At 41.0% G+C, this 139,238-nt stretch overlaps 8 protein-coding genes across 16 annotated transcripts; 2 read left to right on the top strand and 6 right to left on the bottom strand.

The window, feature by feature from the left end:
• Positions 1 to 5,160: 5,160 nt before the first annotated feature.
• LOC117775246 (cytochrome P450 1B1) lies at positions 5,161 to 9,163 on the bottom strand. The gene is made up of 3 exons (XM_034608212.1): positions 8,915 to 9,163; positions 7,796 to 8,800; positions 5,161 to 7,214 (listed from the first exon to the last, which is right to left on the bottom strand). Exons 2-3 carry the CDS (start codon positions 8,788 to 8,790, stop codon positions 6,596 to 6,598), a joined length of 1,614 nt encoding a protein of 537 aa, XP_034464103.1. The 5' UTR covers positions 8,791 to 8,800; positions 8,915 to 9,163; the 3' UTR covers positions 5,161 to 6,595.
• A 30,064-nt stretch (positions 9,164 to 39,227) lies between these two features.
• nanp (N-acetylneuraminic acid phosphatase) lies at positions 39,228 to 41,156 on the top strand. Its single transcript, XM_034608962.1, has 2 exons — positions 39,228 to 39,367; positions 40,392 to 41,156. The coding sequence occupies exons 1-2, from the start codon at positions 39,281 to 39,283 to the stop codon at positions 41,031 to 41,033; spliced, it is 729 nt and encodes a 242-aa protein (XP_034464853.1). The 5' UTR covers positions 39,228 to 39,280; the 3' UTR covers positions 41,034 to 41,156.
• Positions 41,157 to 41,166: 10 nt separating this feature from the next.
• polr1b (RNA polymerase I subunit B) lies at positions 41,167 to 48,743 on the bottom strand. Its single transcript, XM_034608961.1, has 15 exons — positions 48,433 to 48,743; positions 47,494 to 47,661; positions 47,165 to 47,311; positions 46,935 to 47,067; positions 46,688 to 46,824; positions 45,783 to 46,006; positions 45,497 to 45,668; positions 44,802 to 44,973; positions 44,433 to 44,714; positions 43,673 to 43,806; positions 43,420 to 43,590; positions 43,173 to 43,329; positions 42,858 to 43,054; positions 42,491 to 42,741; positions 41,167 to 42,351 (listed from the first exon to the last, which is right to left on the bottom strand). The coding sequence occupies exons 1-15, from the start codon at positions 48,607 to 48,609 to the stop codon at positions 41,469 to 41,471; spliced, it is 3,405 nt and encodes a 1,134-aa protein (XP_034464852.1). The 5' UTR covers positions 48,610 to 48,743; the 3' UTR covers positions 41,167 to 41,468.
• Positions 48,744 to 49,594: 851 nt separating this feature from the next.
• On the bottom strand, positions 49,595 to 56,905 carry ttl (tubulin tyrosine ligase). Its single transcript, XM_034608524.1, has 7 exons — positions 56,137 to 56,905; positions 55,835 to 55,913; positions 55,492 to 55,724; positions 55,142 to 55,277; positions 54,771 to 55,040; positions 53,017 to 53,160; positions 49,595 to 52,270 (listed from the first exon to the last, which is right to left on the bottom strand). The coding sequence occupies exons 1-7, from the start codon at positions 56,333 to 56,335 to the stop codon at positions 52,072 to 52,074; spliced, it is 1,260 nt and encodes a 419-aa protein (XP_034464415.1). The 5' UTR covers positions 56,336 to 56,905; the 3' UTR covers positions 49,595 to 52,071.
• Positions 56,906 to 57,443: 538 nt separating this feature from the next.
• On the top strand, positions 57,444 to 61,549 carry fignl1 (fidgetin-like 1). 3 transcript variants are annotated; one of them, XM_034608521.1, is made up of 3 exons: positions 57,566 to 57,777; positions 58,993 to 60,967; positions 61,254 to 61,549. In XM_034608521.1, exon 2 carries the CDS (start codon positions 59,010 to 59,012, stop codon positions 60,951 to 60,953), a length of 1,944 nt encoding a protein of 647 aa, XP_034464412.1. In that variant the 5' UTR covers positions 57,566 to 57,777; positions 58,993 to 59,009; the 3' UTR covers positions 60,954 to 60,967; positions 61,254 to 61,549. The 3 variants fall into 3 exon arrangements, with proteins under 3 accessions (XP_034464414.1, XP_034464412.1, XP_034464413.1); XM_034608523.1 differs by lacking the exons at positions 57,566 to 57,777; positions 61,254 to 61,549 and adding an exon at positions 57,444 to 57,539 and having other exon boundaries at positions 58,993 to 61,106; XM_034608522.1 differs by lacking the exon at positions 61,254 to 61,549 and having other exon boundaries at positions 57,605 to 57,677; positions 58,993 to 61,106.
• Positions 61,550 to 65,298: 3,749 nt separating this feature from the next.
• Positions 65,299 to 82,318, bottom strand: ikzf1 (IKAROS family zinc finger 1 (Ikaros)). Of its 7 annotated transcripts, none has more exons than XM_034608668.1 (8): positions 81,964 to 82,318; positions 77,600 to 77,653; positions 77,316 to 77,429; positions 72,110 to 72,379; positions 70,445 to 70,612; positions 68,700 to 68,825; positions 67,409 to 67,543; positions 65,299 to 66,979 (listed from the first exon to the last, which is right to left on the bottom strand). In XM_034608668.1, exons 1-8 carry the CDS (start codon positions 82,109 to 82,111, stop codon positions 66,276 to 66,278), a joined length of 1,719 nt encoding a protein of 572 aa, XP_034464559.1. In that variant the 5' UTR covers positions 82,112 to 82,318; the 3' UTR covers positions 65,299 to 66,275. The 7 variants fall into 7 exon arrangements, with proteins under 7 accessions (XP_034464559.1, XP_034464557.1, XP_034464562.1 ...); XM_034608666.1 differs by having other exon boundaries at positions 67,409 to 67,540; positions 81,964 to 82,122; XM_034608671.1 differs by having other exon boundaries at positions 77,511 to 77,653; positions 81,964 to 82,058.
• A 6,529-nt stretch (positions 82,319 to 88,847) lies between these two features.
• Positions 88,848 to 97,835, bottom strand: LOC117775361 (spermatogenesis-associated protein 48). Its single transcript, XM_034608439.1, has 9 exons — positions 97,398 to 97,835; positions 96,211 to 96,278; positions 94,535 to 94,614; positions 94,000 to 94,138; positions 92,489 to 92,556; positions 92,341 to 92,382; positions 92,110 to 92,217; positions 91,858 to 91,953; positions 88,848 to 89,907 (listed from the first exon to the last, which is right to left on the bottom strand). The coding sequence occupies exons 1-9, from the start codon at positions 97,828 to 97,830 to the stop codon at positions 89,763 to 89,765; spliced, it is 1,179 nt and encodes a 392-aa protein (XP_034464330.1). The 5' UTR covers positions 97,831 to 97,835; the 3' UTR covers positions 88,848 to 89,762.
• A 10,215-nt stretch (positions 97,836 to 108,050) lies between these two features.
• On the bottom strand, positions 108,051 to 135,048 carry vwc2 (von Willebrand factor C domain containing 2). The gene is made up of 4 exons (XM_034609336.1): positions 134,732 to 135,048; positions 124,529 to 125,258; positions 122,811 to 122,940; positions 108,051 to 108,916 (listed from the first exon to the last, which is right to left on the bottom strand). Exons 2-4 carry the CDS (start codon positions 125,177 to 125,179, stop codon positions 108,765 to 108,767), a joined length of 933 nt encoding a protein of 310 aa, XP_034465227.1. The 5' UTR covers positions 125,180 to 125,258; positions 134,732 to 135,048; the 3' UTR covers positions 108,051 to 108,764.
• Positions 135,049 to 139,238: the final 4,190 nt, after the last annotated feature.

The following is a 139,238-nucleotide window of genomic DNA, read 5'->3' as shown; positions in this document are numbered from 1 at the left end:
GTTGTTTAAATAGAAACCGGACTGATTTGCATGTATATTCAAATCTCATTGAAAGTGAGAGTAAGTTAAATGGGAAATTCTGGTATTTTTCAACCTGGGCACTGTGTTTACAAATGTGGGTGTGTAAATAAGTGGTAATTGTAAAAACCTTTTGAATCGGTGCTGTAGATTCCGTCCACCAGCACTGTGACACAGCAGCAGTGGCTACAGTGTAACCATATGGGGCAACTGTGACAGTTCATCAGATGTCCACTTAAAATGCGTTATTCTTACTAATAAAGTGCTCAAAATGTTATTCTTAATTTTTGCCCTGACAACGTTATACATTTCTCGCTTAAAGAGAAGTCTCACCCTCAACCTTGCAGTTGTCCCTCCTCTGTTTGCTGCCTCTCGCTCTCTCTCTCTCTTCATCAACTCTTCAATTTGTAGGAGCTATTTGTGCATATAGTCAATCAAGTAAGGACAGCCATCAAACCCAGGGAAAGTGAGACGTGTAATGTTGCCAGCCTTTTAGCAAAGACCCAGAACAACATTTTGAGCCTTTTATTGGTTGAAAAAAGCATCTATAGCAGAAATTTTGTGGACTGTTGAAGTTGCCCCATACTATTACATTGTAGCCGCTGCGTCGAGATGACATTCTACTGGAATGATTACAAAGATTTTGTAAGTACCATTCATTTACAAACCTACATTTATGAACATAGGGCCCAGGTTGAATAAACCCTGAAATTCTCCTTTAAACTAATGAAAAAAGAGGCACACTTGTTGCTTTAGCATGATGTGATGCGTTCCAGGCTGGATATCGCCACTAATATCTGAGGTAATGGTGGAATATTTGATGTTAGTCATTCCAGATTATTATGTGAGTTTGTTGTCAGTCTTGTGTGATGCATGTTGTATGAAACCTTAAGTTTTGTTTATTTTGGAGATTTGTTTTTGGGGATTCTTCTTTTTCTATCATTGTAAAGTCTTAACTATATTTAAGATTACTCTTATTAAGGATTACTTTAATTGTAAGAATTAGAAGAAGGGTTTAAATTTGTCACTTTACAGATTTTTCAACCAGCAATATGAATGTATTTCCTTTTTTTTTTTTTTTTTTAATGCCAAAGCAAAACATTAATGAAGACTATCTGAAATATAATACACTACATATAGATTATACTGTACAGTCATAGGCAGTGTGCTGTAACTGATAATTGTTACTGGAGTCTATAAGTAAATCTGTGCTGTCCTGATTGGAGTTATCAGATTCTCATTTTCTCGCTTGTTTGAAAACAGGAGCTTGTTTGTGCGAATACCCTCTCACTAAAGGTTATATCATCAGTAACTTGTAATTGAATCTAATGTGATTTTTATTTTATTATAGACTAAATTGATCTTGATCCATAATCAACAACAAAGCAAAATGTATCGAGCAGGCTCCTGCATGAGTATGAATGTTTGTGGAGTTTTCCCTTTCGCTTTTTTCCCCAGACTGCACATTTTGTGCCAGGCCATTTGGGAATTAGCTACTGGATCAGATTCAGGCCAACGTCTCACCAGTCTGGTCATGTTTCAGAATTTTTTTCCATGGTAGAGCCACTCTAAATAGGTGCCTCCCAAATGAGCACGGGTGTTTGTTTATGCAGTCATGAAAACTTCAACCCACCACAACTGACTTTATTCGCACTTCAATCAAACCTTTCAGTTGACACAGCTGCAAAACTCACATCAGTTTTTTCTTAAATATGAGGGAAACTTTTATGTTTGTTCACTGGCATCATAAGGTACTGTGTCTGATTGCATCTCATCTTGATTGTCTGTGCATGCTTTTGCGTACAAGACAAGACGTCTTGTACGCAAAAGAGTTTGGTTTTCTCATGACGTCCAAATACCAGAAAAATAAACAGGTAGATGCCATTTGTCTTGAACAGGTGAAAAGCACCAGCCTCCTTAGGGGCTTTCTGTCTATATGCCACTTTTTCTTAGTCTCAGTCGCTAAGAATGGCAAAAAAAAGATATAATTAAGAATAATAATAGTTATAAATTGTGTATAGAAAACATAGTTACAATGTGCTTTACAAGTTAAAAGTGAAGAATTGAGGTCAAACAATTAGAAGCATTTTGAACATCACACAGTATTAGACAACAGTAGAACAAATATGAGAATACAAATATTACAGGTTAGAAAAGAGTAAAAACAAAGTTAAGTACATTTTCATTCTTAATGTCATTCCAATCAGAGCCTGATTGAGGGACTTAGTTTATTTGCTAGAGGTAGATGAGAAGATTAATATCATTCTATACCATACTGCAAATTCTTTGTATTTATTTTAAGTAATAATAAACTGTTTGGTAAAAAGTTTAAGAACTGCACGTTGCAGAGCAATTTAGCTGCAAACTGAAGCAAATTTTATTATTAAACTTTGTTTTTGTAACTTTGAAAGTCAGAAGATATAGTGTGTTAGTGAGCTACTGATTTGCAGAATTAATATTTAAGGGAGACATATGCTTGTATTCAGGTTCATAATTTACATTATATTACATGCAGGTTCACATGCTCATCACTTGCTGCAGCTCCTCTTTTCAGCCTCGGTCTAAAACACTTTTTAGCTTCATCTTAAATTCTCAATCTGGTCAAGCCCTTTGGTCCGGGTTGTCTTGACCTTTGACCTTTGATATCACGTCACACAAGGTCGAGTCTGCAATAAACCTAACCCCTATCCATCCAAATGTCTTTGGACTGTGGGAGGAAGCCACTGTACCTGGACAAAACCCACGCAAACATGGGACGAACATGCAAACTCCATATAGGCCAAACCAGAGCCTCTGAGGCGACAATGCTAATCACATTACTTATGATTTATCTTAACTGAAAAAAGAAAATTATTTACCAACCCCAAAAAAGTAAATAAATGGGCCTTAATTAAGGTTTTTCAAATAACAGTAATCAATTATCTTAATAAAACTTTAAATTTTGTTTAAATAGAAACTAATTTTATCGGTGTCTCACCAAGTGAAGTATTTTTTTCGAATTGGTTCAACAATTTTCTTTGCATAGTGAGAATAGTGTTTATCAGTCCTGTGCTGACATTTCATAACTCCTGTTTCATTCCTGAGCTCCTATCAGCCTCCCAGTAACCTCTGCACAATCTTGCTCACCTTCATTCAGATCTTCATGTATCCTTCCGTTCACACACTGAGCTCAACTATGCTTAAGTTACACAACTCCTGCTCAACAGCTGAAGCAGCTTGTTGTGAGTGTGTGCTGCATGTGAGCCTGTTTCATCCTCAGCCAGTGCAGGATACGAGCTTAAATGCAGAGATCCACACTAATCTTGTTAATGTGCTCTTGACAGGTCTAAGCTGTAATGACACAGGATTTGTCTCACCACCTCTTCATGCAATATTTTATCTTTCTCAGCGCTGGCTTATTCACCACAGCCCTTCTTACCATGCGTGTCCGCCAAACTTAGTCAATGCACCTGCTTAACTGTGCAACGCGTGACGCTTCTCTTGTCATTTTCAATCAGCGTGCACTTCCAATTTTTGTGGTTTAGTGTGAGTGAGGGTTCCGTGATTTGCAGAATGAAAGCTCGTGCTGTATATCTGCTTCCCGCTGCAGCTTCCTGTAACACAAGGAGGGAAACGCAACAAAAGCAACACCCCCTGAAGCTTGATATTGTCTGGAATTATTACCCAAGTCATCATCCCACTGAATCCGACCTATTAACCATGACATTGTCAGTGTCTCTGTACTCTTTAGCTCATTATTGTTTGATGATCTGTCAGCTCAGCCTCCGACTCCGTGTTTCACCCAAAAGGTGCAGAAACAAACTTGTTTTCCTTCCCATTCCTAAAGGTTATGCTTGGAGTGCTGCCACACATGACTTCACTGGCACTATTTAGTCTTCAGTTTTAATTCTCTATAAGTAAAAAAGAAAAAAGGAGGGGGGAGGCCGGGTTAGAGCTGTATCAGTAATCATCTGCTGCAGTTCTATCTGAATTTGTCACGCACTCTGAAAGTTGTCTGGCTGGCCGGCTCTCGCTGATCAAGTACAGGATGTTCTGGCAGGGTGAGCTAAAAACGCTGTGCAGGGAAAGGGATCTCCCAAACACTTCCCCTTTGTTCCCACCTGACCAGGCACGACGCCAACAGTTGCATTTGTATTTAGGAGCTCACAGCGAGACTGTTAAAAACGCTGATCGGCCTCACATCTGTATCAAAGATTTTGAACAAACCAACGGGAATATATATACGGTGGCTAATCCTGATTCTATTGCAGACGATTTTCTCTGCTTGGTGATATCACATGCGTTGTTATGTGACCTGTTTTTCACCTTTTAACCATTCAAAGAAATAAATGACATCAGTGAGAGACCGGGATAGTTAAAGTGTCTGTTTATTACAATATTTCAAACAAACTTTCAGGCAAGTGGCTTGAGGAAATACTCAGAAGAGCAAAATTCACAGCTGCAGTTATGTGTGTAGTCCAAAGCTTAAAGAACCTCAATGCCAGACTGAGCGGTAATAAATGTTGGGTCACCTTCAACCTTTCACTCATCTAAGTTTAGTTCTTTAAAAAGAAGAATTTGAGGTAAAGATAGTGTACAGTTTGGATGTGAGGTATTTCTTGGGTTTTAGCTTTTAAACTTTATTTGAATGCCAACACTTAGGTACAGTAACCCATGTCAACATGCTGGGTTCACCAGTACACTTGGATCTTATCACTTTGTCTAACGAGGAGGCCAACATGTCAGAGCCGTAGATTCATTAGACTCCATAAAATCTAAATGTTGTGTTCAAATGGATTAGATCCCCATATAATTCACAACAGATCTATTGAAGTCACGTGATATTTTGAAGAATAACCACTTGTGGCTCCATGACACACGTCGAGGTGCAGCCTGGACACGTCGTCAGTGATCAACCTGAGGTCATCAGGTGTTTCAGGTCTTAACTTCAGGCCCTGTCCAGTTAGCGCACGACACCACTCATCCCGTTTCCTCGACCAGAGCCAGTGGGAAGACCTCTCATTGTTAGATCTTCCTCCAAGGTGTTGTTTTCACCCCTGTCTGTTTTAGGTTAGTTGTTTTTGTTTGTTTTTTAGCAAGATTACACAGAAATGCAAACAACTTTCCCAAAAACCTGGTGGAAGGATCCAGATCAGGGGGATGGATCCAGGAATTTTCTTTCACTTTCTTTAACATCAGGTATATTTATTGGACTGAATCTATGATTGTGTGAAATTTGTTGCAGCTTGATTTGAATTGAAATCGGGCCTTGGCGGAAGTGTGGACTCTACTGGGTGATACTCTAGCTCCAAATCACTTTGGTCGTAAGCTAACAAACGCTCAAATCCAAGACTTTACAGTCAGTGCGTCAGTCTCGCTGAGACAGCAAATGCATGAATGTTTCTGTAAATATAACAACATGAAGACCAAATAATTTGGTTACTGGCATCTTGAGTATGGAAATTAAATGATGGGTTACGGGCAAAAAGGTTTTCCAGAGAACAGCATCCTCAAAATACATAGTTAAACCAAAAAAGAGCCAAAATAACAGTGATAGAATATTCATCTGTCCATATAGGTGCATGCACCAACAGAGCAGTCCTTGCAGCAGCTCTGGTGTACCCTTTACACTCCTGTCAAACAATGACTACAGTAAGTATTAGAATATATGACTGTACAAAGCATTGTAGCTAAAACAGTATGATGAATTTCACAGGCCTTACTCCTGAGTAACTATGATATATTATATAGATATTTTAATAAATCTAGAAATATAAGTAGTTTGTTAGTAGACATGAGCATATTCACCTGTTCATGTAGATTCACTTACTGGTCTGGCATCTAACCTGACATAGAAATCTTAAAACTCCAGTATTGATTGTTTAACCTTCAAATATCACATTTTTTTTGTTTGTTTTGAGAAGTTGTGAATGGCATTGAAAGGATCTGGAATAAAAAGTGAATAAAACTGGTGGCTAAATTAAAGGGATTCATGAAAAGCGTAAAGTTTGCAGACTCGAGGTCTTATTTTTATCTGACTGCAAAAAAAAATGCTAAGAGAGAGCATGACAACACCATGAAGTCCCCAATAAATTCCTCAGCGATGGCATTCACACCAAAATCGCAAGGTTTGCGTTCCTGCAGCTGTTGGGACTTGTAAGGCCTGTTTGCCTGCGTCGAGGCTGAGGCTGTTTGCTGGTGATGTGCAGCTGACTGGAGTCCTCCGCCTTGATGAATCAAAAGAAAATGCTATGCTTCCTAAGTGCTTTGTCAGATTGCGTTTGATGTAGGAGGAGATTCACTCCAGGTGAACTGCTGCTTGTATGAGACGTTGCGTGTCTACACTACACGCCATGTCTCCTGTGAAACACATCTGTTTCCGTCTGGCACTGCAATACTTAGAAATCAGTAATCGGTGATGACAACTGTTAAATCACTCTCAGCTCAATGTTACATCCAAAACAACATTAGAGGAAAATAATTTATCCTCAGATTTTAGGTTATAAATACAGTTCAGCCCACAAACATGAGCTACACAGTCTACACAAGTCTTTCTTGTTTCAGCCTTCATTTTTAATGCGTATGTTTTTTATTTTATTCAGTTTTTGTTTTGTGAGTCTGATGAGGGCTCGCCTTTGACCTCCTCAGCACTTACGTTCCCCGTAGCCTCGTCTAACAGCGACATATCTCCACGCAGAGATACTGCTATGGAGAAGGCGTGAGGTTTCAGAGTCAGACCATAGTTGTAGTCTAGTTTGAGCGGCCTGGCCGGGTCCGCGGTGATGTGGCACTGGTGGGCGATGAGGGCGGTGAAAAGGAACAGCTGCAGCTTGGACAGCTCCTCGCCGATGCAGCGCCGCTTGCCCAGCGAGAAGATGAGCACGCTGCTGGTCAGGTCCTTGTTCAGAGCACCATTCTGGTCCAGGAAGCGCTGGGGGTTGAAGGTCTCCGGGTGGGACCACAAGGCTGGGTCGTGGTTGATGGACCACTGGTTGATGAAGATGACCGTGTTCTTTGGTATGTTGTAGCCCATGATGGAGGTGTCCGTGATGGTGGAGTGTGGGATGGTGAGGGGGACGAAGCTGGTGAAGCGCATCACCTCGTAAACGAAGGCCATGATGTAGGGCAGCTGCAGCTGGTCCTCGATGGAGGGGAGTCGGGTGCGGTCCACCACCTTATCCACCTCCTGCTGGATACGTAGCTGCATCTCAGGATACCTGTGTAGACAGTGAGCATGTTTTAGCAACTGGACATTACATGCATGTCTTCTTAATCTCAATCAGCGATGTAAGACTGTGGTAACAGAGGACAAGCATCATGGCATTTTATCAGAGGACCAAATTTATTTTCCCTTCCTCGCCCAACTCTTCACATTGTTGTGGAAACCTTCTAGAATTACTGTATCTTCATTTAAAACAGGAAGCTCAGGCTGGTGTTGAATTACAGCAGCCGGTTTTATTGTTTAATCCAAGGGCACTGATTGGATTAAACAATTAAGCAAGATTAGAAAATGAACTCATGTTAAATCTGGCAAAGGTCTTTGATACTTGTATAGTGAAAACGCTGACTTGGCACTTCATTCCCTCTCACTGGTGTGCAGTTACAGTTCTTTATGTTCTGCTGCCAGTACCTGCCTGTGCCTCAGCTCCACCACATATACTGTTACATAACACTACCCAGCTTCCTCAAGTGTGGAGCCTCAGCTGCCTGGTTCACTGTCTGCTGGTATCTTCATGTTGGATAGTATGTGGTCAGGGTATTCAAGTGTTCTGTGTGAAATACAAGAAAAGTTACTTACTTGATGAGTATGAGGACGATCCACTGCAGAGCTGTGGACAGAGTGTCTTGACTTGCTCCAAATATATCTCCCACAGTGGGACTCACGTAGTCCTTCCCTCCTGTGAGTTCAGTCTTATCTCCCAGTTTGTCCAGCGCCACAATAAAAGCATCCGTCATGTCCCTGATGATGCTCGACTGGATTGTTTTCCTGTGCTCACTGACTTTATCACGGATAAACACGCCAAACTCCAGATTCAGCTTCTTGAAGTTGTCAAACATGGTTTTGATGGGGTTGGGGAAGTACTGGAGCCAGGGCATCACGTCCACGATGCTCCCTGCGCCCACAGTCCGGGTGAACTGGTCGTTCCTGCCCACCACCTGCCGAAACTCCTCGTCCTCGTACGAGTACCTCTTCCCGAAGCACACCGCGCTCATGATGTTCGCCGTGGACACCACCAGATAGGTCATGGGCTGGAAGAAGCGGTGCTGCTTGGTCTTGACCACGAACAGTTGCAGCAGCTCCCTGAACTCGCACAGGACGTGATGCTCGAAAGTCTGTTTAGTGTTCGTGTTCCCGGTGGAAAACATGCGCACGGTGGACTGCGCCACTCTGCGGTGCACCTTCCACCAGTCCGTGAAGGGGCCAAAGGCGAGGCTGTCCCCGTTGAAGACGTACTTGAAGGAGGCGAAGTCCGGTCTCCCTGCGAATTCGGTTCCCTGCTTGACGAGCGCCTGCTTGATGGAGTCCCCGTTCAGCACCACCACGGTGCGGCTGCCCAGTCTGATCTGGAACACGTTGCCGTACTTCTGTGCCATGCGCGTAAGGTACAGGTGCGGTAGGTTGCCGAGTTGCGCCGCGTTGCCGATGAGCGGCCAGGCGAGAGGACCGGGCGGTCCCGGGACCGAGCGCTCCCCGAGCCACCGCCACAGGTGGAGGGAGAAGAGCAGAGTCACGCAGGACAGTAACAAAGCTCTGAGAGTCGCAGGGTCGATCCCCGCCAGTGTCACATCCATGGTGGGGATCCTGCAGCGGGGGTGTCACAAAAACATTCACATTAGATGCACAGGTCATTAAAGGTAAAGCTCTGGCTGTACAGTATCATTTAAAGCAGTTCTGGTGAATAAGGTCATTAATTACCTAGATATGTCCTGGATTCATCGGCTTGAGCGATTCCCCCCCAAATATTTACTGGTGATTTCGTTTCCCCCAAAAATAAAATAAAATAAAGAGAAATAAAAAATGAATGGACTACATTTTATCCATCAAAATATGTAGTTATTACTCTGAAAAATCTCCCCAAAACAACAGATAGAAAACCAACCAGATGAAAACAGTCATTCAGAGTGTGTGCAGCCTGTTGAACATCCACAGTGTGTGGGTGTGTGTGTGTGTGTGTGTGTGTGTGTGTGTGTATGTATGTATGTGAGCTGTCCGAAGCCTGTCCAGGCTTTATAGCCCCACTGCGCCGAGTCAAGTCATTTATCCGCGCACAGGCGCAGCATCACGGCCCGTCCGCACCATGCGTGTGCCCGAGAGAGCCCAGTCACGGTGGGCAGGGTTGCTGCGGAGGGTGTCACCCCACACACCCAACATCACCACCTCCCTCATCATCCTCCACCCACCTCCTTCTCCTGCTGTCTCCCTCCCTCACAGGACTCACTGTAAATGGAAGCTCCGGTTGTGCACAGTCAAAAAAAACTATATATATATTGTATATAAACTGTTTTTTAGAGATCTGTCCAACTTAAATCATGGTTTAAAATAATAGGAAACGCTGCTGTATTCTGTATAAACTGTCAACAATGATTATGATTATGATTATTGTTATTATTATTATGATGATGATGATGATGATTATTATTATTATTATTATTACTGGCAGCCCCCAGTTATTAGTCCAGACTAGAAGTCTCCCTGCCTTTTATCCTCTGAAGAATTTCCCTCTCATCTTTAATGAAAACAAACCTTATTGAAACTCATGTTTCCATAGCCGACGATACATTGTCTTATGGAAAATTGCAAATACAATATTTTCATTTTTTAGTTTGTTAAAATATATGTTATGTTATTATAATAATAATAATAAATAATAATTATTATTATTATTTGTTATTATTGTTATATTTTTTAGGAGCTGGTTATACCTTTATCAGTATAGTAGCACTATAAAGCACACAAGCACACATGTACATGTGCTCAATCATGAACAACAACAATACAAATTGTAAGACTTGTTACTATTATTATCACTATAATTTAAATAATTATTATTATTTCAGTTATTTCAAATTGTTCATATCCATTTTTACATGGCTTCCTCATCAATAAAGGCTCGGAGTCACAGTGCTTGTGACAACATGCGGAGCCGCCTGCGGGGAGGTAATAATCCACGACATGTACCAGTCAGCGGAGTTCAACCTTTTTAACAGAAATTATAGGTTATCCGGCTCAAAAAGCTTTAACGCAGATGTGAAGTGTAAATTTACAAATTCAAATAAAACAAGCTGCATATTTATAACTGTATTAAGATGTTCATGCAAACGAACAATTCAATATTTTCTCCAGTTTTTGGAATGAGGGGATGCGAGCTACTGGAAGGTGTGGATGGATATTAAAAGAAGATATACATCACATGCAGCCAGGGCTCCGCGTGGTAAAAAAACATCTATTAATACAACAATAAAAAACGAGTGTGGACGAGTTTAGTTACACACGGGAATCCGCCCCCCACCCCCTCCACAAGAAGCGTGTTGTTAATGCATTTGTGGAGAATGGAAGTGCGTGCGTGTGTTGTTTTCTCTTTGGTGCCACAGGCTGCATCATAATTGAGGGTGCGTTTTCCCATCAAACCACCAGGAGGAGGCGAACCCCGTGTTGTTGCTCATTAACTCCTAATTAACAAACTATGTCTCTGCTATTCACTTTCATGCTCCTCTAATAGAAAATAATGATGTTAAATCACGAGTGAGTCTAGAAACAAAGCTAAGAGATAATCATCGGCCCCTGTTCAGTAAATGTTGCGCTCCTCTGCGCTGACGACCTTCACAGCCCGAGTCCGTGTTTCTGCTTCCACACCCATGCTTACTCTCTTAGTTTGTATGGTGCTTTTATTCAGTCTGTGGAGGATATCTGGGTCCCCGGGCCCCTCAGATCTGGACTGGGCGGGGATCCAGCTTCAGCACCGCGGACAGCGGCTCGAATAAACACGGCGATGATGATGATGATGATGATGCACTCTGACCCTCCAGGTTTTAATAGAGGTTTTAATAGAAACTACCGCCACATTTGATTTGATAATGATAAATGTTTTGTTTTGGAGTAAACGAAAATGAAAAAAATGAAAAACTTTGAATCTAAGAATAGGACAATCATTAGAAATACTGAAGTACTCTGAGTACACATACTGTATATGTAAATATCAAGTAGCCTGCTTTACTTGGTTGCAATTAGATTGCCATGGTGTGACTAGTCTACAGAGTATAATAAATATTATATATATATATATATATATATATATATATATATATATATATATATATATATATATATATATATATATATGTATATATATATATATGTTAATGTTATTTAGAAACCAGACTAGCTACATATATACATATATATATGTATATATTTTTAATTTTTTATAAAATTATAGGTTTGATCAGGCTTATGCTTAGTTTATTCTAAACTATCCTGTGTCCTATAGCTTCATTATTGCACATAAAAACATAACGTCACGTAATTGTCCTTGGTTCACAATTATTGTCATCAGCAGATTATTTATAATGCATTTAAATTGCGATCCAAATATAACAGTATTATTTAATTTACAGTTTAACTTTGAATTTCTAAGAATTTAGAAAGAATTAAGAAATATATTTGAGTAAAATTCAGACACTTACTGAGTCAGGGCCCTCCAGTCGTCCTCCCCTTGATGAACCTCTAACAAAGTATCTGATCTTGCTTTATTCCAGCAGTGACTGGATCAGTGAGGGTGGCGACAAGCTGGTGAATGAACAACTGGTCCCAGCCTCCTTCACTGGCGGCACCCAGTTATTAGACCAGACCCCAGCAGGTCCCCCTGCCTTTTATTCACATAAAGAGCATGCTGCATTTTACTCTCATCCCTTCTGAAAACATTTTTGCAAAACAGTAATTGTTGAAACTAATATTTTCTATGGCTGATTGTATAGTTTGTTGATAACACAAAATTTAAAATACAATATCTTTATTTGTTTATTTATTGTTATTAGTATTGATAATATATTATTATTATTGTTGTTGTTGTTATTCGTAGTAGTAGATGTAGTAGTAGGAAATTTACCAGCCAGAATAGTTTATTTTTTATAAGATACACTTGCATATATTGTACCTCTGTCAAATGTATGTGTGTGTGATCCTGAACATCCCTTGACTGACGTCTGTTACTAAGTCTTTGGTTTAACTCTTTTGTTAAAAGACCACATGTGCTTAAATGGTGAAATCTACAGCAAGTTAATCCATATCCCAGGACATTAAATGTCACACACAACAAAGGGGAAATTGTGCTTTATTTGGTAAAAGGCAAACAGCTTTTTTTATGCACCCAGACATTACAAAATAAACACGGAATATGACATAGGTACAATTTCCTCCATTTTCACAGGTTTTTGGGCTTCAAATCTGATATTTAGTCTTTTTTTAATTGCAAAAATCTATCCAATAAAGTATTTTTTTCCACATTTTTTATTTATTTGGCAACTGTTTAGAGGGAGATAAAACATTAGACCACTGACCCTTGCACAGGGAGACCACTACAACATATATTTGCATGAGATATCAATATTTCAAATTAATCTTTGTTAGAATACAAACATAAATTAATATTAATAGACATCAGTGCTGTTTCCTGAGTAGAATCTATCATCATTAAACAGTTTCTGTGTCAGACTCCTAAAAATAGCCCTGAAGCCCCACATTTGTTTGTGTTTCGGCGAACCTTTGACGTAATCTGCCTAAAAGGTGCAGTGCGGCGACTTTAGCCACAGAACAACCTGTCGGGGAGGGCACAACCGACGGGCCTCTGCCTTTGGGCCCCAAAAGCTCCTCACTCTGAGCAAGTTCAGTTTCAACACCAGTTTCCCTTCCCACTTGACTGACAGCTCAATTGCTCATTGCGTGTGAGTGAGCATGGAGGTCAGGGAGGAGCTCAAGAAGGTGTGTGCAGGTGATGATTTGCTCAGACAATAAAGGTACAGTTACACTGTGAACTTCCAGCCTGGCAGGGCAGTGATCACGCCTGATCCCCACAACATTTCTCACATTCAGAGCATAGTTACGTGCAGGGGAAGTCAGTATAAACCATGTCAGGAAGCGATGTCATCGGGAGCTAAATAAAAATTATTTCTATAATTAGTGTTTGCATTCACAGGACCTGTAAGAGCTGCGCACCTTCTACAGCACTTACGGTGCTTATCTCACTGCCTGAATCAATGCTGTGAACTTCTGGGGAAAACAGAGGAACAGAGGGGACTGCCCGAGGCTATTCTGAAGGTGCCGAGCAGTCACGCACATGTGCTTCATCACAGGGGTGACAAGTGAGGGGAAAGCCTCTGACATCTTCACTAAACACAGGTCTACCCTCTGCAGGCTTGTCAGGGTTAGGCTTAGAATACTGCGCTGCTAACACACTTAGATTTGGTTAAAACGTTTGTGTAGGTCCTGATGTGCCAGTGGGGTTTAAATTAGCAGAAGATGTAAGAGGAAGTTTCTGATATGATAAAACTTACTAACAAAAATGCATTTGGAGGACCAAAATCCCAAACTGAAAAATCCTGGTGTTTTTTAACCTTTATTCTAAAATGAAACGTGAGTGTCTATAGGCACTAAAAGTACAAAAAGTTACTTAAAGCAAGTCAGAATCCTTTTGTTTCAGTGGGCAGTTTAGAGACCTGCAAGGACTGAGAATGAATATTCAACACAACAACACATTACTACATTTTGTATTAATTAAGTAATACTGCTTGACAGACAAGCATGACAAATAAGGAAATAGAAACACAAACACTGAATTTGAAATGCATTGTTGATAAGACCACAAATATTCACAATCCACTGTCACAAATTGTGCGTCTTATTGTTTGTCTTTATGTAACAATTAGGAAAACGTGCAAATAGTCAAGTGCATGCACCCACATGCAGTAACAGGGAGACACACACAGACACACACATCAAGATTGTGTGTTAAGCCCCATCTTGTTAATTACTTTCCATTGGAGATGAATCAACCTGCCGCCGTGTGATTGGTCTGACTACCACCAAACCAAACTGTCAACTGGCTTGGCGATGAGTCAGGGAGAGTTGAACGCTGGGGCAAACCCTTTTACTTTGGTCGGACCGCGAGCGCCTCATTACGACTGAATGACCCCTGTGACTCCAAATGTCAAACTGTCCAACAACCCCTCCTCCCCAACCGCCACCCCAATATTTCCCAGAAGTCCACAAATCCTGTGCTTTTTCTTTTCTTTTCCAGTGCTGGAAAAAAAACAGCCCTCTCCATCTAAGTTCATGAGAATGATGCTAATGAGTGTTTCGAGTATCTTAATGACCTTGCAGACTAACTGAGTGCTCATTGAGGTACCTCCATCTGTATGGCCTTATTTTTTTCCGGCCAAGTGCTTCGGAGGCCCTTGCCAAAGCGTAGTCAGCAGCCCGTGAAGGCGTCTCCCCTTCCATTCTCACACTAAAAGGGCATTTTCCCCCCGAATTCCGAATCAGTGTGCATGTCCGATTTTTTTTTTTTTGTGTAACTGGGGGAAAAACCTTTTCAGGGTCTGCAGAGTCCATTTGAACTGTTGGCACTTCTTTGGAAAGAATGGGCGGCTTATTACGCGTTCCTCCACATGACTGCGCTTTTCAAAACCATGCCAGCTAAAAAAGCCATGCCCGCTTCTGTCCTTGTAGCTGTTGTCGTCAGTCGTTGCTTTTATTGGCCTAATTGAAGAGACTGAGAAGAAGTCTATGGAAAATAACAAGTGAATAGAATGTGACTAGCTTTTAATGAAGGCAGAGGTGTTTTTTAGGGATCACTGTGTGAGAGGAATGAACCGAGGATTATGTAAAAGTGAATGTTTGTTCAGGACCTCAGATGTAAAAATGAGGACATTTTTACTCTTTGTGAATTTTGTCCCAAACTGCATCTCAAACAGTGGTGCGCTTATGAATGGTCACTGCAGGGAACTGTGAACCTAATCAGCATAATTCATATCCGATGTTAGCTTTAAGTGTGTATTTGTAAAATCACACATCTGTGCTCACACAGTATGCAGATGAATCCAGAGGAAAACCCAGCACCAGAGGCTACGACTTCTTCTTCCCTCTGCCTGATGAGGCCTAATCTCATCTAGTCTCTGCATGATGACAGCAGTGCTATTCTAACCCAAACCAGCTCTGTCGTTAAAAGTCACTGAAGCTTAGTCGTCTCCCCCCTTGTGTTTATCTCTTTCCTCCTGTGAGAGGTCAAAGGTGAAGCAGCGCTCAAAGGAGAGCTAAGCTTCTCCCCTGCGACCCCCTCCCCGGGCCTGTCTTTGGTGTTTTTACAAGATAGTAATGATGACAGACAGTCATGCACGATAGGCTGCAGCCTGCAGAGGTGGAAGTCACGCGAGGTGCTGCTTCTTGTCCCAGGCAGAGAGCTCCTATATCTGCTGCATTAACCAAAGCAGCAACAAGTGAAGAAGCAGATGGGAGAGACCCATGATGATCAGTAATTAGCCCAGCAGAGAGCTCAGGGGCAAATCTTTGAAATGATCTGAGGGAGGAGAACTCTAGCTTATGCAATCTGTTTGTCTTGCAATGTAGCAAAAAAGCCTTGTTCTGAATTACAAAAGTTGGCACGAACACAGACTTTTCAAGAACAGATGAAGACTAATTTAAAGGGAGACTTCAGCAGTTTAATTTTGTCCTTCCATTACAGACTAATATATTGGTAAAATTCAAAGCAGCAGAGCTTCTGCTCCCTTATATTAGTCAAGCACCCATAACACTGGATCCTACATTTCCCATCATGCAACCTAATAGCATCGTATCCTTAGCTGTGTTTCAATTCAGGGCCTGCATCCTTCAGAGGACACCGTTTTCTATAGATCACAAAGTTCAAACTGGAATGAGGTGTTCTGCTCTACATTAGCTTTTCGTGATCAGCGTCACAACCTTGTCTCGTCCCCTTATTGTTGTTGCCTAGCAACACGACAAGGACATTTTTAATCCCCCTTGGTTTTGTAACCGTTTGGTTGAGTTGTGATACTCAAGCATCGGACGTCATTGGATTGCTGGAGCCATTATCTCTTTAAAAAACAGTTCATCACTGAAGAGAAAGGAATTCTGGGATTGGATGGGCCGGGGAAGATCCACCTGTTGGAGCCTTTGTTCCTCTGGAATGAAAGGACACATTTGGAGGAGTCTTCAAAATGGGACAGCCTTGTCACGCCGCTGTCATGCAGCTGCCTTGCTAGTGTGCAGTTCTTTTTCACTGCAGTCCCAGTGTTTATTGTAAAGTTTCTCTGTTATAAATGTGAATCCAAACCAAATCAAAGATAACATCACTGAGGTATTTTATTATAAAAGTATTATACATGAGATAAGCAAACTGACATTAATGTATAAAGTTCACCTTTAATTTCAACTAAAACTGGATGACAATGACAGGAGCGGTGATAATAATTAGTCGTTGTCGTCGCAGAATCTCTTTATATGACCGAAACATAAATAGAAGCACGTAATGAGCCAGTTATTCAACACAGCTCCGATGGTCTTTGTATCACATTACAAATTGTTGTCTTATGTTTGTGTCTTCATGGCTGGAAAAGCCCAAACAAACCCAGCATCAGTCCTCTGAAGCAGTAAACTGTGACTTATTTTGCCAGTCATGTGAAAACAAAGGGTGTATAAAATGCCCAGCCACAACAGTGGGGTGATCTGATTTGGGAACCCAAGACAGCGAATGTTGCAGACAGGACCATAACGTTTACGCAGAGACGGGTATTTGCAGTAGACTGTTTTTTTCGTTCCGATGCTGAACGTCACAGAGATGCTGTGTTGGAGTTTTTAGAGGAACATCATCAGGAAGAACGTATTCGGACAGTGGACTCGTAGGTCCTCTAATGGAATCTGAGCTGCTTTCTCCAGGAAATAGTCCTTGCCCAGGTAAATTCTCTGCTCCAGCTCCAGGGAATCTCTTTCCCCAGACTTCCTCTATAACAACATTGGAAAAAGAGACACTGGATTTACTTCATCTCGGATGTATTGATTCAACGCAGTTCCAAGCAGTTACGATAAAGACTCAGGAAATCATTGCAATTGATGGGAAATATTAGCTTCTAAATACTGGAACCACTGTCTTCTCAATTTTGATGCATTTCTGTGGACCTGTACTGTTCTGATGATGCACTGAAAAAACACAGTTATATTGGAACACTGAGGATAAATATCTGCTGGAAGTACGACTGGATTTGCATGTGTAAAGTCTTGGAATTTTATGAATAAATCCTGCCATCACTATGAAGCAGATATAGTCCGCATTGGATTTTTGTGGACGGTTATCGAACTTGTGTTTTACTTTGTACATAATGATACTTTGGGTGAGGAAGCAGATCGTAGAAGCACTGATTTATATCCTGAATCCCTGAAGCATTTTTAAGTGTTGAAGCACATTTAATACAGATTATATAGCGAGAGCATTTCATTTCTAAATAACATGATGTCTAATTTTTTAATTTAATGATATATCCATACAACTTTTTTGACATGAAAATCAAATGCCTTAAAGCTGCAGAAGCTACAAAAATAGTAGATTGTTGAGCCTCATCCCCAAGAACATCAATGCTAACATTTTTTAATGGAGCCTCCTGGTCCTTAGCCCCTCCAAACAAACAAGCACACTTCATATGTTCACGCGATATATGTCCTATACACACAATAATTCAGTTTTTAGGTTGCTTTGTCAGTTGTCAATGCTGAACCAGCAAAGTCTCCTGTCGATATCCCCTAAGGCTGGAAACAGAACATACAGAATGCTCTTCTTGATTTACATGAAAGGTTTTTATGGAAATATGGCTCAATCACAGCAGAAATGTATGTTACCTAACCCAGCTTTAAAAGTTGTCTAATCCGTCCCAGTCAATGGACATTGTAGCATTTGGACAAATTCTGTCATTTTATAGCAGTGTACAGTTCATAGAGGGCATCGAGTGGACATGGGTCTTGCAGGTGAAAGCCCCATGAGACCCCTCCCCTTCAGACCCATATGTGAGTCTATTCAGGCTTCTGAGCTCATTGTTTCATCGGGGCATTGGCATTTCCTTTGGGCCTGTGGGTGCTGCTCATACGCCGTTACCGTCTATCAGGTAGAGTCATATGGAGGCAGGTTAAGTCATGCTAGTGCAGTTTTTGTTTAACTGGTATTGTTGTCATTTTAAATTTGACCTCATTACCTGTTTCTGCTCTATGGATTTATCGATGGCTCAGCTCAACAAGCAGGATCGATTGTGGTGTTGACAAAAATGAGGGAAAATCATCTATTGCAGTTTGTGCTCCAGTGCAAGAGCAACAGAATTTATCTTTTGGTGTTTTGATTGATGTAATTGGCCATAGTTGAGGAATAGAAATGTCTCTCTGTTTCCCCTCCTCTTGTGTTTTTTCCAGTTGTCTTGCAAAGCTGCAGGTTTATATGTTCAACCAAAAAAAGGCAAGTAAAATATTAGAAAAACTTATTTATGTATTTGTAACTTAATTTAATGATTTGTTTCTGACTATTTCATAGATTTTTTTTATGTTTTTCAATTGATCACTTTGTGCCTGCAAAGGGCAGTAATTTATTTATTTGAATTAAAACTGGATCCACAGTGGCTGGCTATTAAAATATCTTATTAAAGTCAACCATAGATTCAATGTTAATTCTTACAATTAAATTTGTACATCTCTGAATGTTTTATAATCTTAAATATCATATATTGTATAATTGTATAATGCTTTGATACAGATTCAAGAGAAAACTCATTTCTTAATTATTTGAGAAATGATACTGAGAGAACAGAGAGCGAGGTATGGGTGGTCCTTCATAAAGAGCTACCAAAAGAAAGAAATACCGCTGCATAATATGTTTCTATAACCTACAGTATAAACAAACTACTTCCTCTCCACCCACATCCCTCTTCCTCCACCAGTGATTAAATACCCCTGTAAGAAAATAAAATCCCAGCGGATCTGATTCTATTGAGAGAAGGAAGGGTGGAGAAATACATGTACAGAGAGAGTGGCGCAGTAAAACATATCTGAGCTAAAAGCATCAGTAATGCGCGCACAAACAAACACACACACACACACACACACACACACACACACACACACACACACACACACACACACACACACACACACACACACACACACACACACACACGTAAAGGTCACTGAGTTTTGTTTTATTATATGACAGCTGGAGGGAAACTGTTAATCATGAAACATGCAGTATCTACCTACTAATTTCACAAATGTCTCTGTCTGTCTGTCTGTCTGTCTGTATATGGAATGCATATCTTACAAGCCGTTAATCTCATTGGTTTCACACACTGAATGTGCATTGTAAATTACCCGAGAAAGTGCAGTGTGATTTGATTTGGACATGATTCATAGAATCACTTTCTGTTTGGCAATTTGTCTTCAAAGTAAAAGCACAACGTTCGTTGCTGCAATTCTTTACATTGTGCTAATTACAGAGCTTTTATTTAAAAAAGTTGTGCTCTTATTAGGTCTGAAGATTATCGATTGCTTACCTCTGAACTGGCTGACATGTAATGTATGAAAAAATAACGACAGCTTAGTAAATCACCCAAACTTATATCTAAACCACATATGTGTAGAAAGCAAATTCAATTTCTTTCATGAAAAACATTACTATAAAACCTTCATTGTAGATAAACCAGGTAGGATAAACAAAATGTTTTCTATCTTCACTCTGCACCATCGACTGCTATAGAAAGATCTGCACACAACATCCAGCACATAAACAATAAAAAGTGACAGAATATTGTAGAACTGTTTCAGGAGGACTCACTACTGACAAGGAACAATTCTGCAGTAGCTCCAGAGCATCAACACAGGAAAAGAAAACTAGCACTAATGTGTTTAAATTCAATATAAATATTTAGGACACTATTTTTTAACTGTGATCACTGTCATTGGTTAGAACTAGTGTGTGCTGTGTGATCCGGGTTTAGTTCAACAGATAAGAGTGAGGAAACTGTGTGATGACATTAGGAGAAGAGGTAGAGGTCACATAAGCATGTGATTTAATCAAATAAAACAAGTGGTACGAAGTGTAACTTCATGTAATTGATCTGCCCTGGTTAATTTTAGTTCCAGGTTGACATTTAATGGCAGCGCTCATCATCAACGAGGAAGGCAAACAAATGAGCGAGTATTCATTTTTAACTGCAATGATGGATGTGATTTTTATCCAGCTCATTATCTGAGACTTAAATAATTTAAGCGGCAGAACTTCGAAATCCAATTTAAATCAGACCTCAGACTCTAGGCCCCAGATGATTGTGGGAATCGGTGTGATAGAAGGACAGTGGTCATTTGTCCCCTATATGACAAAAGAACCATCGCCAAGTAAATAACCCATAGAGCGCGGTGGGCCCCTGTTGTGATGGGAGGAAACGGTCTCACACACACACAAAAAAGAATTCCTGTGAGACCGTGGCGACCGATCTCTCAAGCATGACGTTCTCATCGTGTTGCCACAACATTGTCAGAATGTCACAGCTCCTCAACATGTTGCAGATAAAGGTGACAGCGGAGATCCGGGTAACACTTGGACAATCCATCTGAAAAGCGGCGAAGGATTTTGGGGGCATGGGAGCAATGAGCAGTGAACCATTTTTCCAGCAGTAGTGGTGCAACAATGGTCAACAAAAGTCTATCTACACTTTGAGAGGGATGTCTTTAATTTGAAATGAAGAGAAATTGCTAAATGTTGCATTAAACTGCATTTGAATATGTTTTTTACATTAAAATCAAATGATTGTGTGCAGTGTGAAAAGAGTTGCATGTGGTTTTGAACTCACAAAAAATGATCACCTGACTCCAGATTCCTCCTCAACCATAGGAGACCATTTTAGGATCTTTCAGCTAATTGTTTTGAATCCAAGCATCACAGGTCTACTATTTTGGTTCACTCTGACGGCTCTCATCAGCTCTGTTTGCAGAAGGCGCCTGATTTTTGTGAAAAAGGTTTGTTAATCCCACTGTGCTTGCCGAGCATACTCAGCAGCCTAATAATACAGCCTAATGGTATTTTGAACAACTGCAAATTCACGCTCTGACCCTACTTATGTGGATTTTTTTTGTAAAACAACCTTTTTCTTCTGCGTTTGGGCATTTCGTCAACAAGCAAATAGCTTTTTTAATCACTTAAACAGAGATTTCCACAAAATGCAGATTTTCAAAAACTATGACATCACAGTTTAATTGCACATTCCCACTGTTGCTTTTTGTTATGAGCATGCACCAGAAACAATAACAACAATGGGAACTATGTATGGTTTCTCTACATTTAGCTAGCACTGCTAGGTCTAATTACAAGTTTGCAGCTAAATGTAGCATCACTGCACCACGCTACCAGTGTTCACAAACATACGCCTCAACCGATATTACTTGGACCACGCTCTGACATTTGACGGATCGCTGATGTCGACTTTATCGCCACCTACTGGCCCCGCATGCTTATTTGAGCATTTTTAGTCACTTTTGTGTTCTTGTCTGGATGGAAATATTTTGTAAAACTTGTTTTAAAATTGGAGGTGAGAATATCCCAAGGAATAGCTGCAGTAGTGTCGACAAGGCCCCACACTTCCATAACTTTTGCTTTTTAGGATCAAAATTGTTTAATTTAAGTTGTAAACATCACTATCTATCTAGGGGCAATTAGAATTTGATTTAAAATGGAATTCTGTATTTCCATAAAACCAATATCTCAATCATATCTTCCAAAAAAGTATTCTTTACTCTCAAAGCCATGTTTACTTTCAAAGCCATCTTTGGCCAATCTAAATAGAACGCTTGTGTACAATGGTCATTATGTTTTAGATGAACCAACAATACAAATGTTGACAGGTCCAATTGTGGTCAAGTGGATGTAGGTGCCAGTGGATGTTTGGGTTTCTCCAACGGTCGACATGCTCTAATAACTCAGACTGAACGCTAATTGTCTTGTCTGAATTGACAGACGGACCTCCAACTGCTCACTGTTGATACAATAAGATCTCCAAGGCGCTGATGCATCATGGTCCTTCCGCTGAGAGTGTTGTGTTCTCTTTCTTCCGAGGCCTTCAAACAGAAACGCCAACCCTCCATTTACAGTGCGATCCAGACACGAGCAGGGCCACGGGCCACTGGCCCCAACTGAAATCTGATTGGGCCCTGAAGTGTCGCTGTCCTGTCAGTGGTCTTTTTTTAATTTCAGTAAACTAGTCACTTACTAACACTACTAAGTTTTTTGGAAGAACACAATGGGCTTGAACAAGGAATAACTTGCGAAATATATTCATGATTTGTGGCTTTGCTCAAAGCTACAGAGTTAATGTTAAACAAGGATTAGAATTAAATGTGCACGTGAACGGATGTTGGACATATAATTGGTTGTGTAAACTGTGGCCCCTGTATGACCCCTGATTAAAGAAAATCGTTGTTCTGATACTGGATCCAGACGAATGATCAATTACAATCTTTTTTTTTTTAAAGATTCCTGCAACTTTTTTCCCATGCTGCTCTGCTCTGTATATCCAGTCGCAGTGTAAAGCCGGGCGGTTGCCAAGGAGCTAACAAGGTGTACAAAGCACTGCCAGGATCCCTGGGATTGTTTATTTCTCTGACTTGAGATTGGACAGAAAGAAGAAGTGCTGTCATGGCTCTGGTAGTCTAGCAGAGAGGTGCGAGGCTGGCCTGTCACTCTGGATTACTTCTGTGTCAGCAGGGCTTTGATGTGCACTGACAGCCTCAGATAACTTTTACAAGCTCCAGGAACGTACGCTTCCTCCCTGTGTTTAATTTGGCTGCCATGGACGAGACACAGTCTACTGTCAAGTGCATTTACAGTGCACAAGTATTGCAACTTTTTAGGAGGAGAAAATTGCAACTTCAGGTATATTTATGTGTTTAAATATATACAGTATGTACAGTTTGTGAGATGAAGTAGGCCAATCATTTTCCTCTCTGCAGCTCAGACCCTGTTTTCTCCAGCACACATGCTCCCTGCAGATTCAGTTGGATTTATGAATGGTATGTGTCCATTCATAAAAGTGTCTGTGTTCAGCCCTGTGTGTGTGAGTGTTTTATTTTTTTTACATTGACATTCTTAGTAGTTTAAATTCCTGTTTGTCACCAGGTAATGGAGTGTGTTTGTCAGGCTGAATGGGACACACCAAACTGGATGGACCAGGTTGTAGTGTAGAAGCACGCAATGCTCTGTAATCTCCTGAGTCTCACTGTCACACGTTTGCACGCAAACACGCCTGCTGGGAGAAATGCTCTGCAGGCACACGCACACATTCTGAATGCCCCAGGTATTAGCAACATAAGTTTGTGAAGACCAAAAATCGAAATGCATTTGTTTTGCATTGACTTGCTTTAGTTTTTTCCTGTTTACTTTGTTATTAGCAGCCTCTTTTCCAAAATGTTCACAGCCAGTTTGAGTCATGATATGCTTGTCCTTGGCTGCTTAGGGTGGAAGCAGATGAGGGTGTTCAGGGGTAAGATGAGCTGTCGACGAGTTATTGTTACAGCACTACCATCACGTGCGGCGGCTCTGCCCTGACAACTCTCTGGCGCACCATCTTCTCACGAAAAGATCCACCAGGGGAGGGGAGGATTTGCAGCGCAGCTATTAAGAGTCTGTTGCATCAGATAAATGCAAAGCTTTCATGGATATCAAGATTTTTGCTGAAAGCCCTAGAAGGGCTCGGCTCAGCGGAACAGGGCTGGAGGGGTGTTTCTGGGACAGTCAGGAGGGTGACAGCACAAAGGGAAAATGAAATCAACGCTTACAGGGAGCGTGTTTGTCTGAGTCAGGGCAGTGTTACTTATAAAGGTGAGAGTCAAGGAGAAAATGAAAGGATCGAGACAGTGTTGAAATACCACACACTGATGAAGAATACATTTTGCCAAGTAATGAAATCATCACATCATTTATTCAAAAAGACACAGTCACTAGGTTTTACAAGGCAACAGATCGTTTGGATAAGGGTTTTTTGTGACGACCTTATGCAACTCTTTTTGCTGACTGATGGCTTTAAGATAGCCTCGACAGTGTAGACACACCTGCAGCTGCTTGATGCTCAAACACCAGCACATCTGACGAACACACTTTAGGTTTGTTTTTTTCATTGTGACTGAAATCATGAATTTGGCATTAACTGTTTGCATCCTGGTGTTTGGATGCACTGAGCCATTTAATTGGGACGGCTGTGCGACAGGCAAAATGAACAAGTCATGCATTTGTCCCCACATGTATTTGACATGAAGGAGGGAAGCACAGTGAGAGAGAGCTGCAGAGTAATCCGGTTAAAATGTCTTTTACTTTTGTTAGATGTCTGAAGACGTTTAAACTACCTCCCTGTGGCTGATTAGAGCCAGTTTATTCTGAAGGAGGTGTTTATACTGAATATTTGTATACTGTTAGTAAACATACTACTGATTTTAAAGGACTGTGCATATCATATTTTGCATATTTGTGTTGACTTGCCTTGAGCAATTGACTGCTCCACATGGTGAGAGTAGGTTCTGGCTGCTGTTTGCCATCTGAGTGCAAGTGGGCGGGTCAAAGGTGAAATGGAAAGCAAGTTGTTAAGCGCACATGATACAACCTCTACATCACCTGAAAACAACAGTGACATTTAAAGATTTCAGTCAAAGAAGCTTTTAATTTCTTTTACATTAACTGTTTTATGGTAAGATTATGGTTATAGCAAGTTTACTATGGTGGAAAACTGTTACGTGTAAACATTCAACATATTAAGTATTATCAGGAATATATAACTAAAGAAGCAAAAGTAAAGACACTTGTTACACAGAGTGGACTCTGTCAGTTGTAGATATTTATATATTACTTGTTGTTGTTATTCAAGGTAGAGCAAATTCTGTTCAGGATAGTTTAATCGGTAATAATACATCCTATTTGTAATGTCATCATATATGTTGTATGTAAAATTTTTAGGGCCATATATTACCCTGTAGTTTTAAGGATCCATCTGATTCGTGTATATCCATGTTTTGAAATAGTTCATTCTGACCCATCACTGATGTGATTTTCTTCTTGATTAAGAACAGTTACCTGTTTTAACTGAGTTTGGTTACAAAAATAGTTTCACCCAGTCAAGTATTGAATCAACCAGAGTCACTGAACTCACCACACAAATTAGATAAAACCCTTCTCTTGTGACTATGTAGAACAAAAAATAACATAATTTGAAATAAATAATTAAATAGATATTTAAATACAGAAATAGTCTGTTTTATCAGCACCAAATTATTATTTATTAATTTGTATTTATTTATACTTATAAAAAATGTTTTTCTTCATGTTACCAGTAACTGGAGACGTAAATCTGATGTAGCTAAAAATACAATATTCAATCTGAAATGTAGTGAAGTAGGAGTATAAAATATCATAAGATGGAGCTGCTAAAGTAAAGTACCTTAAAACTGTATTTCCTTACAGTAATTGAGTAAATGTATTAGCATTGACATTTGGTTTGAAGATTGTGGTTATAAGGACTGAAGTTAGAAAGCTCAACATCACATCATCTCTGTCCTTAGATGCTCGATTTGGAAAAGGAAAAATTCCCCAAGAAAAAAAACCATTGAAAATTCTTGAATGGCAGCCAGACACCCATCCAGCATTATGCGATGCAGAATCATGCAATGTGAGTGTAATGATAACAGACACTGGACTGTATTTAGTTCATCATGATTCCCATTTTGCTTAATTTTGCAGTTTCATTTCAAAGGATGCCTCCAGGAGACAGTACCTGCTTTTACTAGTTTCCCTGGGAAGAATATTTGCTGACATTTCTTATTCCTCCACTCGGTTTACATCACGGTTAATAATAATCCGGCCTCGTTTCTTGTTTTTTCCAAATGCAAAAATTTGTGCTGCTTCATTGAGAGTCACCACTTATGTGTAATCTTTGCTTTGATACTCGAGCCAGACCTCTTCTCTGAGCACAACTGAAGTGTTCTGTAATTATCTGACTGCTGATGGTGGCACTGACAGCTTCCCATTGTGTTGTATAAGCGCAGTGATGACACGTGTGTGCTGAAGTTAACACTTTCCACAGAGCTTAGTGACAGACCTTTGTTTTCCTTTGTTTACTCGTTGCTAATTCATGTCAACATGTGTTACATTTCTCCCTTCCTCGCAGGTTAAATATAACACACGGGAGCATCAAAACATGCAAAACATAGGGTCAAATGTCAAATAGAAAACTGAAGTAAATATTGCTTGTGTTAAATACACTTTATTTTTATTGCAAACCTCACTTGTCTTGTTAGCCAATAGATGTGAGTGGAGCCCGCTTGAATCAGATGTGGCTCTTCCCTCATACATCAATGCCACCACCATGGATTGTATGTTTTTAGAAGCATTTAAGTGTATTAAAGCAATTTCTGCCGCACCCTGTGAAATAAAGCAACGCACCTCGACTGGAACCTGGTGTGAAGGAGTGAAAAGAAACCTCCTGGGTAATAGTGATGAAACAAAACTCAATGTGTTCACGGTCTGCAAATCTCGCCCACCCCTGCACCAGTTGACATAATTCCTAAAAAAAGAAAAGAAAACAATTGTCTACCTGTGCAGTACGTGATTCTGGCACATTTCTATTTTTAACACTGATGTATTCGCTGATGGCTTCCATTGTGTTGTGTGATGTTGGGTTGGAAAATAACCGTCAGGACAGGTACAGTAAACAACAATGTGGTGCCATTTTGTCTGTCTTTTTTTTATCAAACCGTGTGCAGCTTCCTGGTTTTGGATTCACAGGGATTTGGGGGGAAATACCTTGTACTAACCTAGTTTCCAATTCTGTTGAAGTCAATTGTGTGTCTCCATGACACTGCGGTGTTAGTAAATGGTTGTGTTTAACCTGAAATAAGGCTGATATACAGGAGATGCATTTGGACTGGACCTAATCATAGGAATTCTAAGCACCACAATGCAAGATTTGCTCTCAGTTCTACTCCAGCTTAAATATGAGTTGTGGTCTGAGCCTGACTAACCCTAAAGTGGCTAACTTGCTGCCTAAACCTATAACGAAATGGGTTTACCTGCTTATGATGAAAAACTAGTGAGTGTGTACAGCAGCAATGCTAAAGTAAAACTTAACAGCTGGCTTCTGTAAAATGTTGTCGAATATAAAACAAACAAAAGTCAGAGTCGTCATAGCACTTGTTACATAACGTAAATAACAGTTCTATAAATATTTTTTTCATCTTAGACAAATCCTGTGTCTTCCAGTGCCTCCTGTAAAGTAACCGCGGGACAACTTCTCCCATAAAACACCGTCGTAGTGCGTAGAGCCTTTAAGCATCTTCTGTCTTGAAAACTTCTCCTGGACTGAGTTAAAGATTCATTCTCACACAATTTTTGGGGTCTGGCTGTAAATGTTTGCACATTTAGTCGACTCAACTCAGAGTAGAACAGTAGCATACAAGCTGACACAGCAAGCAAATAGCCAATGTAGTTAACGTTGTCCGATCATGCCGCTCATCATTTCACTTTTAATTATTTGGCTAACTTGCTAAACCTCTATTAAAATGTAGACAACTTCACTTACACTGCTCAATGTTAAGCAAGCAGAGCAGCACAAGACATAGCAAACAAGCGAAAGTTTATAATTTACCAGATCACCATCTGTCGTGAATCCATTGGGCTTGTTTAACTCTCACCAACAATATGCCCCGACATTCCCTCTTGTTTGGTGTCATTTACTCTGACAATGTCACTCTGCATTGATGTCCAAACTAAGAATGGCGAGATAGTTATCTCTTATAGCTGCTAGCTCCCGTTTGGTTGTTGGCGTGTGATGTACGCTGTAAAGCAGGTCGTGATGTTGCAGCAGGCGTTCAGAGGGTGCTGCTGCATTGACAGACATACCACATGAGTGTGATATTTCAAAGTTTAACATTGTAAGATAGGGGTTTTATTTGACATTTCACAGTTTTCCCAGGGAATTATTGATGGATCTTGATAATGATCTTGACATTTATGGGTCTGATATCTGAGTGTGTGCAGTTTAGTGCAGCCTGAATGAATTCAAGAAGACTGCTAGGCATTGGGGGAGGTTTTCATTTATGGTGGACATCCATCCATAGATAAGGTATAAACACATGAGCCTTGTTTCTGTGATGAAAGTCTTATTCATAATACTGCTGGTGTAACAAAAAAGGACAGAGCAGTGGTGATTCAAGCTGATACGACATACTGTGCATATTTACTGCATAACACATAGCCACATGTCATGAGAACCATAATCCACCGGCAGGATTAAGCAATAAGACCCAACAATTATCTGTACTCCAAACATACTGTTCCCCTTTCCAGGCAGTTTGAGTCATTAATCATTCCAGGAATGTAACCATAGTCTGGGTCATCATTAGCTTGCAAGAGCACCATACCAGCCTTCATAAACCCAGGTCCCAACACATCAGCAGCAGCTTACTCACCCTATCTTAGTCATGGGAAATGATCAAAGTCATAAAATCATTTTTTAACACGTACTTTATGTGCCCTCAGGTTACATTATTCACAACAAGGTCTCAGAAATCACACTCATTGGTATGTGGATGCATCACAGGATGATTTCTTCTTCTAACAAACCTCTGTCATGATACACAATACATCTTCTAATCTCAAAGAATAGTGCCATAGGTGGAGCCATTGGATGCCAAGATAAAAGGGCACAGTTCAACTGCTGTTGTATTCTTACTATTTACTTTCATCAATACAATTCATTTGCTTTTAAAGGAGTAATAAATTATTTTTCTCACCACTTGGGGGCAGAAAATATACTTTCTCATGTTGCACACAAGCTGTTTTCAGACAGGAATTTGGAAAAAATAGTCCAGACATTTTCCGGGTTTGCGGTTCACACATGAAGAACACGGCACAAGATTGTTCGGGTCAGATGCACTCCCAACAACAGGAAGACGTACAGAACATTAAGGCGAGGTGTAGCGCCTGGGTATGCTGCCTGCTGGAGGCATTACATGGTATATTAATTTCATTAAGGAGATCACATGTCTTTGTTCGCAGCATGTTGGCAGCTTATCACCAACAGCTCATGAATCTCATTGTCTTTCTAAGTTGACATCTTCTTCGGTGTCTTCTATGTGTATGTAACGTCTTTTTCATCCTGCAATATTTGCATGCCTTTTGTTTTTTCAGTTTTGCATTTAACTTGTGTCAGAAACCTTTTTTCTGAACATTTAACAAGGGAACTGGCAGGGAAATGTGTGGCGCAACTGACTCGGACATGTCTAAATAACTATTGATAAACAGCCTTGATTATCCAATAGAATAAACTTGGTGATCCAATATCATGTTCTCTTCACCACCACCATGTACACCTACTTCCTAAAAGACTCGCTGCACACTCTGTTTGAGGACCACAGGCTGAGAGTTTATTTTTATTATCATATTGTGATGTGCAAACTCAGTGGGCCAAAGCAGGGCTGATCATTTGATCTCCCTCAGCCGTAAAACTGCAGATAAACACTGCAACTCTATCCACATCATGGACAGACTGTACAGACACACAGGTGTACCTGTCCTCAGTGCACATGTTACTGATAAGAGTTGAAGGTTGATGCCCAGCAGAGAGAGCCCCTTTGTTGTCCATTGGTGCTGCCATGCCACGCTGACAACAAAGGTTCCCTTGAGCCTCTGCGGGCCAGGTCAGAGGTCCCATTCCTCTCAGCCAGGTGAGATAAAAGAAGCATCTGGATATCAGTCTCCCTGGTGGGTGTCTGTCACCGGCCCATATCAGCATCTGGGATCCTGCCTCATCTGTCACAAGGCCTTGAGAAAAGACCCCAGGATGTTCAGTGTGGAATGTAATTCACCAGCCTTACTGAAACTCTTTAGATTATTTTTATCATTTCCATCCAAGTAGATGTAAGAGTTTCCTTAAAATCGCAGTAAAATGTTTGTCATCTCTTTATGTTCTCTAGATCTGAAGTCATTCATGTCCTAGACTATAAATTGTTTGCAGTTGTAACATGTTAGTATAGTTTGGAGCGTACTCTCCCATTGCTATGGAAACAAAATCTACTTGATCCAGTTATGAAATGACATAAGTCATAAAGTCACTGCAAAAAGAAGAAATAATTGCAGAATTTTCCAGCTCCCTTCGAGGGGAAGGATGCATAAGAAACACGACTCCATGCATACTTCACATTACCACAACCTCTGTTTTGTACATCATATTAGTAAGTTGTACCATTATGTCATTTGTTTACACATGTATGAACCCAAAATATGAAGTTTCATCAGTATGTTAAAAACAATTAATAATATGACACTATATCACATTGATACAAGTCTTTTTTATAAGAAAAAATAGATTTACACATTTTTGCATAATTGTTCATCATTTACACTGAGTGAACATGTGTTTGTGTATTTATGTATTTATGTCCATGTTCAAAGCATGTCTGTGCTGTGTTGCTATGTGTCTGTGTGGGAGTAACATCCTTGTGTTCTATTTATTCCTGACAAAATGATCAAACCAGCTCTGGCAGTCTATCTCTGACAGTTGAACAAGTAGCACGTACAATACTAGATCACAAATATTTGGCACCGTGAACAGAAACTGAGCCGTTCATTAGATACAGGAAGTGTATGGGCATGGGAACTACTGTACATCTGTAAGACAAGTTGTAAAGATTTATGTAAGCATATATGTCTAACAGTAGAGAGGCTCTGGGTATTTATCAAAGTGGATACACTGATAAAGATGCAGTGTATTTACAGTACATGTAAGTTTGTGATATTTATTATAAAGAGAAACAGAATCGATATTAATTAGGGAAAACCTGTCTATTCCTGTACACGCTGGCTGTAAATTACTCTTTCATGCTACTGTATATAGAAAGACAAAAAAACGTTTTCTTCTTCTTGACTCTCGTGCCAAATGTTGTTGTGGCGACGGGCGGATGATCTCACAGTGAACCCATAATACGAGGAGAGGCAGGAATGACACAGAGTCCATATGGAGTCATGTCTCCTCCACGTCAGTGCCAGACCCTCCATCTGGATGGCTCTTTTAAACCTCTGCATTTGACATGGGGCATGTCATGTCATCAACACTCCTCCATGATGAAAGAACAAAAAAAAACTTCAAATGGAAAGTGTCAGCGCCGGGTGCAGTCTGAGTCCAGCAGCTCTACACCATCTGTTCTCTTTACTCCCTGCATGAACCTATCAGTGAGTGCATGGACTGGAGGGGGACTTGATTGGGTTTGTTTTCTCCTCCTTGAGCACAGACCTGCAGAAATATCCAGTGTAGATCGTGGGCCGGGGGCAGAGTTTAAAAATGACTAGTGGCTACCAGTTTTCGGACTTTACGTCCCCTTACGACAAAGAAATGTTTACTTGTGAACCATTATCACTAGTTTAAATGGTAGATAGACTGCATTTATATTGGGTCTTATTAACCACTGAAAGCACTTTGCACTACAAGTCACATCCACCCATTCACACAAACATTCATACAGCCCTTCTACACACATCATTTAGACATAACGTAATCATTCAGTGTCTTGCCAAAGGGGACACGTGGACTGGAGGAACCAGGGATCAAACCACCAACCTTCTCATTAGTGGACAACCTATGGAGTTTTTTTCCTATCTCTTTTCAACAGCGTGGTCTTTCATTTTGAGAGCAGGACCTATTGATTTCACATTCAGTTTTTGTAATGCTATCACTCAAAACCCTGCGCTTGCACTCAAATATCCCCCGCTTGTGCTTAAACTGTGTGCTAGCACTCAGATACTGTATTTTCTTACTATATTCTTCCTCAAAATTCTGTGGGTGTGTAAGCTAACTTTACTACTGCACTTGGCATTGGTTGGGGAATTTTAATAGACTCATTGTCTTGTGTGCACAGAAGCCGCATGAGCGCAGGAAGACCTAAAGCTGGATGGCAGGAAATCTGTTCAAGCAACAAAATATGTAAGTGCAACAAGCAGAGCAAATCTGAGCACAAGCAGGGGCTATTTGAGTGCAAGAGCAGGGTTTTGAGTAAAACATTGCAAAATCTGAACGTGAAATTGGTCCTGCTCTCAAACTAAAAGAACACGCTCTTGAATGAAGAGGGGAAAATACCCACTCTACCTATTGTATGTAAGTAACCGCCTGACAAAGAAAGCAACCAGCTTGTGAGACTTCACCAAGTTGGGAGGGTACAAGAGCATCAGTAGGCTTCTGAACATAAGCGGATACACAGTGGCAGCAGTAGGAGAAAAGGAAGAGCCCTATGGCCATATGGGTGCAGTGTTCCTCGAACATACAGTACAATGCAAGTGTAAAAGTAAGAGCTTAAGCAGTGGCACAAGGATCGTCTGTGGTAATTGATGTTTCAGAAACTGCTGGTGAATTCTGACAGCACAGATGTAACCAAAATAAAAGTGTGTGGACCAGCATGTTTGGTGCGAACTTGCCCAGGACCACCACAGTGACTGTATAACCCGAGAAACATGGAGGTGGAGTAGTTTGCTGAAGTGGTGGAGGGAGGTGACATTTATAAATGGCACGATGAGTGCCAGTTAGTCATCCAAATATTTAATAAAAAGGTGACTCCAAGTCTCAAGAAGCTTGGCAGGAGAGGATTTTTCCAACATGGCAATGATCCCAAACAAAACTTTACACAAGCATATGTAAAAAGTGGAAACTGTGACCTGGCCAAGAACATCCTCTGGGTGGAATCCAGTGGAAAACCTTTGCAGTATTTTAAAGCTAAAGCAGTGAGAAACCCTGCAGCACATTCATTTTTGTTGGGTTTTGGCCAAAACAAATAGACTTTTAGCGATACTTCCTACTCAGTTTTTGGCTACTTCACTTCCCTGTGAAGACCCCAATCATATGGAACTACTAAACCAAGTAAATACAATGGTGACAGTTCCTATATAGTACTCTTCAATGAATGAATGAATTACAATTGTTATCGGTCACATCAATAATATGATATTCAGTTAATGTGCAGCTCCAGCAAAGCTTAGCATCAATACAGACAACAACAATAAATAATAATAATTAAAGACACATCCAGGCTCAAAGAATTAACATATTATATATTTTGTATCTAATTCATACAAAGACCAAAGTATAAAAGGTACATATCGAAGTGTTTTGGTATTGTACCGGTTTATTGCTTGGCTGGGCCTACTATAGTCCTGGAGTCTCTGTTGGCCGCCTGGTAACTGAACCAGAGTCAAGAAGTCATTATTATATTATTCCATCATTATGGCCAATAAATCACAACTTGATGTTTTGTCATTTTTTACCTTTTCTTCCACCATCAGCCCCTGTGTTACTACAACAGGGTGTGTTACAGTATTTGTTATAGTTTCAGCCATCATCTATGTTGACCCTTCATAAACATTTTGCTATTGGTATTATTACAGCCATGTTGGATCTCAAAGGTCTGACATGTTCTATAGTTTTGATAAGAGATTACATTGCTTTTGCACGTTGGCTTCGTACAGAATAAACAAACAGGCTACAACATGTTAAATGTGAGCTTCAGAGTTGCTGGTAGCGTAGGTGGTATTTGTCAGACAGAGCCAAGCTTCCCTCTGTCTCAGGTCTACTTGCTGAGCTAAGGTAACGCTACAGTAGCTTCATACCTATGTGACACAAAGACATGAAGGTGCATCAATCATCTCTCCAAACTATTGGCAAGAACACAGGAAGCTTGTTTCCCAAAATGATAAAACATTCTGGCAGATAAGGTGAACTAAAAAAGAGGAGAAAATAACTTATATGAATAATATAGATGAATGGCAGATGAATGGATATTTACTTCGGTTTAAATCAAGAAAAACAAATGTAACTGTTTAATAAAAACAGTCAGAACATGGTGTTCATTTTTTCTGTGATTAATTAAAAAATTTCAAAATAAAATTGGGGGGAAGTTTGCATGAAATAAGGCATCACCTTCTTCTTACAGGCTTCCCATTTCACACAAAATTAACAACTCTTATTAAAATGCACAAAAATAAATGAAATTTGTTTTGAAGATAATTTTGGGGCATTTCATCTTTATTGATAGTACAGAACCAGTGTGGAATGGAGAGTATGGATGAAGACATATAAAACATATTTTATATCACATGTAATATGATATTGATTATAAAATACATTGTGACCCCTTTAGGATCCATGACTCTCAGGTTGCCAACAACCACTCTGTAGTATGATTTAATAATCTGACTCATTGTTATTTATCATTACATTATATTTTCAGATAACACAACTTGAAAGAGGAGCTCTGCTATGTGATTGCATCCGTGTATGAGTAATCATCTGACACTCGATACTGTCACATGATTGAAGCGTCTCAACTTTTTAAAAGTCCCTCCGGGCTTTTATGAAGACAAATGTTTTGTGCAAAGCCATGATGTCACATCACAATGACAAGGAGTTGTAGATCATTTTCTACAGAATTCAGTTGAAGGCTTGTTGGCTACAAATTGTCTTTTTCCTTAATTAAAATTCTGTTTGATAATTTCTGACCTTTTCTCTCAGGCTCAGACCCTGTGTTACAAGACCAGGTGTGTGACAGTATTCTCATATTTTCATACATCATGTATGTTCTTCAAAACTATTAAACACTTCCTTTAAATTAACCTTTTGCTATTTGTATTATTACATGTTGGATCTCAAAAGCCTGACATGTGATATGTTTTGATAAGAGATTACATTGCTTTTCCCAGTCTACACTATTACCAACATGGTAACAGCAAGTTGTGTCTGTGTTGTGGTTTGCCTTGTGTGTATCAGAGAGAAGCATCAAAGCCTCCTCCAGTCACCTGCCTCAGCCTGTCCCATCTTGTGCTTGTCCACTCAGCCGGAAAACTGCTCCTTTAGGATACAGTGACGTGATGAATCTGTAGTTCAACTGCTCTGGGTTAGAGCTCCATCTCTACTCAGGACTACCGAAGACTCAGTGTGTTGCTGATGCTTCCAGTTTCTTTATGAGCTTTACAAAATGTAGTTACAATGAGTCCGACCACTAAATCATTCCGAACAAAGAACATAAATAAAAATAATTACGTTTTTATTACCCCTTTAGCCAAATGACCTCAAATGGAGAGTGAATAAGTGTAAGTGCTGTAAAAGTAATGACAGCAAAGATTTCTGACATTGGAAACTCATCTCATTAGATATGATGCCAAATTATTTACAGTGATAACGTATTTTAAATAGTAATTTGTTGTATGTTTAACAGGTATATCTGTCAGACTACACAGTTGTTAACATCTCTCTCGTGTGACATTGTAATTAGTGTCAGTGATGTGCCAGAGTTAGACTCATAGATCACCTAAAGTCACAATTACACAGGATTTTGTTGGTGCAATTTAAACCCTGATTTATTTATGTGATTTATGTCTCTCTGAAATAGAAATTGGGATCACAGTGAAGGCGGTGATCAACATGTTATCAGTTTGAAGGTCAGAAATCTTACTGGTTGTTGTTTTTCTGTACAGCCTGAACATATGAAAAAAGAAATACATTTGTTTTAAGAATAATGCTGAACTGTAAATCAGTTAAACTGAGTTTGGTGTCTTTGTTACGGCGGCAGCTCTTCTGGTTTAGGAAGCCGAGGATCAGGGGTAATCCATGGTTCAGATGTGTTTCAGTTCATTGAGGGGAACTACACAGTCAACACAGGTTTTTCTTCTCTACATGAAAACCACTTAATGGCTCAGACACTGAGCACCAGAGAATGAATCACCCTGTGAGGCTCCAGGGAGCATTGTTGCTTTGTACAAGTTACAAAGTGTTGTTTTAAATTCTCCAACTCTATTTAAGTGCAACACTAAATCAACGGAGTATCTCTCCTTCTCCTCTCTCATTGTACATGTGCAGTACAGATCATATACAACAACACATAAAAACATATAGTGTACCATCGATTATGTGATTTGGTGCCGTGCAAATAAAAGTGAATTGAACAAAGTTCCCTAATGGGACTGTATAAACAGATTTTCCTGACAGTGCGAGTAATACAAATTCACACACCCTCCCCTGGATACTGACAGGATTGTAGGACAGTATTGGAACAGACAGGATGATCTGCCAGAGTGCAGGCTCTCAGGGCCATACTCCAGTGACCACACATACTTTGTCTCCCTCCCTGCTGCTGCAGCGGTTCAGTGGCCGGTCAGCAGAACTCAGGTGTATCAGTGCACAGTCGGGGGCCTCAGGAAGCTCAGGCAATCTGCCAGACGACTATGGAGGTTGAGTCTTTTCATGAGCAGGAACACTCGACATACCCACAATATCAAAATACTCATCCTCAAACGTTATTTCATTATAAAACATGAGTCTCCACCATCCAGAGGACAGGACGAAATACAAAATAATATGAATTAATAATGATAACAGGAGAAAGGTCACTGTAGGCCACAAACACACAATTTATATAAGCTTTACAGAAAAGCATATCGGCCCCTTGATCATGGAGGGCATTGCATAACCGCCTGAAGAGGCACCATCCTGCCCCAGATCATGTTTTTTGTTTGTGTGTACGTGCAGGTTGCCAGACTTCCCCTGTTACCATGACAAGTGCCATTAGGCGCACACTAGTGTTTCTTTATTTAGACTGTAGTGCATACATTCCCCTGGCCTCGATAAAATCTCACATCTATGTGTGTGTGACCAGAGTTTGTCTTGATGGGAGCAACTTAACATAGAAAGGACAGCTAAGTTATCACTGTCCTTTGTATCACAGCAGTACGTCTGATCCATATCTTTCACATCTAAAAAATGATAAATATTTAATAAGGAGAATTTGCCACCACCTGGTCAAGAATAGCACAGATGACCTGCCCGGTATCTGTGTGAGCTAATCCTCATATCTTGATTTGCTTATGACGTACAGGCCACAGTTGTCTTCAGCTCACCTGCCAAGGTGCAGCAGTCCTCTGAATATAATAAGCTCCTTCCTCTGACGGCCACAAGACTCACCGGTCCCTCCGGCTTACACCTGTCCCATCCAGTCACGAATAACAAGCAGACCCACCCCATCATTAACACTTCCAGCACGCACACCCACAGATCAGAAACTCAGATGAACACCCCTGCTATAAAGGAAGGGGTCCCAGGAACATAATAGTTGATGGCAAAGTGTTTATGGAAAAATAAGACGGATCAAACGTGTTGTCTTCCTGCTATAAAAGGTCTGTAAGGTGTTTGGTGGAACAATACCCTTCGTGGGGAGATTCGTGCCCAGCTGAGAGATAGCGTGTGACTATGTGCAGCCGCGGCCACCCACACAGATAAAAGAGGAATGGTGTCGTGCAGACAAAGACACCAGGCCTCACCCGTCCTTCAGATGCCTGTACTTTTTTGGACGAGTCACACTTGGCCTGTTAGGGAAATCATTTTCTTCTTTTTCTCTTCCTTCACATGAGAGGGGAAATTCCATCCTAACACTTGTAAGTTCACTCTCCACATATCCAATGTTTATGATTCTCTTTGCTTTTTATGTTTGAGAGTTATTAAAAAATGGTTTTGAGGTCATTTGCTGCGAGTCTCTCTTTTAATTAAGCATATTCCTCCTTTGCATGCGAGCAGCAGGTGTTGTTTGTTCTGACAGGTAATAGCAGGTTAGGCCTCTCTCATCATTCCTTGATTTACATCTTGACATTTTCTGCCCAACGAAACCGAGATAATTAGGTCAGGCTAATCTGGAATCCGTTTCCTCTCAGCACAAGTGTGAGAGGATTGTTGTGATTTCTGATTGGGTTTGGTAAAGCAGTGCAACAGGCCTGCACACTGTTGCGTGTGAACCTCTGGCCCGCTGCCAGATAAGAGAGCGAGTTAGAGGACAGGTTGCATAAGAAATGAGGTATGTTTTGATTTTGAAAGAGTGTGTCACGTAACATGTATTTAAATTGGCAATATCCATGGTCAAGTGTCACGTAGGGCATTTAATTAGACAAGTGATGACACTGATTGTTTCACGCTCATTTTGGTTATGGTTAACTCTCTCGAAATAATTCAGGGTGAGTAATAATAAAAGGCTCCTGCCACAGATCAGTCACCAATGACTCGAATACTTGTTCATGATGGAAAAACGATACGTGTGGTGTGTGAAACATGGTGTGTGAGGAGTCAAATGAGGGAAACTTCTCCCTATTGATCAATCCTTCCCACAAAACTGAATACTTTTGTATTCTGATGGTGTTTTATCATGTGTCTATAGTATCTATGTACATTTATTTGACTGTTTTTAATTTTTACCTTAATTTGTTGTTTAAAGACATTTACTCAAATGTAACCTACCGTATATAATAATTACATAACATGTGTAGTGGCATCTCCACAGTAACCTTACAATTTGTAAATCCTTTAAATATTTCAAAACACTTATATTTGCAATAAAGTTACTAACTTATTTATAGTTTAATATGAGTTTCTGCAGTTTGTTTGCCTTTTATTTACTTGTTTTTCCCACAAAAGTCTAATGTACTTTTTAATGATTTATTCTAACTAGAGCATGGGAAATTGGTGTGGAGAGCTTGCTGAGCTTATTACACATGGGTGTATTAGTTTACCTACCTGCCAGACCCAAAATGGCGCCTATTCATATAGAGTCTATGCTTCTACACGAACTGCTTGTCTGGCCATGAATGTACTATAAATCTTCAAATAAATAAATAAATAATTAATAATAAATGTAATTTAATACAAATAATAATAAAAATGTGTTAAATAAAATAATTATTGTTATTTATCACACATCATTGTTCTCTGTAAAACCAGTTCATACAGCACACGGTCCAGTAACTACTGAACTGTAGACATCCCTCATGTACGCACCAATGTTGGCAGAACTGGATTCAGTTAAACCTTCTAAATGAAATGATTTACAAACTTCCCTCAAACTACAGGCTTTTTTTCCCCTTGGACATTTAAAATCTGTAATATGTGATGTTTTTATGAATCTTGTGAGATGCAACTGCCTGAATAGATAAAGATAAAAAAAATAATATTTAAAGTCTATGGCCTCATGTCATACTCGCAAAAAAGAAAAGAAATCACTCTAATTTTATTAACTGGCGCCCTCCAGAGGACAAAACCTGCAAGCGCTGAGCATTTAGCAGAACTACAGATCCCAGCATGCACTTCAGTCCGCGGTGCTTCCTCATCGAACCCAGCGGTGTGGTGACCTGCAGCCATGGACAGGGAGGTGAAGGCTTTAATATTTGACCTGGACAACACGCTGATAGAAACCAGCAGGGCCGGTGCACTGGCGATACGAAAGGTGATTAACATTCCTCATGTAGTGTTAGTGAGTCGGCGGCCATGTTTGTGACGTGGAGTCGAGAGAGGGACTCAGCTGCTGATTCATTAGACTTCAGTTCACCGGATAACACAGATCAACGGTGTCATTTCATTTTGCTCCCACTGAAATAAGCTTCTCTTGGTTTTGGAAATGTTGCGTCACTGTTGTAATCGAGAAGAAAGAAGAAGAGAGAAACTGGATATATTCAGCTTCATTTTGAAGGAGGTGACACTGACACCTCTCCTGTGGCCTTAGCTTATACACTGTGCATATTTTATGTATGTCTTCATGGCAGACATTTTGATTTGTGACAGCAGGATAAACTGATGATAATTAGTTCTTCATCCTATTTAACTGGACGATTTATTTATTGTTCACGTTTAAATAGGATTCAGGTGAAAGGGATCTATTGGCAGAAGTTGAATATAAAATAATCCTAGGGATGTTTTAATTGGTGTGTTTCATCTAAATCGTATGAATTGTTTTCTTTACCTGAGAGTGAGCCATTTATATTTAAAAACATATTTACATCAGGAGAGGGTCCTCTCTACGGAGGCAGCCATGTTTTTTTTTTACAGTAGCCCAGACTGGACAAGTTTAAAGACTGATGGATGCTCTTGAGTGAAGGTTGTGGTTTTAACGTCTTCTCTATGAGCAGAAAATGACAAACAGCAAAACATTTGACAAATCTGAGGTAGATCACTTGTTATATCTTCTTACTGTGCTTACACAATGCAAAAGCAATATATCGATGTGCATTGAACCTTTATTATACTTCTTTTAATTATAAATATATTGCAATAATTTATATTGTGTTATTGCCCAGCACTAACACAATCCAAAATATTTGCCTCATTTAAAAAAATGTTTTTATTTACACATATTAAAAAGTTGCCAATTTCCCACATCCATCAAAATAAGTGTCCGTCATATTTCCTACACAACCCCAGGCTGTGGTTTATTACTCAGTTAGATATGAAGGTATCTGTTGTGTGATTTACAGACCAGTGAACTTCTGAAGACGACACTGGGCCTCGATGACGACACCATCAGCAGCATTTGTGACAAGTTCAAGCAGAAGCTTTTCCGTGAGTGTTTTGAGCCTGCAGCAGGACGATCCATAGATGATGTACGAGAGGGTCACTGGGAGGAGAGCCTCCAGGAGACAGTGGGCAGTATTCTCACGCCCTCTCTCGCAGCTCAGTGCTACTCTCTGTGGAAAAACAGACGGCTGGAAGTTCTCAGTCTGTCCCCTCAAATCTGCGACCTCCTGAAACAACTGCGCAGCAGATACAAGCTGCTGCTGCTGACCAACGGGGTAGCTCAGACCCAGAGAGAGAAAGTGGAGGCAGTCAAATGTGAGGAGTTCTTCGATGCCATTGTGATTGGGGGGGAACATGCAGAGCAGAAACCATTCCTCTCCATCTTCACACTGTGTTTCAACATGCTGGGGGTGGAGGCCCGGGACTGTGTTATGGTTGGAGACTCTCTGGACACAGATATTCAGGGGGGCTTTAATGCTGGAGTACGGGCCACAGTTTGGATCAGTAGTGCTGGAGGTGCAGTGCCAGAGGGCTCAGTGAAACCAGACTACACTGTCCCCACTGTGTTAGACCTGCCACATGTACTGGAACAGCTGAATTAAGAGTCAAATGGTGACTGGAACCATGTGACATCATCAAGTGGGATCTCGTGAAAATGTTTAAAGATGAATGTCATGATCTGGACATCTCTCAGCTTTAATTTATTTTAGGCAATCTATTGATGTTTACATTTTTTAAAAAACTTTTATTTGTATACACCTCAACAGAATGTGTCATTCACTCCATCACATGCTGGTCATTTCTCCAAAGTTTCTGCTAATAAAACACTGGACAAAGCAGTTGAATGTCTCGGGTATTTGGCTGCTCTTTATACACACATCATGTCTATGCAGTATATTTGATCTGAAGCATGGTTCATTCAAGCAGCTTTACTGAGACACATTTTAACAAAACAAAAGCAGATTCATAAAACAAATTTCTTCTGATTTGTACTTTGTCATATTTAAGGCAGGTATCTACTCATTCTCCTGTAAAATTTACTTTACATCTAATTTTACTTTGATGTTCATCGCTGCGAGCTCGGCTACAAAGTAGCGGAAGACGTAAGGAACAGACACCGAGTCAATAGAGTCACTTTTGCCACACAGGGTGCACACAGTCTTACGGTGGCGCATGGACGACCAGTAGGGAGGCGGTTTCTCTAACAGAGGGGAGATGAGGCTGCCACAGTCAATGCACACCTGAGCTACTGATCGGTCCGAGCAGTTGAAGAGCCGATCCTGAAGCAGGAAGGACGAGCCGTGCGCCAGCAGGGCGTCTCGCTCCATCTCTCCAAAACGAATGCCTCCCTGGATGTTCCTCCCTCCCACCGGCTGGTTGGTCACCTTGTCTCGCGCTCCCGTGGTCCTCACTTGAAATTTGTCAGAGACCATGTGACGCAACCGCTGGTAGTAGACAACCCCGATGAAGATGTCGGCCTCAAGCTCCAGACCGCTCAGGCCACTGTAGAGCCGCTCTGTGCCGTAATAGTTGTAACCTCCAGCCCGGAGCATTTTACCGAAGTACTCTAGAGCAGAGTTCTCCTCAGAGAAGGTGAAGGGTGTGGCGTCGTGGCTCAGCCCGTGCAGGGAGCCGGACTTGCCGGCCATGCTCTCGATGAGCATCCCGATGGTCATACGGGAGGGGAAGCCGTGGGGGTTGAAAAGGATGTCGGGAGTCATGCCGCTCTCTGTGAAGGGCATGTCCTCAGTCGGCCACAGGCGGCTCAGGATGCCTTTCTGACCGTGGCGACTGGCAAACTTGTCACCGATGGTGGGGTTTCGTGGCACTCGTATGGTGATGCAAACTCGTTTGAAATAGCCTGAGCCGTTGTCGTTGCTGCAGATCTTTATATTGTCGACTACAGAGGATTCTTGGCTCCTAGAAATAAAGAGAGAAGAAACACAATACTTGTTGTAATTTGAAAAGTTTAACAATTTATTTTCTTGAATATGAAAGTAAAAACATTTAATGTCTTGAAAGGGGCATAATTTAGTGAGCTGATGAAAAAAAGACTCACTTGTAGTAGTTGATGGAGGTGGCACCCGTGTTGAGGTTGATGTAGCTGTAGTAGGGGTCTCCATATTTAAGTGTTGATCCAATGTGAGGTAGTCCATCAGCGTCCAGTTTTCCATCCACCTTAGGATCACCTGGCTTGGTCCCAAACACCACGCCGTCCTCTCCCCTCACCTTGTCTGCCAGATCCACCAGCTCAGTCTTGTAAATGCTTCCATGGGCGAAGCCTCTCTCCCACGAGGACTTGTTCAAAATCTAAGAGGAGTGTGATAAATGTGGATTTTACAAAAATAATAATCATGAGTACATTATGTAGTGTCTTGGTTCATAATTCTGTTTGAGCAAAAAATGATAGTAACTATTTTTCTGACCATAGCATCTTCCATGTCATAGCCTGTGTAGGATATGACGGCCACAATGGCGTTTGTGCCGCTGGGGTAGTTGTCCAGGTTGTAGTGGTCGTACATGTAGGGCCTGACCAGCGGGCTTTGTGGGGTCTGGAGCCGGTACAACTTGTTATCTGAGCGGTCCGTGAACGAGTGCAGGGGAAAACCCATAGTCTGCTTACCTACACAGAGAACATGTTTAATCTCTGACAAACACGATGAAAGAACTGGAATATGAATCTACTCAACCGGTTCACCAGTGTAGGTGTGTGCAGGCTCTAGCTGTGGTCTCAGACTTACCCATTTGACACTGGTACATGTTCCTAGGACTCTGGTTGTGATCTGAGTAGGGGATGAAGTTGGCCACCACGCTCAGCATACTGTGAGGGAACAGTTCCTGGTGTGTGGTCACACCGGGCTCGATCTCCCCCTCAAAGATGCCCACATTGGTATAAAGCTGCAGCAAGGTAGAAAAAAAAAAAGCATTTCAGTTGTGTTCTGGTTAGAACCACCATAATATATTTTTTAAATCTTGGTTTACACATACTTGTTCAAAGGTGCCAATTAACTCTTCTTTTCCATGAGCTAAATTGCGTACGGGCCGCACCATACGACAGGGCGTTGTGAAGAGGAACAGGCCTGGGTACAAGCTGGCCTTGCCTGTTTTGGGAACCAGGACGATCTCAGTCCAGGGAGGGATCTTGTTTGTTCTCAGTACCTGAAGGTATTTCATATAAATGTCACTTTTCTGCACATACAACATGTGCAGTACAGCTCTTTTTAATATTTCACTATCATACCTTGAACCTACGTAGCGAGTCAACCACAACTGGAGCTAATTCAGTCTCCAACCAGCCGACAACGGCCCCGTCAAGCACCACAGGGTAGCAGTCTGAAAAGGGTTGACCAGGAGATCCATCCACGGGACAAACACCTTACCAGAGACAGAAGATTTAATTATATGAAATTCAGTTTAATGACGTGCTTTAAAACTTTTGTCAAAAAAAGGGACAAAGCGGTGAATTTGGACCTTAAAGTTTAAGCCAAGTCACACAACACGACTTTGAGCCTGATTTGCCAGTCGCTGACAAGTTTTTCAGGTTGCAGACAAAAGTCCCCCTATTGTCGCTTGATCTGCAGTCGCTAAGTGTGAACTCTTAAAAGAGATGATTATAGAGTCTCGCCGACGTGTCGGATTTTCAATCTGCTCGAAATGTAGTCGGAATCAGTGACAACTCCAGCCAATCAAAGCGCAGGATGAGGTGTAGTGGTGAGGTGCCCCTGATTTTTAACACACGACATGTCTGTAATCAGGGAAATAACCATGAGTGTGTGGGACAGTATATCACAGACTGTTAATGTCTGTCAGGTTCCATTCAAGCTCTGTTAGTTTTTCGCCAGTCAGTCATGTAGTATGAACTCACAATGTCTGCAAGATTCCTGATCACATGACAGCGAGTCAAGTAGTGTGAACTATGCAGTAATCCAGCAACTTTGAAAATCATTTCCTGGGAACTCGGCTTTAACTGAACAGAATAGTAATCTGAAGAAAGAACTCACCGAGGGAACATAGCAGAGCAGGCAGGGATGTGGTGGACGAGGTTGGTGCCACGATCTCACAGCTGGCTGTCATGTGATTCATGAGGCCACAAGGCTCTCCGTCCGGGGTGTGGACGGGACACAGGAAGCCCCAGGACTCAGGCAGCAGCTTACGAACAGAGGTGGTCCTCATCTTGGCGAACGCTGCTCCTCTGTGCACGCAGCGGAAGTGGGACAGGTAGCGGATGAAGTTGAGCTTGTCGGCTACGACACACAGACCTGTGTTCTGCAGCATGCCGAGACCTGGGGTCAGAGGAGAGAGCGATATGCATTTAATACATGAGCTCTGCTTTTGTACCGTAACACGTATTCATACTCATGTGGCCGCACCTGTCTTGGAGTTGAGGTTCCCAGTAGCCAGCAGAAATTCAAAAGGTTTGGTTACGTCACTGCCCATGTTGAAAAGCTTTATCATGTTTTCAGCGTTCCATCCTCCACTCAGTCTGCTGCCTCTCTTGTCAAAGGCCAGCTTCACAGACACCAGCCAGGCAGCCACTCTCTCCTGTGAAGATATCTTAGGGGTTAAATCACTTACAGCTGATCAGTGCAGATGCTCACTTAACGTTTCCTCTATCCAGCATTTCCCACAGAAGTAATTTATTCTATGGCGGCAATGGGGATGCACGCACGCACACACACACACAAAGGTCACTCTCACACCAGAAACATTCCAAGTTAAAATAAGTTTTCACGTGAGAGAGACAACTGCATTCCATGATAGAACTGCAGCTGGAACTATGAGGTCTGACTGTCTGCATGGAAGGGAAAAACATATTTGAGCAACACGCAGCAAATAGCGCTGCATCCACCCAGTTAGAGATCTCTTATGTTATAATGAAAAGTATAAAAAATGTTGGTTTCTTATGAAACTGTGGCGGGACGTATGTCTGGCTGCAACAGTCTTAATAATTAATGGGAAACACTTTTACCAAATCTTACTGCAGCTCCAACTGTTCAGTATCAGAAGCTAAAAAAAAGGACAACAGTTGCTCAGAACCAGTTTGAATGACTTAAAACAAACTTGCCTTAAGGAACATGAGGTAGAGCTGACCAGGAGTGAGCACTTCCTGACACATGATGCTGTCGGGGTTCTCCTCCATGCACTCCTGCTTGGCAAATGTGAAAAGCTTCCTCGTCATCAGACAGAGCAGGTAGAACTTCTCCACATCGGACTTCAGGTGGATACAGATGCACTCCCTGATCAAAACAGAACACAACTCATTTTACTAAATGTACCATAAAATACCACACTTGTGCATTGTGAGGTTTTAAGTAACAAAAATGTCTCATTCATCTTTGATAAAAACTTACTCCATCAGGTAGTTGGCACACTGCTCGTTTGTGTACCACTCAGGAAGGTTCATCTTAACCCTGAAGCGCTCTCCGAGGTAACTGAGCACCTTGCTGTGGGTGGTGCAGCCCTCCTCCATGACGATACGCAGCATCTCGGATGCACAGCTCTTGTAGAAGGAATTGTCCTCGCGGCCCTTGATCAGCTCCTGGTAGATCTGGAAGTCTGTGAAGTCCACCAAGGCCTAGAGGACACAACAGAGCAAGTTTGCTTGATCAACAAATCATACAACACAAAAAGAGGTTATACTTATTATATTTTTGAACTCTTCTGTGATGTGGACTCTTAACATCTCTTTTCACTCCAAATTTAATGCTGCAGACTGCTTCATTTTTTAAAATACTGTAACGACTGTGGTCATTTTTCTGATGTAAATTTGTGTTGTCTGTACGTGTGCTTGTGTGTATGTATATACATGTATGTAAATAATGTGTGAAGGTGCAAGGACATGGTTGGTGGTCCGGTTCCCCGCTCAAAGGTGATTAGCTGCCAAGCAGAGACATAAGAAACCAAGATGGCTCACTCCTACCAACCAGCCACACAAAAACTATTGTTAAACATGGAATTTATAACGTTGTTGAATAGTAGGGGTGGACTGTCACTTCTGTTGATTGTTTTCTGCTGTTTCACTTAGTTATTAAGTCAAGCTGTTGTTTGTTTTCGTTATTTTCTGTTAAGTTAGCAGCAACTTTCCAGCTAGTGTGGTTAGTTTGTCCGCCTGAAGTCGGAGTGATTATATTTTTTTTGCTTTTCCAATTTAATCTGTTTCCTTGTAAAATAAATGGCCTTTGTTGTCAATATTTGAACCATCAGTTCAAAGCAGGATTTCAACATTTTTCAAAAAGACATTCTCCCTGATTAGTACCTTGAGTGCAAAGCCTAGTGGGAGGAAGAAGAGCTCTTTTTGGTAGACGAAGTTCAGCATCACAGTCCCATTTTCCAGATAATGAAGGTTCATGTTGATGGCTGTGTGCTCTTCCTTCACACAATGTATAGATATACCTGTGACAAGAAAAAAAGAGAATGGCACCCATTTTAAAGGATATAGATTTCTGTGAATACACACCCACTGTCACTGAGTTTCTGCACATTATCTGAGGGGTTACACTTACCATACTGAGTGTAGCCCTGGCCCCTGCTCTTCCACTTAGGTCTTGACATGGCAATTGGATAGTTCCTCCTCGGCATGATCAGCATTCGGATCACCTTCTCGATTCCATTCACGATGAAATAACCTCCCATTTCCTGTCAATATGTAAAGGGAGATTACACTTGTTCACGAACATGGATTCATATAATGGGCACGTGTTTATATTTCAAATATTAGAGACGTGTCTCTTACCTCTGATTCTTCATGGTGTTCAACTAGCTCTTTCGGAGACATAGCATGGAGGTTGCACAGCTTGGACTTCACCATGATTGGCACCTGACCCAGGGACTGTTTGATGATGCCTTTGGGAACTCCATTGACCGACCAGCTGACGTCAGCCTGAGGGTGAATAACAGGCACCGTTAGTCTCTCACATGTAGATTGGATCTGTCAATGACTGCTCCCTGTCTGTGAACTTTTAATGCATCATTTAGCATGATGCATTAAAAGTCAGGTAATAGGTGAAGTGAAAATGTACACAGTTAAAAATAAATCATGATGAGACTATATATGAATCTTACCACCAGCTTTCCTTTGTACGAGCATCTCCTGCCCCTGCACTCTGCAGGAAACACCCTCATGTCCCTGCAGACGTTCCCTTTGGCAACCACCGGGTTGTTGATGGAGGCCTCGACGAACGAAAGGCTGATCCTGTCATTTTTTACAGCGAACTCCAGGGGAGGGATGGCCTGAAGAACACACGTCACATCACAAAACAATGAGTAAACGTCCACAACACAAACACTGACAGAAACTCACAGAGAACAAAAAAATGACACATTGGTTCCTGTTGAATCAATAACAGTGGTTCTCTGGTGATAGCATAGACACCTTGCAGAGTATTGAAGCTGGTAACCTTCACATAGACGACGCACTCAACCAGGTTTATGGTGGGTTTTGCGTTGCTGTGCAGCTTTATATTACAAAGTCTGCACAAGTTTCAGCATTTTGAGAACAGATGAGCTACGAACAGTGTGTTTTAAGTGATTGGTTTTCCAACACAAATAGGAAAACACTGATTTCGAGACATACTCAAAACAAACGTTAGCAAACATGGTTAAAACTTAATGAACTAATTTACGTTAACAGCTAAAGACTATCTGTTAACTTTTGTATAATCTGATTTGGTGCAGTTTCATTTCAAATGTACAAACTGTATTTTATAAATAATTTAATTAGGCATCATTTAATTTCCGCTTAACAGCTGAATATTAACTTTATTTTATATATAATTTCGTTGTGCATTATTTCATTTATAGTAAACAGCTAGAGACTAACTTTATTTTATATATAAATTAGTTAGACAGCATTTCATTTATAGTAAACAGCTAGAGTTATTATTTTAGAGACCTTATTTTACAAATATTTTTACTACGTGAAATTTGATTTAAAGATGACAGCTAAGGCTCATTTTCCACATACAGTAATATCTAAGTGTAATAAGTGAGAGCAGCGCGGACCTGTACGACCCGGATCAGTCCGCTGGTGACAGCCTGGTCGAAAGACTCGATTTGGGCTTTCGTCAGGTCCTGAACCGCCTCATGTTGAGTCTCCTTCAGGACACCGAATCCGCCCTGGGTCAGGTTCTTCAGACTCGGGCCTGTGGGTAAATTACTCCACTTTGTAGAAAAGTCCATGCTCCACACTCCCACACACACACACGGACGCTTGTTTACCACATGTGCAGTGACACAGGAAGTACATCCCTCAAGACCGGAAAAACTTCTCCTTCGCGTTCAGGTTTTGCGGCATGTCGTTTCTTTGTTGTTGACTTACTGCCACCTTGTGGTGATAGTGTTTTATTTACTATCCAGTTCTCAAGGAAGTTTTTTTGTAGTATAAATAAATAAATATATATAAACATGCACATAATTATCTTGTTTTTAGAGACACACCTGACACAACTTATGTTGAAATGTGTTGTTTCCTTCCAAACCAAAGGCCTTACCATTAGGCATTATATTTTGCCAGTGTACAGTTAATGAAGAGTCAAGCTGTACCAGGACAATTTATACTAAATCTGAAACACTATCATCAAGTATCAAACATTTATAATTGTGTGATTTGAATTAAAGGTGTCACTGGAGGACACTGTGTAACATCTTAATTTCTTACCAGGAGACAGCTGAGAAGATGGATACCCACCTTCATCTCTGTCTACTACAGATGTTTCTTTACTCAAGTCAAGTCAGAAAGATGACAGTAGTTTGATGATAGTATTTTTTTTTATTGTAGCAGTATTGTTTCTGATAAAGACAAATGTTCATGCAAGATTCTGAATAAAACATTACTGAACAGAAGCACAGCACACACGTCCCCCTGAATATGAGACTTGCTTTACGATCCCATTGGCCAGTCGATGTGATGACGTTCAGATTAAAGTAAGTACAAAACATTTTACAACTGGAATTTGATCTTTGGTAAAGATGAGGAAAAAAAAACGAAACATGAGAAAATTTGTCAGATGTGCAAAGAAACTCTGACGACAAAGAAATGACATCATTGAATCCAAAAAAGGTTGAATAATGAACAAAGCAAATTCACTTCAGTACAAACAAATGAAGGTGCATTCAATGTTGGAGGTTCATTGCGTTCTTTTTTTTTTTTTTATGAATATGCAATATTCCCTCTAAGGCACCCGTCCCTTTGATGGAAAGACATTTCCCAACAAATTTTATTTAAATAATACTGATAGTTTGCTTTTAGATTTCCAAAATCCGCTATCAAACCCTTGTAACTTAATAAACAACATAATCATGCCCTACAAACCAATTTTTGACTTACATTATCATCTTTCCAAACATCATTTCAGCTACAGCAGAACTCAGAAACTGATTCACCAAACTCTGTTCTTAGTTTCTGGGATTCATTTTACAACAAAGTTGTATTATGTCAGTGTAGCCCGCCCAAGACAATCCCATTTTTCTGACCTACAAACCACTCACATATCCTTCATTCTTCAGAGTTATCTAGTAAACACAAATACAAGGAGATTAAAAACATGAATAAATGCTGTGACGGTGTCCCTTAACTTATGTTACTCAAATAGTGTGGGAAACAAAGCCTCACACGTCTGAACTGAGGTTAAAACAGAGGAGCAGCAGGGTTTCTAACATTATGAGAGAACTATTAACATGTTCTGTATCTAAAATGAGCTCCCTGCAAACACAACAAAAATCAACCACCCAGCATGCAGCTGTCACAGATTCTGAATGGAAACACATTCCTATCCTCTGGAGACCAGGAAGAAAAAACTACTTAAGTATTAGGGAGTAAAGAAACTTTTCCATCTCATGTCTCAGTGAAAATAAAAGAACTCAAACACTTTTATGACCCCATGAAATGAAAATCAACATAAAAATTAAATTTAAACAAAAATTAACATAAAAATTAAATCAAATTAACCAAATTGTTGGGTTTCCATTTGGTCTCCATCAGCTCCCTTATAAACAAATGTTTACTTGTTTTATTTCATGGGGTCTTACACTAATTCTAATAATCAACAACAAACGTTGGACAATCTATTCTACTTCCATTTCAACAATTAAAAAGAACATAATCCACACAGTTATTAACAACACTTTACATTTACACTCTTATCTGTTCCGAAGTAGAACACAGATATAAGGGCAGCTCTTTACAAACTGGGGGCGAACGGTTCGGTTTATTAGGATGCGTTCTACTACATGCGTTCACACGAACATGCTCTCTTCAAATGACAAATCAAAGTGTCTTCAGCTTAACTAATCACTGACTGCCCCACTTAAAGAATGGCTCTGGTTTCGGAAATAAATTTCCCATAAATTTTCTGAATTGACGTTTCAGAGAATCCATATAAAAAATTAAAAAAAGAGTTTAAAGTCTGGAGCCAGGCCGACCAGCAACAAGATGAATCATGATCATAAAACATTTGATTCAGAGCAGAACAAATATTGGGAAAAAAAGCAAAGGTCTGTGTACATAATTATTTTAAGAGCAAAGGGAACTACAAATCCCATAAACCATTGCAAATGATCCCTTTCCAACGCGTTTGTTCTTCAATTCAACCTTATGTTGATATAGTATTGCAATATATTGTAGTTTGTGTCTTGTGTGTACGTCTACAGTGTTTCAGATAGTATATAGTGTAGTAACATTGTGTAGTAATGATACGATTGTACAGACGTGATTTCTGAAAATGAATGGGAGCGTCACTTCCGGAACAACACTGTTGAGCTCTATTAAGGGAGTCGTTTTCATAGAGAGGTCAGAGGTCAGGGAGCTTGCTGTAAACTTGGGCGTTTGAGCAAAAGGACGATCTCCCTGATCACTAATGCCACCATCCTGCCCTCAGTGTAAATACGCTGTAGTGTCCACATTGTGAAGTCAGAGGACTGATGTCAAACCTTGACACGTTGACTGGTTCGCTCATCAGACTTATTTGGTTAGTATATTAGCTACTATTATATAAGGGAGTCATAGGTTTGCTTAGAGCGGTCCCTGTGGCTTGTTAGCATTCCGCAGATCAAAAAATAGATTCAAATTAAAACGATTAAAACAAATAAAAAATAAGTGTCTGATGAGAAAATAACAAGTTCACCAAGATCTTATCAAGCAATCTGTTTTATGCTTACTCATGTGGACGGATCATGACTGCATTGACTGCAACAGTGCAAATGCTTATAGAACAAGTACAAGTCACGGTAACAGAGCAAGCTAACTGGCAGTCTTTTTAAGGGAGCATGGTTGGAAATGTAAGGCACTAGTCTCACTTGGCAGCATCTCTACATCCCTCAGAGCTCCATTCATCTTCCCAGGGAGAAAACTGGCGGCGGTGGGACTGAGATGGAAGGGCATCTCGTCCGCACTCAGAAACTCCCACACGTTCATCAGCATCCGCACGTTTATGATATGCATAACGAGGAGCGCAGAGATTAATTCTGCAGTTCAGTGATTTCCATGAAAAGAGAGACTCCCTCTTAACCTCGCCTGACTTGCCTGGGGAATTGGGGAGTGGGAGGTTTGAATAAAGGCCCTGCTCGCTGGCGTGTGCTACATCTCTTCTATGGGCGAGGACCTAGCATGAGGAAGTTTCTAGTTTGGAGGAGACAAGTGTGAGCTTACAGTCGAGTGAAAGGGCCGACGTGAAGAGGGGCTCTCAGTTTGGGAGAGGAACAGGAGTTGGTGGTGAACATGGAGGATGGAGAGGAGGAATAAGGAGAGGTGGAGGCAGAGGGGGAGTCACTGCTGCTGTTCAGGGTGAAGACACTGGAAATGGCCACATCCACAATACCTTGACATAGCTCTGAATATAGTTTCCTGCAGGAGGAAAGAATAGGAGAAGTGAAAATATGTTCACTTGTGAGACTGATTTAATGAATTTGAGTTAAATCAATGTTATACTTTGAAACAATGAAAACCTTTTCAGAACTGGTATTTACATCTATCCTCATCACAACAGCCACGTGTCTGACCTGCTGCACATTCACAATGAATCACACTTATTTTTACTCTTCAGTTCCCATATGTTAATTTGTTTGTGGCCACTGATCACCACATAATATCGTAAAATATTTAATCTAGTCCCTGCTACGCTGCTTTCTCTGTCTCTCTCTCGTTCATATCGCTTGCGCCAACACGACTCTGCAACAGACACATCTGTAAAATTATGCATGTTTTCATTTGCATTTAGAGAAGGGAAGTGAGATCTGATCACAAGTTCCAGGAGGCCCCGGCAGGATGTGTTTTAATGCCAGGTATGAACAGACAAACATAACTCTGTCCCCCTTGTGATTGGATCTCTCAGGACAGATGTTAATACCAGGTCTGAACAGGGGAAAGAAAGCAGAGAATGTTGCATCTAATATTCAAAGCTTGGTTTTCCCCATATTGTAAATAGAAGGCAAAACTGTCCTGGAGGAACAGAAGAGGCAGAATACACTAAATTAACTAGAACTATACTATTTCTAAATGGAGAAAAACTGTGTATATCACAAACAAATTGACTGAGATGCAGAGAAAGAAAGAATATGTTCAGCATGAATGATCAGCTGAATGTTACTGACTGTGCACAGGCTGGAGCTCCGTTGATCTCAATGAGCCACACTTTGAAGCTCTCGTCCACCATGAAATCGAATCCAAAGAGCTGGAAGCTCTGGTAGGACAGGTGCTTGGTGCTGATCGACGGCTCAATACACGAAAGACAGTTCCTGTGAGACGAGACGACAGAATCATGTCCAACTAAACATATTTCATATCAACATTTCAGGCATCAACGAATCACAGACCTTGACTGTTTGAAAGGAAATGTCCAATAAGGCTACCCAGCATGCACTGTTGCAGAGGAATTATCTTTGCTAACATCATTATCTCTGTTATTGCGCTCCTACTGTTGTTATTGTAATCTGCACTATGTTCTACAGTTTTCCACTATTGTTCACGTTTCCACACTGATACACGATGAATTAATACGAGTGATTACATTGCAGGTGATGCTGTGTTCACAATTGTAGAGATTATCATCCTTCACAATGATCTGATGACACGACGCAACTCTGATGAATATTCTTCCACCAATGACTCATATGTAAAAAAAAAAAAAAAAACTCTCTTTGCTCCATTTATATTTTCAAAATACTATCTTAACAGAATACATGTACTTGTCGTGTCATTGCCATTAGGTGCATTGTTAAATACTGCATGTGGACTTAAACCAGGACAACAGCAAGTTAAACCTCTGCAGTGACCTCTGCAGTGATTTGTAAGGAACACAGCAACAGCAAGTGCACTTTAAACTGCAGCTTCTCAGGAAAAATCAGTGGATTCTAAGAACAGCAGCATCTAGAGATTTAGTAGCTCAGATGTTTATAAAACACATGTCGGATACAGAGAGATTTATTCCCACTTATAATACAGTTAAAACGACTAAGAGTCTGCAGCCATGGTAACGGCTCTTAGAGTTTGCAGTTAAGCAAGATGCTAACATGTTCACAATGATAAAGCCAGCAGCCTATGTTGATGCTTATGTTTATCAGGTAAAAGTCACAAAGTACAGCTGAGGAATGACATTAGTTTTGCAGGTAATACGTCATAAACCAAGCGAATGGGGCAAAATGAAATTTTAAGTCAATTAAGTCATTAGAATTAATCCAGTAGGGACATTTAGCTACAAATGTCAACCTCATAGTGGTACCAAGTAAAATATTATATATATATATATATTTATTTATTTATTATAGATATTCATTGCATTCCCACTTATCGTGTTGTACCAAAGATTTCAGTCTGGACCAAAACGATGGACTGATGGACATACTGATATTACCATCACTAGAGTCATGCAGCTAACATGTTTTAATATACCTGTACTTGCCTAAAGGTGAATTTTAAGGTAAAGCATCCGTCAAACTAATCACTATTGATATTTATATCTTGGCCACATCTCCCCAGAAAAAGAAAATATAATCTCAAGGGACTTTCCTAGTTTAATTAAGGTTAAATAAATAATGGAAACAAAGTCAACAATCCTACAACAAAAAAGTTGTCTCATGTCATTGCTTCTGTTGCACTCAGGTAACAGGACTAAATATAATCCACTAATAGAGTAACTTAGTTAACCAAATTACAGTCAACTAGGACAGATTTGACTGACAAGTTTCAGTAGTAGATTTTGAAGATGTCTCCAGCCACAACAGATAGGCTGGTTTGTGTGTTTGGGATGGGACTAAACACAACTGTCACTTAAAAGAAACAATACATTTCAGCTTTCAATGTGATATGTGATTGCCAAGGTTTTCACAGCAAAACTTGAGGGACCTACTTTATGATCTGCTTGATCTGAGGTAATATGCTCGTCTCCAGGGCGACGTTGTGAGTGTTCAGCATGTACACCCTGAACTCGTCAAAGAACATCTCGTTCCCCTCCTCATACCGGCCGTAGTTCTGGGAGTGCTCCTTCTGGATGCAGTGGTTGGTCAGGTGGCTGGTCATGTCCTGGAGGTCAGAGTCGTTGTAGGGCTCTGAGGAAGTCCGCAGCACACCCTCCCGGTACAAATAGATGTTATACTGATGGTCCACTAGCACCCAGCTCCTGACAAAATCACACAACACAAACCAAACGAGCTTCACTTTACAAGGTTCGGACCAAATAACACAATCTGTGTGGGTTTGTGTTAAACACTACACACTCACCTTATGTCAAATTTCCGATGTCCCGGCTCCAGAAGTAAAGGATTCTCCAGGTACTTCTGAATGACATGAACCTGACCCTGATTATCGATGTATTCCAGCAGCTGATTAGCATCATGAGATATCAAAATACCAGCCCCTGTTGGAATGAGTATGAATAAGTTATGCCATCTACCACATCATAAGTTTGAAACTGTACATAATATGTGCAGTATATCACATAAAAGAGGGTTAATCGAGGAGAAAGTGTTGCCTTTAGGAGTTCAGAAAGATTATATTAATCTAAAATATAATCTAAGAAGACACTTAAGGTAAAGTGTCTGACATAAAGGCTCATTTGTAACAGATTTTACCTTTAGCTCCAGCAGAAGACTTTGCTATCCACGCTGTACCCTCCCCACTATCTTTTTTAGAGTGATAAGAGGCCAAGAAAACCTCCCGCTCATCTGTTTTAGGATTGTTCTTCAGATGGCTAATGCCATTTGTGGCTGGAGCCACCGGGGTCTTGAGGTTAGTGGGATAGATGATGTAGGATTCTGGGAACCAGTTACAGGAGTCGGACAGCTCCGGGCTGGTCTTTATCAGCCTGGCGGCAGAGAAGGGAGATGGTCAGCTAATGTAATCCCCTTTAAATGATTTACTCATAAGTGCATTAGTAATATGAATGATGGAGAGACAAAAAAACAAGGTACACACTTGACCAAGGACGCCTTTCTGCAAAGCTTGTCTGCTCCTCTGTAGTAGTTGACCAGCTGCACCAGTCCTGGTTCATGACCTGTAAAAGCCAAGTGGGGCCATTTTAACATTCATTTCAGAGAAGTCACATGTGAACACCACTGCGCATCTCAACAAAAGACGATCTTTGCACAGGATGTTGTTGTAATGAGCATCCTTGCACCGTCACAGCAGCCGTGGACATTCAATAACACACCACGCACACACACACACACACTTCTGTCTGCTGCTAACATATGACAATTGCAAAATGACATGATTACCTAGACGTCCGAAGGGAAGTCTGTTCCGTTCACCCAGCATCAAGTTGAATCTGGGGTTGTCTCTTTTCAGCCTCTTCCATTGTCCAGTTGAGAGCAGGATTTTGGAAACTTCAGCATAAACAGTGCTGTTGTCGTCACGGGTGACAAAGGTGTACACGGGGGAATTCATGACGCCACTCTGACTGCGAGGTTTTATCATTTACACAGAGAAAGCGTGACCGAGCGAATGGCCGAGCTGTCCGGCTAGTCGAGAGGCTGCCTGGTGAGCACTGCAGCGCAGAGCCTGGTCAGGGTTATCTCTTCTCTCCGGGCCATGATGAGGAGGAGGATGAGTCAGTCAGATCCAGTCCACACATCCTGGTTAACTCACAACTCAGCAGTTTGAGGCGAACACGTATTCGCATTAGCAGCGTGAGAGGGAGAGCAGCGTCATGGTGGTCAGCAGACACGGTTTCTCCAGTGCTACCTCCAGACAAGGGTGTGACTGATGCTGCTGTGACCGGCTCCTGGGGCTGGTCCCGTCTGGGTTCATCTATACCCTGTCTCCGCTCGAGGCTCGGCTAACGGGCTGCGACCACTGTGCACAGCTAACAAAAAGACTTCCGGGATCCCTCCTCAAAGGCCAATGAGGAAAGATAATCAACGTTAACGCAAATGTAAACAAACGCGATATTTAACTACATAACATCACAAACGCAGTGTAATTTCCTCCGGCGGCGCGTGCTTCATTCTCTGAAGCTTAGCGGCCGCTGTCATCCACTGTCGACGGCACAAACATGAAGCTGCTTATGGTTATTGTAGTTTATACTGGTACACTGACGCGACGAGTAGCTGTTAATCAGCTGTTTCTTACTTTGGGGGAAAGTAAATAACACAACTTTGAATACAATTCATGTTCCAGTGTAATTATTTCAAAATAATTTACATTACAGTTTCGTTTTCTTCCTAATTTCAAACAATTTTGTACTACATTTCCCATAATGCAACGTGAGGGGGCGACCTTAGTCGCTTCATTTGTGTAGCGCGTTGTGACCACAAGATGGCGGAGTAGACCTCACTACAAATAAGCAGCGAGGACCCGAGTGGTTTGGAAACTACAACAGAGAGAAATAGTTTTAAACTCAACACAGGATCTTTTTTAGCTTCGGTAAGAATCTCACTTGTTGTATAAGTAAATATTAACAATGGGAAGTTTTACGTGGACAATAAAGCGGTATAATAACACATTAACTGACAGGGGCGGGTCTCTGGGCGAACCTGGAGGATAAATGGAGCACTCCCTTGTTGTTACACGACATGGGTCCCCTTCCGCTATTCTGGATTAAGTTGTTTAATGTTGTTCTTTGTTTGCCTCATATTTAATCTCGAGTTGGTGGTTGTTCCTTAAGTAGAGAGACAGACATGTTGGTTGTTCTTTCAGTACAGAGGCAGACATGTTGGTTATTGGTGAGAGAGACTCGTTAAGTTTGAGAACAACGAATTGGGACGGGACAGGAAGTCGTACTGCTGAGGAAGAAACAGGAGGCGGGAACTGCTAAACTGTATGGCTGCCGTGTTAACGTAATAAGAGTTGTGTTCGTAGCGTAGTGTCAATTTATTCCTCTTTTTAACATCGGGGAAGTTAAGAAGATATCATCCATAGTAAGTGACGTCCCTCCTCCTCGGTCCTGTTTGCGCTGTGAGGCATTAAACAGATGGAAGTGGGACCTGTGTATCACAACATGTGACAGTGTTAGATTGATCCCACAGTATAACTAATGATAGTCTGTCGTTGAAGGACACTGCTCCAACTTTGCTTGTGAACGTAGGCCTTGTGCAGCTGCTCATCATCACATCATCTCATTCATACACACCAGTGCTGTGCAGTTCTAAATCTGCCTGTTTTGAATGGGCTGTTCTCTTGTCCTGTGTTTAAAGAACTGCAGCTACTTCAGGATTATCCCTTGTCATTAGTGAGTCCTCCTCAAACAGTTCTACAATACACTGTCACTTTTTAGTGTTTGTGTAATGGAAGTTGTGTGCAGAGCTTTTTACTAACAGTCTATGGTGCGGAGTGAAGTTAGAAAACGTTGCGTTCATCCCACCTGGTTTATCTGCAGAGAAGATTTCACAGCCAATATTTTTCATAAAATTGAACTGAATTTGCTTCGTTACTCTTCTCTTTTAAACGAGTTTGAATGATGAATCTTCAGTACCAAATTCACAACTTTCTAAAATAAAAGCCCTGTAATTGAGCTCAAAATAAAACATTGCAGCAACAAAACGAACCTTGTGCTTTTACTTTGTAGACAAATTCTTACAGGGAAAGGGATTCTATGAACATTGTTGTCATGACAGTGATCAGCAACTGTGAACGTCTGTCGGTCTGATTGGGTAAAATAAAGATAATCAAATTATTAGAATGATCTTGCATCGAGTTTGACTCATTTGCTGACTGCTGTGGTTTATGTAAGGATGTTGAAGAAGACCTGTTCAACTTGGTCCAAAGACTGAAGGCACACTGCCCCGCCCCCACTGACTGCGACAAAATGCTGGTGGCCTGTTCTTAATATTGAATGGACAGCATGTCTAAATCACACAAAACTGGGCACTGCCCTTCGTCGGGACATTAACAATAGACGTACCAAGTGTGAAGCTGATAAGATGAACTGTTCGTGAGATATGCGCTCAAAATACAGACCGACAGACGTTTGTGGAATTAGTAGGTAGTTTCAGATTAATAGTTATCCAGTTTTCTAAGAATGTAATATTTTAAGGTGGAACTTTTGTGTGCGTGTGGGTCAAGGGTGATTGTGTGCCTGGGCTTTTACTAAGGTCATGCATTTTTAATAACTCTTGTCCCCTCTCCTTCCCCAGGTTGGAGCAGGCCAGGCATGAGTGGCGCACACCTGGACGAATGGCAGAGGAGGTCCTTTGACATTTCATCTGGCAACTGTACACCTGAACAGACGGCCGATGCCTACCGGGCCCACATCCTCTCCATTCAGTATGCATGGGCAAGCTCCCAGCTCTCACAGGCCGGCATGGCCAGCCTGCTCAGGACCTACTCCGAGCGCTATGCTGCGGTGCTGGACTCGGATGACCCCCACACGGGGCTCAACAACTACGCAGAGAGCGCACTGCATCTGGCCCGCAGTCAGAGGAACCACAGCGACAAATGGGAGTCGTCCCTGACCATGGAGAGTGTGCTGGAGCTGCCCTGCGTGCAAAAGATGATACAGGCACAGACAGGGGGAGGAGGAGGAGGCTCCCTTGTGGAACCAGCAGATGTTAACATATCTGTGGGACCAGAGAGCAGAGGCAGCTCTCTGTCAGCTCCCTTTACTGCAGTCAGGTCAGACGCTGCATTATTGAAACCTATAGGACCACCACAGCCTAAAACAGAGGTTAACAGTGGCAATAATCCTGCGAATATTCATGCAGAGGGGCCAAGAGGCTCTGAGGGAATCTCAGCTAATCCAAACTCATTCTCTCGACCTTCAGCTCGACCACAATCTGTGTTTAGTTCTTCTTCAGTTCTTCCACAGGGAAACCCTGGCCCTGCAGGTGGCACACAAAACTACCAGTCCCCCTTCTTCTCTACCTCAAATCCATCTAAGCGGAAGAATTTTTACAACCCAGATGGAGGGGATGTTGGCAGGGGCTCACATGGAGGTCAAGCAGCCACTGATCTGCGACCTGGAGGCAACTTCAAAACAGCTCGCGAGCAGTTTATCGTTGACAAACAGAAGAAAAATTCCCATCAGCCCCAGAGAGGCCAGGCCCCTGGGATGGCAGCAGCTGTGAAAAAATCTCTGGGCGCTAACAGGCCTCGAGGTACATTTTCTAAATTTGTGTCACCCATTCCACGACCGGAGGAGGAGGAAGGGGGGGAAAGCCGTAACTCCAATACGGAGCCTCAGATCGTGGATGAGCGTCTGAAAAACTTTGAGCCAAAGATAGTCGAGCTGATCATGAGTGAGATCATGGACCATGGGCCTCCTGTGTCCTGGGATGACATCGCAGGTCTGGAGTTTGCCAAGACCACCATAAAGGAGATAGTGGTTTGGCCCATGATGCGACCTGACATCTTTACTGGCCTCAGGGGTCCGCCCAAAGGCATCCTGTTGTTCGGGCCCCCAGGAACAGGAAAAACTCTGATAGGAAAATGTATTGCATGTCAATCAGGTGCCACATTCTTCAGCATCAGTGCCTCATCACTCACATCCAAGTGGGTTGGTGAAGGAGAAAAAATGGTGCGGGCCTTGTTTGCCATCGCCCGCTGTCACCAGCCTGCTGTCATTTTTATTGATGAAATTGACTCGCTGCTGTCCCAGCGAACAGACGGGGAACACGACTCATCACGCAGGATAAAGACAGAGTTCTTGGTTCAGCTGGATGGAGCAGCCACAGCAGCGGAGGACCGCATCCTAGTGGTGGGCGCCACCAATCGGCCTCAGGAGATAGATGAGGCGGCCCGGCGGCGCCTGGCAAAGAGGTTATACATCCCCCTGCCCGAAGCAGCCGCCCGGTGGCAGATCGTGACCAACCTCATGGCCCAGGAGAGGAACCAGCTGATAGAGCCGGAGCTGAGCAGCGTGGTGACAGGTACTGAGGGCTACTCCGGGGCTGACATGACTCAGCTGTGTCGAGAGGCAGCGCTGGGGCCCATCCGAAGCATCCAGCTCAGCGACATCGCCACCATCACCGCAGACCAAGTGCGACCAATCCTCTACTGTGATTTCCAGGAGGCTCTGAAGACGGTTCGACCCAGTGTCTCATCAAAGGATTTGGAGCTGTATGAAGAGTGGAACAAGACTTTTGGATGTGGCCGTTAAAACATTGACCCCTCATCCTGATTGTCCTCTACCTCTGTTAAAGTTCTGAATGTTGTTTTGAACTGGGACGAGAGAAAGTTTCAGCTCTGGAAAATATTAAAGCAGTTGAAAAAAATGTTATGCTGTTTATGTAAACAACATGAAGGGTGTGGACTACAAGCGCACCTTCATGGACATAGTTTTCTAAATCCAGATATTTGAGTTCAGTTAATCTCTTTACATCCAGTCTGATTTCTTGTGTGATCCATGAACATTTACTACTTGCATTCAGCCTGCTGTAACTGGAAAGAAGAATATAACCACAATTTGCTGTAGAGTGATGAAGCATAATTCATGAAAATGTCTGAAACTTGTTCTTATGCACATTCTTTGCTCTGAACTTCGATGTAAGCATTACGCACCATGTTGTTTACATAAGCTGTTCTAAAAGAGACAGGGATCTCTGTTTATACCGTTGTTAGCATCCTTTTTCTAATAATAAGGTTGAACATTCAGCAGTTGGTATATATTCCAAGAGACATGTTCACCAATATCACTTATGTTAAGACTTCACTTTTGTCTTATTCTGTTCAGTTTCAATAAATTACGTTTTCAAATTTCTTGTTTTTTCTTAAATAAAATAGAGTAAGATTTCACAGAGTAAAGTTTGTTCTGTCTCAGAGTGTAAGTAGAGCCTGACTGATATATCGGTTGATATGAGCTTTTCACAGGCACATTGGTATCTGTGTTTGCTGATATCCGCTGATATGAAAACTTATTTTACAGAATAAACTATGCAGAAAATATGTGTATTTTTGTTTATATTGTTTATTTTTTATTTAGTTATCTATAATGAAATTTATGTTTAAACTATCAATATCAGTATTGGCATCATCCCCTAATCCCCAATATCAGTATTGGTATCATCCAAATCCAGTCCAAATCAGTCTCTTCCCACTTCATCCTCCTCCCTCTGAATCCACAGAGGGCAGTGTGGCCACAGTTTTATTTGCACATTTTGCCTCAGGTCTCATTGCGCTGAAAGGTCCCCTGAGGCTGGGTGTGCTAATCCTGTCAATGGAAGTTGGGCAACACACAGAGTGTATCCTGGGTGTCATGTTTACAGAAACCTGTAATGCCCTGCCTCCCTTCCTGTTAGAGATAAGACAGCAGTGGACTCAACAGGAAAATCTGTTACTGCAACACTTCCCATGTATGAGAAATCGTGTGACTTCCATTATTTTAGTACCTATTCTGATCCACAGGGTTTATGGTGCAGAAGCAGACATGAGGATCTGTCCAGGTCAGTTTGGAACTATCTCCGCAGAAACTTATTATCCTGTGGTCAAGTGAAAGTTCTTGGTTCTTGATCTTTTTAACAATGTTCATGGTTCCCCTCCCCCCTCACTGGTCATACTTACTTTACTGATGAAGAGGACCATTATAGATTGTGCAAACATGAAATGAAATTCTCATGTAAATTTTATGAAAGTAATGTTTAAAAATCTGGAAGACCATGAAAAAAGACTTTCATTTATTTTTCATCTTTTTGTCAAGTCCCTAATAAATAATTCAGATGTGTGTGGTTGGCCTCTGTATTGAAACTTTGTTGAATTAGCCAGCAGTGAAAGCAGCCCCCCTCCCCCTCCTTTCTACCCCCTGTGGACGTCTCCGAACGTGGGGACTCATCACAGCTGGACTGGGACATATGCACAGAATTCCTCTGGTGCTGGCGGGATCCATAGAGTCCACAGAGTATGGGCTGAAGACTGAGCCATATGGTGGAAGCTTGTAGCACAATTTGACTGTGGCTGTGCAGCAGTGGATACATCTGGGGCTGTGTGGTGGCAAACGCACACACTTTACACAGCGCATTCATAGAAAACAGACAAATAGATGTTTGCTGCCTGTGTTCTTGTTATTTACATCTGAAACACTCACATTTGAAAACGAATATGAGACTTTGAGTATTTAATTTACCCGGAGACGATTTATTAGATGTGATTCACGTTGCTTTGGATATTTTGAGTTGATCAGTTAAACACAGTGGTGGATTAATCACTCAGAATAAATATATATAAATCAATAATATCTATGAATCATTATAACTATCTATAAAAATATATATCATTATGATTTTGTAAAGTCTTGAACTTAGTGCCCTGAATATGTTGTGATTTGGTGCCATACGAATAGAATTTAATTACATTGAATGTAAAAACACTCAACTACAAACAGCATTTCTGTTGTATTTTAATTTTAACTTATACGTTTTTAACAAAAATAAGTTACATTTACATAATGGCATTTCACGAAATCAGACCCTGTTTTTTTACTTTAATATCAATAAACATTCAATACATTTCCATTCTGTAATAACGTCTTTTAGGATTTGGATTCAAATGGCCTTCATGTGCATGATGGAACAATGCAGCATGAAATCCTGTTGCTTTTGTATTTCATTAGGGAAATTACACGTTGTGTTCAACATGTGATTAGATTGTGTTTGTAATTTATACTGACTGACTTATTACAACAACATGAGACTTTTGTGTGAATGGATTCATCAGCTGCTGCTTTAAACTTCACCAAACAAACTGTAACGGAAATCCTAAGAACTGCAGCTTCAAAGTAGGGAATCAAACACACTTATTTTTCTGGAAATGATCCCTTTGAGGGTTATACTATTTTCTATTATATTATCAGGGTTTGACTTGGCTGGTCAAGGTAGGGCTAATTCTATATAATCCACGGTACAGTTATCCGTATATGTGAGGGTCACAAGGTAAATATGAGATCATTGATGAGTAATACAAAAGGTAAAACAAATTCTGCTACACAAGTTTTTTTAATTAAATTGTATTTATTTTCTTTAAAAAAACAACAACTGTGGCACAGAAGGTGGAGCAGGTCGTCCACTAACCAGAAGGTCGGAGGGTCAGTCCCTGGTTCCTCTATTCCACTTGCCGAAATACTGACCCCCAATCTGACCCTGTCATCAGTGCCGACAGTGTGTGAGTAATGTGTGAAAAAGAAAGTGCTGCACATAGACTCACTGTATGATTGTGTGTGAATAGATTAATAGGTAAACTGTACTCTAAAGAGTTTTAAGTGGTTATCAATAAAAACACAATATACTGTAAATACAGACCATTATTTACATCTTTAGGCCTTTATTTTCATTTGTATCCACATACATCTGAAACATGAGGATGGACAGTAAGCTAACTACATACTGTCAATAGAAGCAATCAAATTTATTATTTAATTTACCACCTTTATCAGGAAAGCTGAGCCCATGTTGAGAAAACACTGGTACAGAGACCATATTCGTAAAGTGGATGTTAAATATTCTGTCATGGCCATTAAAGTAAAAAAGAGTGGTCAACATCTTGTTGGATCCTGTTGACATTACATTTGGATTTGGTCGAGTCTGATTCTCATGTAAGTCAGCTGGCTGAGAAGCAGAAGTGAGATCTGGGATCCTGGCAGGGCCAGAGTTGGTTGGCCACATTATCCCTCTCATGCAAATGCCCTCCCTCTGCATGTCAGGCCCCAGTCAAGCGTGGAGGGACACAGCGCTGGCCACAGCTGCTTCCCGTTTCTGCTAAATCACACAGCAGCCATCTGGAAGAGGCCGTCGCCACACAATGATGGCGAGCTCCTACATCGGCCCTGACCTGATGTCTCCAGACGGGCCTGGGCTTCTGCTCCAGTGGCTGATCCTCTCCGTCCCAGCTCTCTGCTGCTGCTGCTCCTCAGAGGACCAGCTGCACTCTTCAGGTCCTGGACACATGTCAGCAAGCTAGTGTGTGTGTGTGTGTGTGTGTGTGTGTGTGTGTGTGTGTGTGTGTGTGTGTGTGTGTAACCACACCCACAGCAATTATACAGTATGTGGGGAGGTGTTTACTCATTCATTCCCCTCTAACTGTACATTTTCTTTCAGTATGGTCAGTGTTGTTTCTTTCTATACACAGATGCCAGTCATTCCCTCTGTCTTGGCGCTCCCTTGACAGGCAGGACTGAGCCGCATGTTGAATGACATCCAACCTTAATTATTTTAGAAGGTTCGAGAGGGTGAGATAAAATCTCCATATGTCTGAAGAAGAAAAAAAATAAAACCGTAAAAGTCAAATAAACTGTTCCTTTAGTCATGGTCTAGTTAAGAAAACAATCCTATCAAAAACACATTTGCCAATATCTGTATATATGTACAATAAAGACATAATGACCCATACAGTTCAGCTACGATTAGTCCCTATTAATTAAAGTAACACTGTTAATTCTCATTCACCTGCTACAAAGTTTCTAAGCCATAAGCCCGCTTTCTAAATTCATTCACTGCAGAAAAAAAAACCAACACTCATTGTGCATATATAAAATATCCTTTATTGATATTTTGCAAGCATAAAGATCCCTTGAAATGGTTCACTCTCATTATGCGAGTGAGACAATTCTTAGCTATCAGGTATAAAACAAAAAAGGGCCACGATAACATTTCCTCATGATAAAACCAAGAGGAGCGTCCAGCAGCAGTCATGTTTTCACCTCAAATACATTTAGTACAGTTGAACAGAAAAAGATGCAACTTAAAAAAAAAAAACTACCCTACAGACAAACAACAATCATTATAATAAATACAAAAACAGACAGGATGTGTCTAAATGTGATATAAATAATGTGTAAGCTGCTACAAATACCAGAACAGGTTGATACTTAACGTGAAGTTATCCACACTGATTGTTATGTTTTTAATTAAGTGGATTTTAATTCTGACGTTTAAGTTCCTCTAATGCAAACAGCTGAAGAATCTTCTACTGACATTTCAGACACATCACTAAATGAGTGCGTTAATGTATGGATGGAGTTCTTTACTATTTTAAGGAAAAAAAGTTGCTGCCTGGTTTTCCAAAAGAAAAGTCACATTTGTACATTTTATATTTTATACAACTGTAAAGAAATGATTTAAATTGTGTGTATGAAGCGGCACAGTACCTCAGCTGTGTCGTCTTCATTTTCTGTCGTTACAAAAGACAAATGAATAACAAGTCTTTCTTTTGAGCATGGTTTTTGAAATGAAAATTAAGCAATATCTTTAATAATTGTATACATTTATCTGTGTTTAACATACATGCAAACTTCGTGTAAAAAAAAAAGAAAACCTTTCAGACAATAGCATTGTATTTTACATTTAGTTTTTCTATGCATTTGTTTCAGATGCATGTCTAAGAGTATGTGTGGCATTTTTCACTATGTACACTTGTACTATGTTTGTGTGTGTGTGTGTGTGTGTGTGTGTGTGTGTGTGTGTGTGTGTGTGTGTGTGTGTGTGTGTGTCAGGGCTCAGTAGCGATGCTCCCCTCGCGTTATGTGAGAGGAGAACTCGTACCGGTCTTCGCTCCGGTGACCGCAGAGGTTGCACTCGAAGGGGTCTCTGAAACCGTGGCAGCCCATGTGAATGGTGTACATGACATGATCCAGAAAGAGAACGCGGCAGTGTTCGCACCTGTACGCCCTCACCTGCTCCCCATCCGAGGTTACCACCTTGAAGCCCTCGGAGGCCATCTCCATGCTGGCACGGAGGGCCTCGTACTGCCTCTGCTGCTCCTCCTTCACCAGAGGGAGCACGCCATTCCTCACCCCCGAAGTGATGTGATTGGTCAGGTAGATGAGGCCGGAAGTCGCCCTGCCTGGACGATCCTCGTTGTTGCTGTCGCTGTCGGTGGAGTCCTGGCCGCTGTGACTGGGCGTGCCGTCCTTCTCACTGGAGGCAGACTTGGAGTTGGAGAGCAGCAGCAGGTTCTCGGCCGCACTGTCTTTGGCAGACAGGTTGTGGCCCACGTGGGACTCGGCCAACGGCTTGTGAATGGGGTACAGGGAGCCGAGGCCAACGTCAGAAGAGGAGGCCGGAGAGGTCTGGACCAGAGGCCGCAGCGACTCGGCTCCCAGGTAGCTGATGGCACTGTTGATGGCCTGGTCGATGACATGGGGCTGAATGAGCTCGCCTGCTCCTCCATCGTAGGAGAGGTCGGACAGACGTTTATCACCTGAAGAGCCAGAGAGAGGAGCAATGTGAAGGTTAAACCTAAATGGCGCACTCTCACTCTCACCTACACTCTGTGATTCCACTGTCTACACACTGTGTCTGTTCCTCTCTAGCTGAGTCTGAAAATAACTCACTTTTACTGTTTCTTAATGTCTCAATGTCTCTTATCCGTATTTTAAAAATGTATAACATCCACGATTAAACACTCAGGAAATATTGATACAATTCATAATCTAAAGGCAATCAAACAAATCACAGGCACATTCCTAATCAGGCTGAGCTGCAGAAATTTACTTTTTTTTCTCTAATACTGCATGCTGAGCCGAGGTGGCCTCTAACAAACACAAAACACACAACAGCTTCATCTATGCAGCTTTCAGAAGTAACATTGTATTTGTTTTAGACAAAGGAAGCAGATTTCAGCCCTTACCCACAAACTTCTGTGGCATAGTGCTCTTACGCTTAGCTACATTATTAGCTAGTCTGTCTAGCACCAGGGCTCTGTCAGATCCCATCTGGCTTAAGTCTTCCCTCTGCTCATTCTGGTTGCTTTCTTCCTTTACTACTGGAAAGCAAGACAGAGAGGTAGATTTCAGAGTCAATGTAATCTGAGGTCGTACGGTTTAAAGCGAAGAACTGGTGCCTGATAACACATGCCTGGTGATGCTAGTCTCACAGAGCACACTAATCTGACGCATTGGTTTGTAGATACAGTATCTGTTCATGCCTCACATACCAAGACACAATCCTGCACATTATGAGTCTCAAGTTGTCTATAGGGAGTTCATTTAATTCATGACTGCAGGGGATTATGTGGCAAATGGCAGCATGATGAAAGCGACGTAATTTAATTTGGTTGCATATTGTCACAGTCGAAATTGTGAAATGTACCTTTAAATGTCCAGTGTGTATGATTTAGGTGAAAGGGATCTATTGTCAAAATTTGTATGTAAAATAATCCTAGTGATGTTTTCATTAGTGTGTAATCACCTGTAATCGTCAATTGTACAAATTGTTGTTGTTGTTACCATAGAATGGGCCCTTTATATTTAAATACTTCATATTTAATATTTTTTTTACAGTGTCCAAGCTGGACAAACTAAACACCTTTCGAGTTTTTATGGAAACTGAAGGCTACCACAGGTTCTCTTTCATGTTTGGAATGGGAGTGTGAGGTGAGGGGTATTCAGCTGCAACATGCCACTTCACCACTAGATGTCACTAAATTCTACACACTGAACCTTTAAGACATTATGTGTTGCCTAGATACGAGAGACACAACATCATCAGACTGCGCATTGTGTTCTAAGTTAGTTGGGAAGCATGCCCTGCTTTGGACGGATGTGATACTGGACTCTTCCTCTCGTTCCAACTCATAACTGAATGTTTAGGTGACAACGGGAATCTGTTTGGTTCATGTTTGATAGATAGTCGGCTTCGTCAGGTTGAAGTGGATTTTAGCAATAAAAGACGAGCATTATGGAATCTCTAGCTACGGTGTGTCTGTGACTTTTTGCCTGTTGCCATTTTCCCCACCCACATGCACCTAAACTGTTACAATATTCAAATGGGCATGACATGAAGTACACGAAGAGAACAACAATTTCACTTATTGAAGCAGTCTGAACATGGTACACATGCATAGAGAGCGCTGGGCTCAGGGTAAAGTAGGTCATCAGATTTGGGTGAAGTGCGAAGCGAGCGTCTCCCGAGGCACGAACCTGTGTAGATGCTGTTCTGCAGCCCCATGCACTGGAGGTAGTTGTGACAGCGCTCCTTGTGCTCCTCTAAAGAGCTGCGCTGCTTGTAGCTCCGCCCACAGTACGCACACTTGTGGGGTTTTCCAACTGCAACAAAAAGAAACAGTTTATCAGTGAACAGAGCAATGCAATTACTGCCAAGAAAATGATAATAAAAGATGTTTAATAAATGTATTTGGTAACTTTCTCTGCTCTTCTCATGTGCTCTGTCATGGTGATGTGCTGGATTTTAATACGTCCACTTTGATTAGAACAAATAGAAGAAGACCAACTGGGCTTGTCACACTGACAGTGGTCAGACAAAGAAAAGAGCACCACCTACGGGAAACCCAAGGAGAAGACCTGACAGCAGAACTCGCACTGATGATCCCTGGAAAGTCCAGTGGAAAAAACTGGGAGAACATGAACCTGTACTGAGGTCACTTCTTGTGTATTTTTGGGGGAATTCTGGAAGCAATTTGAGGGGATTTTACACTCTACAAATAAAAGCTTACATAGAGTGGGTATTTTATTAACAGATTCCTGTATAGAGTCAATTTAAATTGAACTACTTTTACATAATTAAGGGATTTACTTTTTCCCTGTGGAGCATTTACATTTTTCTTTTAAAATTATTATTATTATTATTATTATTATGGGGGTAATTTAATCTCTCTCTCTATAAATGAAAAGTTAAATAGATAAAATATATTCAATTATTATGAAGAAAATTACTCATGACTTCAGTCTGACTAAAACTGTGTCTACATCCCTGTGTATGAGTCACCACTACAGCATAGAGGTCTGTAACTTTCCAAAATAGTATAGACATTGTGTGTAATTTTCCTTTGAAAGATGTCCAAATACATCATCATTGTGTCATAAATACTCTTCAGCATGTATTCATCCACAGCTCATAAAAGTTACAGGAAAATGCACAGTTTACTGACAGTTGAATAACGTGTTAAAAACTACAGTACCTAACTGGTTTGGGACATGAATAATTTTTTTTATTTGTATGAACCTGTGTGTATGCGACCTGGTTTTAAATGTTCACACAGGAACCAAAGGAGTCATGGGGTAGGGAAGTCTCAGTCACGACTACTGGTTCTAGGTCTTTTTATGGGATTTGTTGACAATAACAAAAATAGGTCTATTAGCCTAACACTAATTAAATGATATGAATTATATTATTACCATATTTAATACCATATATCAAGTATAGCCTGAGAGCTCGCCACAGTTTATAAGCTTTTAATTGATTTCTTTACCTTCCATGCAGCCTTTACTTTTCATTTCGTTCCATTTAGTAGCAAGTGCATCTCAACTTGTGGAGACTTAAAAAGTGCATTGGACAAATAATTCAAAATACTCGTCTCGATACTTTTGATAAAAAATGTTGTGGGCATTGTTGTATTTTAATGAATTATAACCTGCATAATAAAATTATAAAATTGTGTCCAGTTGTAACGTTGCAGTTTAACCTTTCACTCTTCAGAGCAGGCTTTGCAAGCAAAACATTTCATTAACACATACTTCTGCAAAGCATTTGCAATAAAAGTGACACCATATCTACCCTGTCAACTTCCTCATGTACTATAGCCCTGAGCTGTCGCTGTGTGTACTGAAGAACATGTCATGCTTTCTGTAAAAACTTCCATCCACTGATACAACTATTACCATGAGTGCAGAAGTTTGCAGTGTGGGGGCGGCCTTTGCGTACTCACCCGAGTGGGTGCGTAAATGTCCGGTGAGGGCATCCCTCCTGCGACAGGCGTAGCTGCACAGGTGACACTTGAAGGGCTTCTCCCCTGAATGGAGCTTGATGTGGCGCAGCAGGTTACCCTTCTGGGTGAATGAGGCACCGCACTGGCTGCACTGGAAAGGGCGTTCTCCTGCGGGGAAGAACACAACAGACACACTGTACTGTAAAGAGGCCGATAACACACTTGTATGTTTTCAACAGCACCCATTTGTGTTTTTCACTTATGGCTTTTAAGGCTTTTCCTAATTGCACTGCTCTCCCTAATCTCACCATGTTTGATTCCTCATCTGACAACAATAACAACACAAATTATTGTTTCTATGTGGAGAAAAAGCAGGCTGCTACTGTGGGAATGCGGGGTCACTGCACTACGAGCATCCCGAGCTCCAGAACAAGCGGGATGATGGAGCGTCTCCGGGGCAGAGAGCGATCCAGCAGCCTGCAGGAGGGTTTCACAGCAGAGTGACACTCCATCTCTCCATGCTCCCCCTGCCCCGCCGACTTCTGGCGCTCTGATCGAACAAGAGCCTTTCAGACTCAGCCTGCCAGTTCCGTAATGCACCATTGCCTAGGTCAATTTGATCTGAAAATCTCATTTTTTACTCTTCTTCATCTCTAAAATAAGAGCGGCACATCACAATGCAAATTCAGCCTCATTTGAATAAAGCGAAGGAAACACTTTGTGTTGAGAGCCAGTCTTCCTGATCAGCGCTTCTGGAATAAACCAATATCCAGCCTCTCTGAGTGTTGTGGCATTCTGTGAGAAGGTTTTAATATGGCTTTTTTTTCAAAGGCCCCCCATAAAATAAGAGTCACCAGTGAAGCAGCAAAAATATATAAAAGAGGAAATTCATTAAAAATGCATTTCAGGAGCTAAGACTCACCACAGAATATTTTCTATTTAAATAGGAGGCACTTCATTATATCCTTTATTGTAGTTTCTTTTGCATTTACATTAGTCTGGTGTTCCTTTCTTCCATTTTGAGTTTCATTAGTTTCTAAAGCTTGACAGTTAAGTGCCTTTTTCAAAAATGTTCCCCACCACTGGTTTGGTTCCATTACAATAGAATATCAATTTTGAAATTTGAAAATACTTTTAATAGCCAGATAATTGTCACTTGGTGGAGATTCCATATAATTGCAGCAGATATCCTTTTCCTCATTTTTTTCGGACCAAGTTGTTCTCTGATACTTTATCGCACGATAATTTGACCAGTTGCTTGTCATGTGGTAATTTAGTCATTTAGATGAACAATAATGAAAAGTAATGTCACGCTCAAAGTCTATTTCACGCACGATAGGAGGGTGTACATGTATACAGCCAAATGCAGGCATGCCACCACAACTACGTTTAAGGGTGTCTGAAATCACAAGTACAGGCTCTGAAGTTATGACTATTTCTAATTATTATTGTGTAGGCAAAGAGAACACAAATCTACAGCAGACTTATATGTGCTGTTATATTGCTTGTAGGAATCAACTACTCTGAGATCTTTATTTTTGCCATTTAGAGTCTCAATCTATGGAGGAGCCATAGCAGACACCTTTCTAGCCCTCATCCAGCCTCTCATACTGACAGTGAACATGGGTGCAAAGGAAGGGCATGAAGTAGTGCAGGTTGGCTTACCAGTGTGGCTTCGCTTGTGCACCATCAACACATTGGGGCCAATGCAAACTATCCCGCAGATATCGCACTTGAGCTTCCCGTTGGGCAGCCGGATACCGCCGGCCGAGGAGAAGGCCTTGGCTTCGGGGCGCGGCTGTGAGCCGTTCAACTTCGCCCCGGAGGCATCGATCACGCGCAAGTCTTCCGCACACTCCTCCTCCTCCAGGCCATTCATGTCACAGGCCAGCCCATTCTCCTCATCACTGCGAGCCTCAACTTTAATGTTACAGACTGTAAAAGAGGGCAAGGGGGGGCCACGGTTTAGAATACGAGCATGCTTCTCTCATGATGTTACTTATTGAAGATGGGCAATTTGTCAGTGTGATGTTGATACTGTGGCATGAGAATAAACTACCTTAGTGATCATTTATAAAAATGCATGTGCTTTTACTTTACACTGTAAGTGTCCCTCTTTTGCTTTCGGTCGAGTATGGCTTCTCTTTCTCTTCTTTTTTATTTTTATGGTTACTATTGGTGTAACTTATTTTCTTTTCTTTCAATTTGTATCTTTTTTTTAACAATTTACCAGACCAATTTGTTTAAGCGATTTATTGAAATTCTCTTTGTCTCATTGTTTGGCATTTTATTTTGGTGAGAAACTTGTTTTTTGTTTTAAATCTCATCTATATTATCAATTACTTTTTTAAAAATATTTTGTAATATACTTGTGTAAGATTTATTTCAATGAATCACTTCCTGACTGACTCATTTTGTTGACTCTCCTGCTTCTTTCTAACAAAGCAGCACATATTTGATCAGGATACACCAGTGGAGAGCACGATCACTGTTTGAGGATGTCAGTGATGAGATGAAGAAACACACAGATCATCTCACACTATCACACTTTTGGTGAGGCGAATGACAGCAAGATAAACAGGAAACAGAGACACAGGAAATAGTGTGAAACTAGGGACGACAGCGGTGTGCATCAGAGCCACAGTGTGCGATGAACACACACACAAACAGAGAGAGACATGCCTGTATGGCCTTCACCACCTTGTTCATTTACAAGGTTTGTGATCTGTCTTACCTCTGACATTTGGAACTTTTAAGCGTACAGAAAGAAAATAAGAGTTGCACCATCTGTGAAACTAGAAACAAATCTCTATTCTGGTGTTCCCGAAGTGATCAGAAAAAGAGAAGTGTCCTCTGCGTTAAACTACCAACTCCTTACTTTCCTACCAGAAAACCTTTCATTTCACAGAACTGACAGATCTCGCAAGTCCCAGAATGTGGTTGCATGTCATGGTGTGGTGGCCGACTGATTTCCCCATGCCACTAGCTCTGTTTGTACAACCGAAGAGGAAGAAGGGGAAATCATGAAATATAGGAATCTATGGAAAAGGGGAAGCTTCAGAAAGAGGGCCCTGTCAAACTGAAATACCAAGAATTATGGAGAAGTGACAGAAAGGGAAGCACGGGAAGGGAATTGTAAAACAGCCTGTAACTGAAACAGTTTTTTTTCTTTTGATAATTTTCACAGAGAGCCACAGGGAAACATAAATACCCTAATGCACAGAATGTTTCCCATAGAGAGCTGGAGCAAAATTTGAGAACTAACAACAAGCGATCACGAGAGTCACGTAATCCAATCATCTATCAACACGCAAGATTTTTCTTTTTTTCTATTGCAGGATAAACAATCTTCTCATCTGTTCAACTGTTGACACTTTTAGGACAACCTCTCTTGTCTTTTGCTGAGATGACATAAGACAAACACACATTGTGCACGCAAAGAGAAGGAAAGGCGTCACTGCAGGAAAACTAAATGCTACTTAGGTTCTGTTCAAATGCACAAGATGACGCAGAGGTATTTACAGAAGTGTGTAGGATATATTAACCGCAAACACTACATATGCATTCAATTACATTGCAATGAGGATGTAAGCAGAAATCTATGGGTTAACAAAAGACTGGTTTTACATAATAACAGTAACAATGGTGGTTCTTAACTGTTTATGTCAGTTGTGCCCCCTCTGCTTCTGCTTACTTTAACTATTTATCAAAAGACTAAATCTTTCAACCTCTCTACTCGCTCATTAGCTTCATCACTTTTTAAAAGGTGATGTTAGGTGAGTCAATATGAAGATTATGTTTCCTATTAATACGTCATTGCCTTATTTTTTTCAAAATCATTGAATTGCCACAATTTTCTGGATAACTTAACTACTTTTCTTATGTCAACGGGGAGTTGTCAAATTATGTTAATCAATAAAAAGGTTTATTCATACTATTGCCTTCCTCAGTACACCAAGAGGTATTTCTCTGTACAAGTGCAGCCACTGATCCAGAGAAAATTCATTTTAACAACAAATAAAACCGTAAAGCAATGCATCATCTGCACAGAGCATTTTGTACATTTTCACAGATTTAAGGAAAATGAATAGTTGGATCAATGCACCAAAAACTTTTTTTTCTTATCTGCAAAGGTCAGTTCCTTAAAATGCTAACACAGCAGCGAGGCTCTCAGGTTATCAGACTGCAAAAGCAGACAGAATGGAACCATGTTCCTGCTTCTCATGGATATGGGGAAGTTGTGACTAAATTGGGAGAAGGAAGAAGGCTTTTTACTTTATATCATGTTTGTCACGGTCACACATCCTGATTAGCTCTTTTTGGGAAGCAACTGTCAGAACACACTGTCGACAAACAAAGCAGGTCACAAAAACAATGTTATAACCTGGAGTCGATCTGATTCTCAGATTACAGGTAACTGTAACTGAAAATGAAACAGCAAGGACAAATACTGACAGAAGTGACAAAATAATATGTATGTAAAATGCCAAAATAGCGGTGAAGCCTGTTTGGCATACAAAAAGACATGGTCAAACTATTCTGACAGAGATCAATGATAAATACAAAGTACGATAACAAGTGCGTTAGTTCTGCAACATGGAGACACAGGGAGTCTGCAGGAGGTTCCTGTTACTGACTTATGCTGCTCTCACTGCCTGAAAATAACCCTGTGTGCAAGGTAGTGGAACCGCATGTGTTAAACCACGCCAGCAACACACAACACGACTTGCAGGAACACCAAAAACAGACTGCTTTTCCCCTCACACTTTTCTTTTTTTAAACACTCCATGTTTTCGGGAACTAGAGGGCTCAGTCTCATTCACTGAAAGTGAAATCATTCCACTGGACTTTGTGAAGATCATCTTATTTATTTCAGTTATAGCTGAGTAAGAAAAATTAAATATAGTGAGCCTTTAAAAATTTGACAACAAAATAGATTTTAACGTTGATGTTTAAACCTTATACTTGAAATATTGTGAATGTATAGCAATAATAGCAATGCCAAACTGCTGCAAATACGTATTTGCAACAGGAAAGAACATGGGTTTTGAGGTTTTGAGCATAACTTGAGGTCCTATGTCCCACTTACAGACCCCTGCTTTTTTGCCTTTTTCATTACAGAGAACTGAGCAGCACATGATCCTGAGTGATAATTATAACACATTCAGGCTTTTATCACAGAGGCAGCGATGCATAGATCACCAGATACTTGCACTTCCCTTCTTTCGCTCTTCGGGCTTTTTCTCTGTCCCTATATAGAGACGTGTTCACACACACATACCCACGCAAAGTAATGATACTGAATCGGGATTGAACAGAAAGTCACGTATAGAGTCCGATGTCCACGCTGACAGCTGTGTCCTCGTCACTGTCTTTACATGGCGTAAATGAAAGTTAAATGTTTAAATCATCTGAAGGCTCTATTTCTTGTTTTATCCAGATTGCACTAAACGTCCATCAGTCGACTGAGATGAGACGGGCACAGACATATAAAACATGGCTCTACAAAGCAATGCGTAACACAAATGAACACGGTCACGATCATTTAGATGCCATCACAACAATTGTTCTGATGTATTCCGAGATTCCTGCATGACAATTCAGCTGCTTCAGACGAAGCACATTTGTGAGTTAAGTGTGTGTATGTGTGTGTGTGTGTGTGTGTGTGTGTGTGTGTGTGTGTGTGTGTGTGTGTGTGTGTGTGTGTGTGTGTGTGTGTGTGTGTGTGTGTGTGTGTGTGTGTGTGTGTGTGCAGGTGTGTGACCTATGTGGTGTAGCGATGCGCTTTTCTGTCTCGAGCTTGGCCCTGTTCCTGAACTCTTTATCTCCATGAGTGTTGAAACTGTCTGATGGCAATGTTCTTCTTCTTTGGAAACTCTTACACATCCTATTTCAGTTTCCTCTCCTACTTTATTTTTGACTCTGTGCCTCTAATCTTTGCCGTTATCTGGAAAGGTAGAAAAACACTCATAGGGTGTCGAAATTTCAGCTGTCATGCTAGATTTTTTTCTGCGATCGGGTAAAACTATTTATCATGATGAAAATAAAATATTCAAGCCACATTTTTATGGTCCTGAGATATTTTTTTTTGTGCCAATTTTACATCTGTTACTGCCTCAATACATTTGGCAAATTCCTCCATCTGAGTGCATCTTTAACGCTGACCGTGACCGTCCCTTATATTCTGGACATTCCTTTAACTTATGAATGCACTTTGAACATAGTTAAGAATTTCATGAATAAACATGAATATTAAGCAAAATAATAATACTTGTTTGTCCTGTGAATGTTAAGTCTGACTAGCTTTTCACATTTTCTCCACAAACCACCCACATCAGCAGGCAGGAGATAAATATACACCAGCGCTGTGGTTCCCTCTTGAAAGCCTCCTCCTTATTTTCACCATGATATTCCCTGGCTTGATGTTCACAAACTCAAATCAAGGCCACATTAGCTATTCCTTAAGATTCGGCTTATTAATGACACACCATGGATCAAAGAGTTTTTTTTTTCCTTTTTACCTTTTCTGCCAATGACCTAAATGTGTCTCTTTGCAGCTTTAAATTAATTTTCCCAGGGATTTGGAATGGATGGGCATGAGATTAAGTTATAAAAACATCTTTATGCTTTTTATGCTTTTGATATTACTGATGTTCCTCTCATGTAAGCGTTTTACTCTGATTTGGATGCTTTGGGAATGAATACATCACAGCTGGGAAAGGCCCTGCTGTGGGTTTTTTACTCATTTTATTGCTGCTTCATGGGATACACTCCACTTAATGTGGCAATCTCACACTCGAAATTAATACGAGCACCGGGGATGTTCTGAGTGGCTGTGGGTGAATTTGAAGAGATGTTGCCGTGCACGTACCTTTGTCCCCTCTGTTGTTCTGCTGGTGGGCGGAGCCGGCTGACAGGTCCTCTGGGACGGCCATCGGCTCCTCTGCCTCCTCGGACGCTTCGGTGGGAGGGGGGCTGTCCCTGCCTGGGGAGACACACACCAGCAAACACCCATCACTCACCGCGCAACCCCTCAATGTGTTTCATTCACGAGAAGCAAAATTACCTCCAGGTGGGTGTGCGAGCCTGTTTGTGGGCCTATTGTATCTACTTTCTGCGCTCAATGGCTCAATCATGCAGTAGGTAGTCTTTTACCTGGCATCTGGGCCAATTCCTGGGCCTCCTCTGTCTCCATGCGGTGCAGGTACTCTAATGGGAGAGAGAGAGAGATGTATTTGTGTGTAAGTTTAATCAAGTGCAGGCTGAGGAAACAACATTATAAAAAGCCAGAGTGGAATAAAAGGTGCACTTCTCGGCATGACTCCGTCACCTCAGTGAGATCACTCTTGTCACAGCCGCAGACGCACCACTGTCCCCCACATTACATTACAAAGAATCACAGACATTTTCATTACGAGCCTGACAGTGAGCCTGAGCCTGGAAAGTGGCTCGGCTCCAGCTGATGGGGCCCACTGGTAGCGTGACTTCGCCGGGAATGAGCTTTCAGACCACATTTGTTATTTATTGTTAATTTCCTGCCACGTAATCATCCAAAAATGCAAACTGACTGCCGCAAAATTAAGCAGAAAATTAACTGGCCCCCAGGTCACCGAGGATGCGGGTGTTCGCCGTGCCCAGCTGATTGGCGCTCGTGTTCTCTCTAATTTACTGAGCATGCATCGCTGAGCCCGCGGCCTGAGCACAGATGCATGCAAGTCACAATGAGAAAAAGAGGGAGGGAGAGAAAGTGAGAGGAGAAGGAGAAGAAGAAGAAGAAGAAGAAGAGGAGAAGGAGGAGACAGCAACATGATAGATATAGCGGCGGAGAAGTAGATGGCGACGGGAGGGCAAGAGTCAGAAGAGCAAATGCAACAGGAAGGTGCAGAGAAAAGAAAAGATACAGAAAGCAGGCCAAAGGACAGAGAACTTCTCTTTATTTATTAATCTTTTTAGCAAGACCAGGCAGTTGAGTCCAGAAGCAAACCTCCGGCCAGGGCTGAATATCTGAGGAGTCACCAGCGCTCGTGGCCCCATTAATAATGGATGGCCCTCAAGCCTGCAGCAGATGGGCCCGACAGCCTCAGCCCCAGCTCCGCCACTTCAAGAAGCCCTTGGTGGGGCCGCTGCCCGGTCCAAGCAGCCACACAGGGAGAAGTGAAGCTCCCGAAAATAGCGAAACAAGCCCAAGGGAGAAGGGGAACCTAGGCCTTCCTGTTTTACTGACAGATGGCTCCACACATTTGGAACAAATAGTGGGAAGCGACCAGGCCGCTCTGTCGCAACGCACCATATTCTGCGGAGTCAAGTCAGGAGCTCCTGCAGACACCCAGGACACAAGTGTGAGGGAGGGGGGGCAAAGGTCACTGGTGCAGATGAATTGTTCAGCACAACACAGGGGTGTTGCGTGTTTCTCTGCCGAGCTCCGACTCCGCAGGAGCAGCTTCTTCAGCATCTGGAGTTTGGAGGTCGGGTAAAGAGGGAGGTGTATTCTCATGTGCCCTTTTTTCTGGGCAGATGGTGCGATGGGAAACACGGATGTGTTGGTGGGGGGGCTTCGACAGAAAGAAAAAAAAAAGAGAGTCCCTACTTTCAGCCACAACCTACTTGCGTAGGCATGTGGAAAGTAAGGTGCACGTGGAATATTCAGGAAGTAGCTATTTTGTTTGAGAAAGTGAGACTATTTTCAAACGGCTTTTATTTTCTACATGTTTCACGCATATTTCTGTCACAAAAAACTCTATAGTTGTATTGTATTGTAGTATAGTTGTCTATTGTACCTCAGTTTAAAGTTTTACTTTTTAATCAATGAAAACTTTACTTTTTTTACTTTTTGTTTTATATAGTGTAGTTAAAATGTTTGATGTATTGATTCAACAAATCAGTCATGATTTTCGTTTGTGTAGTAGGATCAAACTGAAATGATAAAAACAGCAGGATTTTTAGCATGTGTGTGTGTGTGTGTGAACTGTGGGCAGGTGGAACCTTTCAGTCGCTTAAAATGAAGCCACAGAAAAGACTTGAGACACAGAGTGCAGGGGGGACTGGAAAAGTTTTGGTCTGAGTACATCGAGTGAAGGAGAGGCAGGAAGAGGCTTGTGGGTTGACAGAATTCTCGGTCCTCCTCCTGTGTGTGTGCGTATGTGTGTGTGTGTTTCGTGTATCATGGTGGTGTGTTGAAGGGGGGGTTAGGGTTAGAGGCGTCTGCTCATAGTGAGGTGCAAAAGCTACACCAGGGAGCAGGGTGGAGATGAGAAACAACGAAACCGTTAACAGATACCGAGGACCACACCAGTGAAGACATGGTACTCTGGAAGAGGCTCGAACAGTGGTGTGTACGTATACATTAGTATGCACAGTGTAAAAGAGACACATTTAGAAATAAAATTAAAAAAGACGGAAAGATGTAAAAAACATTACTTAAAATATATTTCTCATTTTTTTATAAATCTTTTTATAAATTTTTATAATAATATTCATGCAATAGGACATAATTTGATAATTTCAACAAAAGTAACAAAAGTAATGTGTTACTTTTATGGGACTGATTTATTTTTTTGAAATAAAAAATAAAAGAGTGAGTTAAGACCAAGGAGAATATTTGTGTACGCTTCTGCTTACAAAATCTAAACCTTGCTATTAATAGATAACATGATATAGCATGACATATATAATATTCATTATAGGTTTTTTTTCAGGGGCATGTCTATGAGTGAGTGTGTGTGTAATAACCTGAAACATCATTCTTATTTGTATTACTTGTATACTTTACTAAAGGTTTCCACTGTAGGCAGAAACTAATCAGACTGAAAGATGTGTTTCATGAGGAGTAATGAAGTTATGGGCCTCTTCTTATCAACCTTTAGGAAAAGAGATCATCCTACACTGCACAGTGCGCGACACGGTCACCTTTGTTCCTATAAGCACATGAAGATTCTCATCAGTAATTCATGAAATGTATGGGTGTAAGTGGGTAGATATAGTGTTAGCGGATGTGTTCTGGGAGCTCATCGATGGGGGTGAGGGGAGAGTTGAGGTGCTGAGGAGAAGTTTCCTTCATTTGCATCTGACACACTTCACTACTCTGCTATTCAGACAACAATCATTTTAATAACTGCCTGTCTTCCTCTGCCCCCCCTCCTGCTTCTGTGTCTGCTGACAAGAAAGATAATGGATCCGCAGACAGATTTGCCCCTCTCTCTCTCTGAGCTGTGAAAAAGTGCAGGTGCCGGGGTTCATTTCCAACTTTTCAATAGACTCTCTGTCCAAGTGTTAGGTTTTATTAAATGTTTGCATTCAAGTCGGATTGTGGTAAAAAAGCCCTTAAATGTTTCAACTCAACAAAGGAAACTGCATTTTACTTAAATGTGAACTCCAAATCCAACCATACTTACAAAAAAATGACAGATAACATTGAATTAATGTGTCTTGTATAATAGATTAAAATGGCAATCCAATGATTTACCTCATACAAATTGTAAAAAAGTCAATGAACTCCTTATCTAATAAATATTTAAGATAAATTGAAGTCTAAAATATTTTCTAAAGAGGTTTGACTTCTTCAGAACCAGAAAAAAAATGATTTCCTCATTAGTTTTTCTGTGAATCTTTCGTGGCTTGTTTTTTTCTGGGCGTTGAAGAACAACTTTCTTCCTCAGTGTAAAAAACTTTCATCAGTCCTGCCTACATGTGTGTGTTTCTCTCTCTCCTTCACACACACGTTTAACAACTCAGACTGTGTGGATGGAGCAAGTGAATACAAAGACTAAAGCGATGAGAAATGATCAGATTTGTCGATTATTGATTTATTTTATAGACATAAGAAGCTGCGTTAGTCGGTGCGTACTGATTTCCTGTTTGAGCGGCGCCAAAATATTTTCACATTCGCTTTACCATATTTTTTATTCTCGTCAAATGTACATTTTAATACAAGTTTTATTCTCAAAATACATCTTTTAGGACTTTACTGAGCTCCAGATAGAGACCGCGTGAAGTTTAGTGCGCACATCTGTTGCAACAGGTGCTATAAATAACAGGAGTGTAAAATGTATTAAAACAGGTTTAAATTACAACGAAATGCGCAGATAATTATTAGGAAATTCTGAAATTACATTAGCAGTTTTTGTATAAATCAAAATCATTGTGAAATAATTTATCCGCATGTTCCCAAAAGAAAATTACGCAAGGGAAATAGGGAACATTCCTTTATTGCTCTCGAACATTTGGCTCTACAGGAACACATTATGATTTCAAAATGACATATTTCTAGTCATTTGATAAAAAAACAGAACACAAAGTGGATAATTAATCACTGACATGTCGTGCGCCAGAGGAGAATTACGCGCAGCAAACGGGATCTGATGCTGAAGCTGCACCTGCACCGAAACTAATGGAGAGGTTTTTTTTTTCCTTCAGGCGCAAACGACTCCTTAAGACTAGAGACCAAGCTGTGTGAGTTCAGAGCTCCTGAGAGTCTGCGAGGTCAGTGTGGAGCAGAAGAGGAGCGGTGGAGGTCACTTTACCTGCTATTCCTTGAGTTTGCAGTATGAAGTTCTTCCAACTCTCCCCGGCTCCATGTGCAGAAGGTCGCAGCGCCGCCGCGGCCCCATGGAGCTGCGCCCGGAGTCCCTCCCCTCCTCTCCACTGCACTTCCTCGTTCCAGCCCAACATGACTTCACGCCTCTGAGCTCTGCTGAGGCATTTTGCTCGCTTTTATCCACAGGGCCGAGTCTGCAGACTCCGCGCAGAGCCCCTGGCACCCCGCTTTGTGCCGTGCCAATAAAAAGCTGACACCCAGTAGACCATCACTGGCAGCCATGCATGAGATGGGATGAGGCGCGCGAGGAGAGTGGACCGTTCATTGTTTATTTATTTCGTTCACACTGAGGAAGCTGATTGGGGGGGGGGGTTGATGGGGGTGGTGGGGGTCCTCACTTGCATATTGGACGTCCCCCCCCCCCCCTCCCCCTTCCACTGTCACCTGTTCTGGCACGCTGAAGCAGTCCATGAAATTAACACAACTGTTTTTTTCTTTCCCATATAATGAGTTTTTTCCCCCCAATGTGAGGTCTTTCATGCATCAGACTTTCTCCCCTCAGTGTCAGAGCCCCCTGTCCCACCTCATCACATCAGCAGGTGTCCACCATCAGGAGTGGTGTCGGAGCACATTGTTTCCTTTTCAACATTTTACTCTGCGCTACTTGCTCTTTTAAGATGCATGTAAACGGAATGCCTCTTCCCTCACTCCCAGCGTCTCAGTCCTGCGGATGATCATCGTGAAGATGTACATTCTTTTTTCACTCCTCCACAAACCAACACTATGCCAGTGATTCTGTGAGTCCAAACCCATCGGAGATATTTTTGCTTCAGAGGCTTCCATATAAGAGCTCCATTTAGTCATTCCTTGAAACTGAGATACACATACATCTGGATAGGTCGCAATATTTCATCTCCCTGGCTTCTCCCATCACTGATCAACCTACTAATTTCACAAACATCTGTCTGTCTGTATGTGGGACTTATATCTTGCCAACTGTTTAACCTATCGGCTTCACACTTGGCATGTGTATTGAAAATTGACAGAGGAAGCGCGGCATTGAATTTGGTGTGATTTGGACACGTGATACGTTCAATGTTAATACAAATTTAATAAACAGGCGACCAGCGCTCTGTAGCAGTCAGTGGGGGTGGGGCAGTTCATTTTCAGTCTGTGGACCCAGTTGAACATGTCTCCTTCTATGTCCTCGGAAAAACTACAGCAGTGGTTGGTAAGTGGGTCAAGCTGCAGGTCAAGTTGGACGCCCGAGCATTTTGATAAGTTGAATGTTTTAATTTCACCATATCGGACTGTCAAAGATGGACTGAGCTACTACGGGTGCTGATCTCTGTCATGACAACAACATTCGTAGAATCACTTCCTATTTGGCAGTTTGTCTTCAAAGTAAAAGCACAATGCTCGTTTTGTTGCTACAATGCTTTTTATCAGGTTAAATTACAGAGCTTTTACTTTAACAACAGTTCAATCAATTATTGAAACTTATATAAAAGCCACATACAACAGTAATAAAGCAAATTCAGTTTAATTTTAGGAAAAACGTTCACTACAATATCTTCGCAGCAAATAAACCAGTTAGGATGAACACAAAGTTTCTAACTTCTGCACCAGACTGTTTATAAAAAAGCTCTGCAGACAACATCCAGCACATAAACAATAAAAGTGATAGTTTATTGTAGAACTGTTTGAGGGGGACAAAGAATAATTCTGAAGTAGCTCCGGAGCATTAAAGGGATAGTTCACCGAAAAATGAAAATCTACTCATTATCTACTCACCACTATGCCGATGGAGGATGGGTGACACTTCTGGAGTTTCAGGGGTAAACAGTGTTGCAGCCGAATCCAATACAATTGAAGTCTATTGTGACCAAGACTTCAGACGTAATAAAACAACAGACAAAACACAACATGCCTCCATGCTGCTCCTGTGGTGTCATCCAAGTGTCCGCGCATGTCCTGTTGTGTTTTTTTTCAGTTTTTTTATTATGTCTGAAGAAGAGGTCACTTTGGCTACAACACTGTTTACCCCTGAAAGTGTGTTGTGGACTCAAACACTTCACCCACCCCTCCATTGGCATATGAGTAGATAATCATTTTTCGGTGAACTATCCCTTTAACACAGGACACGCAATCAGCTCATTCCAAACAGGCAGGCTTAGAATTGGACATTAGACTAGTTCTGATAATCTACACTCAACTATGCACAGCAGCAGCCACAATCCCTATACAGACCCTTTTAGGTGTTTAATAACTTTCCAATTTTCTTTAAAGGCCAATCTAAAGGTCAGTCTCTTGAGCAATTGTTAAATTTGAATCTGAATGATGGGTACCCACATATTATCTGAAATTATTGAAATAAATATAAATTGTGGATTAATATTGATGGAAATTCTAAATAAATAATGACTTATGGTTTGGCTAACTCGTCTCTCATATTCAAATTGGTCCTGTCATTATTTTCTCATATATGAGAATCTGCTGAAGTGGACCATCTGTAATTATTTGAACTTAAATTTCAACTATTGAGATGGAGCTTGTATATATTCACTGAGTTTATATTCACTTTCCCAGAAAACGTGATGGTTCTGCACCACTGTTTCTCTGCTAGTTGTGACTGTTTATCCCAGTATCCCACTGTCCTCAGGCCCCCCCTCAGCGCTCTTATCTCAGGAGAGGCCCTGCTGGATTGCTGAGTCACCTTTCGTTGGAAGCTGCCCTTATCTCCTGAGAAGCACAACATTCAGGCAGTTGGTTGCAAAAGGAGGAACTTTGGGCAGGAGAGCTGCGGCCTGCTGTGTCTTCACGGCCATGACATGGATTGCAGCAACGTTCGCCAACTTCCTGAAAGCCTGGCAGCCAGTGCTCCTTGCTTTGTCTTACAAGTTCGGAGGCTGCAGTCCTCTGCAGGTATGAGCAGGCTGCAGGATGGGTGCGAGTCCTGAGGCCACGAAGAGGGAATGCTGGGACTGTGATGTGACCCGGCGCTATCAGTGAACGCAGAGGTGTCCAAGCAGGCTGGGGCTCTTCCAGGACCCAGAGATACTGTCCCCTTCAGTGACACAGCAGCTTCACTCACTGACAAAATACTGTAAGGACAACCGTTCAGGCAGGATTTGAGAGAAGTTACTGCAATATTATTATAACAGTCTTTATTTGATTATATATTATCATATGATAGGGTATATGATAATAATTATATGGCATATGATAATGATTTTTTTAATGTTACAATTTTGATTGCATATATATATATATATATACACATAATAATGGTGATAGCAACAGTATTATACCATAGCATATTGGTTTATTATTACTATTATAAAGATGTTGATATTACAGCATGTATTTATTAGTATTAACTTGTCCAAGACCACTAAACATGGACATGCTCCACGGAGACAGACATCGCACGCGCACACACACGCACACGCACACGCACACACAAACGCACACACCCTACTTTATCTCTACTCCAGAAACCCTTATTAAATCATTCCTTTTCAAATACATAATTTTAACTGTTTCATGTTTTGTCCGTTTGTCTTCTCATTATGTACAAATATCTTGTGTCTTATCTGTCTTGTATGTCATTTTAACTTAAAAAATTAAGTTACTGCAAAAGCAGGATCGATTCTCACTTCTGGCTGAGTTACTGATACTCATTCTACAGTATGATTTGGACAAAGCATGTGAATTGTCATTGGTAATTTGCAAATGCCTGCAAATTAAAGCCGATTTCTGCAGAGGGCTCCAACAATTCATAACATCATTTATGCATTCTGCTGCATTAAAGATTACACTTCACATACAAGCTGCAACCCCCTGCTACAAATCAAACTCAACATTACCCTCTGCTCCCTCAGGTTAATCCACAACCTGATGTTGCTGTAATTAATATCATTATGGAAAGTCTCAAAACATCATCAGGCGACGTAGCAGGGCGACTACGGAACAATAGACTCCGGCTGGTTCTTATTTCATGGATCTTTAAGCAGTATTCACTGTTTCACATTTGGAAGCATGAGAAGCATGTAACCCTTAATTGGTTTCAACACCTTAATAAGTCAAAGACGTTCAAGACTGATAATCACATTAAATAGTCCAATTTATCTAAAAAGTCAATTGCAAACTGAGAAACTCTCTTTCTTTAGGAACGCATTATGCTGTGAGGATGTCAGAGTAAATTAAATTCCCCTCTGCACACTAAAGCATCAATTTCCTTATGGTAATTATCTGCTGGAATAGACGTGTCACTAGAAGGAGTCAGGCATGCTTGACATTTAGCCTTTTTATAGAGAGGCGATGAGTAAAAACTAAGATGAGGAAAAGGAAATTAATCTCCAGCCCAGGCAGGCATTGAGAGATCCTGGAGGATAGTGGCTGAATCAATCACAATGTTTGTGAGGCTGTTTTGAAAGGGAGCCAGTGATGAGATGCAGACCACAGGCTGGAAAATGAGGGGAGGGGGCACTTTTTTAGAAAATAGAGTTATGATTGCTGTGAGGAGGGTTACTCAGTTTTATTGGTATCACACACAACAGTAAACAGCGTCTTGGGTACAATAATGCAACACTTTAACATTTCCTTGCTGTCGTGCTGAGAGATAGATGAAAAGATTGATACCACCCTTAAATCTATTTGCTTAATAATAATCTAGAGCCAGGAGAAGGATAGCTTAGCTTAGCATTACCACTTAGAAGAGCTAGCAGGCATCAGAGAGTCATACTATAACATAGTAATTAATGAGTTAAAGAGGTGATGGTTATCAGGTTCATTCAAACTTTCAGTCGAACGTTTGAAAAAAATTGTATTTGAACTGTAATGACTTCATATGAGTACATCAGACCATTACAAGTCATTTCCTTGAAGATGAACGACACGTGTCTAGTTCCTCCCACTATCCATAAATGAAGCCAAAATATCCCGGATACGAACTCTGCCATCTTGTACATTTGGAGCCAGAGACTGCGCAGTACTGAATGGGGAATGGAGCTGCGGTAGCAAGGTCTCAGCTGCCAATCATGACATTTCCCCCCCATTTTTATAGCATCTAATAACTACTCCCTAAAAAATGTATTTAACATGTAGTCCTCCATCTTTATATACAGTCAATGGTTTGACTTATCGCCTGCCCTACTGACCCATCAGTAAACTACACCTGCTGTCAGACATGTTATGAACTCTGGAGACCGTAGTTTCTCCGGAGGAGATGTATCTGTGGGTGCAAATGTCCGAGAGGGAGCCTCCATAGTTTCTGCAGACTTTCACCATCTGGCCCCCTGGTATAAAGTCTGCAGAAAGTCCGGAGGAGCCAATGTGAGAGCACAGCAAGAGATCCTCTGCAGAATTCACCACAAGTGAGTTGGGGGTTGATGACGTTTCTAACACATAGAAGACACCAACGAAAATGTCAAGAGAGTTTGTGGTGATAAGAGCTGACGGCGGTGTTGATGTGCTATAATGAGGGAGTTTTTTCTCTCCACAGTTGCCAAAATGCTTTCTCGTTGTAGGAACTGTTGTGTTTCTCTCTATATATATATAAATATATATATGTATTAGGCGCTTTACAAATTGTGTATGATATTGTGTGAATGTGTCTGAGCTGAGAATCTCCCGCTGCGGAGAAAGTGCAGACCCAATTTTACGCAGTTCCTCCTCAGGTCATGAAAACCAAAAAAAAAAGAAGCATTTTCAGTTTCTCAACTGTACAGTAGATGGTCAAATTACCACTTGTTTGCTGACTTTTTTAAGAGCTGTAGAGCAAATAGTACAAATCATAGACGTATATAAAGATGGACAACATGACTGCTCTCGAAGGTGACTGTTATCTAGTGGCTGGCAGCAGTATAGGTCATAATTCATGTTGACTGCTTGGATATTGACCAAACTAAAAACTACACATACAAATTTTTTTTCTCAATGTCATGTCAGGTTAGGAATTTGTTCAAGCGTTCAATATTCCAGTAAGTTTGGTCTGAATTTTTATAAAACGGAGTGAAATGTCAACTGAGTCACGATTGGTCATGTGTGTGTTGATCGGACCTCGCGACCGTGGCTCCATCCCCCGATCGCTACTGCACAGACTCTGGCTCCAAATGTTCAAGATGGCAGCGTTCAAATCCAGGATATATTTTAAGTGGCTGACATCTCCAAGTCTTTCGACATAAAAGTCCAAAACAACGATCCCAAATTCTTCAGTCAATTGCAACAAAGTCTGGTCCGTCCTTCATTTGATACTGGGGTTGGCTTCCTAGATTTAAGCTTCAAGTCAAGACTGTCCAGATCATAAATTGGTGGTTAATATACATTAATTAACTTCTGAGCTGTTCATTGATATCAAGCCTAAAGGAAGAGTTCACTCTCTAGATTTACTGGATTCACAGTGATACAAATGAAAGGATGAAGCTGAGCAAACGTATGGAAGATGTATAAACCCCATGGTCACACAGCGAGGACAGAAATACTGCAGTACTGCTTGTGCCCTCACTGCCAAGCAAGAGTATTGGTCAGTAAATACCTTTCAAAACATACACAGACTGCTTGTAAAAATGTCCAGTAAAGGATTTGGGGATTTTTAGGATTTTGAGTTTTGGTATGGCTGGAGCTGTGCTGAGTAACAAAAGACAACTGAGGGCTGAGGTAGATTTCACCTTGTGATTCATTGTTGATGTGTGGAGCTAACTCATATTTTGGTGCAGATCCGGAACAGGGGACGGAGCCAGGGAATTTTTATCACTTTCTTTGAAATTATGAGATAGTCTCATTGATTTCTGAGAGAATAATTCACTGATCACCAAATTACTTTTGCTGTTGAGTAATTACTTTTAAATGAATACTGTAGAGCCTGGGAGAACAGGTGCACAATGCTGATGAGCTCTAATAAAAAATGTTACAGAGCTGCATTAGGTTAAATGAAACTTTATTTTTTTGATATTGGATTATTATAAAAAAATTCAAACTAAAGGTTGTATCAGCCTCTGCTCCACGAAGTCCCTTCGTTTTACAGAATTGAAATACTACGTCATTACTACTAATTGAGAAGTGGATTAGAAAAGTAATGCATTATTGATCACACAATGTTAAACCCTGAGAAAATCATCACAGTGTTCATGTAGGAATCCTTGTGAAATCTAAATCTAAACAAAGTATAGATGAAGAGAAACAGGAAAACCATCTCATCTTATTTCCTTCCTCAACGTGAAGCCGAAAAAATATAAAACAACAGTAATGTCAGTTTGCATGAGAGTCACATCTGTAGCAAACTGGGTGCTGTGTAAAGTGCGACTGTGTATTTAATGTGGCTTTAACGAGCAAATTATCTTGGGTTAATACCAAAATGTTATTCATAATGGATCCATTATACTCACACCATAACTTATACTGGTAAATATGAAACATAACTCAAGAAAATCCTTGATTCCCTCCATATTTTCTCTGTTTTGTCAGTATTTACCCTTCACGACAGAAACACAATGCGTGGGTGGAAATATGCTACACACACACACACACACACACACACACACACACACACACACACACAGAGTGAGCGAGTCGGTGAGAGAGTGAATGTTTAAGAGCACAATGCAAGCGCTCACTACCCAGAGTTAGAAAACCACTCATCTAAATCAGGGAAATTATGATAATGGGGCATCTCATTATTCTCCAACTCACTGCGAATCAGTCACTGACATCACATCATTATAGACGTATTCATATAAACAGATTGGAGCGCATAAAAAGGAAGCCGACACCTTCAAAACTTTCTCATCTGCTTTGTCTAATGTCTCCTCGTGTGTCGGTGTGTGAGACAGGAAGTCTCAGGAAGGGGTTACAGGGGGCCGCTGTGGTCACCATTCTGGACAGGGGCGCCGCGTGGCTGAAAACAGGCCTCCCCGCTTCTTCGATTGCCCTGTGAAAATATGTGATTATTTTTAACAGTCATTAAATTATAAATCATTTAGGATGAATTAATAATCCAAGAACCCCACAGTTATCTTGAAAGACCCAATATCAGACTGAGACTTGAAAAATCCCCAAAGACACTTGTGTAAGGCGTGAGCTCTGCTAGTGGAAATCCCAAGGCGTCTAACCGTTGCAGCAGACAGTTAATCAATCCAAGTGCTTGTCTTTTCTTCTGTTTTGGGGAAAAAATACGGGAGGCCAGCCTAATCAGCAGAGGAAACAGATCTCGGGGGGTGTCAGGCACCAGGAAAATGGATCTGGGTTGTGAAAAACCACGATTACCACGAGCTGCTCTGGATTCAGCCATCTGGAGATGCCTGCTCCAAAAGCCGGTAAAGTTCGCTCAAGTGAGGCCCAACTAGGAAACAGGTTTACGCCTCCTTAACAGACGGAGAGCACTCCCAGAGCCAAGGCAAGCACTTATCACTTACATTCACGCACACTGACATGGTCTCAGTTAAGCTGACTATTACTGACTATGACTAACACTTTATTTATTAAATAATTAATTTAGTTTCATCCCAATTTTCCCAAAATGTTCCCATTTTTTCCATTGTTTTTAAAATTTCTAAATGAACACTTCCAATTACTGTTAGTGACAATTATCTCACCAGCTCATTCATCAAAAATTTAAATCCACACTTGTGCAAATGCAACGCTAATACAAACACCAACAGAATTTGAAAGGGATGCGTAAGAAGTCAGGAAAGAAGGAAGGATGACAGAAATGAAATACAACAGAAAGACATATGCTTATTTACTCCACTGTGCTTGACCTTGACCCATCTTCTTGTAGCATAAAGGATTTAGGCTAAAATATGTCTTTGCTGCCCTAGTTGTTATTGGTAAGGTTTGAAATGTCCTTATATTATATATACTGCCCTCAACCCTCGACGATATAATAAAATATCTCGACTTGTATAGTTTCTGATAATGTACTTGTTTAAGTATATGGTTAACACACATACCTTTTTCTGTCTCTTTTTCTGTCCACATTTAAATAACAATAACAAGGATTTGTTTTATGTCTGACATCAATCACTATATACCTTCTACATCTTGTCAACCAAACCTGGAGCTAACTTCTGACTTCTAGGTTTAACCTAAGGGGGCTAGTGAGTGTTTAGCTTGTGGTGTCCCTGGTGTCCCTGGTGTCCCTGGGGTCCCCCCAACATCTGCAAAACGTCTCCAAACGGCCAAATTGATGTCAATACTTAAACAACCTTTAAAATGTACCAAACTTCTTCAATTATTCATTTACTTTTACGTGTTTGACCCTTTTGTATAATGTTGGAATAATAATGATTCCTCTAAGCTGTATTTCATTTAGGAATGAATGGCAGTAAAATATCCATTAGTCAATTAAATTATATTTGTATACAGACCATATTCACAAAGTTTGCCGATAGGGTTTTACAATCTGTACAAGGTGCAACATCCTCTGTCCTTAACCCCCAAAAAATACAAACCTCAGAGAGAGTCGCTTGTGAAGGATCCCAGTGCCAGGACACACAGAAGTGCATTACAATGTGATAAAAGTGTGAATAGAAGTTGAGGCAGGATGTCAGTAGAGTGCATTAGATCGCCCTCCAGTGGACATTTCTAATAATTCTTCAGGCCTATAAAAATATGTGTATTACAGTTGAAGCCAAAAATCTGAGACCACGTTCCAACAGTGGCATTAAAGAAAAATAATACAAACACATACACACAATACAGAATAGAAAAAAGGAAAGAATTGATTAATTAGTCGAATTTAACAAATGAAATAGTGTTTGCTTTGAACCCTTGAATAACAAAAGAAAACAAGAAACACTGGCCTACTGAGCGGCAAACTTGAGGTAATGATTTGTTTTGCTGCCTCAGTTGTTTGTGAACAGTCACAGTGAGGACTCACCCAGAGGAGCGAGCAGGAGCCGGGACAGGGTGTGCAGCATCAGCACCACCGTCAGCATAGGCAGCCCTGCCTGTGTAACCAGGGATGGTGGTTCGTCTGGCACAATATCACAAGTTCACACATAATGAGGCTGAATATCACCATGTGAGAGGAATTTTAAAACTATTATGTGTAAAGATCAAAAACAAAAATAAATGGAATGTTGGAGAAACAGAACCCTGCAGATCTACAGCGAATGCAAGTCTAACTCACCGTGCTGTTGGTGTGTACGGCGGCACGATGCTCCTCTTCAGGGTGAGCGGCTGAAAGGTTTCATCCATGTTGTCAATACTATCCATGTTCTTAGAGCCAATCGTACCACTGCACATACACGAGAGCATGCATGTTAAGGTAGGTCAGCTCTGTGGATACATGCCTCATCGTTCATGCCAACATGTAAGTCAGACACTCATGGGCGGTGACCTCTCAGACACATGTACTCACGTGTACAGAGGGATCTGACCCGACCTTGGACATCCACTGCAACTGAGAAGAAGGAGAAAGTGGGGTCACAGGAGGTCAGTGCAGATCAGCATGAAACTGTTTAGTTAGACAGGAACAAAGATTTCACTGATTATTAATATAAACTTACAACGATATGGGTTTCTTGGCATCGTACCTCGGTCGAAGCTGCTGCCGGCTCCACTCAGCTCCTATAGACTTACAGAGGACAGCAACAACAGATTGTTTATCGCAGTTTATCAGACATCTACACCAGGAAAGACAGATTTAGTCTTTCTCTTATATCCCCTATCAGTGTTTAAACCTGTGTTATAGACATATTGTAATCCACAATCTGACCTTCCCAACTACACCAGAGCTGTTTCAAATAAGGCTGCATGCAGTGTTTTTTCATTTGTACATTTTTACCACATCAATCTGAAGATATTCAGGGTCATAGTCTATATTTTCCTATTTTATCACAAATTCCTACAAAAGACCCAAGCCCTATGGTTCCTATGCAAGATCTGAGGAACACTACACAGTGATTTATTGTAATGATAAGATGTTCCTTTATATATCCTGTGGATAGGAAAGTCACACATGACACAGCAGCACAATAAAGAAGCAGTACATGGGGGAAATTATATTAAGATTTAAAGTATGAATAAAAATAGAAATATTATATATAAAAAGGTAGACATAATGCTATATATACCCAATGCAGTTTTTTTGTCCATTCCTTGTGATATATTCAGTGCAAAATGTGCAGCAGTTCTTTCCTGAAGTTTTCAATGTTTGACTGTAGGTACTGTGGCGTCATGCAATCTAATGGCTGAAGCCACAAAGGAGCCCCCCCCCGCCCAACCGCTTAAGGGACGTGGCTGGATGAGTCCGTGACTGATCGTGCTCCTGAGCTGCCTCAGTTCAGCAGAGAGGGGGTGAGAGGCTCCATGACGGCTTTCAGTTTTGCTCTCATCCTCTTCTCAGTCACTGCCTCCACACAGTCAATGTATGTATGATGTCCACGATGCACATGTGTCTTTGCGAAACAGGACAAATTCATTTACATATTCTGATTATGTTAAAATATAGAATACCCAGACTCTGAGAAAGGCCCCAGTTTGCCCATAGGCAGGACAAATAGACACAGAAATTCATTTGTCCCAGGTGTCATTGCCTCTTTCAATAATTGATTGTGATTTTAAATTATTGAGAGCCTGCAGTTTTGTATGTTTTATGTTTTTTTCCTGTTTGTATGTTATTATAAGTCTTTTATATTGTATTTATCGTCCGTCTCTTATGTTACAGTGTGTGAGTGTGTCTGTGGTTTGTGTGGATACTGTCTGTACAATCTGCCTAACGGGGACAGTAAAGATATCCTCGATCCTTGATCCTCATTTCCTATCGTCTTCCTTCAGTCTCCATTCTTGTGACACCAAGTTAAAACAGATGGAGGTCGATCTATTGCACGTGTGGAAAAAGTTACTTCAGCTCAGCAGAGGTAATCAACCTATTCTAGCTTCAGTCCTGTTATATTTATGTCCCTTTTCAGAATAATCAGGTATTAAAAAAAATAATTTCCCCCAGTTAATTGTGGTGATTAATGTAAACCTCTAAGAGCCAACAGCCAGAGTTCACCTGTTGTTCTCCATGGCTCACCTGCCACAGCTGAGGTCTACTATTGTAGCGCCTGGACGAGGGACCCTCACTCACTGGGTCAGCCTTCCTTGTCAGGGATGTTTCTGGTGCATTCAAGCCCCGTGGGAACTTCGTTTCCCAACCAACTTTCTCATAACTCCTGAAAGACAAGTTTTTGAATCAAGAGCTCTATAATAGATTCACTTGATTTCCAAAAGTTATTTGCTTCAGTTTGAATTCTTAAGCAGTCCCGTTCATTGCACAAAGTAGAGTAGACAGCTTATTAAAGGGGAACTTATTCTTCCCGGAGGCCTTAAGCGAAGCTACAGTTTATCTGCATAATTTCACTGAGCAGTAATTAACACAACAAGAAGCAGCACTGTTCCCCGATGACATCACAGGAGCACAAAATCAAACCTGATTGCCCCCAACAACCCTCAATGCAGAACGACACTGTGTGTGTGTGTGCACTGTATTAAATGAACGATGTGGGCACTGAGCTTTGTTTCACTTTATTATTATTAAAAGGAGACAATGAAAGGTCAGTGTGTCTGACCTGTGGGTTGTAGATGTGTATCTGAAGCGTCGCACTGCCACTGAGTCTGTCCACAGTCTCACGTCAGAGGAGATGTCATCCTGAAAAACAACATTCATACTGTCAGTGGTTTTATTCTGTGGTCGGGAAGCAACTAACAACAAAACAAAATACTCAATCAGAGGTCAATAGTTAACTTTCTTTCTTTCTTTCTTTCTGTTATCCATTCAATATATACTTTTTTAACCAACACAATATGTAAATCCATGAACAAATCAAACATCACTTTCCACTTAAAATCACATATGATTAATTAGACCATCTATTTGTGCTGTTAACAACATAACACCAGTGGGGTGATCTTACAAATGACCTCTCTTCTTGTACCTGGCCTGTAATGACTCCAGATCTGAGACACATCTGAATATTCATCTTAGCTTAAATTCCTCCATGACAGAAAACTATGATATTTCTGTCTGCGTTTCTATAATGTTGTCAGGATTCATCCTCCTGTGTTTACAGATGTATGAACCAAATCTGTTGAGATATTTCAGTCTGGACCAAAGTGGTGAACAGACAGAGCAAAAGACTGAAAAGTCCAACCTTAAACCTAACCAGGGTGGGAACATGTCTGAAAGCAGCTATAGACACTGAAACAGCTTGCTGATCACAACGTAGCCGTCACTAATTTGACAGGCTCCTATCACATGACCACCTTCTTTCCCTACCAACATGAATAATCAATTAAAAGCATTGCTGACCCTTTTGTCTTTGCTAACAGCTGTTCCAGCATTTCCTGTGCACAACGGTGCACGCATGCCCCGGTGTACGTGAGTGGTCATGTGTGCATTTTCAGGCATGTTAGTATTGATGGGGATAAAACTGATAAGAAGCCAAAACGCTTGTGTGAATAGAGATCAATTTAGTTGGAATCGCCATATTCAAATTAAAACATAGGATGTAGCCTGATTCTGTTCTGCCAGAGTGAATGCAAATGTGTAGGACCCCCTCTCTTTTGCCTTTGGCCTCCAAAGTCCCTTAAAAAATGGCCCGAAACTGACGGTGCTGGATGACTTATACAAAGCAAAAGGGAAAAATCCAGATAAGTGAATCTGAATGAATCAGTGAGACAATGTGATGTTCGAACACATGAGGGAGCAGCACTGTGTTCACCTCTCTCCTCCCACAAGTCAGACAGTCCAAATACAGACATTCATTAAACCTCCACTCCTCAGACAACTGAGTCTCCTAAACCAGGATAATGAATGTCAAGGTAATTATGACGACTTTAATTAGCTGAGTGAGAAACTAAATAATAAAGCACCATTATGTTCTCAAAGTGAACATCTGCCCACATAATTACTGGCTGAGGATTCAACCTGTGTGGGGAGGTCTCTGTGTGTGTGTGTGAGTTGCTCTTTCATATTTAATATGTGTCACTGTAGTGAAGTGATTAATTAACCAGAAACAAACAGAGCTTTAGTTCAATAAGATGATTGTGTTGTCTGCACTGCAGATTCAATTTATAAATCAGTCAGTGTTTCAATGCCCTGAGAGTGAAAGAGAGGAAATCAAGGAGAATGGAAACAGAAATCTGTTGGGGTTACAGTGCAGTTGAAATATGAGTATTATTACCAAGCAAATCAATGCTGTTTGCAGTACACTTCAGTAGGGAATCAAATTCAGTTATCACCCACCTGAGGTCCAGTGTGTTTATCAGTGAGTCTGAGGTGCGTTGGTTGAACTTCATCAGCAGTGGTTGAACCTAAGGACAATAGAACAATGATCAAGTCTCTGCAAACTGGGAACCATACGCACACAGCAGTAACCAGACGACCCTATAAGAAGACACTGAGACAGAAATCAGCCGTAGCTTCCTACTGACCCTCTGTTCCTCTCCATCAGGTACAGGGCACACAAACAGCATACTGCATAATAACACAACACACTGCGTATATGCAGATACCCATGGGTAATTCTCTTCTTGATTACTACCCAAGGTTTGCTGAGTGTCTGTTTGTTTTTTTTAAATCTGGTAAAACAGATCTCAATGAAAACAGCTGAAATGGTAAATACACTGTCCTTGCAACGAGTCGTCCATCTCAGAGCTATAGGACATTTGCTGCCAGTGGTAAGTCCCCAAATAAACACCAGGCTTAAGTTTCTAATAAAGACTTACATCCACAAAACTGCATAATAGCACAAACAGAAATGAAGAGCTCAGAGTCAAACCACTACACATTACATTAACACCATGTAAGGCTCTGACTTAGAAACTGAAAATGTCATGGCAGTGTTCATTTAAAGGGTTTATAACTCAGCACGGCCAGTGTCTGATATTTAATAAAACAAAACAACTTTAACAACATTGCACAGGGGCGGATCCAGGGGTGGGCCAGTCCCTCCCTGCTTGACCCCTGAAGTGCCCCTGTCCTAACAGTATTGTTTTTTACTTTCACTTACTGTCAATAAATAGGATAATTTGTTAAGAGTTTGTATTTTCTGTGCGTTTTTAAAGAACACAATGTGTTTAAACAATTCTCAAAGATAAAGAGCACGTGCTCCTTAATGAATCAGGAACTGTACATGGATGTTGGACATATAATTGGCCCCTCGGTGTAAATTCTGGCCCCTTAATTAAAAAAATCTGCGACCCGCCACTGACATTAAAAGATGTGATTAAAATATAATCGGTTTCATGATTTATTCTTCCAGTGTTTGGGGCCCTGGGACAGTTTTCCTGTTGGTAATCCATTCTTTACTACTACTCATTCTTTCCAAATTCATAAATCTTACCAACGCAACAACACAACATCAGATACGAATTGGGATGGGTTCTATCTATACTCTAGTCTCAAATAAAAACTGTTAACTGTAGTTTTACCATTGGTTCTTGCTTTGAAGACTGTATCAGGGATCCTCCTGTAGTTCCAGGCCTTGTTCTCACTCAGGTCCACACAGACACCAGGGGGGTTCGGGGCTGTTCTTGCCCTCTCTCGGAAACCTGGAGGGACCCACAGGGCAGAGGCCACATGATGGAAATCTATGAATTTCGGTCGACCTTTGACCCCCAGGTCCACCTCCGCTCCTGCGCTCAGCTGACCAGTGCAAGGATCCAGCAGGGGGACGTCGTACCGTGACGGAGCCAGGGTGACACGCTCAGCAGGTGGGTGAAATCTATCAAAAGGAGAGTTTGCTCTTCCAGGTTCTCGTGCTGGTCCGTTTCTACCACCAGTCCCGTACAAACTGTAGTTCAGCCGTCTGATGACATGTTGCTCTGCAGGGAAAGGCTCGAAGGGATCCCAAACCGCACTCATTACTGCCAGTGGAGAAACAGTGGAGAGTGTGTGTGTCTGTGAGTGTGTCTAAGTGTGTGGTTGACAGAGGAGGTCATAGATCTGCTGTCAGCCATAATGATGCAGTGAGTGCTGGTTGCCCAGAGACTGTCTTTGTTTGCAGCTCAGATCAAATGGCTGACTTGCAGAGAGGCCACATGACCTGCCGGCTGCACAGCCTCACATACCTCTGCATCAAATCTTTGTGTTAACATTTATTTGCTATTTGCTACAATAATGGGGAGAGCAAAGATCTAATGATCCTCCCCTGGTATCTATTTCGGACTCTACACGCCAATGATTCACCTCAGAGGGGCATTCGTGACCAAAAATGTTTCCTCTGAGCTGCTTTATTTTGTCAACCCACAAATATTAATTCATCACGCTGACCAAATAAAAATGTTTTGTCCATATTCAGGGGCGGCTGTTGTCCCTGGAACATTACTCTGCCGGAATGGGTTCTGGTGGCAAATAATAATGAGAGGGCTCGGCCTCGCCTCAGGTCTCAGTGACCGTCCTGAGAGAACGCTACATTGCTTCTTGTGAGGTTAGGATCTGTTTATTTTCTTAATAAAGAAGAAAAGGAAAAAGTGAAGGAGAATGTAACTGCCTGCTTTCCCTGCAGCTGGCCACTAGATGGAGTGATAGAGCCTGTGTAACTGACAGTTTAATATCACTGCAGAAATATACAAGTCCCAGTTGTAATATTATGATGATGCATTATGGGCTTGAGATACCCTTATTGTACATCAAGGTGACCATAAAGCCACTGCTGAATACCTCAGACATACTTCAAGCCCCTGAAGAAATATTAAAAGTTCTTTTTTACTTTGTGCATGAACGATAAACAAGATATTTTTACAATCAGAAGTGTATGCTGTGTTTTTAGAGTTGACAATAAACTAAATTGAAAAAACCACACGGACGCAAGAAGAGTAATTACAGAGGGTGTAATGTGGTGCATGCTATGATTTGAAGGAGCTGTCCTACAGTCACAGCAGCAAAAAAACAATACCATCAAAACTCTGTGCCTCAGTGCCTATTATTAATTAGCTTGCTGAAATGCAATGTCAAATGTAAATACGTTACATAAATACATTAGTATGAACACCTCAGCTACTGCATATATATATATATATATATATATATATATATATATATATATATATAATACATTAGTATGAACACCTCAGCTACTGCATATATATATATATATATATATATATATATATATATATTTATATATATATATATTTATATATATATATGCTTTATGTAAATAGGGGAATAGCCAAGGCAGTCTGGGTAAGTGACATTTTTCTTGGGAGAGAATTCATCTTAATTTGTTTGCGACGATGATGGTGATTCTAGCTGATAGATGATTTTTACTCAGGCTGTCATTAGCAAATGTAAACACCCGAGAGCTGTTGAAAAGGATGTGTTAAAAATAGCCTAATTAGAGTTATTCTGATAGCAGAGTGGTGAATATGCCCGACTCCCACCCAGTGTTCCTCCACAAAAGGAGAGCACAAATGACACTTGTGAGATCTCCTTTTGAAAATCACTCTCCACATATATGAAAAAATATAACTCATACCATTTGTTGCATCAATCTTGGGTCTCATGAGAGCTGTGCTGATTGTAGCGTCATACCGTTGTAATAGATGAGGTGATATAGGTCCAGAGGTCCACAAGATTTATTGCATTTGAAATCCATTAGTTATTCCCACAACAGAACTCCTCTGTGCGCCAAAATAAAACCTCCTCTCTGCTTTGTATCCTAATTATTTCAGGGGGGATTCTTTTTGCATGTTGTTGCAGGAATTTAAATACCAGCTCAGCCATGAGATATCTGTGTTTTTGCGGGGAATCAGATATTTCTGGTGTGAGGACTCATTACCATCAGAGCAGCCCTTGTTACTGAATCCTGTGTTATTAGTCAGCTTGTCTGCCATTCTCCACACTCCTCCTCAGGCTCAGAAATTATTTAAATCTCACTTCTCGCCCATGGTGCCAGGCCCAATTCCACAGTGCAGTATCTGTTAATTTGCGCCGCTTACATCCATCTGAGAGGAACTGTTGCTCTGGATTAAGAGGCATTGCTGCTGCTGCTGCAGACTGAGGGTCATCAAAGCAAAGTCACCACTGTAGTGTTGTGGCTGCAGACAATATGCTGCTCTGGGCAGGGTATTTTTTCTGTTAATCAGACTAACAGTGCAGAGGGTGACCCAGGATGACACCCCGGGATCAGACAGGCAGGGCCAGGAGGAGATATGGCTTAAAGGCGCAGGGAATGGATCATCCGAGAGCGGAGAGGACGCTCCACAATGTAGACGGACAGAATCATTCAACATGAACTGTGCTGGGGAACCAGTGCTTCAAGAAATGAAATGGGAACACCGACACAGATATGGTTGCATTTGTTCATCTTACTTCTATACACAGCAAATCTTTGATGCATTAGGCACCTGCAGATACAAATATAGGGCTTGATATCTGGTCACAGTTACATGTATATTCAGCTGTCTCTTTGTATCCATGATATACAATGCAGCTACTGCAAAGAGCCCCGTGTCTGATGCTTAATGCATCCACTTCTGGGATTATGTCTGTTCGTGTTGTAAACTGATAGAAATGCATGGCCGTATTTATAGCACAAGGGTCCCAAGTCATTGCTCACGGGTCATATTCATCCCACTGTAAAAGCAGAGAATTGATTACTGGCCGATGACTATGGAAGCATTGGATTTGAGGGCAAATTGGCTGAAGTGAACTCTGTCTCATGCCATATGTGGCACTCTCGCCCATTTGGAAGAATCCAAACAGAGTGCAGAGATGAAGCTGCCATGAGTGGCGGGGGTAGCCATGTCCTCAGAGAGTGGCCAAAGGCTTTATTGTAGTGCTGCTTTCCTGCCCTCCGTCGCTGCAGCTCTCCGCTTGTCGCACTCAGTTAGCTCAATGAAGTAATGAATATGCCGCTGTACATTTTTCATGAGGGAGGTGGGAGTGGAAAAATCTGCTCTTTATAATGCTTTTAATATGGAAGTTTTCACACACGCTCTTCCCCCGCAAAGCATAATCACCCTGGGGGTTGTCATGATGCTGCATGAGCACGATGTTTAATGTTAACTTTCCCCAGGGGAGAGTCAGCATAATGCAATGTCACTTCAGCAGATATACAAGCAGCTGTACATCATGAGTAAGTAGGGATGTCAGTGCCTGTCCTCTTTTTGGAAAGAAGGCTGCACGAGAAAAAAAAGTACTTGTGCTGGTTGAAAAAAAAAGAACGTCACCTATTCAGGTCTCACATCGTTACAGTAATTAGTTTACAAGAAAGCACACCCGTGAGCTTCCAGAGATGGAGGACTATTTAATATGAAAGGGAAGCATAATGATTCGAAGATGAATGTAAATGAAGTGCTCCTCAGAAATAATCAACAAGCGAGTTATTAACCAAATGACTAAGGTTTGTAATAATTTCAAATAAAATACTCTTATTTATCATGCATGGAAACACACAGACACACCGCTGCAGACAGAAAAATGATCAGCTGACATTGTGCTGTTGTAGATCAGCGATTTCCAAACAACTGACAGAGTAAACAGAGGGCATAGAAAATATTAAATGATTATATCTTTACTAATATTTTCATTCATTTGTCTTGGGAGATAATTAGCATTGAGCCAGGATTACAAAGAGATGTGCTGCTGCTGCTCTTTGGTAATTGTATGGCCAGCTACAGTGCACAGCTCACACCAGACTGAGTCAACACCCGCAGGCCGTGGTTTTCCCAGCAGACTGCAGGAAACCTAGTTAGCAGGCAGACCAACTACACAGCTAAAATATTAACTAATAAATAATAGATAACCAGTAAAAAATTACCTGGCAGCGGTCACAGTGTTACTTTCTGCAATATTATCCAGGGTAGGTTTAACTGTGCATCACAGTCAGTTCTAACGCACAGGATTTGTCAGTGCAAAGCAAAAGTAAGGACACATAGGAATTCATCAACACTCTAGGCTTCATTTACTTGATGCTGAGAAAGTTAAAGTCAATATGTTCCTTGATCCCGGTAAAAGACTACAGCTATACGTGATCTAAGCTTGTTTATTTATTTATTTATTTACTTGTTCTTTTATTCACTCGCTCAGAGACTAACTGACAGTTTTTCATTTCGTACATTTCAATTAATACTGGATTTCTATATCTCAGATTTTAAATCAAATTTAAGTAAAAATGAATATAACCAATAAACTAGAGAAATGTAGCTTAGAGAGGAGTCTAGCCCTACAAGCCTAATTGATAAAAAAAAAAAAAGAATATTAGCTAAAAGTAATAGGGCCTAGATAAAGAGGTGAAATAAATAGCTAAAATGAATGGCTGACCAGCATTTGACTTAACAGTTAGTTGAAAGAATGGATAAACAGCAAAATACAGTCCAACCAAGAAAACGTAGCTATAATTAATGGATAAAAAGTTAACATTTTTGCGAAAAGTAATGAATACAAAGTTAAAATAGCTAATCGGAATGGATATACAGTTGAAACACTTTGCTAAAATTAATGGATAAATATTAGAAAAGACAGCTTAAAGAAATGGACAGAGACTAAAGAAAACTTGGCTAGAATGGTGCGTAAATCATTAAAGGGTCCAGCTTCACTCCCAGTATAAGTTAAGAAAAGAAAAACTTCACCAAACTAACTTAAAAATTAAATTCATTGTAGCGTCACCTAACATCTACTTTAGAATCATGAGGGATGGTGTCAATGATGGAATACTTTACTTTACGTCAGACATAAAAGGTTGGAAGAACTATTTTAGATCATTTCTACTTTTAAGGATATTTCTGGCTCTATCACAAGTGGCGTACAGGGCACCACTTCACATTTTGATCCGTGTGCAATAACACACCTCTGATTTTCAATTACGAATAAGACGTTGCATTAGGCGCAGAAACACTGAGGGTAATGGACTTTCTCTGTTGCTCACAAAGATGGACTTGTCCCTCGAGACCATGGTTTCCATTATTAAACCTCCAGCGCATCGCCCACCTAGGTTGTTTCCATTACCTCTGCCCAAAGTGAAATTACCTGCATTTGAAACTCAAACATAGTAAAGAAGCAAGAGAGTGGTCAACCACAGCCGGAGCCTCCATTTCCTTTCTGTCAGCTCGGGCTTTTCATGTTCTTTGAGAATGCAAAACAGCATCCAGGTCTGACATCCCTCCTGTTTTCATATACAAAATATCCCAAGGTAATGTGCAGCAGCATGTGTGCTGGTACCTAATACATTCGCTGGGCACTCTCACAGTATGTATCAGGAGTTGGATGATGAATTACCATACAAGGGCCATAGGAAATACACAACAACAACAAAAAAGGAGAACACCCCAGGATGAATGTTTGTGCCGCAAATATAAAAACTTAGTATTCCGCAGGGGTGAGACAAAAGCGGCTTCTCTTATGATAACCCAACAATTCACAATTCTATCTCCAGTCTGACAGCAATTTATGCAGATGTGCGAGGCTCAGCAGGGCTCCACTGAATTGGACGCCCCTTAAAATGTGTTCAGCAAGCAGGTCACATTGTTGCGGATGAAACGCTGTCACATTGTCCTTCCAAGATGCTCGGAGCCTTATCACTCACTTACCTGCCCTATAACGGTCTGTGATGGATAGGGCCAGATTGAACCTGCAGTCGCCTGAACCCAACCCATGTCATTTAGAGAGAAAATAGGGGATTTGCTTTCTCCCGGGCCTAGATCACTTTTTAAACACAAAAGCTCAGTTGTTTGGTTCCTATTTCCCAGCCCACTAAAACCCAGTCGAAGTTAACTGAAGAGTATCAGTCCCTGCAGGTTTGATGTGCTCTACAGATATATGTAGGGGAAGACAACGCCGCGGTGCAACAGTGTCCCCCTCATCTGGAGGCAAGACAAGGCAGAGAGGTGAAATTGGAACTGTGAAAGTCTGGGTAACAGCAGAGGAGGAGTGCTGCTGCAGATATAATACCAAATCTATAAAGGACAATTTCAGGCCCCAGACTCTGGAGACTCAGGCGCTCAATCATGAAGTGATTCACTCAGATTGATCAAGGGGCGTCGTAATCACATGGGAATGTTACATGTGGATGACTCACAGAACTGTCAAGAGATTCAAAGCTGGATTTAATGGATTTGAGGTGATGTGCTTAGAAATCATTGTGGAAGGTGCAAATGGAAACCTCAAAGCATTTTACCAGCATTTAGCAGCTGTCCGGTGAAATTAATGTTCAGAGCAGTGGAATTTGGACGAATAAAGACACCATCAGAGGAACAGAGAGATGGAATTTCCTTTTTATTCTCACAGCAGAAATTCAAAGGACCCAGTTTTATGAAAAAAGGGGTAATTGGAAATCTACTAATGAACCGCGCTGTTGATAACGGGCCCGTATTAAGCAGAAAGTCTAAATGCACTTATAGATAACAAGGCTTTTATTTCAAGTGATTCTCTGTAAAAGCTGAGTGCTCCCTCAGAAATTGAAATAAATGCTGCAAATGTGACATTAAATATTCATAACCTTCAGCTGTCATACAGTTCCTTCCTGTAGAGATACATACAGGCAGTATTTGAAGATGAATACGCAACAAAAAACTTCAATCCTAAATAATTATTAATAAATATATCATGGCTGAGTGAAATCTATGTGCAGCTCAATATCACTGTCTGGTATAGATGCAGGGAGGTAAACTGCTCTGTGAACCTTTGCTTATTTTCCTGTAATATGGGCTCATAGAACATTTTCACCTCTGTTACACCATTGTCTCTCTGAGCTTTTAATGCGTTCCATTAGACTGCAGACAGCAGGACCATTGACATACACACCTTTGTGTGGGAAATCATAAACCTGCTCTTTGAAAACTTTAGATTGAAGTTGGCCTTGAAGTGGTTTGATCTAAAGTTGTGATCAAATTACATTTTTCTTATTCTGAACTTTAAAGTTGCACAAACTGCAAAAACATTCATATTTACTGTGCTTGAAATGTGGAAAAAACATGGATGCTACAAACAACATGTGTTGTGTTTATGTGTTTATAACGTTTTCCAATATTTGCATGATAAGTATGAGCAATGAAAAAGGATTAAGTGTGACATAAATACCATATATGCACGTTAATAAAAATTAGCTTAAGGTGTTGGGTGCTGGTGAGAGAAAAATACAACATTTGACAAATTCACACTATTTAGATTAGAGCTGACTGTAGAATTTTGTCAATGGGTTTGTAATTGTAAGTACTAGCATCAGCAGCTCGCCAACTCCTGTACCACAATTTTTGCCAGAAGATTTAGGTGAAAGGGATCCATTAGCAGAAATTGAATGTAAAATAATCTTGGTGATGTTTCCACTAGTTTGTTTCATCTAAATTGTACGAATAATTATTTTCTTTATCCTAGAATGGGCCCTTTATATTTAAATACATTTTTTTTACAGTGATCAGACTGGACAAAATAAACATCTTTTGAGTTTTTGTGATAACTGAAGATTACCACAGGTTCTCTTTCATCTTTGGAAGGGGAGGGTGAAGTGAGAGGCGTTCAGCTGCAACATGCTACTTCACCACTAGATGTCACAAAATTCTACACACTGAACCTTTAAGTTAGCGTTCTAGTAAAGTTTCAGTGTCGTGAACACATTTTTATGATTATTCCGACACCACATGAACATCTCAACGTGTTTGTAAAACTGCTGCATCTTATATCTTGATGCAATATGACACAATAATTTAATAAAAAAACAATAAGAAGGGACTTATCATTTAAAGAGACTCAATAAGGCTTTAAAGCACTTAATCCACCAGTATCTGGAGGATTTTGTAAATTTTCCGCTCAGCTTCTCCTCCAAGCACGTGTTTTAAATTAATTTAGGAAAGTTTTTTAAATAAACAATTTGCAGAGAAATTTACAGAGAAACATTTCACAGATGTCAAACAATTTAAAAATGTTAGAATGCAGCAGCCATGAGAAAAAAATCTGTTAATATATTATTAAGCCCTTACACGGCAATACAGAACATGTATAATAGCTAACATTAGCTAAGTGGTTCTCTTTAGTTTAACCATTAAATACATGGTTGTTCAGTAACAGAGTGAGGTACAAGTTAAGAGAATGTTGCTTGTGAACCTTGGAGAACTTGGTTTTAACTATAGACTGTAAGAGCACAGGACTCCTCCTTGTAAGTTCATGTCCCTTAAATTAAAATAGTTTTGCTTAAATTATGAGACTGATCACTGAGCACAAAGTAAAAAGATAATCTTTCATTACTCTACAACCTTTGCTACAGAGTCTTTTAGACAAAGCATATTACCATGCTGACAATGGCAAGTAATAGCATGCTAAAGTTTAAGAAAAAACAGAACTGATGAGGTAATTAGATAGTAAATGTGTTGAAGAGTTTATTGAAGAGGATTTGATTTACTTTGTAGAATAACATTAGATTCCATCTGTTATTAAGGTTACAGTGTATTTTACTATCCTTCAGCAAGAGCCAATATGGCAGACTCTTGGTTTTATTCCTTAATATTCGTGAGTTAATAAAAAGTCCTATAGTGAATCTGCACAGTCAGGAACCCTCAACTTTCTTTTCTTGACCAGGGGTTTTATGATGCTTTCATTTGAAATGACCAAGCAATAAACACACAATATAAACAGATCTCATCTCAATGTGCAGTAGTGCACATTGGCCAGAACAGAGCATAGGCCTAATTATACAGTTGCAGCATTTGGGTAGAGCAAGCTCTCATGGGTTTCTCCGACAGATGGATCCTGTTAATGGCAGGTCTTTGAAGGGGTTCAGATGCTTATTACTGCTGGGAGTTTTATGTCAGAGTACAAGACCCAGTGGTGCCTCTGATGAGAAGACTTTATGTGAAGTCTTAATCACGGCTTTCCTCTTTCCAATCAAACACAGAACTGATTTTAAATAACTGCTGGAATATGAATTGATCTAAAGCCATTTGTAAATGTTAATGACCTGGACAGAATGGAAGGAAGTGACAGATAACATCTGGGGTCAGAGTCATTACTGCACTGGCTGAGACCGTGGCAGGTAAGCTGTCAGAGGAATCAGACATAGCTTGTAAAATAGAAAGAATACAGTGATGACACAGTAGTAATATTTTAAAATAGAAGAAAACTGAAGGGGCCGAGCAAAATGAGCTCTTCATATTATGAGTGAGGATTTGTGGGAAAGGAGAGAAAAATCCCACGATCATTTGCCACTTGTATGCGTGAGCACAAGTCCCCTTTTCCTCGAATGAATGAGTCTGGTCTGAGAGCACCGACAGAGTCATTGAAACAGGGGAGTTAAGGCTGACCAGAAAACCTTAATAGATGTGTGCCACTGCTCTCCCGCTGCTCCATGAGAAGCCTGCCATGATGCATGTACATGCATTTAGGCTTATTTACCTCAATCCTGCCAACAGGCTGACAGGCACGTCTCACTGCTGGAGATGCACTGTCGTTGTCTGGCAACCCCTTGATCAAAGCGTTCTGCGGCGTGGCCGGCACATTGCAAAGGGTGACACAGAGCACCACACTGCTAATGCAAAAGATAACAGGAAAACGCAGAGACACAGCATCTGCCTCCAATTATCATAGCCTGCCCTTCAGTGTTCATTACCTGGCCTTAAATAATTTAATCATCATTTTGATCTGCTGGTCTGTGGGGCCCCATGGCTCAGCTAGATACATGCATGCATTACTCCTCATCCTCAAATTGATGATGAAGGCAAGACAAAATATGCCACGAGCCACAAGACCTTTCTATTTTTTAATTTTTGGAAGCAAATTGGGATCAGTGACATTGAAACGTCCAGTCCGGCTTTATTAATGTAGCTGAAAACTTCCCACCTCTCGAGTGTAAATTGTGATGATTGCAGCAGGTGGAAATGAAACCACAGTTTTACTAAATAACTTAAAATATGCTTTGGTTGAGTTATTAAATATTTACCTGCAGCTCTCCCACAAAACAGATCTCATCCTAGAGCATCAAATGGAAAACTGAGAGTGGCTTTGTTCATGTTTGTCTCATTCAAAGGCTTCCTGTGATTTATTCCAAAGGAGGGATCCCGATTGATCATTCCAGTATATTTGATTATTATAGATTGATCAGTTGAAATAGTGAAAATGTTATCCGCCTGTCAATGTGACACCCTTTCGGGCAAACCTGGACGTACAGCTGAACAGTACCATTTACGCATTTACCGAGCACAGATTGGCATTTATTTGAAACATCAACACAGAGTACCAAGAGAAATACAAAAAAGCACTTTCAAATCAAAACACATTTGAACATCCAAAAAAGATAAGAAATCCGGAAACTGATTCTCTTGAAGTCTCCTGTTTCTCTTTGAATTTTTTAGAGTCTCTGCACATGATCGTCCCGCACAGCAAATCTTTACCAGTCGTTCTGAAACCGATCGCACAAGTCCAGTGTGCACTTTGGTGGTAGAGGGGCAGGTGTCAGGATTGTTGGATGACGCCACATGTCGACATGTTGAGGTTTTCACCTTCAAAGACAGCTGTGTGTGTTCTATACATTCTATTGTTTTATTGACCTCTGGTCCAATACATTGCTTATTAAAATACAGAGGCTATAAAAAATATGTTTTCACTAGTTAAGCATTAATGACCCCTATATTTGTATATACTCGTAAATAATTTAATACATAGATAAATAGATATTCTGTGTGTGGATTATAAACTTTCATAAAAGCATTTTGTTCTGTAATGCAGGAGTGACTACAGTATAAATGCTGAATTGCTTGAGGGCTGCTGTCCGACCCTGATGTCCTGTAGACTGGGTGAAAGGCCGAGAGTTTACATGCGGACTGGCGCTGTGTGATGTGTGCCAATGTCCTCTCTCAGCGTGCCAGTCTCTAGCTCCGCTGGCACTCGTTCTTACTGCAGGTGGCCTGACGCTCAATCTGCCATGTGCCCTCCTCGTATGTGCAGTAGCAGATTGTACACTCATCAATCTTCACCTCTCGGCCGGCTGGTATGACTGCAGTGTCCGCGTAGCAGTTTGGTCCTGTGGGTGGTACAAGAGAAAACATTTTCAGATTGACTTCATGTGCGGTACTTTTTGCATTGTGTCACATAATCGAGGTCAGGCTCTTAACACTGAAAATGCACTGTTCGCTTTGCCCCTGTGATTTAATTTATTGCTCACATCCTGAGTCGACCAAAGGTGCAAAGAAAAATCCTCTGTATGTTGTTGTAGAAGTAACAACCGTGTTATTGAGGCTGTACTCATCTGTGGTATTTCTCTGCTACTATATCCACCAAGGTCGTTGTTCTGTGTGTGAAAAAGCAGTTAAAGGACTAAGCACACAATTCAAAGTCACATTTCTTTGTGCCGCTCGAAGGACCCTGATCTGTTTAAAATTCCTTAAATTCACAGACAACCCTCGTCAGTCTGGGCGCAGGTGATTATTAAAATATAACAACCTTCGAATCCTGCTGTTCTGCTGATAGACAGTGACAGTGAATATCAGGATTAGTGGCATCAATGCATTGACCCAGACTAACAGAGTATTATTGCAATCGCTCAATTTCACACTCACCAAGTGCTGCGGAACACTTTTTCCTTTATGTGCACTGATGTGACCTGCACCACAACCTTGATATTGATGATAAAACACAAGTGCACGGATCAAAGCCAACTAAATCATGAGACGAGGTGACATATGACGGAAGAAAGATTCTGTCACTTACAAATGAAAAATTGACAAAATAGCTCTGTTATATAGCTTACAAAGGTAGATGTTTGCTGATATCAGCATTAAAGATACTGTATAATATAGTATAAAGAAAAATGACTGATAAAGAGTGTTTCTGGCTAACTGGGACACAAGCATAAGTTAAAAATATTCATGCCCTTGCTACTGACTTGTGCAGTATACCAATACCATTTATCAGCTAGCTTTAGTTAGCAATGTAGACTGCCTCCACTTCCTCCCTATTTACAGAAATGAAGCCAACCAATCACGAGTCTCAGCTGACGGTTTCTTGCCATTTTATCCCATTTTTACATTAATGTGATCAGAACTGAGACTTTTTAGTTTAATCGATGTTCCATCCACTAACATGAAGGGGGCAAGGTTTATGAACCATCTCGACTGTTGAGATGCTTTGGCTTCACTTTTGGGGACCAGTCTTGTCATCCATCTTTATATACAGAGTATGGTTATCCTAAAGACCTACCAATTAGCCTATAAGCTAGTTAGCGACATTCACGATTACCTGGATTCACCAAGAAGGTTATATTTTCACCCCTGTCTGATTGTTTGTTGGTTGGTTGGTTTGTGTGTGTATGTTTGTTTGTTTGTTAGCTGGATTACACAAAAAACACAAAAAAGACTACCACAAAACAATACGGGGGGAAAATACAGCATATTTAGTGGACTAATATCTATGAGTGTGTGGAATTTGGTGCAGCTTAATTGAATATAAATGGACTGTTGGGCCTTTGTAGAGGAATCCACTCCACTGAGTGCTAGTGTCAAGTTTATAACAAGAGTATGTTCTATGTATTCCAAACATTCATGTACAACAAGTGTAGTTATTTGACTCTGGTTATTGCCATCACACTGAGCACAGTCCCCTATTAAGACAAAAGTTATTTCAGCCTAAATTCCATGGTGAATTTTGTAGTTTCTTTTCTTGGTGTCTCTTCACAGTGGGCCTGTACTTGTCTTCATCTATATGAAAATATATTGCGAAACAAAGGCCAATGGGACACGAAGCTAGTTAAAAGTAGGACAGGACTCCAGTTATTGTTTTACTGTTACTTTTAGATGCCACAACTGCTGTAATGACCAAATTTGCATATCGGGTTCAGTTAGACATCTCAGCTTGTTTCTGTAAGATAGTTTCATGACATCTCAGTCCGTCAGAAAAGAGAATGAACACGAGAGACCAACTGCGCTGCCCTTCATTTCATTTCTCTCAGAGGAAAATGGGGCCTCACATCTGGGCTTTCATCGATTCTTTCCCAAAATAGTCTTCTGGTTATGGGATTATAAGAGGCACAGAAGAATAATAGATAAACAAGCATCAGGATTTATGAACAGGCTTGTGTTGTGTCGGTGGTCAGTTTTAACAGAAGGAATGAAACCAACACTGGTCACTTGATCACATGATGAATATAATATATGAATTAAATATTTTTCAGAGGGGTTTATCAAAGATGACATCTACCATGAATCTACTATTTGCCTCATATCTGTTTTTAAAATCCCATTGGCTATTATTGGCATGCTCTTTAGACCACTGGATGACCACTCATGGTTTATGCAGAGGAGCCTCTTTATTCACGAAGCAAAAGCCAAGAGATGCATCCTGGGATTACAGTGATCACACGGAATTTTAAGGATTTGATCCAAATGATAATTATCTCTTCCACTGTCTTGTTCTGCGATTCAAGACATTCAGACGGAACCTTTTTGTTTTAATTTGGACTCTGAGTATTTGATTCAGCTCGTTAATGATATTTTGTTCCACACTCCTTAGACCAGCTATGAATCACGTAAAGCATAAATCTCTCTGAAGGCGGCTCATCTCCATGTGTAATGTCAAGGTAGGAACGCACAGTGGAATTGTTCATAAAAACCAAATTAAGCACTGCTTTGCAGTGCTTTAATATAGTTTCTAAGTGCACCCCAAGGGACTGTTCCCTTTTATTATTATTTTGGAGGAAATTGGCTCACTAATGGAAATGTTGATGTTCGGTAGGAGTTGTTTAGAAGTGAGCAGTGGAAGTAGCCCAGAGATGTGCAAAAAAATGACTACCAGCACAGCCTTATTTTGTTGCTCCCCACACTGTGTGCACTGAAGTCCTGTTGTCAACCCCTTTGGTACTATAGTAGTGTGTGATGCCTTTGCTTTGTGAAAGAGTCTCTGTCCTCAACCAGTGGCTGGAAAAAAGTCCTCATAAATCATCCATTATCTCTAAAGCCGCACGGCAAAATATAAACACAGAGGGAATTGCCTCCACAACATCAGGTGTAGCATAACAATAGCTATTTTCCTTCGACTAACAAGGTCTTGAGCCACTCTGTTGTATAATTAAGATGCTGATAAATGAGGAGTCTTTCAGCTGCAACCGGCGCATTTCATTGGACGGCAGCAAGCAGAAGAAGCGAGTTGGCACATCAATCAATGTGAACAGTTTGCCGAGGCCTGTCAAAACGTCAACCCTAACACATTTATAAGTCTTCAGATGAACACGCACACACCCTCTCTGAATAACAACTCATCCTGTGGCCCAGACCGCTGTCGCTACTGATTCATCATCATTAGCAGCATTTAGAACACAGTGTGTCAAATAAAAGATGCATATGTCAAGGATACGCTGTGAGAGAAAATGTGAAAAATAATCACGCACTTTACAGAATAAATCAAAAGTACTTCCTCCTGGAGCCAGGATTAAACCCCAGCCTGTCAGCCAGTCATTCACGGTTGCCTGACACTCATTTGGGTTAATTAATGCATGGATTCGGCGCCACTGTGCTTACTCATTGCCATCACCCTATTATTCTGCCATTCATATCACACCCACCTTTTTGTCGTCGCTTCATTAATATAATATAACCTCATCTCTCCACCACTCTCTGTGGCAGAAAGTGATTTTTATGGGCACAACGCCTCATAAGAGCTTTTCAATGACGCACAGAGGCAGAGACAAATGGACTGTGCATGTGCATGAACAGTTGGACCCAAACTGTCACTACAGCGTGTCAGAAGTTGGCATGGGCAGCTTGTGAAAAGGATAGCCATTAGCACCTGTGGCTTTTGGCTCTCGAGCGGCGCCAGATAATGGACAGGGAGGCAAGGACACGTCCTGATCATCACACCCTTTAATTCTGAAGTGTTAAAAACCTGCAGAGCTCCATTATAAGGTAATGGAAGGAGAAGAATGGCAGAAATCACTTATCGTAATGCATTTCTTGAATTCATTTGCATTATAAATGCCAAATAAAAACGACCTTGTGTGATAAAGACATGGAGGCAGGAGAACCTTGCGGGGAGAAACTCTGATTTAACAACAATGTGAATAATTTGTTTCAGAGATGCTGCGTGAAACACATTCTGTCTTTCAAATATGAAAAAAAAATGTCGTTTTTTTTTCCAGATTGACACCTCATGTTTGTTTTCATATGTGCATATGTTGTCTCCAGCTACTCTTCCCACTGATCATCACTGTGGCTGAACAACCCAGCTGCACACAAGCTGCACAACTGTCATAACCAATGGCCTTCACAGGGAAGAAACCACAAACCCTCGCCAGTCAGCAGTGCACTGTGCAGGTGACAGGCCTTTTACTGGAAGACCTTCATACACGTTAACTTCCTAATCACTGTATTTGACTATATAGATTCATATATTGTAAAACATTTATATTATAATATTAAAATATTTAGCTTTGATGCCAATCCTCTGCATCTGTATTGTGAAAAAAATATTTGAATGTCACATTGACAGTGGCTTTTATTAAATTTAGAAAATAGCTCCTAATAAGCCGACCAGAGCGGTGACCTAGCAGCACTATAATTGTTAGGACATAATGTGACTAACTGCCTTTATTCCAGTGACCTTTCTCTGCTATCAGAAGCATGAACTTAATTGAAGGAAAATAGCCTCAAGATAATGAAACACGCCCGTGGGTAACAGTGTGATTAAAGATAGAGATAAATAGAGACGAAATTATTTGAACCTTTTCGGGAATTTTTCATATGACGCAAAATCTACTTTTTCTGCTTTTGTCCTACTTTTATCTAAGAGTTAAATCAGTGTCTTCACAAGTTATTTTTCCTGATTATATCATGACCTGCTGTAAGTGTGTAACAAGTGTGTAACATGCAACAGTCTATACACTGAATTCATTAATTGTTATGTTTCTGATTGCCTGGAAATAACTCGTAATTTTAAAGAGAAGCAATAACTGATTGATTATGAACTGTTTGCCTAACAAAGTGATCTCTAATAGCAGCTTAGTAACTGTCAAGTTTTGGATTTATCTGCATGTTAGCAGTGTGAAAATGACTCTAATATGAGCAATATTATCTAAGAGTTTGGAGGCTTGTGTGTTTTGTTCCTTGTCCATAATCTCATATTACCATACAGGATGATGGAAACACAATTCCCAGACCACCAACCGAAATTATTCACAGAATTTTATATTATGATAGAAGTTATCGAGTTTTCTACTGGGACATGCAGCTTGAACCTCCGTTTTTTACATGAAATAATTGATGTAGTCACATAAGAGTGAGGTAACTTGGCAGGAGGACAGAGGAATGGAGGCAGGTGGTGGTTTTGCTTTTAAACCTGCGTCAGAGGGGAGAATGAAAGAGCAGCAGATAAATACCAGGTGCGCTGGCTGATTGCTCAGGTACATCAGTTAAACTGATGATGTCACAGACACACACAACACAACTGAACAAACAGTGCACACAACATTTCGCAAACAACTTCAGTTATTTGGAGACGTTAAGAGCACTGCAGACAGTTTATATCTGTTAATGGAAAAAGCTTCTGAAAGCAGTAACATGTCCCAACTTTGACTCTGATCAGTTATTTCTCTCTTATTGTTTATTGTTCATCGATGATCATCTTTCACATGAGTTGCCTCAAGTAGCAGGTTCAACCTATCAGGACATTATACAGTGACGACAGTGACATGGACCTCAGCATTCAGACTATTGACCTTATTCTGTCTATTCTGAGATACATTATTTAAATTAAAGTGTTTACATGAGTCACATGAATATACCATTTATATTCCAGTTTACATGTTACAGAGCATAATATGATTACATCCGACTACTTGTTTACACTCGAACCCAGGACATGAGTCATCAAGCAGTTGGTAACGGTCATATGTCCATGATGCAAAATGCTGTGAATGAGTTGTTATAATCCAAATAAGATGTATACATAGATACTGCAAATAAGTCGTAATACCCCACATGTCTTCATTTGATTATTGCTTATATAACCTTAACCATGTTAATCAATTCATTAAGAGTCTTAATATTGGAATATTGCTGTCCATGTAGATGTGTCTAATGATGGTTAATGTCTAAATGTTCTGCATGAAGTCAGACTCTCACATATGGAACCATTGGGTTCTGTTGAGAGTTCACCTAACAGCAAGTATCTCTCAGTCTTAATACATTTAGCATTACAACTGGACACCTTAAGTGATACGTAACTTTGAAAACGTCAGGTTTCTGATGCTCAGGAGATATATCATAAAAATTCTGCTGGAGTCCCATATTGTTGTAAACTTGATCTCCTTGGTTAGATTTTTTGAAAGAGACCTTTATACGATCTGGTCTCCAGTTTTTTACTGAAACCATTTAGAAAATACAAATTTTTATGATCTTATCTACTGAAACTCAAATTGACACATGTTGAATACTAGTCAGTCAGAGAGGAAGCCAAGAGTGAGACACAGTAAGAAACATCACAACTTGTTCACTAAATATCAATGGACATTCAGGAAATACAAATTGATTACAAATCAAATGGAAACAATATCTTAATAGTTACAATCTGTAACTTATACAATATCTTACTATTTTATGAGACTGGCAAAAGAGAAGATTGAAAATGTATTAAGCTCTAGTCTTCAGTTTGAACAAGTTAAAGGAATAAGCTGCTGATTCTCAGTTAGATCAAGTTGAATGAGAAACTTTAGTTGTTCTCCAACAAGACAAATTAATTTAAAGATCATAACCCAACACAAAAAAGCTTAGCAGAATTATCTCAGACCTATACATGTTTTAAATTAACTATTAGGCTACAGACTGGAATAAAACAAAGCCAGAGCACAATACCTTGTTCATGTTCCTCCATTTCGCCCTGTTACAGACGCCACTAGAAGCTTTTTAAATTGTACTTAAAGTGATTGAATCTCTTCCAGCTCTTACTGCAACAAATGAATATACTTTATAACACTCCTTTGGTGCATGCCAGTTGCATTGAGGATATACCATTACACCTTTATGAAGACGGATACAGATTCATGTCTCTGTGCACTAATGTGCAACTGGGGAGAAAGATTGATGTCATCTTCAGGAGGCTCTTTAGTGGGAATAAGATCTCAGCAAACATCAGGAAAAGTACTTTGACAAAGCTCATTAAGGAAATGTACTAAAACAATATTCCCCTGCAGTAATGACTGCTACAGTCAAACGGGATATGGTAGCTATGGAATCTGCTATTGCAAACATAATAATGACTGAACTGGAACAGACAGAAATCATAAATCTGCAAAAGGAAGGTTCTATGCTGCTCTGCTGGTGATTCTCGTCCTGGTTGATTTAAAGTGAAAGCTCCGAGCTTGAGAAAACTGCCACAGTGTCGCTGTCATTCTTTGGGATAACTTTACTCTATGTGATGAATTATTAATGGATTTCATGGTTTATATAGACGTCATTCATATAGAAGACCAATTTACAGGTTTTGTATTTCAAAATAAATCATAACATAAAAAGCTACCTCCATACTACTACGCCTGAAAACACATGTCACATGACCACTCACATACACTGAGCATCATTGTAAAATGCAGAATTTAACTGCACAAGAGCTGTTAGGATTTATTTTCCATACCAAGGATGACATGGAACTGTTACTGAGCTGTTGCTGTAATGTTTTGCATTTACCACTGGTAAATATATTGTGACTGAACCAATCAGAAAGCGAAGGCAGGTGACGTCAGCCAATCCAAACGTCTCTGTCTTTGCACATCCAGACTACAACACAGTCTCAAACTAAAACAAGGTCAACAGCATTTTCAAACTTCTCTGGTTCAGGTGCTCAAAAAGTCTGGAGTAGTGTGGATGCCACAGTTGTCTCTGCATGTCGGCTCTGCACTATGATGGGGAGCTATCCAAGGGGCACCCCTCCTCTAGCCCAAACTCAGTGGGATTTGCTCAATAGAATAAGTGGCACACGTAACCAATGGAGGGTTGTGTGCCATGTCAGGGCAGAGAGCTTGACAGTCAGACGTATACCAGTAACTGCATTCCTTGACCGAGACGAATGCTGACTCAGATTGACAAACCACATTATTCCAACGTCATATTAACAACTTCCCCTGTGTTTTTTCGTGTATTCCTTAGAAAAAAGAAAAACCCTGCCACATTTTCAAAGGTCCTCTATGATTCATGCCTCTTTTAATTCAAATGAGTCTCCAACCCTCTTGGCAACAGGCTACGATGTCTCGTGTTGCTCTATTTGAAGTGATTTTATCGCAACCGCCCCCCCCCCCCTCCCAGATTAGCATTGACCCTAATGTCTGAGTCTTGAAGAGCACCACTTGTTTTCTCATGCGTTGCCAAGGCGATACCCCGCAAGAGCAAAGGACAAAAGGGAGGGAGCCACAGACGAGGTGCGGAGGAGAGAGGCTTCTCTTGCATTGATTTATTTTTTTCCTTGGCATTCTTCAAAAGCACATGCTGCAAAAGAGAGTAAACTTGTCGTACGATTCATAACAAACACTTCCATGTAACACTTCATATACATTTTCACCAGGTAAATAAAAGCATTTATAGAGTGTTTTCCCTCCTCTCGTCTTTGACTTGAATTGATGAGGTGTTCTTTGGATGAATCGATATTGTTTAATTAAACTTTATGGAGGCCAAGCGAACGGCGGTCACAAACTTTGGAGGGTATATGAAACTATTTAATTGCAGTGTGTTCGGCTGCTTTAAGATAATGAGTAAAAAATTATGAGAACCTGCCTCCATTCACAGCTGTTCTTTGATATTCATGAACAACTGTCTGGGGCGGATGTAAGCGATACCTCTCACTTTCATCTCCGTCCCCTGGCTCTTCCCCAAGTGTCTCCATGCACACAGGCTGAATAACACATCTGAGAGAGGGTGCCCCGCCATAAGCATTGATTTTGCATGCCTGAAAAGGCCACGATAATGCCTGTGCATAATTGACAAACTTATCGAGCACTGAAATACTTCATTGTGATTTATATCAATAGTGAGGGAAATAGTTAAGAGGGGGAGGCCGGTAAATGAGGGTAAAGATGGAAAATGGACGACTTGTTGAATGAGAAGACTAAAGCTCGATTTGTTCTCTTTATCTTTCAATATTTCACCTTATTTGCTCAGTTTTCTGCACTTTTACACTTTCATGTGCTCCCTCTGTAACTCCATGACACTCTTTCCTCTTGTGGCAGCATTTACACATCTGGATGATTAATTCGTCCCCATTAATGAGCCGAGCTTTGATGCCGATGTTCCTGGGAGGTCTCAACATCTGTCTGCACTTCAAACAACATCTGCAGACAAGACAAACAACAGAGCCAGAGGAGGGTGCTCTCGGCCGACCTCCAGTAACCTTATTTTGCATCAGCCGCGTTTCATCAGCGAGCGCCGTCTCGTATCGAGTGCTGTGTGAGCAGCGGCGGCGAGATGGGAGTTGACAATCATCGATCCTGATCGTTTAAATCAAGGCGTCTGTAATACCTGGCAAAGAAGCATCGTGGATACAAGTCAAAGAGAAAATTGAATGTATAATCATTTTGATGTTGATGCGAGCTGAAGGAAGATCATTGGTGCCATTTAGTATGATTTCTCATTTACTTCTTATTACACCTGCCTAAGATGAGATATCCCCTATGGACGTAATTTTTTCTTGGCATTCTTATTATATTTACTTTATGGTGTCAAGTCTTGTGAAAAATGAGCTGCAAAGTGGCATGTTTCTGATGGACTATCCCATAATGGATAACTCTATTTTCTCCAGCAGGTGGAAGGTGACAGGCGGTGTGCAGCATCTGACCTCTTGCAGCCGTGTTTCCTGCTTGTGAAGGGGGGTTTACACCTTCCAATGATACTCAACTCTGCATACCAACAGTTGGAGCTCTGATATTTACAGTTTCCTGAATGTGTGGAAAAAAAAAACAGAGGGGGCGGAGATACAAGAAAGGCAGTCTAAATGATTGGCACATATTTAAAAATCTAATTATTTTCAACATAGGAATCTAACTTTATAAACACTGCTGCACAAATAAGGGGTAAATGCTGCCAATGGCGTTTTCTGCATCTTCACAAAAAAAACACCACTGTGTGATTACTCTAAAACAGTGTGAGAGCGAGCTGACGGAGGCTGCATGGCGATGTAGGAGCAGACTATTAATTACAGCCACATGCCTGCAGGTGTATGTGAGGAAGCTAAAGGGGGTCCTCCTGCAATCTAGTATTTCACTTCCATAAATCTGCAGGGTTCACATGAGAAACTAATTATAACTAAATCATCCTGACTTTCCATCCATGTTGGACAAGCTTCAAAAACAGCAGCCTACAATTCCCACTATGCAATTCTGTGCTATTTTCATGGCGTAAGGACACGGTCACAGTCACACATATGTGAATGAATAATAATCGCCTGCTGAGGTGAATAACGTAGCATCCCTCGCTGAATGTGAGCAGCGCAGAATGTAACGCACACATAAATCAGTTTCGTGGTCTGACGTCCGTTAGGGTTAGGGTTGTTGGACGAGCGGCTTTTAGGTTGCGAGACAATGTACGGTGAAGATCAGAGGAATATACAAATTTTCATTATGCAACATCATAAAGTCCCGGCTGGTTCGACACAGCTCATATCCGGGTCTCCTCCATTTTGACTCACAATGAAAACTTCAGCCAATAAATAACAAGGATTCTGGAAGTAAGGGGTGCTGAGGGGGGTGCATCACCCCCTTTGAATGAGGGGCTGTGATTGCAAGACAAAATAGCACAATTCTTTATTTTCTTTCATTTTAGAACATTCAGTATATTACCTGTGTAGCCTGTCTGATGCAGAAAAGTAATATGACAACCTGCGTGACTTCTAATGAAGAATAAACCTGTATTCCAAGTGTGAACTGTCCAAAACTGAATAGAAAACTGAACAATGCTGCTTTGACGAAGCAGAAAGTTAGTTTATGCCCTTCTGAACTACATTTGATATGATGTTGTTACTTAAAGTTTCTCTCAGCACCCCTGACTCTCACTGACCTCCTGAAGCCGTGACCTCAGACATGACCTCCGGGTAAAATCCGGAGAATTGGCTAAGGACTTCACCCGCAGTTTTTCTTTCAAACATACACAAAACAGTGGGAGGTTTTCAGGCCCAGACACGTTCACAACACCATCAGATCCTTGTTCAGGCGAGAGGTGGAGCAGCCGGGTGCAGCAGACCGAGGCAGGAAGCGACGTATTAACTCCGCTGCGTCGATCACGTGATCATGTTTAAATTTTTGCATCTGTCGTGTGCTAGAAGCGTTATTAACCCCCCACTCGCTTGCGGTAAATCCAGCCGGGGGATCCCCTGCTGTATTCACACATTGACTTCTCTTGGATTTCTACGGACTTTATACCACGAGGCCAGGCGGTGAAAGTCTGCAGAAACTGCGGAGCCTCTCACTCAGACATTTGCGATCACACATGTACCTCCTCAGGAGAAAATATGGAGGAACTGCAGAGGTCAGCACATGTCTGAAAGCAGCTTAAGTGTTAAGTGACTGACTGTCAAAAGAACAAGCCTGTGTACATTAAAAAAAGGTGTTAAACACAACTCTCAAGGTGCACCACCAACAGTGAGTGGAAGTTCAGATTATGTTGCTGAGACAACTTGCAAGAGTCTGGTTTTAAATTACTTTCTGAATGTTTGTATTCAGCGCCAATTTAATTAATTCTGAAACTATGGTCCTGCATTTTGTCCACAAACTCACCAACAAAGCATTTTTTTTTATTTGCTACCTTTTTGATGTGAGCCACCGCCTGGCTTTTCAAAGCTGGTGGCTATTTAAGTATTTAAAGCCATCCGCATACCACAGAAAACTCATTATTTGTCAGAAACAAAGATGGATTCATTAAAATTGATATAAAAAAAACCACATTAAAATGCTATATTTATTGTTACATTACCCAGGAGGATCCAGGTACAGTGAGGATGTAATCAAAAAATTGAAATTTACAGTGAGGAAGAAATACTTCCAGAACCAGCAGCTGCTCTCACTTTGCGACTCTTATTAAACCCTGGCTGCCTGCTAAAAGCAGACATATTTCAAACTCCATGCCCACAGTTTACAGCACAGGTTTCAACTGCTCCTCCACAGCCACATGCAGAAGACATTATGTAAGTGTTTTTACAGCAGGCTGAGTAGTACTCCTTGTGATGAGTAAACTGATCTTAATGTATAAAATCAGAGCCTCTTTTCACAACAGAATCTCAAAGGACGACAATAAATCGGGCATCTCAGACTGTGCCGGCGTTAGCTGTGGTCAGGTAACTGAGCTTCTTAGGCACGCTGAGCTCTTCTTATTGTATGGTAATGTGTGGTAATCTTATGGTAATGGCGACTGATACGATCCTAAAACCAAGAGTCCTTATCGGCTGAACGAGCCTATGCATTTAAGTGGGATTTTTCGGTACAGATGCATGCTCTCTCGCCGAGCCTGCCACATCCCTGCACATACTGTACTGCATCTACATCTGTCTCCTTGACGGATGTGCCTGCGACTGCAACCCAGCAAATCCTCTGGGCTTTGCACAGGGGGAAAATATGGAGCACTGCCCAAAACTCTGCCCAAAGCACTCTCAGCATAATCAATATGTGCATATATAAAAAGTGGGTGAACAGCAAAAAAAAATGTGAACAAAGGAGCAGCATGTATTCCCCAAGATTACAGGAGGCAAATATTAATAAAGTAAGTGACGCTCCATGACTGCCAATGTTTTCAACTCGTTAACTCCGGACGTCATGACACCGGCTTTTAAATTGAGTGGGACAAGCTATGATTGATACTAAAATTATATATTAATTATCCTAATGTCATATTCTGAGCGCAGTCATAGTAAAGTAAGCAGATGGCAGTTTTATGCAGAATAAAGCCTTTTGTTGACATTCTGTTTATTCCATCCAGTAAAATTATTTTCTTGATATATATATTTTTTATTTATCTTGTAAGGAAATATTCAGATTTGTCACTTTGACCATCTGTTCTTTCTAATTATCTCATGTTCGTCATTTCATTTGCAAATGTGTTCAAACAGACATTTTGAAAAATCCTGCTTGCAGTTTTTTCTCAAAAACAACACACTGTCGTCCAATAAGTGGCTCCTACAGACGAAGCATTTTCCTGTGGCGTGCGCTGTCTATCTTATTTCTCTATCGCAGGGATTTCTTTTCCTTCATGCACATTGCTTGCTTGCTCTTGTTTATAACGGACAGCCTGTGCCACTTTAAGATTCCTCGTCAGAGATACATATCGCAACTCATCATTCTTTTTGCTGAAGGAAGCAATGTTGCTGACATTGCCATGTTGCATTAGAGTCACACCAAGAAAACACGGGGACATAATCTAGGACATGCTGTCTGGAATCATCCGAAACGACTTCAGATAATCGACTCTGAGCCGCAGAAATCCTCCTCAGACGGGCCGAGGCTCTCAAACCAACAGGATCATAAACTCGCAACCCCTAACATGGAAAGATGCAAGCGGACCTCAACTCTCCGTACCAGTAACAGTAGTGAAGGATTTGGAACATACACCACAGCGTCCATCAGATATACTGAAGAAGTATTTGGCATTAATACTAAAAATGACATAAAACAGTCGACGACTGATTAACCACATTTTTGCTGTGACGTCAGTGAAACAGACCTCATTGCTTCAAATATGCAGTCAGCTCTGGCAAAAGACTGCAAACACTGCAGTGCAGAACGCTGCGTTATTTGTGTCAGCGAAATGAGCATCAGCGTGCTACCTTCGCCCTCATAACTCCTGCTGAGGTGCCCTTGAGCAAAATAATTTGAAGCTATTCTGCGGTGGTGTTACCCAGCAGCCACCGCAGGCAGAGTGGCTGTACTGGAACAAAGCGCTCGCCGCGGTCTCCTCTCCACTCACCGGTCTTGCAGATGGGGCAGCACTGATCCGGCTCGTACTCCGGGTCCACACACTCAGTCTGAGGGCAGGCTGCCACCGAACACAACACCTCCCCACTTGGCTCACATCGGCACTTCTCACATGGAGACACCTGGATAACAGAGAAGAAAGAAGACAGAGAGCAATTAACATCGTCATAAACATAGTTCACAGATACACATTCACACACACACACACACACACACACACACACACACACACACACACACACGTACACACGTACACACGTATACAAGAACAGTCTTCTCCTCTTAATTAATTTCTTGCTATCTTTGTCCCTGGCTCTTTTGTTTGACTCTATGTCTGTCTCCTTCCACCATTCTCTCTATAGCAATTGCCACGCACACACACACACACACAGACACACACACACATACACACACACACACACACACACACACACACACACACACACACACACACACACACACACACACACACACACACACACACACACACACACACACACACACACACACAGGCCTGTCCGGCTTGTTTAAGACAGTGTGCGTTCAATGTCACAGAACTACATCTATGGGGAGGTGTCATCCTTCTCACCTTCATTGCCAATAAAAGGCTAATTTTAAGAAGAGCTCAGTTGAGAATTGAACCTCACTCATCTCATTGTCTGAGGATATGGAGAAATCAATAGAAATGGGAAACAAAAGCAAGAAACTTCCAGTTTTCTTTCTGCGTAAAGGGAAGTAGAGATGAATGACTTTGGTATCCATGGGTATATACTGTATATGTATCGAAATAGAACAAATATGGGGCAAAGGTAGAGCTGATGACATACATTTGGAATTACACCCAGCTGCCCTTACATTACTTCCCTGTAAAAGGCTTCATTTAACAGCCGCTTGTTTAAAGCTTTGCACCTTTAGTCGTAACAATGGTGCAAAGGTTAATTCTACCACCGTTGCTGTAAATAGTGGAGGCCTGCGCCTCCGCATGGCACTCCACTGTGAAAAATGGAGCGAGGCAGCACTTAGTACAATGCTGCAGAACATAGCAATCAAGCATAAAAACCCGCCTGTTGCTTAGTTTCAAAGCCCCCCCCCTGACGTATGCCGCTTGTGAAAGTGGAGCTTTCTGTAGATTTGCCAGAGCAGAGACTTGACATAGAGCTGTCGGTAACACAGTGAGTCAGAAGAAGAAAACTCCACATTAGGCTTAACCCCCTCCCGAGACAGTCGCCAACATAAAGAGACAATGATAAATGCTGCATCTAATAAGAGACGTAACACCAAGACTGCGGCGCAGTCCTGAGTCTCGCTGTTCAAAGACGTGACAGAAGATGAAACTCTGACAATGTTGCTGGAGCTTTCTCTGCATCTCCTCACAAACAGCCACGTGTGGCAGCGTGCTTTGCAGAGTTGTAACATTACTATAACTCTAATTCTATTCTGTATATCAACAAACCGAAAATGAAAACACTCTGCTGAAGCTGCATTGCTAAAGTCAGCCTCTGGTGATCTGCGTTGTGAGAGAAAAAAGACAAGTGCTGACCTTTGCCATAATAAATCTGCCTGCCTGCGTGCTTGCATGCTGTGAGGCAAGGTAACTAGTTTCTGTGTAGTGCCTGTGATAAACTCGATTGAATGGCAAGGAGTGTTGTGTCAGCACTTCTTTCAACTTTGAGTAAAAACAAAATGAGTGAATGCAGTTAATGGGCTCACCTTAAACTCCTCCAGTGAGGCGTAGATCTTGCCTCGAAACTCGCAGTAGTTCTTCTTCTCCTTGCACTGTGGGCAGCACTGGCTAGTGTCCACTTTAATGCAGCGAGGATGAACCTTGGGACATTCTGGATTGGTGCACAGAGGGCCCTCATCTGTGCAGAGGCAAGGGCACGTGGAAGGGCCCGGCGTGAACTGCTCACCAATGGCGAACACAAAGCCGCTCTCATCCATGCAGCCTTTCCCTCTGTAGTCTGGGTAGGCGTACTCGTCGATAGCATCCAGGGAGAGGGTGACGTCACTGGTGGGACCCTCGTCTATTTGGTTCAGGTTGTCCTGTTCACTCCACAGCTCCTGGGAGTTCCCGCCCTTAGATCCTCGTGTCTGGATGTTGGGGTATGTGCTTGTGCGACTCACCGAAGTCTTGTTGGGGCTCAAATTATTGATTTCCCTCGGCCGCTGCTGAGCACCATATCCCAGCGGCTCCTCCCGGGCCTGCTTGTCCTGATGTTTGTCTTCGTTGGCTTGGGTCAACACCCTTTCCAGACGTTCTCGGCTCACTGGCAAGGTCGCTATAGGATTGGACTGAGTGCTGCTCATCAGGAAACCAAGAACAAAGAGAACTTCTGCTGTCATGGCAACGGAGTGCAGCATCTCTCCCCACCACCAGCGAGGTGGGAAAACACCTTGGCTCACATAACACACTTCACATCTCAGGTGTGAGCCAGTCCATCTGGAAAGAGAAAATTAAACTGGGGTTATGTGCTCGGTGGTTTGTCACTTTCTATTCCAGGTGTTAGGTTTGTCTCATTCAGACCTAGAAGTCTGCAAGAAACTCGGCCGACCTCAGAGCACTGCTCATCATGTCGAACAAACATCCTGCTGAGTGTGACGCAAGCCTGTAGCATCAGAGAATTGGCTCATCAGGACAGGGAGTATTCGTAGGGCTGTGTTAGGAAATCGATGCTGCTTATACTGTAACACTTCCCTGCATCAATCACACCCAGCAGTGATGGGCTAAGAGGAAAAGAAGGCCAAAGAAGGGCCGGAATCTAACACTCTGAAGCTCCTGCTCCTCTCACAGAACAAAGGATCAGGATCAATGTCTGCATTTTTTAAACAAATCACAGTCGACCGTACAGAAGCATGAATTGATCTGTAAATAGAACATAAGTCTGGAAAGACGCATTTTACCAAAGCTGAGGAAAGTAGCCTCATCAGTATCAAATTGAAGCCATATCTGCTCCAGCCTTTACCAGAAACCAACTGTATGCACCACAACCTTTTTTTAAAGTAGCCCTCTAAATGTCTCATTGTACAGTTTTATTGTTAAAATCGCATCACTTAGTCTTCAGTCTTCAGTCTTCAGCACTGTAAAGAGTCAATATTTAACAGCTCATGTCGAGTGAAATCCCAGGATCGACAGCAGACTTTGCAGAGGCTGTACATTTTTGAAAAGCTGTAGCCACTGTTTTTTTGTTTTTATCTCTTCCTTAACTTGATTTACTGCGGCATGTTGAAATTCAAATGCCTGCTACGACGCTTTGCTGCGTGCGGTGGCCTACTTCCATTCATTTCCCCTCGTGCCGAACAGTCGAAGTCGCCGCCGAGCTCCGTTTAACGGGGCTGCGGACGTGTTGACATTTGTAGCTTATTATGAAAGGTGAGATTACACCGTATCGACTGACTCTCCAATTAACTGCAGAGTCCTGTCTGCACTTGTTTAGGAATAATTCACCGTATTGATTCGTTTGTCAAACTCGATGAACACAGCTAATTGCCAACAGAGCTATTAGGGGGGCTAAACAGGAGGTGAAGCGGCGAAGCATTAAGCAAACAGTAAGCAATCACGACTGTATGTGGCAACACGTGGACAGAGCAGGGGTACTGTTGGGACACACAGCCACATTCATTCTTTCTGGCTCCACTCTGAACCCTATGAAGTGTCTCCACATACTTTAAGTAATACATTTTGATATTCATGAATTCTGATCCTTTCTGAGGGTGAAGGGCTGAAGCTGACTGCCGGCACGCCAGCGGTATTTGAGCGGTGTTTTAGCTGAATTGCTATGTTTGAGGCACAATCTGTGGAGCTGTTTTGGAACTGAAAGGAAGCAGAATGAGGTGCATACCGATAATGCTGCTGCAGCTGAGAGAGAGAGACCTAGAGAGAGAGAAAGTGAGAGAGCGATATGGGACCAAGCCTCATTAGTAAAAAGGACCTCATTTGGCTTTTTCTCAGCCTTACCTCGCCACCTTCACAGCTGTTACTAGCAGTCACACAGATACGGCGTCAGGCTGAGCTCAGGCTGACTCTGGCCGCTCGACAAGTGGCCACAAACTAGACACAGTGCCAACAAGAGATCTATATTCTCCCATGGTCAACAGGTCTAATGAAAAGATCTTAACCAGCAAAAAACTGATCGTGCTAAAAATATTGCTTTGTATCTAAAGCCAGTTTCTTCTGTACCATAGAGCTCTGATGTTTTCCTAAACAACAAAACACACTCTGTGGAGTAGTTTTAGTCCAAATGTGTCAAATGTTTACATAGTTTGTGAAGTCAACCCTTATTCCTAGAAGTTCTTACAAAACCTAAATGTAACAATAATATAAATATGTTTTGTAGGAAACAATAATTGTAAGCTGCATTTGGATTACATTTTATATTACCATAATGAGGAAGGTGGATTATTTATGTTTTGCAAGTCAAAATTGCCTTGATCGTAAAATTATAACGGGTTTTTTTCCCGCCAAAATATTATAATCTTGTGCTAAAAAAATTGTAGTGATTACAGCATTAATAAAGCTTATGTTCAGAAACTCACAGCATTTTGGTAAGACAAGAATAAATTCTGGTCTGGTTTAATCCAGATATTTCTCATATATTCCTTTTCATCCAATCTTAAACAGAATTTCCGTTGACAAAATCTAACCTCTAACTGGAATCTTGGTGTAATAATCCTTCAACTTGTAAACCAATCCACCCCAACCCCCTGGTGGTGGCCCTGTCTCTGCACATTGGAGCTAATCCGTATCAAAATGTTAGTATTGTGACAATACTGGTGGAAACCAGTGGACCCTTCTCCTCAATTCCAGAAAAATGAAAAGAGTGAACTTTATGTTTTGGAAAGGTCAAAATATTAAAAGCACTTTATATTTTATTGTCCATTATCTCATAATGACCTTAGACACAAGCTTTGTAGTAAAATGTCTGAAGAAGGTCTTGATTTGTTTTCTATGTCTGTTGATGGTAGACAGTTCCTGTTTACACACACAGTGTTTCACTTTTGTTGTATTTCACTGTTGTGTTAAATTATACCAACAGCACAGGAAAGCTTGTTTAAAGTGTTAAAGCCACAGTCAAAGCCAAAGTTATGTTTCATATATTTAATGTCTAAGGAGAAGGATTTGGTTGTTGTGATAGTCTGACATTTATGACCATGTCTTTGTTATTTTATCTCTGATTCTGCTACTGCTCTTGTTTCTGACATGTTTATAGTGTCTTGTAAGCTCATGCATGCTGACTACATTTTGGTGCTTGACACTTTGAAAAATAAATATCTTACTTACTTACTACCCTTGAAAAAGGCTTTTAAGAAGTATAAAAACTAGTTGTAGTGCATTTCACGGAGCTACATTGGTCGTGTATAAAGAACTAGTTCACTCCTCTAACAAGCTATTGTTGCTGCCTATGATTTAACTTATGTTAAGAAAAACAGAAAAAATTAAGATCCAAAGCAGAGGATGCACTTATAAAATTTGTATGTTATTTGACTATATCGTCTGTATGTTGTATTTTTATTTTCACTGTTGCTTCTACGGGGGAAAATTATATTTATGTTTTAAGCAACACAGTCAAAATCAGTTTGCTTTATGGCAGTGTGGTAAATCAGTGTTGACGTTGTACACACATGTGTTGAGTCTGGCTGCTGTGCGGAAAAGACGAAAACCGAACACAGCACCGGGGGGAATAAAGTTGTGTAAGAGTGCATCACTAACTAGCTGTTAGCCAGCTGTAATAACTTGTTGATATTTTATTGTGTGCTGGGCGTTACTGGGCTCAGCTGAGCGGCACATATTTATATTCCGTTCCTATCTACACAATAATAAGCACAGAAATAGCCTTGCTTCCATTATTTCTCCACCTGACATGACACGATGCAGAGTCAAGGCGTCGCTAACAAGCCACTTACAGTGGTGTTGTATGGTGGTGGTGAACTGTAAACACTCACTAAAGCACCCAAAGTGTACTAATCCATGGCTGAAAATAGACCCCCTGCAGAATGTTCTGTTTACTTCTGTTTGAATAACTTCTGTTTAAAAGCACAGTACCCAGCTGTTTTATAAGAACACAAAGATGTTTTTGAAAATAGAAATGATTATATACTGCGACATGTTTATAAAGTTTGACATCTTCAGCAAGAATCAATGGGTTTGAAAAGGTATGAGAGACAGTTTTTGTTTTTTGTAATTTTCAATTGAAAAATATATAGAAAAACACCAGTTATAACTCATAACAACGTAAGGTTGAAAGTTGAGTTTATCCATATGCTAAAAATGTGTTTACAATGTTTACAGTTAAGTTATTTACATATTTACACTGGCATCGTAAGAACAGTTGTAACGATGTGTTGAATCTGCCCTTTGTAGTTCACTCACATGTTCATCTGAGGCCGTCTGCCTTCTTATTGGGCCTTTTCTGTCCCATGTGAGTCATAGGCAGGAAGTGTGATATTGTTGTGAGATTGATGATCAGGTGTGGAGGACAGTAAAGTGCGTTTTAAGAAAGTTCTCCATCCAGTTGTTTCTTCACATTAAAGGGATAGTACACCGAAAAATGAAAATTCACTCAGTATCTACTCACCACTATGCCGATAGAGGGGTGGGTGTGTTTCAGTCCCCAAAACCCTTTTGGAGTCTTTGAAGTCAATTGCAACCGCTTCTTCAGACGTAACAAAACAACAGAAAAAACATAACATGCCTCCGGTGTAAATGACGCCGTTTCGAATCGGTTATGAACGTCGGAGCTTGCAGACACTTGGATGACACCACACAAGCAGTGTGGAGGCATGTTGTGTTTTTTTCTGTTGTTTTATTACGTCTGAAGAAGAGGTCGCCTGGGCTAAAACACTGTTTCTTGAAACTCCAGAAGTGTTTTGTGGACTCAACACTTCACTCACCCCATCGGCATAGTGGTGAGTAAATAATGAGTGAATTTTCATTTTTTGATGAACTATCCCTTTAAGACTGATCCAACCACCCCACGTCGAACCCTCATGTTACAACAACAAAAATCTCCACACCCTCATGTCAATGATCTGCCACATAAATCATTTACTGCATTCATTACATCCTCATGCCATCTTAGCATCTTAAATATAAATCACATCATTTATTCTCAGCGAAAGAGCATAATGTGTGTCAAATTAGTACAAAATATTTTCAAGTTACATTATAAAAACGTCTTCTTACCACTGAGGTTCAAGTGTTTTCTTATAGTCTTTCTTATATTTATAGTGTTGCATATAAGCCATTTGGTGAAAGGTCATGGATTTATCTTTGCCCTACAGCCCTGCAGAGAATTCAGTGTTTCTTTTCTTTTCTATTTTTTTTTTTTTTTGCTTCACTGCTCTTACTTGAATACTTGCAAAGACATTCTGTCAGGAAAGAGAAAAAAAACAAACAAACTATGAACTGACGTCAAATGCAATTCAGTGTCTCTCTATACATCTCTGACGCACTGGGTAAGAGCTTGTGCTATGGCCTGTTACCCAGACAAATTGTAAGCATTGATTTCTGTGTAATGAGCAGGTAATATGTGATAAACTGCGAGGACGGTTCTGTGAAGTCTCTTTGAGCATCTCAACCTGATGTATGAGCCATCAGCACGGCGAGAGTAAGCCACAGTCGCTCTCCTAACCCTGCACAGGTGTGACCTGAAACCGCACCGTGCTCCCTACAGCCTTGTACCAACTAACTCTTGGCAGCCACCAATCGGCAGCATGAAAGAGTTTACATAAGCAAACATCACAGAGTTCATTCACACTTCTGACACATTTGAACACCCACTTCACAGCAGAAATGTTCATCTCTGTAAGTGGAAAAAACAACTTTCAATTAACACTTGACAGCTCCAAACAAATATCTCTGGAAAGCAAACACTAATTAATACTGGGAAATTGGCTGTATGTTTTTGTCTCAAAGAACAGTCAGCTTTTTTTCTTTTTTATTTCTCGCCGCTCACAGATAAAGCGGTCATACAGTTTCCTTGTTGTTCGGCCGCAGCGACAGGGCTCTGCGTGGCTCCAAACACTGAAGAGGTCCCAGCTATTACCAAGTGACTTAAAGTGCAGAAAGAGCATAAAAAGTGCAGCCACAATGGTCAATTAAAAAAATAAATATATATACAAGCAAAACGTTAAAAGTCAACACAGTGCAGTTTGTATTACACTGTCGACCATAAAATACAGGAACATGGCAGAAACCTCCTGTTGTAAACAAGCATAATGATAACTTCTAAGCTTCAGTGATGAGTTCAACTGAAATCTAATGTCATTTAAAACTGATCTTTAATGACGACATCATGGTGCGAGCAGAGGCTGTGAAAGTGAAGTCGTGTGTAAACTGTCCAACAAGCTGGAAGTGAAATCTATGGGTCTGTATGTATTACTCAAGCATCTCCGCTCATACCATCCAAGTTTAATGATGCAGCTGTATGATAGTATAGATGAACAGAGTTTTTCTACATCCTCCACCACTGAGCGAACCTCAGCGCTCGGACCGTGGAGGTGAAAGTTGTCGGTTCAAACCTCAGGCCTGACAGGTCAACCAGCGGGGGGGGGGGACTTCCGCTGGAAACTCAACAGCAGTGCCACAGATCAATGCTTCAGTGTGTGATAAATAAAATATTGTGAAATACTATAGATCTTAATATGCTCCAAGTCTGTGATTCAAAAACCTAAGTAAGTTTGTTCAGAGAAGGGACTCAGATATTAATATTGATCATGTCACCGTAGGGTACATTTTTGTGCTTGTGGAGGATTTTTGGCAAACAACTTGAATATAGATTTATTTATAGACAGCCCATTTTATTTATGAAATCAATAATCTATAATAAAAATATAGGAATTAATAAGCCTGTATTTGATAATCTGGGACACTTGTATAAAAAAAAACTTAATTACATTGCTTTATGCTGCCTAGCTCATTACCATTTGTTAAAAAGGAATTATGAAAAAAGGAGAGAAAGCTGAATAAGAAAATGTACGGTATTCATAGAAATGTCATTAATTCATATATACAAGTCCTATTTTTCCATTAAGAACCCTAGCCTATAAATAAAAAGAAATTCATTTAAAATAATATATTAAAGGTGTATCACATTATTTTTATAAACAATTTAATAAAAATAAAAATAACAGATTACTACTTCTATGTTGAATTTCTATGTTGTGTACGTATGTGTCGACTTCTTCACATCTTTATCAGAGAGAAAAGACATTTCAACCCTGTCATTGTCTTGTACATATGGCAGGATTGACTTTGATTGAATAAAAGAAATATTTTCAACTACCGTGCATTTTCACCCAAAAACCCGCCATCAAAATATATTTACGTGTATGTGACTGTGGGTTTTTTTCAGCAGGGACTCATATTTCTGCTGGGGAAACATTAAATAAGTAGGACATCTGAGTGTAAATGAGGTCAGTTGTACAGATTCTGGTGCCGGCACAAAAAGCTGACACCACATCAGTAGTGGTCAGACTGCAATGTTAACAAGACCTAACTCAAACATTCAAAATGTCTCCCTCTCCTTACTGAATGTGAGCTGATCTGGCGTCGGAAACCTCCACAGCTTGATATTTTTAATCCTGCACTGATTTAGTAATTATTACAAATACAGAAGTAGGCTGCAATTGTGACAATGCAGCAGCAGGGAATTATAGTTTTCTAATTTGACTACAATAATGTTGCTATGTGTTATTATGTTCTCCCACTAACAGTGCAAATTTAAATGGGGCTGCACTGACATTTAAATGTTTCCCTGACCATAGAGCAATGAACTCAACATCAGCCTCCATGTTTGGCAGCAGCAGCCGGTTCAGTCATTATCGTCACTGTAAAAATAAATCTGTCCATCAGAGGCCAGAGTTCTTTTTACATCGCCGGCTATTGATGACGGCCGGTCTGACCGCTGAGGTGCAGCAGCCATGATTAATCAAGCAAGGATTCAACCTGGCTTCTAGTTCACGGTTCACTGATGCTTACCATCCCATTGATTTATGACTCATACATTATTGTCATTTTCATTACCCAGCAGGGTGAATAAGTCTTGACACAACAACCCGACCTCAGAGGCACGTCTTTGCTGTAGCTTGACTAACAGTATATAAATATTCAGTCAGATTTAGGTGGCAGACCGTCACTAGTACAAAATGTTGGTGGTTAAGATGTGTTGAGGTTGACCTGCCTCTCGCTGTCGTCTCTGATGTCACTGAGGAAGGTTTCTTCCTGGGTGGTGGATGGCTGATTCGCTCGCACAATAATTCTATAAATAGGGCCAAATGTACTGAGGAAGCGCTCTCATCTCCAGGAATTTTCCACACCCGAGCTAAGATGTTTTTGTCTGTTTGTTTCTAATTACTGGTCCTGATAAGAAGATGCAGCATTTCAAATGAATTGGCACATTTGCAAATTTGATCTGACAGAAAATGTCAGCGACGGAGGAAGCGATCCAGCAGCAGTAGTGAGCTTCCCAGCATTCTCCTTGTTTTAATTTCTGTTTTTAGGCCGTACACGAAGTAATGACTGTGAGCCTCCAAAACAAGCAAACATCACTCTCACATCCTGGTACATCTTTAAAAACACACCGGATGTCATTGAGAGGAAAACAATCTCCTCAGGGCCAGAGAATAAACTCAGACAGACAACGTGCCCTCGCACTTTATTTATTGCACATTACACATTCTCCCACTTTACACTATCATCCCAACATGCCATCGACGGCACATGGGGTGAAAGCAACCATTTACTTTTAGGTCTACTTCAATTTATGACAAAGCAGATCATAGGGGGGATGAGACGTGAAATGTTTAGACAGTGCAGGCTAGTGGGCTTGCATCTGACAGCGATGAAGGAAGTATTGAATTAATGATGCCATGCTTTTAAAATTCATTTTTATACAGATAAACAGTGTGAAATGATGAAATCCAATTAGAGCAATAAGGGACACATATGCAGGATCCAGAAGTATTAAGCCATCTGCCAGCGAGCAAAGATTGCTGCAGGGCTGTCTAATTGAATTTTATCCTCTGACTTTAAATCTTACGAGTGACCCAAATCAAAAGAAAGTTTGCCTAAACATGCGATGCAAAACCAACCGCCCTTGCAAAACTTAATATAATCTTAGGATTATGTGCAGTGGAACAAGGTGAGAATATGCTCATATGCAAAAGGCTGCCAGGATGAGTGTGCAGCAGAAAATATATTGTTAGTGTGAATCAGATTTTTATTTTATTTAAAGGAAAAAAAAGATGATGATGCTGCCTTTTTGACTCATGTCAAAGTCTTGTCATACCCAGAAATCTATTGATATTTAATTAAGAATTTAAAAACTGCAATTAATTCCAACAACCACCCAAACAACAAGCTGCCAGAGATGCAAAGGTTTTCAAAATTGTCATCATGCAACCACCTGCGTTGCTGTACATGACTTTAGTGAATGATGAATTTACTGTGTTGTGTGCTGGGCTGTTACAGGGGCTGTGTTGACTGTTTGCTTCGTCCTGAAGTGTGTAAGCAGCCAGAGTCTTTGTGCAGCCGATGAAATCCCTCTGATGCCTCTGAGGAACATCCTGAGTCTTATTTCCATCAACACAGCTGATACCTACTGTATGCACAACCTCTACAGGTGCCTTTCTCTGCAGGTTCCAACAATCAAGCCTTGTAGTTTTCCCTCATCAAGATCATTTGCACATGCATGGGTTCAGTGACAGATGCATTTTGATATGCAGCTGCAGGCTTTACTGTAGCCCTCAGAGAGTGAAATCTGCCTCAGACCCTGATATGAAACACCGGGCAGCTCTCTCCCTGAAAGTTGATGTGAAACCTGTGCATTCAAGCAGTTTGGTGTAACGTGCAATGAAATCTGAAAACACACACACACACATGCACACACACACACACACATGTATATCATAATTCACCTGTGATCCCCGGGAGTGCGTCCTCCTCCGTCAGGGCGCTGGGTTGGAGCACAGTCCTCGGACTGCTGGACAGCAACAAATGATGTGTGGAGAGGAGATGGGAACTGACGCTCGTTAAGCCAGTCAAATGCACTGTTTCCCCAGAGGACGCGCGCAGGTCCTTCAGCGCGACGCGCACAACTTTGATCGGCGCAGGGACTGAGAGGGTGAGGGAGAGAGTGAGGAGGGCGACGATCCACCCGCAGCCTGTGTGCGCAAGAGCCGCGCTGCTGCTGCTACTGATGCCCCTGCTCTCTGCTGGCACTTTATTTCTCACGGTGACAAAAAAAATAAATTATTAAATCAATGGACGGGGAGGGAGGGGAGTGGGGGTAGGGCAGAGGAGAGAGAGAGAGAGAGAGAGAGAGAGAGAGAGAGAGAGAGAGAGAGAGAGAGAGAGAGAGAGAGGGAGGGAGTCACATTCAGCCGAGGGACCACTAGATGGAGCACTTCGAAATGACCGAGGAACAATAGGCAGTCAATTAACCCAAGGATGTCTCTCTCTCTCTCTCTCTCTCTCTCTCTCTCTCTCTCTCTCTCTCTCTCTCTCTCTCTCTCTCTCTCACACACACACATACACACACACACACATACACACACACACATGCACGTCTCTCTATACTTGTAAGGACACTCATTGACATAATCCATTGCCTAGCCCCTCATCCTCACCCTAACCTAAACCTAATCCTCAACCTAAACCCCAAGTCTTAACCCTCAAACAGCCCATGGAATTTGTGAGGACCAGCCAACTCTAAAAGCAAGTCTTAACTGGGGTTGGGCACCAACTCCTACCCAGCCGCTACTTACCAGACCGAATCACATGCAGCATAGATTTTGGTGCTTCATTTCTGTGCGTGAGCTTTACTGAAGTACTTACTTTTACTCACAGGCAACATGAACATCACTGTCTTAGCCACAAAAAAAAAAAAAAAAAGGTTATTATCCTTATCCCTATAGCCTTAACTATGACCAATTCATGCCTAACACTAACCTTAACCTGACCACTATTCACATCTCATCACTAACCTTAACCAGGACCTCAGAAATTATATTTTGCCTCATTATGAGCAAGCTTTGGTCCCCTTAAGGTGTACTGGTCAGTCTTAAATGCTGGAAAAGGTCCTACAAAGGTAACAAAAATGAGTACACACACACACACACACACACACACACACACACACACACACACACACACACACACACACACACACACACACACACACACACACACACACACACACACACACACACCTGTGATTAACTTTACTTCATTATCTGGAATTAGAGAGTGGTTTCTGTGTCACAGTTTGGTCCCTGGTTAATTTGTTGCTGAATGAGAAAAGACCACAGCACATTATATGAGCAGGGAATTAGACATGTAGATAACTGTCAGTGTTAATGCCTGAATAATATAGGTACATCATTTGTTATTCTGCAGGGCCAGAGCTAAGATTTTAGAAACGCTGGACTCATGTTTTCCCCAGTGATACAGCTGAGGTTGGGGCCATGATGAAATGACTTCAGTTTTCTTTCAAGGACTTTTAAAACCAAGGGCGTTTTCACACCTGCCTAGTTTGGTCCAGACCTTCTAACTTTTCAGTTAACTCTAAATAAAAAATATAGCAAAAAGGATTAGTTAAAAAGAACTAAAATAACAGGTGTGAAACGTGCCTCACACCAGGGTCATGACCAACGGACCATAAGAGGTGATCTGGGTCCAAAACAAACTGAGCAATGGATCGGATCGTTTAAAGTGTGAAAACACTATTTTGAATAGTTCTGACTTTCAGACCAATTGCAGGAAGTTGAGAAAGCATTAAACAATAGAAGAAGAAAAAGAAGCATTATGATTATTTGTAGCCTTCACCTCAGACTGTTTTATGTTTGAAAAAAGTACTTTTTACGTTTGAATGGAGAAAACTAATGAACCGGCTCACATTCATTTAGTTGCCAAATTAACATGTGTTTTTGCAGATGAATGAATTTTACAATTTACGAACTTGAATTGTGCTGATAGTAAAACCATAATGATGTTACAGTGGCCACGAAATTAATAAAGTGAACCGGTTCGCTCATTTTCTCCATTCAAACGGAAAGACTTTTAAATGCACTTTATTAAAAAAAAAATGTGCATATACAATAGCCGTTTACACAACACACTGGCATCAGACAGACATCTACAAACCAATCAATGTCAAGTATAGGTGACGACAGCTGGTATGTATGTCATTCAAAAGTCGTCCCTCAATTAGAAGTTGAAACCAAAACTGACCAGCTCAAACTATGTAACAAAAACATGAACCTTGGTCCATTCTTTAAATACAGAAAGCAATGCTAATGACCTAACCTCAGCGTGCTTAAGTTTCCTGGCCTGGATACACACAGACATCATGCAGCATGACTATTCAAGGACTTTACTGCTTCCAAAGAAACATAATAGAGGCTAAATGAAAGAAGACAACCAGAATTATGTCTCCACAACTATTCACTATATCTTTGAGATGATCATAGTTATACAGATTATTTGAAGTATTAGTAAAACTTTATTATTTTTAAGTTACTCTTAGTATTAAACTTTACGATAACAACAGTGGCCAATATAAAACTACTGAAAGAATACCATAGGAAAAGTAAAACATTAATTAAGAAGCTGAAGAATATTTTTAGACTATAAATGAGTTTTTAGTAGCGATTAAGAACAGCCCTATACCATCCAATTTCCCACAAACCCTCAGCGGTTATAACACTAAAAATGTTTATTTATCTACTTATTTGACCATGAATCAAAACATCAAAACTGCACGATGGCAGCGTGCTCCAAACACGAGCCGCTCCCTCCTGCCTGTGTCAGGTTGAAAAGGGAAGTCATTAATTTAGCATTAGAAGCTGGCTGTGAACTCATAACTGCCCTGGGCACACATCGGCGTACACGCAGCACTGTTCTCTGCTGCTACACCTTCCCTGAGGTTGAAATGTCATCCTTCACTGTCATTACATTTCTGCCCCATTAACTATTGATTATCTCCACTTCAGCATTTCGAGCCCTGCCGTGGAAACGGCCCACATGGCTCACAACCCCGGCACTCCACGGATTAGGAGCAGAAGTGCCCACCTCCTGCAGGGGGAAGGGGGTGAAGACAGATTTGCAGTGGGGCTGGGGCAGAGCTGGAGCACAGAGAAACATAGAGCGTCTAGACTGTACCTGCCCATTAGCAGTATGCTTGAGTGGACAACCGGAGGTTTAGTTGTTCTTTTTCAGGACTCCTGAGAATGTTGCCGCAGCATGAATATTTGTAATATTTGTTGAATATTTACTGTGAGGTTAGTCCATGTTTGTTGCTGTTTTTTCAGCAGGGTTAAGGTGGAAAAAGTTTGTCTGAGCAGGAACTATGCATCCTCTGCTTCAACAAGCTGCATCCATCAGACAACGTGCTCGTTTGTGCAGGGTTGTCTTTATATACCAGCCCAAACTTCTGTGTATCTGTGTGCTGCAAACTGCTAATGGCTGCTGTTACTGCTCTGCATTGCTTCTTATATTTCAATATCACTGCTGTTTAATGTTCCACATGTGCAGGCTGCAGAAGCAGGTTTTCTCTGTGGAGAAAAACTATCAAAATGAAAAATATGTATATGCTCTCACTTTATGCTGTGTCTAGTGTTTGGGGTTTATACAGATCAGACATAAAGTTAGAGAAAAATATCCCCCTCATGGATGTTCCTCTGAGTCAGGATATTGTAAACACAATATAAAATCAGATATGGTCCCGATGGAGTCTTCATTTCTATAATTTTTAAAGCATTTAAAGTAAACAATTCTAACAACCCTTATTAATGCCATTAATTTAGATCTCCTCAGTTTAAGTGTGAAAAGGTCTAATATCATTTTACTTGCAGGAAATAAGAAATATGTTAGAGATCATAATAAAAAGGGAATTAATGTTGCATCAACATGTTTTTAGCCGTGTGACTGATAATAAACTCTTTTAGACGGAACAGGGGGGTTTTGTCAACAAAAACTGTTACTAAAGAAGGTTTTGTACACAGCAGGTGTTTTTATCGTTATATTATAGCTTATTTTTTTCAATATTTATTATATTGCAATATTATATGGGCAAGTAGTTTTCAAACATATCTGTACAAAATATTGCTTCCCTGCAAAAACTTTATCCAAAGCTGTTTTACCAAGTGCACTTCTCTATTTTTGATATTAACATGTTACAAATATGTGCATTTGTTTTCAAAGTAAAATTTAAAATGGTAAAATGTATCTTATTGTTTTAGATACGATTTTGACCTGCTGTTAGCAATGAAAATGATCTCTTTTGAATTCTGTTAATCAGTTGTATTTATAGCATATATACTTCCCAAACTTATATATGTCCAATCTTCTCTTTCATACTAATATATAACCTGTATTGAAGAATTTGTATGTTTTGTATTTATTCTTTTGTAGTTAAATTTGGGT

Source organism: Hippoglossus hippoglossus, chromosome 15 (assembly GCF_009819705.1).
Source record: "Hippoglossus hippoglossus isolate fHipHip1 chromosome 15, fHipHip1.pri, whole genome shotgun sequence".
NCBI classification, from domain to species: domain Eukaryota; kingdom Metazoa; phylum Chordata; class Actinopteri; order Pleuronectiformes; family Pleuronectidae; genus Hippoglossus; species Hippoglossus hippoglossus.
This window is presented reverse-complemented; position numbering and strand designations above follow the sequence as displayed.

Excerpts from the sequence above, each read along its gene's own strand:
- vwc2 (XM_034609336.1), bottom strand. The coding sequence starts at position 125,179 with ATGCTGCACTCCGTTGCCATGACAGCAGAAGTTCTCTTTGTTCTTGGT. Across the intron at positions 122,941-124,528 it reads CCTCACTGGAGGAGTTTAAG|GTGTCTCCATGTGAGAAGTG; the intron begins GTGAGCCCATTA and ends TCTGTTATCCAG. Across the intron at positions 108,917-122,810 it reads CTGCCCCATCTGCAAGACCG|GACCAAACTGCTACGCGGAC; the intron begins GTGAGTGGAGAG and ends TACCACCCACAG.
- ikzf1 (XM_034608668.1), bottom strand. The coding sequence starts at position 82,111 with ATGTTGGGCTGGAACGAGGAAGTGCAGTGGAGAGGAGGGGAGGGACTC. Across the intron at positions 77,654-81,963 it reads GCAAACTCAAGGAATAGCAG|AGTACCTGCACCGCATGGAG; the intron begins GTAAAGTGACCT and ends CTCTCCCATTAG. Across the intron at positions 67,544-68,699 it reads GCAGAACAGCATCTACACAG|TAGTAAAGGAAGAAAGCAAC; the intron begins GTTCGTGCCTCG and ends CTTGCTTTCCAG.
- nanp (XM_034608962.1), top strand. The coding sequence starts at position 39,281 with ATGGACAGGGAGGTGAAGGCTTTAATATTTGACCTGGACAACACGCTG. Across the intron at positions 39,368-40,391 it reads GTGCACTGGCGATACGAAAG|ACCAGTGAACTTCTGAAGAC; the intron begins GTGATTAACATT and ends TGTGATTTACAG.
- LOC117775361 (XM_034608439.1), bottom strand. The coding sequence starts at position 97,830 with ATGAGTGCGGTTTGGGATCCCTTCGAGCCTTTCCCTGCAGAGCAACAT. Across the intron at positions 92,557-93,999 it reads GTAGACCTCAGCTGTGGCAG|TCTATAGGAGCTGAGTGGAG; the intron begins GTGAGCCATGGA and ends GTCCTCTGTAAG. Across the intron at positions 92,383-92,488 it reads GCCAAGAAACCCATATCGTT|TTGCAGTGGATGTCCAAGGT; the intron begins GTAAGTTTATAT and ends CCTTCTTCTCAG.
- ttl (XM_034608524.1), bottom strand. The coding sequence starts at position 56,335 with ATGATAAAACCTCGCAGTCAGAGTGGCGTCATGAATTCCCCCGTGTAC. Across the intron at positions 55,914-56,136 it reads ACTTCCCTTCGGACGTCTAG|GTCATGAACCAGGACTGGTG; the intron begins GTAATCATGTCA and ends TGGCTTTTACAG. Across the intron at positions 55,041-55,141 it reads CATCGGAAATTTGACATAAG|GAGCTGGGTGCTAGTGGACC; the intron begins GTGAGTGTGTAG and ends TGATTTTGTCAG.
- polr1b (XM_034608961.1), bottom strand. The coding sequence starts at position 48,609 with ATGGACTTTTCTACAAAGTGGAGTAATTTACCCACAGGCCCGAGTCTG. Across the intron at positions 46,007-46,687 it reads CACTAGGCTTTGCACTCAAG|GCCTTGGTGGACTTCACAGA; the intron begins GTACTAATCAGG and ends TGTGTCCTCTAG. Across the intron at positions 45,669-45,782 it reads TGTGCCAACTACCTGATGGA|GGAGTGCATCTGTATCCACC; the intron begins GTAAGTTTTTAT and ends TGTTTTGATCAG.
- LOC117775246 (XM_034608212.1), bottom strand. The coding sequence starts at position 8,790 with ATGGATGTGACACTGGCGGGGATCGACCCTGCGACTCTCAGAGCTTTG. Across the intron at positions 7,215-7,795 it reads ATCGTCCTCATACTCATCAA|GTATCCTGAGATGCAGCTAC; the intron begins GTAAGTAACTTT and ends CTGTCTACACAG.
- fignl1 (XM_034608521.1), top strand. The coding sequence starts at position 59,010 with ATGAGTGGCGCACACCTGGACGAATGGCAGAGGAGGTCCTTTGACATT.